This window comes from Chiloscyllium plagiosum, unplaced genomic scaffold, assembly GCF_037043375.1.
Source record: "Chiloscyllium plagiosum isolate Xiang-an unplaced genomic scaffold, Cpla_swu_hap1 HiC_scaffold_42, whole genome shotgun sequence".
NCBI classification, from domain to species: Eukaryota; Metazoa; Chordata; class Chondrichthyes; order Orectolobiformes; family Hemiscylliidae; genus Chiloscyllium; species Chiloscyllium plagiosum.
The window spans coordinates 86,680,441-86,824,619 of NW_028270180.1; the positions used below are offsets into that span (position 1 = coordinate 86,680,441).

The window sequence follows — 144,179 nt, forward strand, 5'->3', positions numbered from 1 at the left end:
CAGCCCCCCTCGCGGCCGGAGTGATGATCGGACGAGCCCCCAAGTTTGTTAGAAACGAAAATCGCTTCTCAATAATCACTCTAGACAAATTCAGGAAAACAAAGTTTATTAGCAAGTCTGCAGAGTTGGGCACCCTTCTGAGAAAAGCGCGCCGAGGCTAACAATGTCTTCTGATTAAATACAGGACAAGTCCCTCCCCTCTGTGGCTCTAAAGAGTCACGAGGTTCACATTCTAAACCGTTCAGTAATTTTCCATTCTGCATCCTTATCTTAAAGTCTACAGGAGATGTCTCCCGAGTTGTTTTTTTTTTCTTACCCTGTAGTCTTATCAGTCAAGGACTTATTCTTCTCTGTCAGAGTTCGTGGTCCTATAAATCAAGGACTTGTTTTTCTATTCTGTGTGAGTGGTCTTATCAATCAAGGACTTGTTTTTCTACTCTGTCAATGTGAGTGGTCTTATCAACCCGTAGCAGCAGATGTCTCGTCTTTTATTACAGAGAAGCATGTTTTACCCTACCCCTATGGCTCTATTCCCCTTAGACTCTGGGGTCATGCACATCTCAATTGTTTGTACCGAAATCGTCTCTCACATCGCCCAAACAATTGTGAAAGTTAAATGTGGGAGGGGAATGGTTGGGTTACTCTTCAGAGGGTTATTCTGGCTTGTTGGGCTGAAGGGCCTGTTTCCACACAAGAGGGAATCTATGATTCTATCTCAAATTATTTTAAAAGAGGGCAGATAGACTTTTGAAATATTGAGCGGTTGAAGGCTATGTGGATCAAGCATAAAAGAGGTGTTGAGGTCTGGGTTGGCCCGGCCATGATCTGATAGAATGGAGGAACAAGCTGAAGGGAATGAATGCCCTACTCCTGCTCCGATTCCTTGAGGCTCTGTTTCATGTTTTTATTATCTCCAAAGAAGAGCGTGATACAATGTGCTAAAGATCTCAGATGTGAAAATGGGGTGTTTATGTACTGATTCAGATGGCATTGATTCATCAATCACAGCTATACAGTCATGAGTAGGAAGGCAATTCCCTCCATGAATAAAGGAAATCTTCTGCAGAGCTCACACAAAGGGAATTCTTCCACTCAGTGAACTCTCCCATCACATTACCCAACATATCAGCTAAAGCAGGACACACTGCGCATGCTCGAGTCAACAAGGCGACCCCCGGGTGATTGATGTCAGCGCTGGACCAATGAAAGGACGGTGGGCGGAGCTGGAGGACCTAGCAGGAGGTTGGTCCTCCAACCAAGCAACGTGAAGCAAGGGCGGAGCTAAACAAAACCATGTGATCACCCTCGAGCGCGGCGCAGAGTCGCTGTAATGAATGCTCGGGAAGTTATGGAGAGAAAGGATACGGTAAGGAAAGAAATAAACAGGGAAACCGGAGAAAAACTGTGTTGCTATGAGCGGAGAGGTTTTACAAACAAATTGTGCACGTCGGAAAACACAAATTTGAACGTCCCAATTCCTTTTTTGCAGTAAACGGGGAATTGCCTCAGCGCGGCTGCAGGCCTGAGTGAGCGCCGCCATCTTTATTTGGGGCAACGATTCACTGGACACGTGCGGAGCCGCCACCTTTGTAGGGGGCAAGCTGCAGCCAGGCGCATGTGCAGCCTTTCTCAGTATAGAGTCATTGTGATCATAGCAGCCAATACTGCTCTGATTCATCTCTGGGCTCCCTCATGACCACTTTGTCAATATCTAGCTTCCTCAGTCTCGAGCCATTTTTGGTCTGTTTACTACTGTATTATGACTTTTATATACCCTTTGTAAATGAGTTTTTCACTGCGGCCCAGCCCCTGACCACGTGCTGCTCAATTATCAGATTGCTTTATTCTTTTTCATTCCCTGTAATCCATTTTGCACTCCCTGAAACATCGACTGTGTTTCTCCTTCCACAGATACCAGTGATTAATGCCAAAGCCCTGTTGCCTGTGGAGAGGGTGATGTTTGACTTTCTTGTACAGCTGCAGTTTGTGTGGTGAAGGTGCTCCCACAATGTGGTTGGGTAAGAGACATTACAGATTATTCATAACAGCAACAGTGATTATTTGAAGATAATGTCCAAATCAAGAACAGTTTGTAGTTTTATCATCATGCTTATTTCATATAAATACTATTGAGAACTTTAGATATAAGGCCAGAGATGAACATTTTAAGTCAGGTGACCAAAAGCATTGCCAAAAAGCAGGTTTTGAGGGATGTCTTAAAGGTGGAAAGCAGACCTGTGAGGTTTTGTCTGCAAATTCCAGACCATGTTGCTTTAGTAACTGTAGAATCAGCCACAAAGTTGAAGTAATGAATTAACAAGTCGTTGGGAGTCTTGAAGAAAATGGGTTGAGACCTCGACAAAGGAAGTGTGGTGCAGGGAGCTAGGGATGATCACAGCCAGGAATCAAATCAAGAATGAGAATTTTAAATTGTTGTTGCTTATGAATAGGAGCCTTTTGACTGATGAACATGTTTGGGGAGAAGTGAGCATGTGGGCGGTAGAGCTTTCAATTTTTCTTGAGACTACAGGGAGGTTGAATTTGGGAGGCTGGCCAGGAGTGTGTTTGGATAATTAAGTCTGGAGATAACACACGATGGATGAGAGTTTCAGTATATGAACTGAGATGAGGGTGGAATCAGCTCGAAATAATGGTGTTGGAATGGGGCTGGGGCTGTCACTCTCACCTCACCTCTGGATTCAGCTGGTTGTCAGATTGTGAATGAGGGCGGTAACACAATCGGGAGCTGAGTGGCCCTGGTGGTGCCTAAAATGAGTGTCGCTCAGCTGGCTGTTGCTGAGCAGCTGCTGCTTGATAGCCCTGTTGATGACATCTTCCATCACTTTACTGCTGATGAAGTGTGGACTGACAGAGGGAAATTGCCTGAGTTGGATTGCCCTGTGTTTTTGTGTTGAACATCCCTGGGCAATGTTCCACATTGCCAGTCGATACTAGTGCTGGAATGATACGTGGCTTGGTGGATGGCAAGTTCTGGAGCACAAGCTGTCAGTATTATTTCCAGAATGTTAGCAGGACCCATAGCCTTTACACTACTTAACCATTTCTCGATATTATTCGAATTAAATTGAACTGGCTTAAAGCTCACCTCTGTGACGTTAGGAACCACTGGAGAAGGCTGAGATGGATCATCTCACTTTGCATCTGGCTGAAAATTACTGCAAATGCTGTCATCTTATCTTTTGCATGGATGTGTGAAACCCCTCCATCTGTAGGGGTGAGGATATCTGTGGTGCTTCGTGCAATGAGTTGTTTAATTGTCCATTACCATTCACAACTGGGTGTGGCAGAGCTCTGATCTGATCCATTGGTTGTGGGATCACCTCGCTCTGTTTCTTGCTGCTGATGCTGTTTGATTATGCAGATAGTCCTGCTTGGTAGCTTCACCAGGTTGGCACTTCATTTTTAGGTCTGCCTGGTGCTGCTCATGGCATGCTGTCCTTTGCTGTCCATTGTGATGGGTGAGTGCAGGATGTACAAACCCATGAGATTACAGATTGTGCTGGAGTACAGTTCTGCTGCTGCTGTTATTCCACAGTGCCTGAGAGAGATCCAGTTTGAGTTCCTACATCTGTCCCATTTAGCACGGTGATAGTACCACTCAGCACAATGGAGGTTTTTCTCAACTTTAAGATGAGGCTTTGTCTCCAAAAAGACTGTGGGATGGTCGCTCTTACCGATACTGTCATGGACAGATGCGTTTGCAGCTGGCAGATTCATACTGATAAGATCTAGTATGTTTTTCCCTCTTGCTGGTTCCGTTACCGCCTGCTGCAAACCCAGTTGAGCAGCTATGTCCTTGAGGACCCGACCAGCTCAGTCAGTAATCCTGCTGCTGAGCTACTCTTGGTAGAGGACATTGAAATCCTGTACCCAGAGTAGGCTTGTCACTATTTTATTGCCTCAGTGCTTCCTCCAAGTGTTATTCAACATGGAGGAGCACTGATTCATCAGCCATGGGAGCATGGTACGTGGTAATCAGCAGGAGCCATGAGACTTCCTGGTGCCCAAAGTCAATGCTAAGTACTCCCAGGGCAAATGGTTCCTGTGTGTACACTACTGTGCCGTCACCTCTGCCTGGTCTGTCCTGCTGGGGTGACAGGACATATCCAGAGATTTCAGGAGAAAGTGAAGACTGCAGATGCTGGAGATCAGAGTCGAGAGTGTGGTGCTGCAAAAAAAAAACAGCAGGTCAGGCTGATGAAGGGCTTAGGCTCGAAGCGTCGATTCTCCTGCTCCTCGGATGCTGCCTGACCTATTGTGCTTTTCCATCATCACACTCTCTATCGAGGGATGGTGATGGTGGTGTCTGGCCATTATCTGTAAGGGATTACTCTGTGAGGCTGTTCCTTGACTAATCTGTGAGACAGCTCGCCACGTTTTGGCCCAAAAAAAACAGATGTTAGTGAGCAGGATGTTGCAGAGTAGAGAGGGCTGATTCTGTGGTTGTATTTCCTATTGCCTTGTTAGATACCAAGTGGTCCACCCAGTTTCATTCCTTTGTTGAGACCTTGCAGTGATTAATACAGTGAGTAGCTTGTTGGGTGACTGTCAGGTTGGCAGGATTTTTTCGCCATTGACAATGGTTCCATGGAGATCAGGAGATTCCTAATTTGTTATTTTTTCTTGAATTCAGATTCTAACATCTGCCGAGTTGGGATTCGAACAAGGACTTCAGTTGTACATTTTAATATTCTGGATAAAAGTTAAATATATTAGGTTTGTTCACTCATTTTAAATATCACTAACCCTGGTTTTGTTTCTTTGTAAAACCCTGTCCATCATCCTGTCTCCTTCATCCTTCCCTCCAACAACAAGAGCAAGGAGCACATTGAGTTTCTCTGTCACTAAGACTGAGACAATCCGATCAGCTGCCTCTGCTGCTTCCCTCCCTCCCACTAGCGCACCGAGACAAACTGCCTCACATGGTATTCCTGGTTTTTGTCCCAAACTTACATCTTTCTGCAGTCTCTTGTCAAGCCTTATCAGAGCTCATCTTGATCTTTTACTAGTCTCGCTAAACTACAGACATTCCAACTCTGTTTCCTCCTCATCACTCCCCCTCGCCAATTCACAGGTATTGTTCCTTATTCTGTCTCTGTCTTTCTTTTCTGGTTATGTCCTTCTCATCCATTCTGCAGAAAAAACTAACATTTGACCTCACCATCATTTGTAAATCCTGCTCCATCTCCACTTTCCCTTTCCTTTCTGAATTCCTTGTATTTGGTGTCCCTCAAGGATCTATCCTTGGTCCGTCCTGTTTCTCACCTACGCACTGCCAAGGAGGTGACATCGTCCAAAAGCACAGTATGAGGTTTCACATGTACACTGACAATGCCCAGCTCTCCCTCCCCACCATCCCGCTCCATTGCTCCACTGTTACTCAGTTACCAAACTGCTTATCACGTTCCCACTACTCAATTAACTGCAATTTCCTCCAAAGAAACATTGTTACGGTTAAACCCGTTACCTTCAGTTGCTATTACAAATTCCTTTCCCTTACTGCTGAGCCTCTCACTGGGTGCAGTCTGAGATAGAACTGGACTCTTCACAACATTGCTGTCATATCTGTAACCCCAAGGTGACCTTCTGATCAGACATCTACGCAATCACAAACACCAGGAATTCCAATCTCTAAAATGTTGCTTGTCTCCACCTCACCCCAGCTCCATTGCTACTGAAACCCCTAACCCGTGTTGGTGTTACCTTAAATTTGATGAATCTGAAATGAACCCTTGATTTCGTGACTGACCCAGAATCTGCTACTTTCAGTGTTTCCTGCACAATTACCCCTGGTCCCTTTGTGGTGCAGCTTTCTACAGTTTCCACCATTTAAATAGCACTCTGTTCTCTTATTATCCCCTCCAAAATGACCAACTTCCCATTTTCCCAAATTATACTCCATCTGGCAACTGGTTGCCCCCTTCTCCTGTGCATCTCTCTCTCTTCACAATCCTCTTAGAACTTTACAGTTATGCCTTTTCCAGGAGATCCCCCCCCCCCCCCCTTCTAAACATTTACTGGGAGCACTGGGCAGTGTGAAGCATGCAGAGTTGCTCTGTTTTTAGGGGTATACCATTGGTCAGAATGGAGGCAACTTGCCCATCGAGCTGCATGAGCCTTTCACCCCCCATGTCTTATTGATGAGGCACAGCGGCAGCACGGAAGGAAAAAAAAAGAAGCAAATCCTGCTCTCCACATCTCACTGACTCTTGGAATATTCTGTCCCATGTGGCAAAGATCTGCCCTGTTCAGTCACATGAAATTCCAAGGTGGAAACTCCTAGAAACCCACATAGATTTCCCCCTGAACTGACTGCTGACCTCCACAAGGGGTAATGTGCCAGGAGGAGGGGATAGTGCGAGTTTCTAACCTGAACTGACAGTGATGGATTTTATAAACTTGTATTACAGGATATTACAGGTGGACATTCAGATGGTAATCTCAGTCATTGTAACACCTAACTCTGATTGAATTAGTCAATTCATCAGGACCTGGATATTTGCATTGTGTGTGAGTATTGTATTCCATCTGAATCCCATTTGCTGCATAAAAGTTCTCCTTTGAATCTTCCCAAACCTTTAATGTGTGTCCTGTAATCCTTGTACAATGAGCTGATGGGTGTAAGGTTTATTATTATAACGTGTAACTTTTCTAAACCCCTCTGTCACAGCTCCCCTCAATTGCCTTTGCTACAGGGAGAATAATCTAAGTTTCCCCAAACCCCTGATTCCCCAGTGTCTGTTTGCTTTCTATAGGGTACACATCAGGGTTGTGTTGGAACATCCGCCACTTGCCTCCATCAGTGCAACCCTCAACACTATTAAAGAAAGTGAACATCCTCCAGGACAAAGCACTGTGCCTGAGTAGTGTCCCATCCACCACCTTCAGCATTCCCTCTCCCCACCCCAGAGACAATATGGCATCACTGTGTAAAAGGTAAAGGCAGCATTGCCCTACCAGACCATAGGGCTGCTCTCTCATTAGGGAGGAAACTGGATCAACTGGAAGAAACCCATGCAGACACTGGGAGAATGTGCAAGCCGTTCTGCTGTCACCTTAAAAGGTATGTACCCAGTCTTGAATTGCGTCCCTTCCTGGAAAGGACACCGGCTGTTCACATTACTGATACCACCCCTCCATGATTTGAGAAACATCTAATAAGGTCACTCCTCAGCCTCCTGCGCACCAGTGAAAGAAATCGCAACCTATCCAGCCTCTGCTTATAATTCATTCCCATCAAATCCTGGTAAATCTCTTCTGAATCTGCTCCAACTACATAATGTCCTCCCGATATCAGCATGACCAGAACTGGACACGGAATTCCAGAAAAGGCGTCCCCAACATCCAAAATAATGTCCCAACTCTTGTACTCCAAGGTCTGAGCAATGAAGGCAAGTGTGCTAAACACCTTCTTAACCACCCTGTCTACATGTAACAGACGTGAAAGACCCGAACCCCTCGGCCTCTTTGTTCCATATCACTACTCGAGGCCCTGTTTTTAATTAGTGTCAGTCTGCCCTCGTTTGTTTTATCAAGATGTAATATTTTGCATTTATTCCAATCCAAAAATCCCCAAAAACCCTGAGCATTAAAGACAGTAGGAGTATACTTAAGAGGGAAATCAGGAGGGCAAAAAGGGGACATGAGATAGCTTTGGCAAATAGGGTTATGAATAATCCCAAGGGTGTTTATAAATACATTAAGAACAAAAGGGTACCTCGAGAGAGAATAGGGCTCCTCAAAGATCTGAAAGGTAGTCTATGCGTGGAGCCGCAGGAGATGGGAGAGATACTAACTGAATGTTTTGCATCAGTTGTACTGTGGAGAAGGACATGGGCAATATAGAATGTGGGGAAATAGATGTCGACATGTTGAATATGTCCATCTTACAGAGGAGGACATGCTGGGTGTCTTGTAACCCGTAAAGCTTGGTTAATCCCCAGCACCTGATCAGGTGAACCCTAGAACTCTGGGAAGCTGGGAATGTGATTGCTGGGCCTCTTGCGGAGATATTTGTATCATCGATTATCACAGGTGAGATGCCAAAAGACTAGAGGTTGGTTAACGTGGTGCCGCTATTTAAGAAAGGTGGTAAGGCCAAGCCAGGGAACTATCGACCGGTCAGCCTGACATTGATGCTGGGCAAGTTGTTGGAGGGAATCCTGAGGAACAAGATGCGTGTGTATTCTGAAAAGCAAGGACTGATTAGTGATAGTCAGCATGACTATGTGTGTGGGAAATCATGTCTCTCAAACTTGATTAAGTTATTTGAAGATGTATCAAAGAGGATTGATGAGGGCTGAGAGGTGGACATGATCTATGGAATTCAGTAAGGTGCTCGACAAAGTTCCTCATTGAAGACTGGTTAGCAAGGTTGGATCTCATGGAATACAGGGAGAACTAGCCGTTTGGATACAGAACTGGCTCAAATGTAGAAGGCAGGATGGTGGTGGAGGGTTGTTTTTCAGATTGGAGGCATTTGACCAGTGGAATGCCACAAGGAACAGTGCTGGGTCCACTACTTTTTGTCATTTATATAATATGATTTAGATATGAGCATAGGAGGTACAGTTAGTAAGTTTGCAGATGACACCAAAATTGGAGGTATAGTGGACAGCGAAGTGGATTACAACAGGATGTTGTTCAGATGGGTGAGAAGTGGCAGATGGAGTTTAATTCAGATAAATGTGATGTGCTGCATTTTGGAAAAGCAAATCTTAACAGGACTGATACACTTAGTGGCAAATTCCTCGATAGTGTTGATGAACAAAGATATCTTGCAGTGAAGGTTCATATTTCCTTGAACGTAGAGTTGCATGTGGATAGGATATTGAAGAAAGTGTTTGGAATACATTCCTTTATTGATCAGAGCATTGAGTATAGACATGACATTGGTTAGGCCTCTTTTGGAACATTGTGTGCAATTCTGTTCTCCATCAATCGGAAGGATGTTGTGAAACTTGAAAGGGTTCAACAAAGATTTACAAGGATATTGCCAGGGTTTGAGCTGCAGGAAGAGAGCAAAAAGGCTGGGGCTTTCTTTCCCTGGAGCATCAGAGACTGAGGAGTGACCTCCGTAGAGGTTTATAAAATCAGTAGTAGCATGGATAGGGTAAACAGACAAGGTCTTTTCCCTGAGTAGGAGGGTCCAGAAGTAGAGAGCATAGGTTGAGGGTGAGAGGGGAAAGATATAAAAGGGAACTAAGGAGCAACTTTTTCACGCAGAGAGTGGTGCGTGTATGGAATAAGCTGCCAGAAGAAGTGGTGGAGGTTGACAATTATAGCATTTTAAAGGCATTTGGATACTTGACATGAATAGGAAAGATTTAGAGGGATATGGCCCAGGTGCTGGCAAGAGGGATAAGATTAGGTTCGGATATCTGGTCGGCATGGACAAATTTGACCGAAGGTTCTGTTTAGTGCTGTTCATCTGTGACTCACAACTCAGTGGGTTTCGGTCTCTTCAAAGATAAATCTTAGTCTGTTTTATTTTAGTAAAGCTACAACATTCAGTAGGGCGAGGGTTTATTTCTTTAAATACACATCTTATGATACTTTGATTAAGTTTTTTAATATAAAATATTGGTACTAATTTATTCTAGAGTAGTGTTTTGTAAAGCTGTAAGACTGTGTGCCTTTTTCTGGGTCTGTGGTCTGTTAAGGTGCAGAGATGGCCATTCGTACAGTGATGTGCTCTTCCTGTTGGATTTAGGAGATTAAGGAAAGTTTCAGTGATCCTGATTGTTTGCAGGAAGTGAGGATGCAAATCCTGAAGGATTTCATGGACCAGATGGAGCGATGGTTAAAGGTAATGAAAGGTTTACCGGAGACGGGGGGTGTAATAGGTGACAGTTTCAGAAAGTTAGGAAAACTGCCGATCCAGTCAGGTAGATGGGTTTCCTCTCGAAAAGGGAGGAGTGGAGGGCAAGTAGTGCGGAGTCTCTTGTGGTTATTTCCGTCTCAAACAAGTATACTGTTTTGGAAAGCATCGGGGATCACACTGTCCGGGGAATATCGCACTGACAGCCAAGTATCTAGTGTAATGTGAGGTATATCAGGTTCCACGCGATCGATGGTGATAGGGGGCTCTCTAGTCTGCAGCACAGACTGCGGTTTCTGTAGCTAACAGTGAGACATCAGAATGGGGTGGTGCCTCCCTACTGTCTGGGTGAAGGATGGCTCCGAGGGTGCAGAGTATTCTGAAAGGGGAGAATGATCAGTGGGAGGTCGCTGTACATTGGTACCAATGACATAAGAGAGAAGGATGAAGTCCTGATGAGACAATATAGCAAATTAGCCTGGAGGATAATAAGCAGGTCCTTGTGGGTAGTAATATCTGGATTACTCCCGGTGCCACATGCTAGTGAGAGTAGGAATAGCAGGGTAGAGTAGATGAATGCGTGGCCAAGGATCTGATACAGGGGAGAAGGATTCCCATTTTTGGATCATTGGAATCTCTGCTGGCATAGAATTGACGTGCATAAGGATGGATTACACCTGAATTGGAAGGCGTCTAATATCCAAGCAGGGAGATTTGCTAGTGCTACTCAGGAGGCATTAAACCAGTGAGGGCGTGGGGGTAAACCTAAAGAGATAGTGAGAAAGGAGGTAAGTCTGAGGCTGGTACAGTTTAGAAGTTACACAGGCAAGGCAGGCAAGGCAAGGCACAGAATGAGGTAGGACTGACAAGGTACAATAGACAATAGGTGCAGGAATAGGCCATTCTGCCCTTTGAGTCAGCACCACCATTCACTATGACCATGGCTGATCATCCACAATCAGTCTCCTGTTCCTGTCTTATCTCCGTAACACTTGATTCCATTATCTTTAACAGCTCTATCCATCTCTTTCTTGAAAGTATCCAGAGACTTGGCCTCCACTGCCTTCTGGATCAGAGCATTCCATGTGCCCACTACTCTCTGGGTGAAGACGTTTCTCCTCAACTCTGTTCTAAATGGCCTCTCCCTTATTTTTAAACTGTGTCCTCTGGTTCTGGACTCACCCATCCGTGGAAACATGCTTCCTGCCTCCAGAGTGTCCAACCCTTTAATAATCTTGTAGGTCTCAACCAGATCCCCTCTCATTCTTCTAAACTTAAGTGTATACAAGCTCAGTCGCTCCAATCTTTCAACATGTGATCATTCCGCCATTCCGGGAATTGACCTCATGAACCTACCCAACACTCCCTCAACAGCCACAATGCTCTTCCTCAAATGTGGAGACCAAAACTGCACACAATACTCCAGGTGCGGTCTTACCAGGGCCCTGTACAGCTGCAGAAGGACCTCTTTGCTCCTATACTCAATTCCTCTTGTTATGAGGGCCAGCATGCAGTGAGCTTTCTTCACTACCTGCTGTACCTGCATGCTTGCTTTCATTGACTGATGTACAAGAATACCTAGATCTCGTTGTACTTCCCCTTTACCAAACTTGACTCCTTTTAGATAGTAATCTGCCTTCCTGTTCTTGCTTCCAAAGTGGATAACCCCACATTTATCCACATTAAACTGCATCTGCTATGCATCCGTCCACTCACATAGCCTGTCCAAGTTAACCTGTATTCTCATAACATCCTTCTCACATTTCACCCTGCCACCCAGCTTTGTCATCAGCAAATTTGCTATTACTTTTAATACATTCATCTATATTATTAATGTATATTGTAAACAGCTGCGGTCCCAGCACCGAACCTTGTGGTACCCCACTAGTCACTGCCTGCCATTCCGACAGGAAGCGTTTATCACTACTCTTTGCTTCTTGTCAGCCGGCCAATTTTCAATCCAAGTCAGTATATTCCCCTTTGTAAATCCATGCTGACTCTGACGAATCCTATTACCACTATCCAAATGAGCCATAATTTCATCTTTTATAATTGACTCCAGCATCTTTCTCACCACTGACATCAGGCTAACTGGTCTATAATTCCTTGTTTTCTCTCTCCCACTTTTCTTGAAAAGTGGGACAACATTAGCCACCCTCCAATCTGACTCCAATCCCGATTCTGTCTCTCCCCTTTCGCACGGGGCTGAATGTCATCCCTCACCAACAGGGCCATCCCACCCCCTCTGCCCATCAGTCTGTCCTTTTGATAGCACTGCACTGCATTTATTTCAATGCAAGAGGTTTGACAGGGAAAGCAGAAGAGCTTAAGATATGGTTTTGAACATGGGACTGGGATATAGTGGGTATTACAGAAACGTGTCTTAGGTTGGACAGGACAGGTAGCTTAATGTTCCAGGGAATAGATGTAAGAGGAAGGATAGAAAGGGGGAATAAGAGAGAAGGTGGAATGGTGTTTTTGATTAGGGATAACATTATTGTTGTGCTTAGGGAGGATATTCATGGGGGTTCGCCCGGTGAACTTAATTGGGTTGAACTGGGAAATAAGAACAGGATGCTCACCTTATTGAGGTTGTCTGTGTGGGTTTCGTCCGGGTGCTCTGGTTTCCTTCCACAGTCCAAAGATGTGCAGGTTGGGTGGATTGGCCATGGGAAATGCAGCGTTACAGGGGTAAGATAGGAAGCTCTGAGGGTCAGTGTGGATGTGATGGGCTGAATGGCCTGCTTCCACACTTGGGATTCTCTGAAGATAATTCTACTAATTTTAAAATAGTTTCAGAAAATAATAGACCAGTTCTAAAAGTTGGTGTTCAAAGTTGGACAAAGGTGAATTTTGACGGTACAAGGCGAGAACTTTCAATATTTCTTTGCACCCCCCAGGTAAAGGGACGGCTGGAAAGTGGGAACATAAGAACAGAAGGAATAGGAGCAGGAGGAGGCCATCTGGCCCCTCAAGCCTGCACTGCCATTCAATAAGGTCAGGGCTGAGCTTTTCATGGCCTCAGCTCCACATTCCTGCTCCCTCACCATAACCCTTAATTCCTTTCCTGTTTGCAAATCTACCTTTTGCCTTAAAGGCATTCAAGTTGATAACGTCAACTGCTGCACTCAGCAGGGAATTCCACAGATTCATAACCCTTTAGCTGAAGAAGTTCCTCCTCAACTCTGTCCTAAATCAGATACCCCCTTATTTTGATGCTATGCTCTCTCGGCTGACCCGCCCCTCCCCCAATGGAAATAAACTCCCCGCTTCTATCTTATCTATTCCCTTCTTAATTTTACTTTTTCCAATACAACCTCCCATTCTTCTAAATCCCAACAAGTATAGCCCCAGTCTATACAATCTTTCCACATACACCAACCTTCTCAAATCCTGACTCAAACTAGTGACCCTCCTCTGTATCCCCTCCAGTGTCAGTACATCCTTGCTGAAGTAAGGAGATCAAACCTGTACATAGTACTCCAGGTGTGGCCTCACCAGCACCCTGTACAGCTGCAGCATAACCATCCCTCTAGCAAGGAAGGTCAATAGACCCTTCACCATCTCTTTTAGTCCCCTGGGATGCATTCCATCACGGCCAGGAGACCCATGTATTTTTGGGCTGTTATCTTTCCCAACACTACCTCTTTACTGAGAATGACTGTTTCCATGTCCTCATCTGCCATTGCCTCCATAGGCCTGTGAAAATGAGATAACAAGAGTACATAGACAGTATGTTCCTGTTAAGGCCAAGTCTGGTAGGTGTAGAGAATGCTGTGTGTCTAGAGAAATTGAGGGTCTGGTCACAAAGATGAAGGAGGGATATGGCAGGTACAGACAGCTGGGTTTGAGTGAATCCCTTGGAGTATAGGGGCAGTAGGAGTACACTTGAGGGAAAACAGGAGGGCAAAAAGCATGCATGAGATAGCTTTGGGGGGAAAGAGGTTTAAGGACAATCCAAAGAGATTCTACAAAACACGAAGGACAAAAGAGTAACCAGGCAGAGAATATGGACCCTCAAAGATCAACAAGGCTGTCTGTGGAACCACAGAAGGTGGGAGAGATACTATCTGAGGATTTCATGTCAGCTTTTACTGGAAGAGGATATGGAAGCTAGAGACTTTAGAGAAATAAATAGTGATAACTTTACAACTGTCCATATTACAGAGGAGGTTGTACTGGGTGTCTTACACATAAAGCTGAGTAAATCTGTGGGACCTGATCAGGTGTATCCCAAATCTTTGTGGGAAGTTAGGGAAGTGATTTCCAGGCCCTCACTGAGATATTTCTATCACTGATAGCCACAGGTGAGGTGTTGCGAGAAAGGTGATGAGGAAAGGCCAGGGAACAATACACTGGGGAGTCTGAAGTTAGTGGCAGACAAGGTGTTGGAAGGAATTCTGAAGGACAGGTTTATATGTAATTGGAAAGGCAAGAAGTGATTAGGGATAGTCAGCATGGCTTTGTGCATAAATCACTAACTTGGACTTCAGAAAGACATTCAAAAAGGTTCCACATAACAGACTGGTTAGCGAGTTATACACCATGGGATACGGAGAGAACCAGCTGTTTGGATACAAATTGGCTTGAAGGTTGGAGACGGTGGTAGTGCTTTTCGGACTGGAGGCCTATAATGAGCAATATGGTGTAAGGATCGGTGCTGGGTCCCCTGCTTTTCATCATTTATATCAATGATTTCTATGTGAATATGAGGTATAGTTAGTGGGTTTACAGTAGACATCAAAATTGGAGGTGCACTGGACAGCGAAGAAGGTTACCTCAGAGTACAATGGGACTTCAATCAAATGGGCTGAGGATTGTCAAATCGAGTTTATTTCAGATAAATGTGAGATACTCCATTTTGGAAAAGCAAATGAGGGCAGGAATTATACGCTTAATGGGAAGGTCCTGGGGAGTGTTGCTGAATAAAGAGACCTTGGAGTGCAGGTTCATAGTTCCTTGAATGTGGAATCATAGGCAGGGTAGTGAAGAAGGTGTTTGGTGTACTTGCCTTTACTGGTCAGTGCATTGAGTAGTGGAGTTGGGACGCCATTTTGCGGCTGCACAGCACATTGATTCAGCCACTTCTGGAATTCTGCTTTCAGTCCTGGTCTCTCTGCTATCGGAATGATATTGTGAACCTTGAAATGGTTCAGAAAAGATCCGCAAAGATGTTGCCAGGGTTGAGGGTTTGAGCTATATAGGTAGAGGCTGAATAGGCTGGGGCTGTTTTCCCTGGAGCATCGGATACAATTGTGAGGGGCATGGATAGGGTGAAATCCCAGGGTCTTATTCCCAGGATATGTGAGTCCAAAGCTTGGGGGCACAGGCTTCACGTGTGAGGGAAAAGATTTAAAAGGGATCTAAGGAGTAATGTTTCTAGCTGAACATGGTACGTTTATGGAATGAGCTGCCAGAGGAAGTGTAGAGGCTGGTACATTTACCCAATTAAGCCTTTGAGATGTTGTATGTGATTAGCAAACGTTTAGAAGGATATAGGCCAAATGCTGGCATATGGGATGAGATTAATTTAGGATATCTGGTCAGCATGGACAAGTTGGATCGAAGGGTCTGTTTCTCTGCTGTACATCTTTATGGCACTAATAAAATTAAGATGGGTTTCTCTTTTATGGAGAGTTAGCAGAAGATCAGATAATTCTCCTTGGAGCTGAGAAGATTAGGCAGTGATTTTGACCAGGAGCAGATTTGTTTCCAGGATATTTAATTTACAGAGAGACAGGGAGAAATTATTAACGTCACAAGTTTTAGTAACCACCTTCAGGTAACTGGCAAATAATGCAGGTTAAAAATGTGAAGATTATTTTACTCACTAAGTTCTGAGCATCTGGAACAGTTTGACCGAGAGCTGGATGCAGATTCAGTAGTTATTGTCAAAACAAATTTGGAATTTAACTTTTTTAAGGAAGGATTTGGAGGGCTACAGACAAATGGGAGGTGAGTTGGGATAGACTGGCACCATCTCCAGCGGGGGAGAGTACAGCCCCAATGGGCTGAATAGCCCCAAACCCCTGTGCTCGGTGTTACTGCCCCATTCACTGTGAATAATGAAGCTCATCCCAGGGCAGAGTCATAGAGACATACAGCATGGAATTAGATCCTTTGGTCGAACTGGTCCATGCCGACCAGATATCCCAACCTAATCTAGTCCCATTTGCCAACACTTGGCACGTATCCCTCTACACCCTTCCTATTCACAAACCCATCCAGATGCCAAATGGTGTAATTGTACCAGCCTCCACCATTTCCCTGAACAGAAGATTCCATACTTGCACCAATCTCGGTGTGAAAAAAGTTGCCTCTAGGGTCCCTTTTAAATTTTTTCCCCTCTCACCTTAAACCTACACCCTCTCGTTCTGGACTCCCCCACCCCAGGGAAAAGACCTTGTCTATTTTTCCCATCCACACTCCTCAGGATTTTATAAAACTCTGAGGTCACCCCTCAGCATCCGATGCTCTTGAGAGGAGCCCACTCATGTAACAATGGGGCCCCGGTGATTGACAGCAGCTTCAGACCAATAGGAGAATTGGCGTGATCCTCCAGCCAATGGGAGTGAATTGGGGTGGGTCCAGCAGGCCAACATGTGGCCATGAGCTGTGCAGGCGCAGTGTCACGGTGAGGGGGGACCTAGTGAGTGTGAAGGGAGTGGGAGAGACTGCAAAGTCTGGGGAAGAAATGGAGCTATTGTGGACTGGAAGTGTTTATAAACACACGGTTTTAGGCTGCTAGACCTGAATTAGAAATTCCTTGTAAATTAGAGCCAAAAGAACTGCAGATGCTGTAAATCTCTCACAATAACCAAAAGGTACTGGAAAAGCTCAGCAGGTCTGGCAGCATATGTGAAGAGAAATCAGAGTTAACATTTTGGATCTGCTGACCCTTCCTCAGAACTGATGTTACTGAAAAGAAATGTCGGTTTATATGCAGAAGGTAGGCGTTAAGTAAATGATAAGTGATGATCAAAGAGATGGGAGCAGTTGGACAAAGGAGTGGATAATGATCTGGCTGGGGGAGGGTGAATAGCTGTTTATGGGGACTGTTAGTGGCGAACCATAGATAATGTGTAATGGTAGGCTATGTGATAACAAGGCCTGGTATGTGGGGTAAAAGGCTAGGGCGCAAGGACATTGGAGAGTTCAGGACCTAAAATTATTGAATTTGATACTGGGGCTAGAGGGGTGCAGGGTCCCCAAGTAGAAGATGACTTGTTCTTCCAGCTTGCGTTAACGTGTGGCGCTGGAAAAGCACAGCAGGTCAGGCAGCATCTCAAGAGCAAGAGAATTGACATTTTGGGCATATTCTTTTCATCAGGAATACCGGGATTGGTGGGGGAGGGGGAGTAGTAAGAGGGCTGAGAGATAAATAAGAGGGATGTGTGTGGTTGGTGGGAAGGGAGCTAGGAAGGCAATAGGTCGATGTAGGTGCAGGGTATTGGAGAGAGGGTGGAGTGGATAATTGGAAAGGAAGATGGACAGGTGGGACAGTTCAAGAGGGTGGTGTCGAGTTGGAGGGTTGGATCTGGGATAAGGCAGGGGAGGGGAGATGAGGAAACCTTGATTCTGTGGTTAAAGTGTCCCAATGTGGAAGATGAGGTTTTCTTCCTCCAGGCGTCGGGTGGCTGTGATTTGGTGGTGGAGGTGGCCCAGGACTTGCATGTCCTTTGCAGAGTGGGTGGGGAAGTTGAAGTGGTCAGCCACAGGATGGTGGGGTTTGTTGGTGCATGTGTCCCAGAAATGTTCCCTGAAACATTCCGCAAGTTGGTGTCCTGACTCCCCAGTGGAGAGGAGACCACATCGAAAGCAAAGGCCGTAATAGGTGAGGTGTTTGGATGTGCAGGGAAATCTCTGCTGAATGTGGAAGGGTCCTCTGGAGGTGAGGGGGGAGGTGTGGGCACAGGTTTTACACCTCTTGCATTGGCAAGTGAAGGGGCAGGGAGTGGGGTTGTTGGGGAGCATGGATCTGACTAGGGATTCACAGGGAATGGTCTCTGTGGAATGCTGAAAGGAATGGAGAGGGAAATATATCTCTGGTGGGATCTGATTGTAGGTGGTGGAAATGGCGGAGGATGATGCATTGTACCTGGGTGGAAGGTGAGAACTGGGGGTTTCTATCCTTGTTGCAGTTGGAGAGGTGTGGTTCAATGGCAGAGGTGTGGGAACTGATGGAGATACACTGGAGAGTGTTGTTGACCACATGGGAGGGGAAATTGCAGTCCTTGAAATACGGGGTGTTTTAGTATGTTTCTGGAGTGTTCTGCCAGCTTGCATCAAGCTTCACTGGAACACTGCAGTAAGCATGAGACAGAGATGTTGGCCAGGGAACAGGCTCGTGTGTTACAGTGACAGGCAACTGGAAGTTCAGGGTCTGTTTTGCAGCAGAACGTAGATCATCAGCTGCCATTTCCAACACCTCCACTGAGATGCTGCCAGACACAGGTTCCTGTCCCCACCATTAACAGCTATGCACCCTCCCAGCCAGCTTGTTATCCACTCCTTTGTCTTTCCAAATGTTACTGACTCTTTTGGGCTCCATCCCCACCTATTATTTACTCTTTAAACCCTATCTCCAACGATATGCAGGTTAGGTGCATTGGCCCAGCTAAATTTCCCGTAGTGTTCAGGGATGTATAGGTTGGGTGCATTAGTCAGGGGAAATGTAGAATAATAGGGTCAGGGAATGGATTTGGTTGAGAAACTCTTCAGAGGGTGGGTGTGGACTTGTTGGGCCGAATGGCCTGTTATCACACTGTAGGGATTCTAATTTTCCCAGCTGCCATCGGTTCTGAGGAAGGGTCACTGGACCTAGAATGACCCTTGGTGTGTGCAGGAGGAGGAAACGGGAAAGAGGAGTTGGATCCGGTTTAGACTGGGAGGGTTTAATTACACTCTGTACAGGTAGTTAGGCCTGAATTAGAAACTCTTGGTCCCATGTTTACAGCAAATGGGAAAATGGCTGTGGCCCTCAGGCGGTGATAGGTCCTGGGTTATGGCTGCCATCTTTATTGGGGGCAAGGTACAGTGAGGCACATGGACATGTCCTCTTCCTTGGTGGGGGTGGGGTGATTGAAAGAGGAGCATTTACACATCAAACACATACCAAAAGAAATATTTGTCTTTACTGTTCAGCCTGCACTGACTGTGAGTTTTGTTTTGTCAATTGATTTTACAGGATATTAATTGAGACAGGGATCTCAAAAGCAATTTTCTATCGTCAGCAGGGTCATCAGGATCTGAATACCATTGACATTTAACTGTGGAAGGAGAAAGTTGTGTCTGTTCTGTCTGTGGGCAAGTATCTGGTTTTTATTTCAAGCAAAAAGCAGAATGATGTTCAAATTTGTGGTTGGATCACCCTTGGGGTTTGTGTTCAATTCTGGGCCCTGCAGCTGTGGAAGGAGGTATTGGCCTGAGAGGGAGCACAGATTTATCCAAATTACACCTCGTCTCTTTATAGGAACTGTCAGATTTAGAACCAATCACCCACTTCATGATGTTAATCTGTAAACTCCTTATTTTCAATTCCTGCAAACTTCTCATTAAAATTCCTTATGGACTCAAATTCCAGCACCATTTCCAGGTGGAATGTTCCAGGTTCTGACAACTCTGTTCATTCAGAAACTGCTGAAGTCCTTGTTGACTCTGGGATTACAAAGGGCTGAATTGAGAGATGAGATGCTGTTCCTGAGTTCCCATTGAGCTGTATTGGAGGTTGGGGCAGTGTAGGTGGGAGTAGACAATGAAAATGATAGGGCTGCACTGTGGGTGCTGATTGGCTCAATGAGTGTGTTTTGGAGTTGGTTGTAAACAGAGCGAGGTGAGACAGGGAGAATGTGAACCGCAGCTTCAGTTTTAGTGCAGGCCATTCAGAAATTCACATGGTCCCAATGGGAACAGCCAAGTTGTAAGCGATACCTGCTGAGTTTTTTTTTAAAACAGTTTTTAAAGTATAAAATGTCAGCTTAAGTAAACATCGGGACTTTTGATTATAATGGAAATGTTTGAAGAGAAGGAAGGTTGCTCACTCATTTAAATTCTCCTAATGGGAGTAACTAACTGAAACGAGAGAGACATTGTGATCGGAGACCTCAGACCAGTGGTGTGCTCCTCTTGCACAATGTGGGAAATAAGGGACACTTCCTGTGTCCGTGACGGCAATGTGTGCAGGAAGACTGCCCATCTGCAACTACTGGGAAACTGCTTTTCAGACCTGGAGCTGAGAGTGGACTCACTGTGGAGCAATACTGAGAATGTTATGGACAGCACGTTTAGTGAGTTTGTCATACTGCAGGTGAGGGTTACACAGGCAGAAAGGGAATGGGTGACCATCCGATCAAGTAAGAGGCTCAGGAAGGAAGTGCAGGACTCTCCACTGATCGCTCCGCTTCTCAAACAGATATTGTGCACCGCTTGGGATTTTATAATGGGGGTGGACTCTCATGGGAAATCAGCAACAGATGATGACATGACACCACAGATAGCTCCGCTGCACAGAACGGGAGGAAGGAGAATGGCAGAGCTGTAGTGACAGGGGATGCAGTAGTCAGGGTCAGTGACAGGCGCGTCTGTGGCCACAGACATGAATCCAGGACAGTGGAACTGAACCCAGGTCCATTTATTGATAAGTGCACAGACCAATAAAGGTCAGCGTCCCAAATGCAACCTTCAGCACTTGATCACCCTGAAACTCTACCTTCCAGGGACTGTACACTTGTTCTGAGCCCTTCAGAGGGATTGAAGGGGATGCGGAGAAAACAGGAACAGGGTTGTGTTGTAGATCTACAAAATAACGGTCACCCTCCCCTCTCGGTCTCCCCCCTCTGTCTCCCACCTCCCATTGTGCCTCCTCCCCACCGCAGGGAAAAGACCTTGTATATTTACCCTATCCATGCCCCTACTGATTTTATAAACCTCTATAAGGTCACCCATCAGCATCTGACGCTCCAGGGAAAACAATGTATTTGTCTTCTCCCTGTAGCTCAAATCCTCCAACCCTGACAACGTGCTTGTAATACTATTCTGGCCACTTTCAACTTTCACAATATTGTTTTGATAGGAAGGAGACCAGAATTGCACGCAATATTCCAAGCGTGACCTAACCAATGTCCCTGTACAGCCGCAATATGACCTCCCAACTCCTAGACTCCGTGCTCTGACCAATAAAGGAAAGCATACTAAACACATTCTTCACTATCCTATCTACCTGCGATTCTGCTTTCAAGGAGCTATTAACCTGCATTCCAAGGTTTCTTTGTTCAGCAGCACTCCCGAGGACCTTATCAGTAAGTGTATACATCCCGCTAATATTTGCTTTCCCAAAATGCAGCACCTCACATTTATCTAAATTAAACTCCATCTGCCAGTCCTCAGCACATTCAACCATCTGATCAAGATCCCGTTGTAATCTGAGGTAATCCTCTTCACTGTCCACTGCACCTCCAATTTTGGTGTCATCTTACTAACAATACTTCCTATATTCACATCCAAATCATTGATATAAATTATGAAAATTAGTGGATCCAGCACTGATACTTTGTGACACCCCACTGGTCACAGGTCTCCAATCTGAAAAGCAACCTTCCACTACCACCCTCTGTCTTCTACCTTTGAGCCAGTTTTGTATCCAAATGGCTAGTTATCTCTGTATTCTATGAGATCAACCTTGCTAACCAGTCTCCCATGGAGAACCTTGTCGAACGCCTTACTGAAGTCCATGTAGATCATTTCCACTGCTTTGCCCTCATCAATCCTCTTTGTTACTTCAAAAAAATTGACTCAAGTTCATGAGACGTGATTTCTCATACACAAAGCCGTTATTAATATCCAGGACTTAACTCTGTACATTGGGATCTGTGTCACCCAGTTATGAGTGTTAATATTCTGTATAAAGTTCACGTACACCAGGTTTGTGTTGGTGACTGTGTATTGAGTCATGTTAATATAACCGACACAGGTAAGTTCCATTTGAAAGGCAGTCCCCATATCCCGAACCCCGCTCCTATCTGCTCTGTTTCCATCCCCACCATAGACAGTAAGTGGGAGGAGCTCATGGAGTTTCCATGTGAGAGAGATTGAGGAAATCTTCCCTTCTTTCCACTAGCCCACCAGGAATTGGTGGTAGTGTCCTTACCTCTGAACCAGTAGGATCGGGCTCAGAGTTGAGTAACAGCATCTTTGAAAAGGCTGATTGGAAAACGTGCCCAAGCCGCCAAGCCATATTGTCTCCCAGCTGTCCCTGCCTGAGCCTCCAAACAGAACCTTCCTGTAGTTTCTCTCCTGTCAGACTCTCCCATTGCTAACTTTGTCCAGGGTCCCCTCCTACTGCTGCACTGATCCTGTCCCTCACTGACCTGTCCATCCCCCAGTGTCATCCACATTCATTCATTGTTTACAATCTCCAGCCCCGCCCCCTCCACCCTATTGGGCAGCAGCTGCTGTCAATCACCCAGCTTCGTGTGTGATCTGGAGCATGTGCTGTCGGAGGGGAGACCAGTGCACGGGCGCAGTGCTGGCCAATTGTTAGTGTATGTGCAGGGCGGGTCAGTGCCAGGAGGGAGGCTGTGCGTGTGTGGGATTAATCTGTCATTGGCAGTTTCCTCCCTCTGGGAACAGGACCAGGGAAATGGCCCCTGCCCCTGATATCGTGACAAGTGGTCGGCTATCAGTGGGGGGAGCATTTTGCAGAAAGTTATCAGAACTCGTGTGAAGATTCAGGAATGTTATGGAAAGGAACACAGATGGGCCTGCAATTAAAGTTCGAATTTGGTTCATCTTAGTTCAATCGGATATGACTTGGCCAGTGTGTGCAGGATGGTTCTCATCAGAGGGTCCATGTGGGGGAAATAAATAAAATGTTCCAGATTGGGGCAAAAAAATCAGTTTGGTTCTGGCCAGGAAGGAAACCTGGGAGGTGGGGGAAGGATTCACCAACATCCAGGAGGCTCCGAGTCAGACTCATTGATTTGATTAGATTAGATTTCCTACAGTGTGGAAACAGGCCCTTCGGCCCAACCAGTCCACACCAACCTTCAGAAGAGTAACCCACCCAGACCCATTTCCCTCTGACTAATGCACCTAACACTATGGGCAATTTAGCATGGCCAATTCACCTGACCTGCGCATATTTGGATTGTGGGAGGAGACCTTTTTTTGGTTCTTAGTCTGCAGGCAGGAGCGAGGAAGCTGATTTCAAAGAGAAGAGAGTGTGTGTGAGAACTAGGTGTGGAGGAAAAGGGGTGAGGAGATTGGTTTGGATTTCAGTTCACAGAAGAGAGCAATTATGAGACTGAGATTTAAAGCTTTGGGGGAACAAAGAACCTACAATTTAATACTATCACTGTCTTATGAATTTCCATCCTGTGTTAACGGTGGTGACTTGATTTCTCTGTTGTAGGGTTCTGAAAGGGCGGATTTGTGGATGAGAAATTCAAATTGAATTTCACGTTCCGTTTTGATAGTTACTTGATCCGTGCCGATCTGAATATCATTGGCCTTTTCATGTGGAGGGAAAGGTGTGTATTCTCTCCATGGGCGAATATTTCAAATGTCAGTGTGACTGGAAACATTACTGAGACACAGCCAAATCCATGTTAGTGTGGTGAGTGTGGAGAGAGAGTTCATTTGTTGTTAAAAGTCTGAAGAAACATGGCACATTTCCCAGGAACAATTAAGCTACAGATTTGTTTTGTATGAGGACAAATTTTTAATTAACCATGCAACCAGAAAGACACAAGGATGCCTGCAGCATGAAAAATGCTATGAAAACAGGATTGTTGTAAAGGAGTTAATTATCGATCATGGCTTGTAATCCATTGACGTTATCACGTCGGTTCCAGTGCCATGGGGAAACACTGGAAATGTGATGAGTGCAGTGTAGGTTTCAGTTATTAAACTGGAAAAAGTGCATAAGAAAATTACAAGAATTTTTGCCAGGACTCAGGGGTCTGAATTATAGGGAGAGGTTGGACAAGCGAGGATTTTTTTTTTGTTTCGAGCAGTGGAAACAGAGGGTGATCTTTTCTGGAAGTATATAAGACCATGAGAGGCTTGGGTAAGGTGAATGCACTCCGTCTCTTTCCCAGGGAGTCAAGGAGTGGAGGGCATCAGTTTAAGGTCGGAGGAGAAATTATGAAAGGGAACCTGAGGGTCAACAGTTCTACAAAGAGGGTGGTATGTATATATGGAATGAGGTGCCAGTGGAAGTGGTTGAGGTGGGTACATTAACAACATGTAAAAGACATTTGGACAAATACATGGATAGGAAAGGGTCAGAAGCAGATGGGCCAAGTGCAGGGAAACGGGGTTAGCGTGGATAGATATTCTGATCAGCATGGGCCAGTTTGGGCCAAAGGGCCTGTCTCTGCTGTAGGACTCTGACTCCAAGTATATTTACTATTTCTCACGCTATCTCTGGTAGCACCCTGGGATGTATTCCATCAGGGCAAAGAGACTTGTCTACCTTTAGCTCCATTAGCTTGTCCAACTCTAACGCTTTCGTGATAATGATTGTTTCTTGGTCCTCACCTTCCTCAGTCTCCTTATCAATTACTGGCATTTTCTTTGTACCCTCCACTGTGAAGACTGACTGCTGTGTACTCATATTCCTGAACCCTGCTGGATAGGAATAACTGGGCACAGAACTCTGAGAGGTCTTCTTTGAGTCTTTATTGATGAGACATAGCAGTTACCTGGATAGTGTACATGCAGAACACCTCCAGGCAGCATCAGGTAACTCCCCGCCTGTCCGATGTGCCGCTCCCATTCTCATACCTTTGTGGTTTGGGACTTTGAATAGAGACTGTCTCTCAGTATTATCTCCATGGCAACGGCAGTTAGAAAGTAGAGTTAAGCTCAACACTTTGTGGTTAAACCACATATCCCTCCCCCACGGCCCTGTGGCTCAGTCAGGTATCCAACAGGCACTTCAGTTTCAGTGGGGCTGTCTGTCAGGATTCTGATGTGGAGGAGCCGGTGTTGGAGCGGGGTGGGTAAAGTTAAAAACCACACATCACCAGGTTATAGTCCAACAGGTTTATTTGGAAGTACAAGTTTTTGGAGTGTGCTGTGATTTGTAACTTGATCAGGATTATCTCTATGGTAGCAGTGAAGTGCTTCAACAATTACAGAGGCCATATGTTCCCCACATAATAGGTTCCCCTCTAGCAGTGTAAACTGTTATTCCGGCCCTGGGGATAGCTACTCATCGCTTTTCTCCCCCAATCCCATCCAGCTTTCTGTTGATCTTTAAAGATTTTCGAATCTCCTAGTTTCTCCATGGTCTTTGCCAATTTGTATGCTTTCTATTTCAATTTGATAGACTCCCTTATTTCCTTAGCCACCCATGGCAGATTACTCTTTTTTCCTACAGTCCTTCCTTTTCACTGATATATACTTTTGCTGAACAGTTTGAAAAATTCTTTTATATTCCTCCACTGTCTTTCAACTGTCCCACCCTAAAGTCTTTACTTCCAGTCTACATTAGCCAACTCCTGCCTCATCCTATTGTAGTCTCCTTTGTTGAAGTACAGGATCTTGGGATTGGATTTAATCTTCCCGCTTTCCAACTGTATTCTAAATTTAACCAGACTTATCACAAGTCTTTTTATCAGATTACGAGGTGAGACAATGTTTCCTGGGTGTTTTGGTTTTCATTGTCAGAGACCTTGGCTTTGTAATAAAGTACAGGATAGATATTCACAACACCGTATTCTGGATGGTGTGAGTGTACTACACAGTCTAAAACCATAAATCACTGTCTCCCCTCAGTTTACATGATTTGGAGATGCCGATGTTGGACAGGGGTGTATAAATTTAAAAATCACACAACATCAGGTTACAGTCCGTCAGGTTTAATTGGAAACACACTAGATTTCGGAGAGTTGCTCCGTCATCCTGATCCAATTAAACCTGTTTGACTATAACCTGTTGTGTGATTTTTAACTCACCTCAGTTTAAAAATGTAAAATCATTATCTCCTACACGCTTCCTCACTATCGAAGTTTGGAACGCTAATCCACCTGACTATCCTGCTTTTTCCGAAAATCTCCTTTGGTGAAGGTGGTGAGTTTTGGATTCAGCTTTCCAGTTATTACCGTAAGAAGATAAGCACTGGGTACAGGAGAGGCAATGCAGCCCTTCGAACCAGCTCCACCATTTAATACAGTGATGATTGAGCTCACCTCGCTCTCAGCTGGATTTTCCTGCCTGCTTTCTCTCACCCTTCAACTCATTGCAAAATCAACATCTGTATCTCTTCAGTAAATTTGCTCATTGTCCTGGCATCCACTGCATTTTGAATAAGGAATTCCACAGATTCACAGCACATTAAGATAGGTACATTCTTCTTCATGAGAATAGAATAGAATCCCTACAGTGCAGAAACAGGGTAATCACCCATGGAGTCCACACCAATCCTATAATGAGCATCCCATTCAGACTCACCCATTCCCTGTATTTCCCATGGTTATTGGCTTAACCTGCACACGCATGGATACTGTGGGCAATTTAGCATGGCCAATCCATTTAACCTATTCATCTTTGGACTGTGGGATGAAATTGGAGCACCCAGAGGAAACCCGCACAGACACGGGGAGAACATGTAAACTCCACACAGTCGCCTAAGGCTGGCACCAAATCCAGGTCCCTGACGCTGTGAGTCAGCAATGCTAACCATTGAGCCACCTCTGCTTAAAATCTCCTCCTCCTATTAACCTCCCCACGCCCCAGTTGGTTGAATCTATATTCCTTAGATCAGAAAATCAGGTTGTGGAAGCAGATATCTCAGTAAAGCCCAGTGACAGTCCATATGTTCTGTGTATCTGAATAGGGATTCAAAGTTTGTGCGAAGATTTGTAGCTCGGGTGCTCGTTGTTGTGGTTCTGTTCGCCGAGCTGGAGGTTTTTGTTGCAAACGTTTCGTCCCCTGGCTAGGCGACATCATCAGTGCTTGGGAGCCTCCTGCGAAGCGCTTCTTTGATGTTTCCTCCGGTGTTTATAGTGGTCTGTCCCTGCTGCTTCCGGTTGTCAGTTTCAGCTGTCCGCTGTAGTGGTTGGTATATTGGGTCCAGGTCGATGTGTTTGTTGATGGAGTTTGTGGATGAATGCCATGCCTCTAGGAATTCCCTGGCTGTTTCTCTGTCTGGCTTGCCCTATGATAGTCGTGTTTTCCCAGTCGAATTCATGTTGCTTGTTGTCTGCGTGTGGCTACTAAGGATAGCTGGTCGTGTCGTTTCGTGGCTAGTTGATGTTCATGTATGCGGATTGTTAGCTGTCTTCCTGTTTGTCCTATATAGTGTTTTGTGCAGTCCTTGCATGGGATTTTGTACATTACATTAGTTTTGCTCATGTTGGGTATCGGGTCCTTCGTTATGGTGAGTTGTTGTCTGAGCGTGGCTGTTGGTTTGTGTGCCGTTATGAGTCCTAGGAGTCGCAGTAGTCTGGCAGTCAGTTCCGAGATGCTCCTGATGTATGGTAGTGTGGCTAATCCTTTTGGTTGTGGTATGTCCTCGTTCCGTGGTCTTTCTCTTAGGCATCTGTTGATGAAGTTGCGTGGGTATCCGTTTTTGGCGAATACCTTGTATAGGTGTTCCTCTTCTTTTTGCAGCCCTGGTGTACTGCAGTGTGTTGTGGCCCTTTTGAATAGTGTCCTGATGCAGCTTCGTTTGTGTGTGTTGGGGTGGTTACTTTCATAGTTTAGGACTTGGTCTGTGTGTGTGGCTTTCTTGTATACCCTTGTAGTGAATTCTCCGTTCGGTGTTCTCTGTTCTATAGAATGGGGATCCTATACACAACACCCTCCAGTCCACACTTTTCTTTCACTTTCCTGAGACAGGGCTCCAGTGGCTTCAGGGGGACTACAACTCCCACAATACCTGAGGCAGGGCCACACGTGTGTGGGGAAACCCGGCACTGTACATGTACAGAATGTGGGAGGGTTTTGGCGACGTGCATTGGGTATGTATACTTTGCGTAAAGAATTTCACACTGTGATTGGCTGGAGGAGGAATGTATCTGCTTATAGTATTGATCAGTTGGGGGTCAAAGTGTCACTACACCCATGTAGGACCACTCTCCATCCCCAATTCATTGTAATGGTGGGAATCAACTAATGGGGAACTAAGAAGGATGTGACCCATTCTCCCAGACTGAAGGTTCCTCTACTGTCCAGGATCTGCCACCTCCCTGTCTGTTTCCTTTTGTTTCATTCTGCTGTTACATTATTGACTTGCAGTAACTGAAGGGAAAGGAAGTGAACCCAGAAAGGGTGCAGAGTGTAACCAGGGGCGGGAAGTGGTGGCATGGATCTGTTTATCAGCAACTCCATGAGAAGGGAGTTGCTGATAAACAGAAGGAGGGTGCATTTTAGGGGGTAGTGGAGTCAGAATGGTGGGAGAGAGTAAGTGGGCTGGAGGGTTACAGTATTGGGCGAAGAAAGTGGAAAAAGATATTTCAGAGAAACTAGAATTGTCTGTTCCGAATTTCTAACCTGTACATATTCCTTTATACAGGGTGATTGATGGTGAAGATTTGCAGACTGAAATCTCAAAATCATGTGCAGATTGTGATAAAGTTAACCAGCATTTGAAGAACCAAAGATGGAGACTCGCTGGGCCAACATCCTGCAACACTCGCCCTCCCAGCATTGTCGGTCTTTCTGCGCCAAATGGACTGTGAATGGTTCAAGACATCAGCTCACTACCGTCTTCTCAAGGGTAACTAGAGATGAGGAATAAATGCTGGCTGAGCCAGTGATGCCCATATCCTGGAAATGGTTTCTATCTCCAGTTGCTGAAACCCAGTTGCTGTTCCTGCAGGATAATGAGGGACGCTGAGTGCATCCTCCAGGAGGCAGAACTATCACATTACCCCTGCCTACACCTACACAGTAACACAACAACGCCACTGAAACAAAAGGTGGTGAAGCCAAAGGAGGACTTAGATATAGTTCTTCGAGGTAAAGCCATGGAAGGGGATTGGAACACAGCAGGAACAGGAGACTGAGCTGGATGGTCAGCTGTTTCCCACTGAATGGTGGAGCAGGATTGAAAGGCTGAATCGTCTCCTCCTGCTGCTATCTCCCAGGTATGTATATAGCCATGGAGCCCGGGTAGGAAGAAGTAGGCAGGGATTCTCCAGGAGATTGCACTTCCACAACAGTTTTCAGTGAGGGATGGTTTGATGGATGTTATTTAACATTTATCCTTAACACAAGGTTTGTAAATTTTGGTTTTAAAATGTTGTAAAAGTTTTTTGCAAAGCAAATAAAATTAAAGAAAATAACGTAAACTGTCTGAATATAACAATTTTAAAACTTTCAACCTGTGTAAAACAAAATCCTGTCTATTCCCTGACACCATCACTTTCCAGCTACTCGAACTCCAGGGAAATATTCCCTCCCTGTCTGAAGCTTAGGTTTGATTTAACAGCTTTTCAGTTCTCGTTCTGTGAAGCGTTCTTTTTCCCCATTTCTCCGACCCACAAGTGTTATCACAGCAACTTTTCCGCCATCAAAATCATCATTCCGCCATTTTGCTTTTGGTTAACATATAATTACCAGCAGTGCAAAAGTGAGGACTGCAGATGCTGGAAACCAGAGCCTAGGTTAGAGTGGTGCTGGAAAAAGGCTTTTGCCAAAACGTGGATTTTCTGGCTCCTCGGATCCTGCCTGACCTGTTGTGCTTTTCCAGCACTACTCTGATCTAGACATATAATCAGCAGCAGTAAACCATTTGTATAACCAATTGAATATTTCCAAACAAAGCCCATTACGGGCCAAGCAAACCATTACAAGTGACCGAGTGAGAAGGGACTAAATCAAAATAGAGTTGTGGGGAGGGGCCAGCGGTGGAGATAAAGCACTATATCCCCTGCGGTGCCCACCTCTATCTAAAGGCATTGAGAGAATTGATGCACACCACATGCTCCTTCTCCAAGGAAAACCTGCTGTGTAGCCTTTATCCTCAATCATGGAATAGAATCCCTACAGTGTGGAAGGAGAGCATCCGAAGAACATCACGCACAGAGCACACTATCACTGTAACACAGCATTTCCCATGGCTGATCCACCTAGTCTGCACAATCCTGGATCCTGTGGACAATTTAGCATGATTGATCCACCTGCACATCTTTGGGCTGTGGGAGGAAACCAGAGCACCTGGAGGGGACCCACACTGTCATGGGGAGAATGTGGGAACTCCACACAGGCTGTTGACCAAGGCTGGACTCCAACCTTGTACCTGATGCTGTGAAGCAGCAGTGCTACAATCACAAATTAAATCAAAACAGATGATCCCTGTTTATTGTCACATTGCTCTTTGTGGAGACTTACTGCCCAGAGAGACATCCTGAGGTTCAGAAAGTGGCAATGTTCGTTCAGTCACATTCAGCCCAGTTAATGTGGTTAACAACAACATCAATACTCTAACAGTGTCATCATGTATAAGGTCCACTCCTGACTCTGAACATAACATCAGAATCAGAGTCCTGCAGTCCACACGGAGCAGGGGGATGACCACTTCCCTGTGAGCACTCACTGGTCTCTCAATCGTGTTGAAGACGCAGCAAATCCCTTGTCACACAGAGGGGTGAACAGCTCCTACCCAATGTGAACCCGCTGGGGCCTCCGAGACAGGATGAATCACTGAATCCCTTCTCTTACACTGAATTCCTAATTCTAACTGAGTACATCCTCCTGTTTCCTCAGTTGTTTTTGACAATCTCATTCCCCTCGCACCAGAACCTGTTCCAGTGTTACAGAAACAGTAGAATGGTCAGCTGCAGCTGGTCACCTGACTGATCACTGGACACGAACGGTTCATTCTCCACAGATGCTGCCAGACCTACTGAATGTTTCCAGCAATTTCTGTTTTATTTCTGATTTCCCAGTATTTCTTGCAGAGGAGTTTATTGATGAGATTAGAGGGATTTGAAAGTTGTACGTTAGGTCACACATCAGCTATGATCATCCTGAATGGCAGAGTAGGGTTGAGGGGCTGATGGCCTCCTCCTGTTCCAATGAAAGTTATCCATCGGCAACTTGTGGTAACATTTCCCCTCACTGCTCACTTCACCTCCACGTCGAACACACTGTTACTGACTGAACAAACCTCCTGTGTTTGAACTAAACCTGCTCATGTTCTGTGGCTCCCTCTCCTGCCACCTTGCTTTAACTCTCATCATGGAATGCTGTCTTGTATTGCTGCAGGAATGCCCACAAAGGACTCAGCCTGCAGTCTGTATCCACTGGGGTCCACAATCACCGTTTATTTCATTCTTCCTCTCTCATTCTGGCTATTGAACTCTCGGTTTCAATCCATTCTCCTGTCATGCTCTTAAACATGTCCATGTGGGTGGACTAGAGGCAGCTGGGATTTAATGAAGGGAAGTGGGTATTAGGCGGAAGCACGAGGAGTGGTGACAGCAAAGACAGTTCTCATTGTAACGGCAGAGTTTCTCCATGACCCAGTGAGTGGTGAGGCACCTGAGTTTGTGGGGGAGGCAGATTCAATCAGGGATTTGGTAAGACACTCAGGCACTGACCTGTCCATCTGATTGTTAACTCAGACAGAAAGAAAGATGCACATTTAGATAGCACCTTTGATGATTTGGGGCAATGAAACATGCTTCCAACCCAATAATTGCAACCACAAATCGCTGAAGACACAGACACAAAGCTTTGTACTTGTACCAGGCTGTCTCTGAGCCTTCTCTTTTCTTGAGAAAAGCGTTTTGAGCTGTTCAGCCTTTTCTGGTGATTATTACCGCTATGTTCCTGTGAGATTTGTGACTGAACCTTTATTTTCCTGTTCCTTGTGAGTGATGAAAGTAGCAGAAACAGTTCCTGACCTGTGAGGGGTTTCGGTTGGTGTATTTATATTTATAAATCCATTCCCACCCTCACATACAGTGTGAAATTGATGTAAAACTGAAGGGAAGGAGTGAGTGAGCACCCACACAATCATATGTATCTGAGTTGAATGAACCTGGCATTAGGAAAATGGGACAACAATCACAACTAGTTAGAATCACAGAATCCAGTGGGTGCAGAAGGAGTCTATTCGGCCCATCGAGTCTGCAATGACCTGCTCACCTACCGAACCCCCATAACCTCACATTAACCATGGCGAGCCCAACTCACCTAAATTGCACACTGCAGCCATTTTAGAATGTCCAATCCAGTAACGTTACACATTAGGGGGAGGGTCACAAATTACACCCAAATGCTCGGAATTGTGGATGAAGGCTCACAAAAACTTGACTCTGACTCAAATGCTCTGCTTTTCAAAATAAAATCTGGGGGAAACTGCAACCGGAAAGATTTCTGATTATCTCAGGAGGAAGAGAATTCAAAACTTGCGCCGTTGATCCAGGGGGCGCGTGAAAGTTCCAGAGGTCTGGGAACCATTTGAAATGTAACAGGTTGTGAGCAAGGTGGGGGTGAGACAAGGTCAAAAAGACTGTCTGTCACAGGAGAGATTAAACAGCAGAAATGGTAGTCCCTCAAGGCCACGGGAAATGGAATTAGGGCTGGGAAAGAAACAAGGAAACAAGGTGTGCAGCTGTCAAAGAAATACATTTAAAAAACAGATTATAAAAGCATAGAGGGCAGAGTTCACAGTCTGAAATTGTTGCTTTCAATGGTGAATACAAAAAGCTGTAAAGCCTGGGGAGTTGTATTACAGTCAACACATACAGGATGGGCCAAGTGGCCTCGATCTGTGCTGTAACTTGCTGATTTTTTTTCCTGACATTTGTAGTTCAAGTCTGATGACGCTATTAACTTTTCAAATTGGACTGGAGTTTAATATTCTGGAGAAATGTCAAATAAATCACATTGATTATATTGTGCAGACCTTAGTCCATAACCCTGCATGTTCCAGCATTTCAGTGACATCCATGTCCTGCCGGTGGGACAGGACATACAGGGATGGTGACAGTGGTGTCTAGGACACTGTAAGCTATGATTCTGTGTGTATGATTGTGTCAATTTGTTGCTTGACTAGTCTGCATTCCAGCTCACCCAATAAGAATGTTGGCAGGGTGAGACACTACAGTTGGAGCTCTTCTGCTCGCCAGTTCCTTTCATTTCTGCTTTTTTAAAATTTCTTTCTCTCTCACTCTCCCCTTTGCAGACTCTGACACAAGTGTCTCAACATTGAATCATAACAAAAGTTTTGAAAAAATCATGTCTACAAGAAATTCAATGGCGGAAAATATATTATTCTTGCATCAACTACATTTTTAAACAAAAACAATCCTGTTCAATAAACTCTGTCTCATTTCTTCCTTCAATTCTATCAAGCGAGCTATTATATTTTGTCCCTCAGTTAACCAATCTTAATAAATATCCAATCAATTTCAGAGCAACATGCTTACAAAGTTTTGAACCAATTTATCTGTTTAGGTTTTAGCATTAGTTATCAAGTCATTACCATTACAATAATTGCATAATAATTGGTCTGGGTAACAAGTATACTGAGGTTCACAATTTAATTTATTGACTATTGGAAAAATGGTACAATATATCTTTTTTTCAGGATTCTAACAGTAATTATTAAGGCATTTGCATTACAATAATTATAGTATGCTTTAGTTTAGTCTTGCTAACAACTACAGTGAAGTTTATATCTGAATTTAATCCAATCTTCCCTTGTACCTATACAGTAATATAAAAATCCATTTTATTTCCAATCAACACACCTACAAAAGAATCCATTATTTCTGATGCAACACGCACTGTTAAAAATATGACTTTTGCTCATTTGAATGATCTGTGTCATCCCAGCCTTATAAATTTAGAAAAACCTAATTACTTTTCCTTGCAACAATTCCTGTTCGTTTTTGCAGATAGCACAGTCAAATAGCAAGAAGAAATTTATCATTATTCTTAAGTATGCTAATAGAATTTTGAAAATCTATATGTTGCTAATATATAATCATTGTTCATTTCAGTCCATAGAATATAGAACAGTACAGCACAGTACAGGCCCTTTGGCCACGATGTTGTTCCGACCTTTTATCCTACTCTAAGATCAAACGAACCAACATGCCCTTCATTTACTATCATCCATGTGCCTATCCAAGAGTCGCTTAGATGTCCCTGATGGATCTGAGTCTACTACCACCACTGGCAGTGCATTCCACACACCCACCACTATCTATAATGAAACTATCTCTGACATCTCCCCCCAAATTCCCCCATTCACCTTAAAATTATGCCACTTTGTGGGGAAAAGTCTTTTATCATCCACTCTATCTATGCCTCTCATCATCTTACACAAAGCTATCAAGTAAGCTCTCATCCTCTTTCACTGCAATGAGCAAAGCCCCAGCTCCTTCAACAGTTCTTCATAAGACATGCCTTCCAGTCCAGGCAACATCTTGATAAATCTCATCTGCAGCTTTTCTAAAGCTTCCGCATCCTATGTATAATGAGATGATCAGAACCGAACACAATATTCTAAGTGTAGTCTCACCACTGATCCATAGAGCTGCAGCATAAACACGTGGCTCTTAAACTCAATCTCCCTGCTAATGAAAGCCAACACACCATACACCGTCTTAATAACCCTATCACCTTGGATGTCAGCTATGAGAGATGTATGGACATGCACCCCACGATCCCTCTGTTCCTCCACATTGTCAAGAATCCTGCATTTAATCTGAAAATATGCACTCAAATTTGAAATTCCAAAATGAATAACTTTACATTTTCCCAGGTGGAATTCCATCTGCCACTTCACAGCCCAGCTCTGCATCCTCTCAATGTCCTTTAGCAACCTACAAAAGCTCTCCACACTATCCACAACTCCACCAACTCTCGTGTCATTGGAAACTTCCTAACCCACCCTTCCACTTCCTCATCCAAGTCATTTATAAAAAATCACAAAGAGCAGAGGCTCCAGAACTAATCCCTTCAGAACACCAATGGTCACCGTGCTCCAAGCTGAAAACTATTCATGTAATCTCACCCTGTCTTCTATGGGCCAGCCAATTTATTATTTAACCAGGCAGGTTTCCCTGTATCCCATACCTCATTACTTTCTAATTGAGCTACCATGGGGAACCTAATCAAACATCTTGCTAAAGTCCAGATACACCACATCCACTACTCTGTCCTCACCAATGTCTTTGTCACATCCTCAAATAATTCAATAAGGTTTGTGAGGCATAACCTGCCGCTCACAAAGCCATGCTGACCATCTCTAATCAATCTATACTTTTCCAAATAATCATCAATCCTGGCTCTCAGAATCCTCTCCAAAAATTTGCCCACAACTGATGTAAGACTGACTTATCGATGAATCCCAGGATTATCTCAATTGCCTTTCTTGAATAAGGGAATAACGTTTGTCACCCATCCAATCATCTGGTATGACTCCAGTGGACAGTGAGGTTGCAAAGATCGTCACCAAAACACAGTAATCCCTTGCCTCCCTTCCCAAAACAACCGAAGTTATATCCTTTCTGGCCCAGGGCACTTCTCCACCCCCATGATTTTTCAGTATTTTCAGCACATTCTCCGTCTTAACATTGACCTGTTCGACCATATCAGCCTGTTTCACGTTGTCCTCACAAATAACAAGGTCCCACTCACTCGTGAATACTGAAGCAAAATACTCATTAAGGATCTCCCCTACCCCCTCTGACTGCCGGCACAAGTTTGCTTCACTATAAGGGGTATAAATGTGGAATTATGTCTCAGCATTGAATTAATGTCAAGATATGTTGCAGTGTACAACCACTCGATTACTTTGAATATTGAACTATATTTTAACTGAGAAAAAATTTGAATTGATTTGATACTATTTCACTTCATGCTAACATTTATTGTATTTCGAACCACAATAAGAGTTTCCTTTTTACATATATAAAACTTACTTAAAATTAATCGCATGTTTATGTAAAGAAAATAGAATTAACATCTGCTTGTTCCTTCCTTTATCAATGCCTGTTCATTTTGAATTTGTGGAAGTTGTACACTGTTGAAAGGAAGGGAAATTGTCTTCAGCTGAATATTCACATTGAATGACTGATGCATTTTAAATCAAAGTACAATGATCACGCAGTTTTGTCAATTTGTCTTTCAAAGAATTGTCATGAGATTCCTGTTTATTTAAGACTATCATTCCCTCAGTCTACTGTAATTGTAAAATATTGTTTAATTTCCAATCCATTACACACAGAAACTACCGAATTAATTCCCATTCAAATTACTGCAATAAACAACTGATTAGTTTTCATTTGAGTAACCACATTAAACATAATATTGCAGTCCTGCCGTCCTGAATGGGAATTACTGGATTGAATAATTATTAGGTATGAGCAACGACTGGATTATAAAATTTGATCAATGAATTTAGAAATAATGAGAAATTTCATTTTGCTATGTTACTGAGGAATATGTGCAAAAAACAGGAATTATTGCAGTGAAAAGTGATTGCAGGTCTTTGAATTTAAAGTGTGTGATTATGGAGATCATCAAATAAGCAAACATTAGACATTCAAAATTAATGTTGGATGGGAAGTCCTTGGATCCATTGTGGGAAACTTGACCTGAAAATAAAGTTTCTATTGCAGTGTTGGTACTCAGAAACAATTGGTCAAATTAAAATGTGAACCTCACTTTACTTGTTCAAAAAACTTTCTAACATAATTGTGCAATTATTATTATGACAATCACTTGATAATTAATGTTGTAATATGAGCAATTAAAATTATTCTATATCTCAAAAACACTTTGCTGTGATGTTGATAGGATATTTATCAAAATTGGTAAATTGTGGAATAAAATATAGTAACAAGCTTTATGAATTGAAGAACAAATGAGCCATTCAGTGATTATAGAACATTTGTTTTCTTTCTTTACTAAAAAATGTAGGTAACACAAGAAATATGAATTTCTATCAAATGGTTTCCTCACAGAGACATGTTATTTTAATTTAGATGATTAATATTATGATCAGAGTTCAGACATTTGTGTCAGAATTTGGAAGAAAGTTAATAGTTAATGAAAGTGAGCATGAAAGTGAACAAATGATGCAGTCAATGACATTTGGTACATAAAGGAATTATAGTAATTGTGTCATTATTGTACAGTGATGAATAATGTTGGAATAGAAAATACAAAAAGATTCAAAGCAGTTGATTCAAAGCAGTTCTTTTCTTACAATTAAATGAAACCAATAATCATTTTGCAGAGCACGTGATTTGAAAAAAAGTCATTTATTTTGTTATGTATTGTGAAAACTATTTCCATTTTGCAAAAATGGAGACTTTCCCAAATTCAAAATTTAGGTCTGCTGAATTATACAATAAAAATGGTTGTAATTTGAAACATCTCTTGCACACAAATTTAAAATAAGTAAACTTAAAGATTTTTAGAATGACAAAACGTTTGTTGTTTGCATGATTGCATTACAGTCAATATCCGTGATAAATTAGAAGCATTGTTTTAAGCAACATAAACCATCTTTAACTACTGAACTGAAATAGAAGGTATCAACTGCACTTGTTGCATGGAATAGTAAACAAATGCTTACTGTTGTCATTGGTTTCAGGAGCAATAAGGTACTTACTCAGGTTATTCTACTGAACAATATTCAGATATCGATGGCAGTCTTTGTGTTGCTTTATGTGTAATGTTTAGTGTGAACTTTGGTTCGTTAAAATTGAGATATTTATATGAATTAGGGACAGATTGATAATTGGGTGCGAATGATCTGATTTAAAATCAGACAGTTTTTGATTTTTTCAAGGATTGCTGAGTGAAACGTTCTTAAACCGCCATGCAATCAATGGGATAAGTGAGAGATATGCAAATTGAACTTTCAAATGAACACACCCTGATATTTTCACACCATTTCAATGTCACATTCAATACAAATAGGTGACTGGAAAGCTAAAAACAAGTCTCAAACAATTCATAAACTGACCAATAATTAAAAATTGATAAATAATAGCATGTGGCATTTGTTTATTTTACTGAAGAAGTAATTGATCTTTTCTCGTATTTATAGCACTGGAGCATAAAGTTCTACATGATGTTTTAACTAAGATCTACAGAATAAGAGAAAATTAACAACTATCATACTTCGTATATTTCAGCTTTATGACTTCAACATTCTCAAATATTTTCCAAGGAATATTGATTGAGTGGAATTAGATACATCTTCCTATTAGTGACCAGAAGAAAGTATATAGCAGATACTGTGATTATTGGAATGAACGATGATACCTCCAAATAATCTACTGATATTGTGAATGGATATACAGTAAGTCTCAACATCGAAGTGAATTCTAATCAAATCAATTCAAAAATGTTTCCAAGTTAAAAAATAATTACAATATTCACTATGACTGAGAGATTGGACTTTGCAATGTCCTTGCAGTATTTATTGTATGGAAGCATAATTCCCCATTTATACCCCTTACTGGATTGTACAATTATTGTATATAAGATTTATTAGCAATAAAGGGATTTTAAAAATCATATTCGTGAATTTGAGAATAGTGAGATATCTCATCTTGATATTAGACTGAGTAATATGTAGAAATGAAGCGTAGTATTGCAGGGAAAAGTAATTGGAGCTCTCTGAATTTCAAAAGCTGAGATAATTATTCTCATTCAAATGAGCAAAAATCAGATACTTACAAAGGATTTTGCAAGGGATATTATTGGTCGTTTTGTATTTGCAATGGCCTGAACAAATAGGTATTAATATAGCAGCATTGACAATAAGAAATAATGAATGAAATTTTAAAAACACTGCATTTTTACAAAGTCTAAGTTAAATTGCTGTGCAATTATTGTAATTGATAATTGCTTTTAGAATCCTGACAGATAAGTTGACTTAATATTTTGAAAGCACTTTGCTCTGATGTTGATTGGATATTCATTAAGATTAAGAAACTGTAAATTAAAGCATAAAACTTAGCTGTATGATGTAAAAAAACATTCAGCAACAATTGAAAAAAAATTGACTTTGTTCAAAAATGCAGACATCACAAGAGTTATATGCTTTCTTCCAGTAGTTTTCTTGAAGAGTCATGTCAATTTTATTAATGTAACTTTTATCACAATAAATGCTTCAACATTTATTTCAGAATTAGGAAGAAAAGAATTAGGCCATGAAACTGACTATTCCTATGAACAAAAGATAGAGTCAATGACATTTGGTACGGAAAGGAATTCTCATAATTGTGTGAGTATTTGTCACTGATGACCAACATGAAAGGAAAAGGAAAATTTTCAACATCTCCAAGCAATTGTTTTCTTAAAATTTCCTTTTTTTTCAATCATTTAATGTGACATTTGAGCTGAAGACTGGTTCCCGTTTCCCCTATTGTAGTCTTTACTATAATTTAAAATTTTGTGTTAGTTGAACTAAAGAACAAATGGATATACCCCCATTGTTTTCTTGTATACCAAAAAAAGCAAATCTAAAGCAATTTTATCATGAAAATTACATTGCTCAAAATGTAATCATTTCACACACAATAAATGTTTGTATTGAATTGAAATGTCATCATAGCTGCAGAAGTGTTTTTCCCTGACAGGGAATGAAGATTCAGGAGGCAGGCTGAGCTCAGAGTGGAAGATGTTTACTCATGAAGCAATCATTTAATGAAGGGATCGTCCCCCGAGGCCAATCTTGGAAGGGAGATCCATGACACACTGTAACATGCACAGTAAAAAGCTGCATTTTTATGCACATATAATGTGACAGCCCTCTCCTCCTCACCCAGACACCCAAAACAAACATATAATCGCAGATGGGCATCCTAATGGACAGTCCCAGATTCTTATCATCTCATGTTGTTTAACAGGTACTATAATCTCCAGGCCTTGGGATCTTTCCACGCATCTCATTCATTCAGATTCCAAAGTTATTGCTACATCCCTCAGGCCTCTCAGGATGCCTTCTCTGGTGGGACATTTGGAATTCTATTGTTTATTATATTTTACTTTACCAAAGTCAATTACTCCTCATATTGTTCACTCTCCTAATTATTTATGCACAAATAAATACAAACGACAGTTAGTTTTAACTTACTTGCTATAAGATTAGTAATATGAGTTGTGTTATAAGGTTCGTTTTATTGTGTAAAATTATACAGCTACTCTTACTGTCAGGACTTTATAATTAATGGGCAGTGAACATCATATCTTGAAGCTAATTCCTAAAACTAGCTAACTTCACATCTAAGTCTAAATGCTTTTCTCTAATGCTTTTGAATAGACATTGGTTACATGTATCTAACTTGTGTTGCAAATTACCCCTATAATTCTCAAGAATCTGCAATTAGAACCTTTGTTTAATGTTCTGAGTAACTTTAAAATAATAGCTATTTCTGACAAACAAATCTTCTGTTGTCATGATAGCTGCTTTGTGAGTTAACTGAGCTGCATCCTGCAGCTGCTGTTTATTCATTTACTGGGACAATTATCCTTTAATTTATGAAGATCGGGATTAGTCATTTGTCTGTATGCTGCCTGGAAGTCTATAGTCCTGGCGTTGGAGTAGGTCCACTGGTAGTGTGTTATTTTAGTGAAATGCTGGAACAGACTGTTAGTCTTGTTTATCACCCCTCTGACACCTTGTGTTTTAGTTCTAAGGTACTCTGCATCTTTCTGATTGTCAGGCGTTTTGTATGAGCAAATATGAACTATTTTCTATTCCAGATGGAGGCAGGCCACACCCACAACAGAAAATCAACTAAGATTCAAGTATTCCAAAAAAAATCACCATTCGCTACCATTGGTACCTGTACAGTGCAATACGTTTCCGTCACTGAGCCTTAATTTCACACTCCAAGTTGGATATACTGGATTTGATCAATTATTAAATATTAGATATAAGCAACAATTAATCTTAAAACCATTTCATAGCAAACTTAAAAAATGATTAGAAATCTCATATAGCTGCCTGTGATGTGTCAAAATGAACAGTATTTATTGGAGTGCAAAACAATCAGACGTCTGTTAATATGTAAGACCGAATATTAATCCAGTGATTTCTGTGAACATCCAAAGGAGAAAGGAACAGATATTACCTGTGAGTGTTGGATGGGGAATCATGAGTTAGTTTGTGGTTGTGCCGACCTGGAATAAGAGAACTATTATTCTTTGTAATATTGGCACTAAGACAAAATGGATTAAACTAAAATGTGAATTTGATGATGTTTGTTACGAAACCTAAGCTGAATTGCTGTGTGATTTTTGGAGAGACAATTAATTATTAATTAATTTTAGAACTTTGACAAGGTGAATGAATCAATATTTGCAAATGGGTTTGCTCTGATGTTGATTAGTAATTTATTAAGATCAGTCAAGTGAGAATTAAAATGCTGGCATGATGGTTTGAAAAGACATTAGACATTCAGTGAACATTGATCAGAATTGGTTTGTCATTCATAATTCTCAGATCTTCAAGAATTCTACACTTGGTGTCTCTGCTTTCCTTCTGGAGAAATATAATATATAATAAGAACAAGTTATGTATTATATTTCATTCATGCAATTTTTCATATAATCAATATTTAGACATCTGAGTCAGAATTACAAAGAAAATAAGTCAATAGGGATTTTTTTTTCACAGAAAAATACAGTCAACAGCATTTGTCAAGGTATTTGTTTCACTATTGTCTCTAAATAAACAGATAGATTCCTTTTATGGGGATCTGGTCACAATGTAATGAATTTCAATTATATTTTATCATAATTATTGGATTGGAAACCAGCAGAAAACTTGCCTGTAGTCAGGACTTGCTTCATCTCAATACATGTTACAATTAGCATCCACAGCCATAAGTAGTAAAGTGTCATCATTGGTCTGGGAAAGTTATAGTGTTTAAATTATAATAAAGAGTCTCGTACATATGTTTGGATCTGATGAGAGCATGATGATTGCTGTGATAATTGATCCTGAGAACAATAAGGTACTTATATAGAGGTTTTCACCAAATACTAATTAAGTGGCCTTGAAGACCATTAGAGTACTTTGATTTCAATAATGTTGAGCTGATTTCCATGATTTGGGAAATGTTTCACAACATTTTACCAGAACTCTGGATTCTAAGCATCCAATGGGTTTCGAGTAAACACCCTTCTGTTGTTGTCATTCTCAAGTGAGGTGTATAATGCTCAGACACTGGCTGGAAGTCAAGGTGCCAGGAAGTCTGCTTCAACCTCTCCAAAACACAACTCTCAGGCTGGTTGTAACTGGACTCCCGAACCTTTGTGACCTCTTTGACCGGGCCTTCCACTGTTTGCTGGAGCTGATTATTTTGTCTGCTGTTTCCTTTAGTTTGACCTTTTCAGCTCCGATTTCTCCAGCGTTAGGAATATTTAGAATGTTCACTTATGAGCCACAGGTCACTTGACCTTAGTGCATAAATAAATATGGTTCACTTATTGTTGTAATAATGTATTGAGAATGAATCTTTGCATCTTAACAAACAAAATGATTCAATATTTTTCAGCAGTTTACGGTGAGATTGATTAGGTAGTCATTAAGAGAGATCAACTGACAATTATAAGCTATTTGCGGGATTATTGAATTGAAAAAGCATACAAATGTGCAGAGATTTTTTAGAAGGCATTGCTTTTTCATTCAAATATATAGGCTGTTCAAGAAGTCGATGTAGCTGTTCGTTGATTCTCTTGTCCAGATGCTAATTTATAATTCATATCGCTTTTATTGTGCCCAGAATTTTGAGATTTATATCAGAGTTAAGAAGAAAACGAGGAGCAGTTAATATAAGAACTTGAGTGAATAGAAAGCACAGTAAATTTAAATTACAGAGGAAACAGTCAGTAATTGCTCCACATAAGCAGACAAATATTTTTTAATGTCGAGAGTGTGATGCTCGAAAAGCACAGCAGACCTGGCAGCATCCATGGACCCAGAGATTCCCAATGAAGGCCTATGCCCGAAACGTGTTTTCACCTGCTCCTCACATGCTGCCTGACCTACTGTGCTATTCTAGCACCATACTTTTGACTCTGATCTCCAACATCTGATTTCCTCACTTTCTCCAAATATTTTTAATGGACATGAACTGAAAATGTAAAACATCTGCAGTTGAACTAAACCAACGTTTTTTGCAATATTTGGACTGAAAATCTGTTTGTGACCATGCAACATATCAGGATATATGAACATCTCTTCCGTTAGGATCCTTGGCCATTCATAATAAAAAATAACCACAGCTTTGACCAACCAGTATCGTGCGTAATTACTGAACTAAAATACCAGAGGACAACTACTGCATTTATTGGAGGGAATGATAACGGATCCTTACGGTAGCAGTGGGGATTGATCTCAGGAACAATCAGATAGTTACTCTGATTATTCCACTGAACAGTAATTAGCTGGTCACGGGGACCTTTTTGTGATCTCATGTTTAGTGTTTTGCGTGAGCAATGATTTCAAAAATATTCAGATATTTTACAAGATTGAGGAACACATTGATAATCAAGTGTGAAAGATATTAACTAAAGTCAACTTAAAAAAATGTTAGAATTGCTGAGAGAAACACAATTAAACTATTGTAGAATCCTTATTAGCACAGTGTGGTAACAGGCCATTTGGTTGAAAAAAATGACCCTCCAAAGAGTAACCCACCCAAACACATTTCCTGAACATATTCCTCGACATTTCCTGCTGACGAACATACATATCCCTGAACACATTGTGCAATTTAGCATGGCCAGCTCACCTAACCTGCACATCTTTGGATTGTTGGAGGAAACCACAGCAAAGTCACATAGACTTGGGGAGAATGGGCAAAGTACACAATGTACACCCAAGGATGGGATCAAACCGAGATCCCTGGCACTGTGAGGCAGCCGTGTTAATGACTGAGCCACTGTGTAACTATATGCAATAAGTAAAATCAGTGAGAGTTATGCAAAGACAAATTTCAAATAAACACCCTCCGCTATTGTCAAAGCATGTAAAATTTACATTCAATACATTAGATGAATGGAAAACCAAAAAAAAACAGATCTCCAACAATTCACGAATGAAAAATAATTAGAAATTTATTTTGATCAAAGGTCATTCCAATATTTAGATGAATTGCATTTTTTAATAATAAATGTAGGTAATTAGCTGACTAATGAATAATTGGAAGTGGCATATGTTTACAGATGCAGAAAGCGAATTGTTTTCTCTCCTTGTAACACAGCAGAATAACAATGTGAATGTCCGAAATGTTTGAATCAAGCTCTTTCGAACAAAAAACTGATCACTTACGATCACTTAGCCTTTTCACCTTTAAGGCCACAACATTCTCAAATATTTTCCAGGAATTTAGAACCAGCAGAACTAGTTAATTTTTTTTTCTTGGGAACCCGAAGAGAATAAACAGCAGATACAGTGAATAAGTCATTCAATGCGAACATTCAACTGAAGACAACATTCCTTCTTTTTAAAAATGTTCAACTTGCAAAAATTCAAAATTTATTGTCATTGGTGAATGAAACAATAACGAGATGCTGATGATTTTTCATTGGATTTTGTTGCATGAAAAATCCTTAAGTCTTATTGTGATTACCAGCACAAGAAGTGTTAGCATTGAAGTGAAATATATTTACATTCATACAACTATGTTTCAACAGGTAAAATAAAAATTGGTTGTTACATGATTGAGGAGAAAGTGAGGTCTGCAGATGCTGGAGATCAGAGCTGAAAATGTGTTGCTGGAAAAGCGCAGCAGGTCAGGCAGCATCCAGGGAACAGGAGAATCGACGTTTCAGGCATAAGAAGGGCTTATGCCCGAAACGTCGATTCTCCTGTTCCCTGGATGCTGCCTGACCTGCTGCGCTTTTCCAGCAACACATTTTCAGCTCTGTTACAATGATTGAGAGATTGTACACTGCAATGCATATGAAGAATTAACATGATTTAATATTTCAAAAGCACTTTGCTGTGATGTCGATTGGATATTTATTAACATCAGTAAACTAAGGAATAAAACATAGTAGCTAGCTTTACATATTAAAGAAAAAATGAGACATTCAGTGGTTATTGAACAAAATTATTTTCCGAACTCAAAAATATATGCAATATAAAACTTGCGAATTTCTTTCCACTGGATTCCTTGTAGAGATGGTACGTTGATTAATATTACAATCCAAGTGTCAGAACTAGGAAGAGAATTAATAGATCGTGAAAATGAGCATGAAACTAAACAAACAATGAAGTCACTACTGGGTGTTATATAACGCGATTGTAATAATTGTGCCATTATTGTACAATGATGAATAATGTTGGAATTGAAACAACAAAAAATTCAAAACTTCTTTTCTTACAATGCAATGAAAGCAATACTCATTTTGCAGCACGCATGATTGGAAAAAGCAGTCTTTTAGTATGACATACAGTGAAGACTAACCTTTTCGCAAATATGTAAGAAGTTCATAAATTCAAAAAGTAGCATTTGTTGAATTGGCAACAAAAATGGTTATAATTTGAATTATCTCTTGCACACTCACAACAGAAGAGGAGCTTAAAGATTGTTAGAATAGTTAAAAAAGTGTTTCCAGTGTTATTGTATTACAGTCAATATCCATGATAAATTAGAATTATTGTTTTAAACAACAATAATTTACAAGCATCTGTTAACAACTGAACTGAAATATCAGATATCAAATGCACTTACTGCATGGTCTCGTAAACAAATGCTTACTGTTGTCATTAGTCTCAGGAACAATAAGATACTCAGGTTATTCCACTGAACAGTAATCAGCTGATGATGAATATCTTTGTGTCGCTTTATGTGCACTGTTTTGTGTGAACATTGACTTCAAGAAAATTGAGATATTTACATGAATTAGGAATAAATTGATAACTGGTTGTAAAGGATCTTATTTAAGATTAGACTTTTTAAATAGTTGATAGAATTGCTGAGCAAAACACACTTCAGACATCATGCAATAAATGAGATAAGTGATTGTGAGATACGAAGTTCAGTCACTTCAAAAACTTCAGTCCGGAACAAGACCTGAACCAGTAGTATTGTTTATTACGCTGCTGCAAGAGGGGTGTGATGTCCACTGTCCACAAGACACACACACACACACACTGAATTTAACCAGTATACAATATTTATGAAATTAGTTTTTCCTCCCTCCTCCCATTGCTCTTTCACTGTTTACAACTATTTCTAATCTAAACCTGGCTGTTTATCTCTGAACTCATCTGGCCTCGTCCATGACAAAATGTTTATCTCTGCCCTCACAAGGCCGTTTGACCACCTCCCTCGGTGGTCTTATTGTTATTTATCCTTCTTCACTGCCATCTGTTTACGTGCTAACCAAAGCAATATTTCCTTTTATTCTTTATTTACACTTAGCCTGGTGATCTTTTGTTTTTTTTTTGTTTCTGCTGGAGCGGGAAACAGATGCTTGTAACTGTTTGTACAGGCATGTCTCGCTTAACCTACACCCCCTCCCCTCACAGCATCTTATCTATTTGACTGTAACATCTACCATTATTTGCAGACACATTTCATTCTTTTATGCACATTTTAGCTAGTGCAAAAGCAATTATATATTTCCTTCACATAGTTTTCATTCTTGTTAACTCAGCTCTTGGCTGAAACAATTATACACTGGTGCGAGTTCATATACCTTGAATAAACAATTGTGATTGCAGAAGTAACACTGCTTTACATATATCCCACAGTGATAAATATGCAAAGTCAATTTTCATATGAATGCACTTGGATATTTTCATAGCAGTTCGATCTGACATTCTATATAAATAGGTGAGTGGAAAACTAAAACAAATTTCACATAATTCATAAGCAGATCAATATCTAAAAATTGATAAATAAAAGGAATTGGTATTTGTTTATTTTACTGAACAAGAAATTTATTTTTTCTCTTTATTGTTATAGCATGGGAGCATCAAGTTCTATGTGTTGTTTGAACTCAGCTCTTCAGAACAAAAGAAAATCAATGAATATCATTACTATGTATATTTCATCTGTATGACTGCAACATTCTCAAATATTTTCCAATGAATAATGATTGAGTGGAAATAGATACATTCTGTTATTAGTGACCTGAACAAAATAAATAGCAAATACTGTGATTATTGGAATGAACAACAGATGGAAGCTAATCTAATTTTGAACTGAAAGGCAATTCAATTGATTCTTAGATATTTTCTAATCAACATTCAGAGCTGCTCTGGCACAACTCTGTGCAAGATGGGAATTGAAACTGTACCTCCTGTTCTGGTAACAGAGACACTATCAGAGCTGCACAACATTCCTTCATAATGTTCCCAACCAGGCTGGGCAGGTCTATAATCACATGCTCACTGCGGTTACTCAAGTGAAAATTAATCAGATGTTTATTGTGATAATTGGATTGGAATTAAATGGATGGATCCTGTGTGTAATGTACTGAAAATTAAATAGTAATTTACAATAATGATGGGAGTTAACAGATGTCTTAATTAAATATGATTTTTATGATAATTTGCAGAATGACAACCTGACAGAATTGTGTGATTACTGTAAATTGATAAACAAAAATGAATACAATCATTCTATTTGTTCATAACAGTTTCTCATTTTATGAAATGCAAAGTAAAATCTTTTTGTTCTACACGTAAATTGGAACAAAATGATGAATTGGTCAGTCGGTGTGACTATTCAGCTGAAGACAACTTTCATTTTTTCTGAAAATGTATGATTTCTCAGAAGCCACCATTTCCTGTGATTGTTTAATGAAACAAGAAAGATGTCAATCCTTTTTTTGTGTACTTCAAAAAAATTCATCGGAATTTAAATAATTTTGCACATGAAAAATATTCAACCATTATTGTGATGTTAACATTGAAGAGAATTACACTCAAATCATTTCAAAAGTGTTTCCAAGTTTAAAATGAAAAGCAATATTCACAATGATTGAGAGATTTTACATTGACATGTCCTTGTAATAGTTATTATATGGAACCATAATTCCACAGTTACATCCTTTGCCAAATTGAAAAGTTATTAGATATTAGCAACAAATTGATTTTAAAACTACTATTAATGAATTTAAGAATAATGAGGTATGTCATCTTACTATTGCACTGAGTAATGTGCTGAAATGAAGAGAAATATTGCAGTGTAAAGTAATTGGTGTTCTTTGAATATCAATGCCTGAGATGACTGTGATCTTTCAAATGAACAAAAGTCAGATATTTACAAAGGATGTTGCAAGGGCAGTTATTGGTCTTTTCTGGGTGTATTGGCCCGACCAAACAGGTTTGTATATTGTAGCATTCACAATAAGAAACATGGAAAATGTTAAAAACACATTAACTTAGACTTCGTAACAAGCACAAAGTGCTGTGTAATTATTATAATTGCTCATTGTTTCTAGAATATTGATAGATAAATTAACTTAATATTTTGAAAGCACTTTGCTCTGATGTCGATTGCGTAATAATTAAGATTGATAAACAGAAAATTAATATATAAAAAGTCGCTTTAATAATTCTAAAAAAAATGCAACAATTGACACAGTTCAACATTGGGGATGTTTGGTGAGTCATATTTATTTACTTAATTTTTATCATGATAAATGTTTAGATATCTATATCAGAATAAGGAAGATAATAATTAGACCGGGAAAGTGAGTACTATTGTGAACAAAAGGTCGAGTTAATGGCATTTGGGACAAAAAATTATTTTGCTCAAAATGACTGATAATTACATGATTATTGTTCATTGACAACTAATGCTGAAAGTAAAAGAAACAGATTCTAACATTTCCAAAGCAGATTTTTTTTCTTATAATGAAATTAAAATACAAATCATTTTAGAGGTCACATGATTTGAAAAACTGCCATTTGATGTGATATTTAAGATGAAGAATCGTTCTTTTTGCCCCAGTGTAGTCTTTTCAATAATTTAAAATTTAGTGTTATTTGAGCTAAAGAACAGTTGGGTGTACCTACATTGTTTTCCTCACACAAAATAAGTAAAGTCAACAACATTTTTAAGTTTCGGAGAGTTGATTAGCAAAATGCATCGAAGCTATCATGCACGAATTGAGATAAGTGAGAGAGAGACAAATTAAATGTTCAAATGAGCACGACGATATTTTGAAAGCATATCAATCTTATGAATTATGAATAGGTGGATGGAAAATAAAAACAAATTCCTGACAATTCATGAATGAATAGTAATAAGAAATTTAATTTGTTCAAAGCACATAACAATATTTAGATGAATTGCAATATTTAGTTACAATTGTAGGTGATCAACTGACCAATGAATAATATGAAGTTGCATTTGGTTATTTTGCTGAAGAGGAATTTCGACTGCTTTTTTTTCATCTTTATAATACTGGAGAATAAGGATTTATGTGCTTGAAATGTCTGAACTGGGTTCTTTCAAACAGAAAAAAAAACAGTGAGTATCATTTCTTAGACTCTTCCAACCTTAAGATTTCAACATTCTCAACAACTTTTCCAAGGAATTTCGAACCAGCAGAATTAGATGCATCGTTTTATTAGTGACCTGAAGAAAATAAGTAGTAGATATGGTGATGATTGAAATGCACAGCAGATTGAAGTATATTTCATGTTGTTTTGAAAAGCAGTTCAGTCTGTGCTCAGGTATTTTCTCAGGAATATTTGGAGCCGCTCTGACACATCGCTGCTGAAGATGGGAATTTAAATCATTCCTCCAGATCTTGTCGCAGAGACACTGTCAGAGCTCCACAAGGACGCTTCATAATTTTCCCACCCCGGAAGGGTAGGACCATAGTCACATGCTTACTGTGGCAACACAAATGAAAACGAATCATATGTTTATTGTAATAATTTGTATGGGAATTAATTACATATTTCTTGTGTGTAATGAACTGACAAAATTTACAGTAATGATGTAACAAAGCAATAATGACTTTAATTAAATATGAATCTCATGAAGTTCCATGATAGGAAAAATGCCTAATCATTTGATCATTGTACACTAATGAACAAAGATCAATAAAATAGTTCCATATGTTCAAAGCAAGTTTTCACAGAATAAAAAGAAAATTAAAATGCTTTTGCAACATAAATGAATAGGAAAATAAATGAATTAGTCACACAATGCGACTATTCATCTGAAGACAACTTCCCTTCTTTCCAGAAATGTTCACTTCCCAAAGTTCAAAATATATTGTGACTATTTCATGAAACAATAGAGATGTTAGTTCCTTTCGTTGTACTTCAAAACGTCGCAAGAATTTTAAATGATTTTGTTCCATGAAAAATGATTAACTTGTATCGCGTTTATAAATACAATAAATGTTAATATGTAAGCAAAACATAATTAAGTCAATTCAACTTTTGCTAGGGTTAAAATAAAAATTGATATTTACAACGCACACTGCAAATCTTTACATTATTTCATACATGAGCCATAATTCCATGAGATATACCCTGAACTATATTGAACAATGATTAGATAATAGCAGCAATTGGGTTGTCAAAATTCTATCAGTTAATTTAAGAATACTGAGAAATCTTAGTTGATTATTTCACTGAACAATGTGGAGAAACGACCAGGAATTATTCTAATGAAAAGTAATTACAGTTCTCTGAACGCTTCAGGCTGAGATTGCCGTGATCATTCAAATGAGCAATCATCAAATATTTACAATGAGGCATTGAATGGGAAGTCATTGGTTCCAATATGGGATCGTTCAACTGAACAGTAAATTGATTTTTATATTGTAGTGTTCGTAGTCAGAAACAATTGATGCAATTAAAATGCGATTCTCACTATATTTGTTAGAAAGATTAACTCCAATAATTGTGCAATTATTGTAATGGCAGTGACTGGAAAAATAACATTATAATCTGAAAAGATAAATTGATTTAATATTCTAAAAGCACTTTGCTGTGATGATTATTGGATATTCATTAAGATCGGTAAACTGAGGATTACAATATAATGGCTAGCTTTATGGATTCACAAAAATGATCCATTCAGTTCTTATTCGGCAGAATTGTTTTTGGGTCAAACATGCAGGATTACATGAATGACATGTTTCCATCCATTGGTTTGCTTCTTCAGACGTGCTTTTAATTTATATACTTTTGTTCATGACCAATGTTTAGCCATTCCTGTCAGAAGTAGGAAGTTAATCAGTAGATAGTGAAAGTGCGTATGACAGTGAACCTAAGATACAGGGAACTTCCATAATTTTGTGATGATTGGACATTGATAAATAACTTTGGAGTAAAAAAAAATCAGCATGTTCAAAGCAGTTTTTTTGCTCATAACAAATTGAAAATTAAAAAAAAAATCCTTCTGCAGTGCACATGATTTGAAAACACATCAGTCACTAGTCAAAAAAAATCCCAGTCACAGAAAACATCGGCTCGAGACCCTTATGAAGAGTATTCAACTCAACAGTAATTCGAGGACCTGGAACATCTTCATGTCGTTCTTGCAAGGAACACTTATTATTCCTAAAGTTTTATTATCGTAAATATTTCGACATTTATATCAGAACTAAGAAGAAAATGAGAAGCGATTCACATGAGTATTTTCGTGAGTGAAAGTCAAAATAAATTTACAGTGCCAAGTTTCACTATTTTGTCTGAACAAGCAGATAAAGATTTTTAAGGTGCGAGCTCAAAATGTTTTCACCTACAGGTTGTACTAAGCCAAAATACATTATTTTATTTTATGATACTTCAACTGGATTGGAAATCTATGTATGCTGATGTTAGCGTCCTCGCTCATTGTTATTGGTTTTAGCGAAATATTACGTGTGCAATTACTGAAGTGAAATGTAAGAAATCAAGTGCATTTATTGGATGGAACTGCTCACCAAATGTTTACTGTGATTCTTGTTCTCAGAAACAATAAGATATTTACTCAGGTTTTTCTCTTGAGAAGTAATTAGATAACCAGGAAGACATTTGAGTGGTTGTATGTGCCGTGTTCAGTGAGCATTTCTTTTCAATTACAATTATATTATATTAATATAGGACGGGATTAATAATCGTGTGTTAAAGATCTTAATTAATGTCATATTTTCTTTTAAAAATTACGAGAATTCCTTTGTGCAACAATAATTTGGAGATGTCGGTGTTGGACTAGGGTGGACAAAGTTAAAAATCACATGACACCAGGTTATAGTCCAACAGGTTTATTTGGAAGCACGAGCTTTCAAGGCTATGGCTCTGCATCTGGTTATCTGGTCTCTTAGGAGATACACTACGACAGCTACACAAGTGCCTTTCATGATCTTCCCAGCAAGGAAGGTTGGGATTATTATCAATTGGGGTTAATCAAATGAAAACTAACCAGCGTTCATTCCGATAATTGGGCTGGGAATTAATTAGACTGTTTCTGTGTAATGGACTGAGAATGAACTTGTAATTCACAATAATGACGGTACTAAGCACATATGCTCTTACTTACATATTAATATCAGAATAATTGGAAGAAAGATAAATCGACATATCATGAGCTTATTGTAAATTCATAAAAAATACAACTGCTGAATACGTTTAAAGCAGTTTTTCTTATAAAGAAAAAGATAATGAGAATGTTTAGCAGTCGGACGGAATCGGAAGAAAAGGTCATTCACTGTGACTATTCAGCTGCAGACATATTCTCTTCCTTCCACAAATGTATAACTTGCAACAATTCCAAATGTATTCTGATTGATAAAGGAAAGAGCAAACACCTGTAAATTCTTCTGTTTTGTTTACAAAAAATGTCACGAATTTAAATTTTTTTAGCTTTAAAATATTTAAATCTTACTGTGATCAGAATTACAATAAATCTTTGTGTTGAAGAAAAATATAATCAAATCAATCAAAATATACATCGATATTCACAATAATTGGGAGAGTGAACACTGCAATATCTTCCCATCAGTTGATGTACTGAGCCATAATTCCACTTTTCTATCCTTTACTAGATTGATCAGTGGTTAGATATTAGCAATAACTAAATTATTAGTATGCTGTCAGTGAACTGCATGTTAATAAGAAACTTCCCAATGTGTTTGTTCGAAATAAAGAGTAATTATTCGTGAAATGTCATTAGATATCTCTTAATCGATGAGGCTGTGATTACTTGATTTTGAAATGAGCAATATTCCAATATTTCCAATGAGCATTGGATGGAAAATCGATGCTTTTTGGTGTAGACCTGTTTTTTTTATTATTGTAGTATTGACAGTAATAATCAATGGATTAAAATATGATGTGCATCACACCTTACTGAATATTTTCAAGTTTTCTAACAGGTTTCTAGTCCACTCTTCAGTTTAAAAAGGGTAATTTTGGCTCAGTACATCAGTAACTGCAAAAGGTTTCAACTCATCTCCAAAGTTATTAATCTTATAATTTAAAAAAAATCAAAAACTTATCTCTGTAAATGTCATTGACTCTAACTTTAGATTATAGTCAAGTTCGTTCTCTACTTATTTTCTTTCTATTTCTGACACCAGTGGCTAAATATTGATTAGATTAAATGTCATATGAGTGAGACATTAGTTTTCTCTCAAAGATCTGTGCAGCACAGGAATGGGTCCTTTGGCCCATAACGTTATGCTGAACATAATGCAAAAGGAACTCATCCCTTCTGCCGACCCTTGATCCATATCCATCCAAATTATCTCAATGAACATTAAATAGCCTTAATGTATCTGCCTCCACCACCGACCCTTGAAGTTCATCCCAGCCATCTACCACTCCCTGTGTAAAAAATAATTGCCCCTCACATGCCCCTTGAACTTTTCCCCCTAGCCTTAAATGCATGCCTCATAGTTCTGATGTTCGCAACTCTGGTGAGAAACCTCCTGACTGACAACTCTACCTATGTATCTCATGATTGTATAGACTTCAATCAATTCTTCCCCCAGCAACCGCCACTCCACAAAAAAGCAGCCTGAGTTTTTTCTCGCCTCTCAAATCCAGGCAGCATCCTGGAAAATGCCCTCTGTACCCTCTCCAAATCCTCCATATCCTTCCTGTAATGTGGCGAACAGAAGTGAATACAATACTTTAAGTATGCCTTAACCAAAGTCTTATGAAGTTGCAACATGATATCCTGACTTTTGTAACCAGTTCCCTGACCAATAAAGGCAAGCATGCCATTTGCCTTCCTTACCACCCTATCTACTTGCATGGACAATTTCAGGGAGCCATGGTCTTGAATGCCAAGATCCCTTTGAACAACAAAGTTGTTCAAGGTCCAGCCATTAACTATCTACTTTTCCTTAACATTTGAACTCCCAAAATGAGACACCTCACACTTGTATGGATTAAGCTTTATCTTTAATTTCTCTGCCCATAGCTGCAGTTTATCTTTTCCTTGCTGCATTCTTTGACAACCTTCTACATTATTCACAATTGCACTGAACTTTGTATCATCTGCAAGCTTATTAACTCACCCAATTAGATTTTAATTCATGTCACTTCTATATATTTGTATCGTGAAAAGAAGGGTTCCAGTGCAGATCACTGTGGAAAAAAGACAGAAAATGAGGGAAATGCAGAATTCTTGAATAAATGAGGTTTTTTTCAATGACATAACAATCCTGATGAATAATCTCTGAAGTTGTGGTTTTTGTTTTCAAATTAATTCTCAGTTTACTGATCTTAATGAATATCCAGTACAAACTGCTTTGAATATATTGAATCATTTTAAGTGTTGAGTTCTAACATTATGGCACAGCAGTTAGCACTGCTGCCTCACAGCGCCAGAGACCCGGGTTCAATTCCCGCCTCAGGCGACTGACTGTGTGGAGTTTGCACATTCTCCCTGTGTCTGCGTGGGTTTCCTCCCACAGTCCAAAGATGTGCAGGTCAGGTGAATTGGCCATGCTAAATCGCCCGTAGTGTTAGATAAGGGGTAGATGTAGGAGTATGGGTGGGTTGCACTTCGGCGGGGCAGTGTGGACTTGTAGGGCCGAAGGGCCTGTTTCCACACTGTAAGTAATCTAATTTAATTGTCATTTCAATTCTCACGCCATCATGAGATTCTCATTTTAGTTGAATCCATTATTTTTTAATGCCAGTGTCATAATGAAATATTAATATTATTTTCAGGTCAACACACCTGCAATTAACCAACGTTTTCTCACCCAACACTCATAGTAACTATCTCATTCTCTTTCATTTGAATTCTCATATTAATTGATGGATTATTAATCAGCCTTATCAATTAAGAGATGGCTAATTATTTTTCACTTCAATATTTCAGTTTTTTCCGATATACTGCACAATTACATTGCAATAAGGATTTTCTTATCAACCTTAAATTTGGTTTCAGCCATTTTAAAACTAATTATTGCGAATGTGTAACTGGTAATCATTGTTTAAATGCAATATATCCAGCTGCCGATGTGGAACAATGGTTCAATACATCAACTGACAAACAATATTGCACTCTACACTCTCTTAATCTTAGCAAGATAATTTTCAGTGTGGGAGCTTAGTTGGATTGAATTGGCTGTGAGCAAAAATACATTCTGAGGAAGGGTCACTGGACCCAAAGTATTAACACTGAATGCTCCCCACAGATGCTGCCTGACCTGCTGAGTTGTTTTCCAGCAATTACTGATTTTGTTTCTGAGTTCCATCATTCACAGTTTTTTGCATTCTTGTACTGATTGTATTTCACTTCAATGCTAACATTTCTATATTTCTGATTATTACAAAAGAGATAACCATTTTTCACATTAAACATTATTTAAATTTCATGTGGTTCTTGTGTAAACAAACCAGAATTAACAAATGTTTGATCTATTATTTTACAATAAATCTTGAATTCTTAGAAATCACAATTTTGTGAAACTGAGGGAAGTTGTCTTTCGCTGAGTAGTCACATTGAATGACCAATGCTTTATTTCCAAATCATGTGCTTTACAAAGCAGTTTAATTTCAATTTATGTATGTGAATAACTGCTTCAAACATATTGAATTATTTGATTATCATGAAACTTATATTTATTTAAGATCATTGTCGCTTCGTTCCATCATTATTAGAAATTACAAATTCTTTTTATCCATTACACACTGGAACTGTCTAATACAATCCTAGTCCAATTATCACAATAAATATCTGAGCAGATTTCCCTGAGAGTAACCACAGTAAGTTTGTGATTATAGTCCTGCCCTTCCTGCATGGGAACATTATGGAGGGATCTGGTAATGTCTGTACTAATAGAACAGAAGGCAGGCGTTCAATTCCTACCTTAAACAGAGATGTGTCAAAGCACCTCAGAGTTGATTTGAAAATATCTAAGTGTCAATTGAATTATTTTTCAATCCAACATTTTCTCAACTTGTATCTGTTGTTCATTATAATGATCACAATATCTTGAATTTATTTGCTTCAGGTCACTGATTAAAGTATGAATGTTATTAAGGTGAGGGGGAAAGTTTTAAAAGGGATCTGAGGGGCAACTCTTTTCACAACGCGTGTTTGGCATATTGAGATGAGCTGTGAGAGGAAAGGCAGCAGCTGGTACGATTACAATATCTAAAAGACATTTGGACAGTTACATGGATAGAAAACATCCAGAGCGATATGGGACAAACACAGGAAAATGGGACTAGTTTAGTTTCGGAAACCTGGCCGGAATGCCAAGTTGGGCTGAATGGCCTGTTTCCGTTCTGTATCAGTCTAACTTTTTACAATTCAAACTTGACTGTGATGGGTACAGGAAAGCAAAAACGGGTGTTAATTCTATTTTCTGTCCATGAAAAAGAGACATAAATTTTAAATAATTGTGTCACATGAAATAGTTCACTCTTATTGTGATTAGAAATACAATGAATCCGAGCATTAAAGTGAAATATAATTAAATTAATTCAACTGTGTTTCCATGGTTAAAATAAAAATTGATATTCACAATGATGAAGAGTTTGTACACTGCAATATATTCACATCAGTTCATGTACTGAGCTATTATTGCACATTTACACCTCTTACTGAACTGAACAATAATTACATATTAACAACACATAGATTTTTGAAAATGTATCAGTGCACTTCAAAGAAGGAGATATTTAATGTTACTATGTGACTGTGCAATGTGTAGACATGAACAGCAATCATTGCAGTGAAAAGTAATTACAGTTCTCTGAATTTATAAAGCTGAGATTGCTGTGATTATTCAAATGAACAAAAGTCAGTTTTCAAAGTGTGTTGGATGCAAAATCATTGGTTCCACTGTGGGATAGTTGACCTGAAAACAATAGCATTGCTGCAATGGATTAAATGAAACAATGGATTAAATTAAAATATGGATCTGACTATACACGTTAGAAAGACAAACAAATTATTCTGTAATTATTATAAGGATAATGAATTCATAATAAATGTTGTAATCTGAACAAATAAGTTGACTCAATATTTTAAAAGCACTTTGCTCTGATGTTGATTAGACATCATTAAGATCGGTAAACTGAAGACTAAAATATAACAGCTAGATTGATGGATTGAGGACAATAAATGAGCCATTCAGTAATTATTGAAAAGAAATGACTTTTGCTCAAAATGCAGACAATACAGAAGTAATGTATTTCATTCAATTAGCTTACATGTAGAAACGTATGTTTTTAATTTATTTAATTTTATCCTGATCGATATTCAAACATTTGTGTCTGAATGATGAAGAAAATAAGGACATAATGAAAGTGAATATCAGAGTGACCACAAGATACAGTCCATGACATTTGATAGAAAAAGGAATTTGCATAATTTTGTAATTATTGAACGTTGATAAATAATTAACATCTCAGGTACTGAAGCAGTCCAACAGCAAGAACTACAAAATCTGGACAATATCCAGGTTTGGGCTCACAAGGGGCAAGTAACATACATGCCACACAGATGCAGGCTGCGACCATCACATATAAGAAATGACCTAACCACCATCACTTGACATTCAATGCTGTTACCATCACTGAACACCCACTATCAACACTATCCTGGGGATAATCATTGATCAGAAACTGAATTGGTCTCACCACATAAACACAGTGGCTACAAGGGTAATTCAACTCCTGGCTCCTGAAAGCCTGCCCAACAGCTACCAGGCACAATTCAGGAGTGTGATGGAATACTCCCCACTTGCCTGGATGAGTGCAGCCCTAACAACACTCAAGGAACCCATGGCCTCTTCCATCTCGAAGGACAAGGCCAACAGCTATATGGAAAGACAACTACCTTCAAGTTCCCCTCCAAGGTACTAACCCACCCTGACTTGGGAATATATCGCCATTCCTTCACTGTCGGTGGGTGAATGTCCTGGAAATCCCCACCCCAATGGCATCGTGGGTCATCCCACAGCAGCTAGACTGCAGCAGCTCAAGAACACAGCTCACCACCAATTTCTCAAGGGTAACTAGGGATGGGCAATAAATGCTGGGCCCAGCCAATGACAATCAAATCACATCAAATAAATATTAAAATAATGTCTGCAAGATCAAAACAGCTTCAACTCTGTCCTAGCTGCAATCTCGGCCTCTTCTTATTGACAAAGATAAAAGGTTACCCTGCTCAACTTTCTCATCATTACAGTATTCACCCCAGCCTTCTCTTATACCAACCAGCAGCATTTCCATCACCAATAGCAACTCCACTTAAAATATTTTGTCAGTAACTTTTCATTAACTGGTTACTTCAACTACAATGCAATCTCTACAAACAGACCAAGTACCTTTTAGGCGTCAACAAATTTTGTAACAACTCTTCTTCATCTCTCTCTGCCATTCTTTTTGGTTATATGAGGTAGGGAGGGATGGGATCACCACAGTGATGTAAGATATATGTAATACAGTGAGACAGGAAAGGTAGTATTGCTCACGTTGACTCTTAGACCCCACAGTGTGGAACAACGCATTCACTGCATAAGAAACACAACACAGAATTTCAACCCAGCGTGACAGTAATAAAATGTGGATCGGTTGAACCGGCTGGATTTGTTTCAGCTGGAGTTTGTGAGAGTGAGGGATGACATGACTGAAGGGTCTAAGATCTTGAATGGTTTGGTAAGGAGGACGTGGACAGGATGTTTCCTCTTGTGGGTCATACGTGAACTCGAGAGAACAGCTTTAAAATTAGATTCACTCTTTCAGGACGAGATGAGGAGATTTATTTCCTCACAGAGGGCTGTGCAACTTTGGAACTCTCTGCCCCAGAAGGTGGGCTCAATGAATATTTTTAAGACACAGGTTGATAGATTCTTGCTAAGGGACGTTGGGGGAAGATGGAACATCAATCACTGACAGATCAGGCCTGGCCTTATTGAATGATGGAGTGGACTTGAGGGGCTGAATGGTCTCCACCTGCTTCTTTCTCACATGACCCAGGACTAAGAGCTTTGTTGAAAATTCATTCACTGGATGTAGGTGCCACTGGCTATGGGCAGCATTTATTACCCAGAGGGCAGGTAAGAGTCAACCACATTGCTGTGGGTCAGGGGTCACATGTAGACTAGATCAGGTAAGGATGGCAGCTTCCTTCCCTAAAGGACATCAGTGACTGAGATGGGTTTTTCCTGACAATCGAGAATAATTTCATCAATAGAATCATAATTCTAGATGATTATTAAATTCAAACTCCTGAAACTGACTGACCATGTGGCTGTCAGTGAATCCAACACAAGTGAATGGAAATATTGCTCAGAGTCTGGTTCTGGAACATTCAACACAACTAGGAAATGGAAAGTGAATAATTAGCTGAAAACAAGGCCACTGCTCTGATAGGAACACAATCATTCAATGTTCAGTTATTGACCATTATTGACTCTCAGAATATTCTAACCTGCAGAATCACAGTAAAAGGGAAAAGTAAACAACATTCTTGGCAAAGACATAATGAACCAACTGCTTGTATAAAACAGCTCCGAACAAAGGGGCTGAATCCTCCACAAACTGACAAATCAGATTTGTAGATAGAGATTGGAAATCTTTAGAACAAAAACCCTTCCCTGCTGATGGTGTGTGCTAGAAACCATTCTCAGAGTGATCTGCCACTTATTTCCTTTGAAGAGAATCTGTTTCCCCTCACAAAAGGAGGTGTGTTGCTCACTTACAGACTGACTTACAGACAAAGGAAACCTGATCTGAGACTCGCAAGTTAATTAAGCTATTCGTGACAGTCCACTGCACACAACAAGAGCTCAGACCACAACAGATTCTAGTGAAACCAACAATGCAATGAAAAAGGCGAATTGCTCTTTATAATCATGCAGCCTCTCTCAATCAAATAATCCCAGTCAACTTCTAAACATTTTAAAACTATTAATATCAATGAATATATATTTATTTCCATTCCTAATTTCTTCCAAAAATGCATCTGATTATTCTCTTCAAAATATATTTTAAATGGTGAATTCCAAATCACAATTCATTTCCAATTATTCTTAGAGCAAAACAACTTGCAAACTAAAATAGTTTTCATGTCAATAATGACACTGGAAACTTTGTTATGTCGTTTAACCATATTTCCAAATATTGTTTTGGTTCATTATTGCAGTGAAGCTAAAATTAAAGTCTATTTATTTTCTCTGATATCCTTCCATTACTTTATTCCCTAATAACAATGCATGACGTAATGGGTGACAAGCATTAAAATAAAATCGAATTTTCAATGCAAGAACTGGTACAAATAATCACATATTATTCAGTTCATTCATTGTCGTTGATTATCAGAGTTATTTTCATTGTATGATCACGTTAAATTCACTTAAATAATCACAGTACAATTTTCACCTCTATAGATAAGTGAAGTGAATGTCAAATTATTAAAATTTCAAGTCAAACCAAATTCACATTTTGTTCTGTTTTATTCAAGGAATGATGGAACATATTACATTATTATGAGAAACAGGAACAAGTGAAGGTGGTGGCTCTCAGATGTGAAGCCTTAAATCCAAAGGGCCAGGTGGTAGTTACAGTGGGGGAGGTACCTAGTCTCTCTCTCTCCTCAGAAGGCAGTGAGGATGGTGACACTGGCAGGAACAGGTTAGATGACAAAGCGCCTACGTATGAACAGAGGGACGGCAATGGGTGGGATGACCCACCGCCCCGTAAGGCCCAGAAGGCCGTGTCTATAGCATCGCTGGGCATCAAAGCTCAAACTTGGACAGACAGGAGGGGGGGCAACAAAGGGAACTGACAGAAACTAAACCTGAACCATTCACCCACTGAACGACAGATGTTGGTGGATGAACACACAGCCTGATAGAAAAAATGGTAATAATGGACCTTATTGGGACAATATGGATGAATTAGTAGAGGTACACAGTCTCACCGAAGATGATGTATGGACCCTCCCTCGGGCCAAGATGCCCTGAAGTGTACAACAGAAACTGTCCCTGCAATGAGAGGATGGGATACAAGCCGGTTCCTCCCAGAGTACAGCCGATCAGTGTCTCCAGGCATTTACAGATATTGCAGGGACACACTGCGGACGGGACAGGCTGAATGGGCTAAAATAACCTTGGTGACTCAGGGGCCCAAGGATAATATCGAGGATTATACAGAGAGGAAGCCTGAGGTGTGTAAGCACCACGGAAGATTACCAAACCCCAACCTGTGACGATGAAATAGGTTTGATGTGTTTAAAAGATGACATGGGATCCTATTTAACTGTAATTATAAACATGGGACTCCCAGTGGGAGATAATTCTAACCACACTCTGAATTGCGTCATGAGAGCTGAGGCAAATGCAGAAACACAGGGGAATAGCTGCAGTACAGGGAGGGTAATCAGACCCACAATGTTACAAGGGAAGCAGGAAAGGGCACATAGACAAGGAACGTAGGCACAGAGAGGGAGATAGGTGTTCATATTGTGAGTGGCCTGTGTTCACCTAAGTATATGCATAGTCCATGAATATTCATTGACGCGCTGTTGAAGGGCCAAAACTGCATGATGCTAACACCGGAGCATCTTTGTCAGTTACCGATAAGCATTTACCCCTCACTCCCCCAATTACTAAAATGAGAGCAGTCGGAGAGGGAACCTAGGAAGCTGGATGAAGTAAACCTGCCCCGATGTAGACCGGGAGTATGACAAAATGTATTCAGATATGGAGGTGTGAAACTCAAGAAGGGACCTTCTAGGAGTTGCTCCTATTCATGCAACTATTGACATCAACACCTGAATTTAAACATGGGGATGCTCCGGCCAGGACTGGGACAGAAAGAAAAGGAGAGGCAACCTCTCCGGAGTAGCTACATTGCAGGGAGACTGGGACAGTCAAAGAATCTGGTAGGTTATAGCTCGGACGAACTCAGCAGTGTGCGTAACTCAAACAGGAAAGTGGGTTGTTATCTATCGACCCTGTAGAGATCGATGGCCCTCTCACTCCCCACACAAACAGGATCTCAACAAAACTGGGGATGAGGGGGCAATAATTGTGAGAGTGATAGATTGACAGAAGCTGGAAATAGTCTGGGTCCATACCTGTGGACATTGAATGGCAGATGAAAGTGGTGTTTACTGACTGAGGAGAACAGTCCACCAGGATACTATTACCTCAGGGATCCTGCAATATTCCAGTATATCCCACCGATGTGTGTTTGATGGATTTAGTCACACTGATCTTACCAACACCTCATCACCTCAAACAGTGAGAAAGAACATATCCAGATATTATACAGAGTATTGGATCAGGTTAGCCAGGCTATGCTTAAACATAACGCACAGAGAGTGCAACTGGAAAGGTAGGGAGAGACGGAACTGGGACATCATATTGGGGAGATCAAATCAGGAAGGGAGAGGGGACAGTCCCAGCGGGAACAAAAACTATGATTATAAAACTATCCACCCGCACACTGTAAAAGGATCAGGCAAACTTTAGGATTGTTTAATTATTGTGGGAATTTTATGAGGAATTATCCAGAAATAGAGAACCATCACGAGCCCTGGCAGAAGCGCGGACATTAACCAGGGGTGAGGGAGGCAAAATGCACACAGTCAGCATGCCTTTGGTATAGTTCAGGACTGGGCTCGGTGAAGGTGTATCACCCTGTCTGGGGGCCACATTGAGCATGAAGGACAGATCAGAGAGTTAGTGGAAGCAGCTAACTTTCCCAGGAAGCAGTAATAATGAAGATTAGAGCTCACAGGAAAGTAGAAACCCCACACCAACGGGGTAGTTGGTGAGCATGGGTGAGCATACTTACTGAAACAGTGCAAGACATTTGAGGAGGATGCAGTGGCAGCAGCTACAGAAGTGAGAAAGGAAAGTTTAAAGACATTTCCAGAAACAGTCCCATAGCAGGAGAAACAGGAATGGGAAAAGGGTGGGGCAGTAATAGGACATAGGATGATCCAGCAGTGCCACTGTATAAGACAAACATTATGAAAAACATATCATGGGCTGGCCCATATTGAGCAGGATAAAATGCAATATCAGATGATCAACTACAGGGGTGTTCTGGAACAAGAAGGTTTTGTCAAAGGGGTGTAGTCTGTACACAGTGTGAGCCAGGGAAAACAATCAGGATAAAATGCAGGAAGCCGCAGGGACCCAGGGGCCCACAGGAACAATTACAGATGGATTTTACGTACACCCCCATCCCAATCCCAGGGAAGGAAATTCTGCTGGGTCTTAATAAACAGGTTTACTCAGTGGGCGGGAGCATTACCCTGCAGATTCTGACCAACGGACACACGTTCCAGGAAACTAAGTTAAGCAGCTCTGTGGCCTGTTTGGTACTGAGCAGAAATCCCATCTCACATACCACCCCCAGAGCTCAGGGACAGGAGAAGGAATGAAGCAGACACTGAAAGCTAGTCTGACTAAGGCCCTGACAGAGACAGGCAGGGATGGGTTAGTGTACTCCCCACAATCCTAACGAAACTGACGTCAACCCCGGCAAAGGGAACTGAGCAATCCCCCTTTGAATTAGTGACCGGATGGACTATGCAGATGCCAGAGGGTATGGTAGTGGGAGGGCAGGAGATGTACAATGGCAAGGATAGGGTGAAACAATTTGTGTAAGAACTGACAAAGCAACTGCATGAGCTGAGAGGGGAAGTTGCAGACGGACAGAGAATCAGAGACTGGGAAAGGGAGCTCATAAACATCCGAGCTGACATCCCGAACCCAGGAGATCGGGTCAGGGGGGAAGTATTAGTGGAACGTATGAAAGAAACACATCAAAATGCTGGACTTGGCTGGGGGAGTCACAGAATTCCAAAGAGGGAACTCTTCCATCATGCATTAGTAAGGAGCTCTGAATAAACATTGGTCGTGCTGCTCAGCACAGAACTCAAGGCTCCTCTTTGATATTTCCCCCCGCAACAGATGTGCAGGGGTATGTTACCGGCTGGAGGTCTGTGACCAGTGCCTCTGTTCCACAAGGATCAGAGCTGGGACATCTGTTGTTTGTAATACATATAAATGATTAGCCTGAAAATGTAAACGATTTAATTAGCAAGTTTGTAGATGGCACAAAGTGAAGAAGTTGTGAATCGTGAAGAATGTTGTCAAAGGAAACATCAAGGACGCGATCAGTTGGAAGGTTATGCGGAGAAATTGCAGATAGGTTTTAATTCAGACAAGTGTGACGTGATGCGTTTTGGGCGGCTCATTGTCAGAGGAATGTGTACACTAAAAGGAAGTGCCCTGAGCAGCATTGATATACAGAGGTGCAAGTTCACAGCTCCCTGAATGTGGTGAAGGAGGTGGATGGCAGGCTTGCCTTCTTCTGTCAGGGGACTGAATATAAAACTGTCATTAGGCCACCTTTGCAGTATTGTGTACTGTTTTGAGCACCGCATTATAAGGAGGATGTGGAGGCTTTGGAGAGGGTGGAAATGGGTTTACCAGGATGTTGCCTGGATTAGGAGAGGTGGCTGTTGAGTGATCCGAGAGGCACAGACAGAGTGAATAATCTGAATCTTTTTCCAAGTGGAAATTACCAATTCCACAGGCCATAGATTTAAGGGGAGAGGGGGCAAGTTTAAAGGGAATGAAAACCGAAAGAACAGCAGATGCTGTAAACCAGAAAGAAAAACAGAAGTTTCTGAAAAAGCTCATCAGTTCTAGCAGCATCTGTGAAGAGAAATTAGTTAACATTTCTGAGGAAGGGGGACCGGACCAGAAACATTAACTGATATTTCTTCACAGATGCTGCATGACCTGCTGAGCATTCCCAACAACATCTGTGCAAGTTAAAAGGGAGTTGTGTCAGACAAGTTTCTTATGCAGGAGGTGGTCAGTGACTAGAATGTACTTGCCTGAGAGATGGTAAAAGCAGAAACAATCACAATGTTTAAGAGGCATTTCGACAGACACATAAGCGGGCATGGGTTGTCAGGGATATGGATCATATACAGGCAGATGGAATCAGTTTGGAATGGCATCATAATCCACACAGACATGGTGGGCCGATTATTCCGGTGCTGTACTGTTCTGTTTTCCAGGGGGGAGAATGTGTGGAGCGAGAGATAATATTTTGAGTGGATATGTTTCTTCTTTAGAACACACAGTAAGTTGATGCATTTTGAGAGAAGCAATGTAGAAAGGGAATATATATTTGAATGGCACAGACACAGAGAGCAGGAGAGCAGGAATGGGGGACAATGTGTACAAATCCTTAAAGAAGAGAGAACATAAAGTGTTTTGAGTAAACGTATAGGATGCTGGGCTTCATTAATAGAGGGAATGATAACATACTCATGGAAAAGATGCTGACCGTTGACAAAGTTCTAGTTAGGTCACAGTCAATCATTGCATCCAATTGTGGTCAACAGATTCCTGGTCAGGATGAGGAAGTTAAAATACCACAGAGGGGCCTGTTCCATACTTTGCTTCTCTTTCAGGATGCATTGGCGACTCAAGGGTTAAACATTCTCCTGCCAAAGGTCTTACTGCCGTATTGTAAGAGTACAAGGCCTGTACTCTTACAATACAGACTGAACACCTCAGTCGGGGTGAGGTGGACTGTATCTTCGAAATCGAACCTCTTGCAGCCACACATGTGGATTCTCCCGTAACCCCAGACAGAGGAATATGCTCTTTCCAGACAAGACTGACAGTCCTGGGCACAACCCTGTTAAACTGCCTCCCGCTCCCATTGTCTTACCTTCCCTCCATATGAGCTTAGGTAAGTGAATCCTACATTTACTGAAGGAAGAACCCTTCTGCCTTAATCTCTTCCCGTCAACACATAATCATGAACAATACGATAATCAGTTTCTGTAATCCATCACACATTATCACAGGGCATTGGCATTCATCAAGCTTTGTAAATTCATAATTACCAGCTTTAAACTACGTAATGGCAATCGCCCATGTGACTGATATGCCTTTGTCTAATTCTTGTTAAATACACTGTCTCTGTGGGTAAGGCAGAGATTCGTGAAGATGAGTCTGTACAGGTAGACACTCGGCTACTTTAGAGATGCTTCGAAATTCTTGCCAGCTGTCCGATAATAAAGCTACTGCTGTTGTACAGAAAACTTGTGTCGTCTGGATTTGTGGAACAAAACAGACATTAACAAGGAAGGATATGAGTGATCTTCAGGGTGTGGAGTAGACTTACTGGAGTGGTTCACTGATGAAGAAAATGCAGTCACTGGATTGATTTGAAGAAATTGCTATTTTATTTGAAATAAACAAGTTAAATATATTTTTGATAAAGCTGTATAAGATTATAACAGACCTAGATATAGCAGACAAAAATATCTGCATTTGATAGGTGATGGCACAAGAATTAAGACCAGATATGAGGTTTTGAGACAATGGGAGATGAGTAAGTGTCTCTGCTGACTGTATTGGCTGGAAATATGCAGCACATACTGTCTATTACAGTGGTGCAAGCGGAGAAGATGAATGATTGATAAAAACAATTATATCAGATCTGAGGGAAATAAAATCGCAGAGTTTGGGGTACGGATGGGTAATGAGAATGTTGGATTCTGCTACAGAGAGCCAGCTTGGATTTGATGGGCCTCTTTCTGTGCTATAATGCATTTTATTGGACTTGCTTAACTTGCTCTGGTCACCGATTAAGTTGTCATAAATCTGCTCAGTGTTCCTACTCAGACCAACACAGGCTGTCCCCCTACAGCAAGAGATAATGTTTACTGCTTTATACTGGATTCTGGGCGTGGTGGGGGGTGTGGGGGGAGGGTGTAACGGTGTGTGTAACAGTTTGCTAGCATTTATCTGAAATGGCAAAACACAAGTGCAGCCAGACTAGGGACAGACTCTGGAAATGTGGGGAATACCAGAAGGGAATACTTTACCCATCCCATCTGGAAACTGGCCAAACCAGTCAGACTGGGGAGAAGCTGTTCACCTGTTCTGTGTGTGTGTGTGTGTGTGTGTGGAGGAGGGGGGGGGGGGTGTAGGGATTCACTCAGGCATCCATCCTGCTGAGACACCAGTCAATTTACACATAACCACAAGTTGAAGGATTTATTTTCTCTTGTACACACCAAGTAATGAACAATGGTTTTGGCAGTTCATACAGTTTTGCATATAGAGAACTTAGCTTTGGAAATGTTCACAACATCGTTGAACGTGTACAGATTCACATTGGGTAGAGACTTATATTTCCCTTTGTTCATTCACAGGAGGAGGGTGTCGCTGGCACGGCAGCATTTACTGCCCATCCCTAATTGCCCAGAGGACAGGTAAGAGTCGACCACATTGCTGTGGGTCTGAAGTCACAATGTAGGCCAGACCAGGTAAGGATGGCAGCTTCCTTCCTGAAAGGGCATTAGTGATCCAGATGGGTTTTTCTGACAAGCGATTAATGGTGAACATTAGATTCTTAAATTCCAGAGTTTTTTTTATTGAATTCAAATTCCCCCAAGTGCTGCAGTAGGCTTTGAACCCAGGTCTTCAGAACTTTATCTGGGGCTTTGGATTAACTGTCTAGTGACAATACCACGAGGCCAATCCTTCCCCACATCGCTGTCCATCTGCACAGAGTGAACAGCGGTTTTCTGGTTCATCAGAACAGGGTAATTACACATACGTTTGCTCAATGATTGCAAGAGTTGGATGTTGATGGGCTATTGACATCCATCTCTGAACCATGTATTCTGGGGTTTGTTTCTATTGTCTTGTTATCTTTTGGGGATAAAAACAGTTTCAATTAGCTTTCTATTAAATGCATGGCAATCAAGTCGATCCCATAACTCTCAGGCAGATTAGTTTCTTTTGAAGGGCTCTCCATCTCCCCAACCTCCTCTACCCTCACCTCCAACAGTACAAAAATCTCAGAGTCTCTTTGTGACTATGAATGAGACAATCTGATCAGCTTCTTTCCCTACTCCTATGTCAAGTTGGCTCTTAATCTCCCCTTGCTGCAGTTGTGATCCTGCATCATTGCACAGTGATGCTCACATTTCATTTCTTGGTCTATCAGTGTTCATGATACTGAATGTAGCTTCTTGCATATACGGCTTACAGTGCAAGAGTTCAGCTCTTTCCTTCCACCAACAGCAGTAGAATTGTACTCCAACAAAACTTACAGAATCACTACCCAGCATATTCCCCAACTTGCCTCTTACCATCAAACCAGAGAATCAATCCTTATTCAACTGAGAGAATTCAGGAGGGCGTGTCAGTAACAGCAGCATGAATACCTAAAAATGAGGTGTTAACCTGATGAAGTTACCAAAGAGGACTACTTGTGTGCCTAACAGCATAAGCAGCAAGTGAGAGACAGAGTGAAGCAATCCGGGAAACAACAGAACAGATCTAAGATCTGCAGTCCAACCACATCCAGTTGTGAATGAAGTCAGAGCACAGCTGGAGCTCTGAGGACAGTTCTCTTCAAGATATTAACCAACAAGAATGTCAGACTGGATTAATCATCATAAAACTCAAGTCCTTTTGATATTCATATATTTACAATCAGTGTTCAATTCACCAAATGTAGCTGAAGGGAAAGATAATCTTCAAGTGATTGTAACAGTGGAGACATCTGAATACTTGATCAGCAAATTAAAGCCTGTTGTGTTTAGATAGTAATAATTTTAAAGAGATTTTTAAAAGTAAGGTGACTTGAGTATAATGGAAGAAGTTGATTGGTGTGTAGCTGATAATCTTGTTTTAATTTGAAGTTAATTTAGGGTTAGTTAACAAATAAACACATGGTAGGGAATTCCAGCCCCATGGAGTGCACATCCAGTTCCATGTGGAAAAACCAGGACACTTCTTGTATCAGCGACAATCACAAGAACACGGAGGTCACACGGGAAATGTCAGGAACACTCGTTTGACCACAGCTAAAGTACTGCACACATTTCTAATCTCCATATTCCAGGGTTGATGTGATCACACCAGAGAGGGTACACAGGAGACTGATCAGAATGTTTCTACAATTGGAAAATTTCTGCTCTGAGGAAAGGTTGGATAGGCTGGGGATGTTTACTGAGGAAGATGAGCTGAGATATAATTGAAGTGACAAAATGCTGAGGAATCCAGATCAAGTGGATAGGAAGGAGCTATTTATAACAGAGAGGTCGGTAACTGGAGGTTTTAGATTGAAACTAATTCTCAGAAAGGTCGGGGAAAGAATTCATTTCACTCGGAGATGGTGGGAGACAGGTGGCAGAGGCAGTAACCAGCATCACATTAGAATAAAAGGACATGGATGTAACTGAAATGCTGGAACATGCAGGGCAATGGACTAAAGTCTGCAGAATGGGATCAATGTGATTTATTTGACATTTCCCTAGAATATTAAACTCCAGTCAAATTTCAGAATTTATGAGCATCATCAGACTTGAACTCTAAATGTCGGAATAAATTTATCAGAAATTTGCAGCACAGATATAGGCCACTTGGCCCATCCTGTATGTGTTGGCTGTAATAGAATTACCCAGGCTTTACAGCATTCTGTCCTCATCATTCAGAGCAATAACGTCAGACTGCGTACTCTGCCCACCATGTTGTTATAATCTGTTTTTTCAATGTATTTCTTTGATAGCTGCTCACCTTGTTTCCTGGTTTCTTTCCCAGCCCTAACGCCATTCCCCGTGGCCTTGAGGGACTACCATTTCTGCAATTTAATCTCTCCTGCCTTCCCCCATGTGACAGACTGTCTTTTTGTCGTCTCATCCCCACCTTACTCACAACCTGTTACATTTCTGATGGTTCCCAGACCGCTGTAACTTTCACTGCGTCCCCCGGGTCAATGGCACGAGTTTTGAATTCTCTTCCTCCAGAGATAATTGGAAATCCTTCTGGTTGCAGTTTCCCCCAGATTTTATTTTTAAAAAGAGCATTTATGTCAGATTGAAGTATTCGTAAACCTTCATCCGCAATTCTGCCCATTTGGATGTAATCTGTGACCCTCCCACAGATGTGCAGGTTTGCTCTATTGGCTGTGCTAACATGGCCTGTAGTGTGCAGGTTCAGCGGGTTGGGTTAGCCATGGTAAATGTGGGGATATGGCGGTAGGGTGGGAAAGCAGGTCATTGCAGGCTCGATAGATAGAATAGCCTTTTTCTGCACCTACGGGATTCTGTGACTCTAAATAGTTGTGATTGTCATCACGTTTTCCTAACGGCAGGTTCATTCAGCTCAGGTAGACATGCTGCCTTTGTGTTTCTGTTGGTTCTCACTCAATCCTTTCCTTCTGTTTTACAGCATTTTCACACTGTACGTGAGGATGAGAATGAATTTGTAAATACAAATACACCAACCGAAACCCGCATAGGTCAGGAACTGTTTCTGCTGCTGGCATCACTCACAAGGAACAGAAAAATAATAAAGGATTCGTCACAAATCTTACAGGAACACAGAGGTTATAATCACGAGGAAAGGCTTAACAACTCAAAATGTTTTTCTCAAGAAAAGAGGAGGCTGAGGGACAACCTGGCATAAGTAGGAAGCTTTGTTTTTGAGGGTTCAGAGATTTGAGGTTGGGTCTGAAGCATGGTTGATTGCCCCAAATCAAAGTTGCTATCTAGATGTGTATCTTTCTTTTGTATTTCTGTCTGAGTTAACAATCAGATGGGTAGGTCAGTGTCTGAGTGTTTTCCCAAATCCCTGATTGAATTGGCCTCCTCAATAATCTCAGGTGCCTCACCACTCACTGGGTCATGGAGAAACTCTGCCGTTACAATGAGAATGGTCTTTGCTGTCACCTCTCCTCGTGCTTCCGCCTAATCCCAACTTCCCTTCATTAAATCCCAGCTGCCTCTAGCTCACCCACATGGACATGCTGAAGAGCATGACAGGAGAATGGATTGAAACCGAGAGTTCAATAGCCAGAATGAAAGAGGAAGAAGGAAATAAACTGGGTTTGTCGATCCCAGGGGATACAGACTCCAGGCTGAGTCCTTTGTGGGCATTCCCGCAGTAATACGAGACAGCATTCCATGATGAGAGTTAAACCTGGGTGGCAAGACAGAGAGCCACTGAACATTAGCAGGTGTAGCTCAAACACAGGAAGTTTGTTCAGTCAGTAACAGTGTATTAGACATGGAGGTGAAGCGAACAGTGAGGGGAAATGTTGCCAAAAGCTGCAGATGGACAACTTTCATTGGAACAGGAGGAGGCCATTCAGCCCTTCAACCCTGCTCTGCCATTCAATGGATCATGGCTGATTTGTGGCCTAACTTGCAATTTTCAAAACCCTCCAAACTCATCAATAAACTCCTCTGCAACAGACAAGATGAATATGAAAAACTAACCATCTGCGAATGCTGGGAATTCAGAAACAAAAACAGACATTGCTGGAAAAATTCAACAGATCTGGCAGCATCTGTGGAGAGTGGAACAGGTTCTGGTGTGAGGGGAATGAGATTGTCAATAGCAACTGAGAAAACAGGAGGACATGCTCAATCAGAATAAAACCCATTTTGGTCTTGCACTTTTAATTCAACTGCAAAAATTATTCATTATTATTTCTGAAATAGCATAATAGACCAGAAATCAACTCTTCATGTCATTGGGCCTCGGAAACTATTAATTCTGACCCTGACCAGCCAACATGTGAATCCAGACCCTGAATAATGTGGTTGACTCTGAACCATTTCCTGGGCAGTCAGAATGGATGACAAATGCTGCCCCAGTAAGTGATGCTGTGATCCCACGAACAAACAAAACAAATCCAATCGCTATGGTTCCTTGTGAACTCGCTGGTGTTTAATCAAGCTGGATATCTGAGTGAATTGCTTCCCACACTCAGAGCAAGTGAATGGCCTCTCCCCAGTCTGTATTCATTGGAGTACAGTGAGGCTGGATGGTGTACTGAACCCAATCCTACAGTGAGAGCACCTGAATGGTCTCGCACTCGTCTCCTGTGACAGGAAGAGATGATATTCACCATCCCGGGGGATACTGGGTAAAGATACCTCCAAGAGGGATCCAGTGAGAGTTGATTGGGACAAACTGTTCGCATGCATGATAGAATCAATAATGAGGAGGCACCGATGTAAAGGGATTGACAAAGGAAGCACATGTGACATGAGACAAAACAATTTCATGCAGAGAACGTTTATGGTCAGGAATGCACTGCCAAAGAGTGTGGTGAGTCAGGTACAATGAAGAGAATCGAATTGAACAGTTATTGGAGAGGACGAATGGGAAGGTTTATGGGGTTAAGGTAAAGAATGGCATTCAGTGAGGTGATGTGCCCATCAGCCTCCTTTTGTCCTTCTGTGAACATTTAATTCTGAGCCCTCTACGGAAATATCAGAGCAGGGATTGTGAAGGGGTCAGATTGAGTGACGGTCTCGGTGAACAAAAGTGAGACACAGACACAGAGGGGTGTTGGGATTGATTGAATCAAATGTTATCAATTTGCATGGCCCCCAACACTACAGCAGTTTCAAACGGGAATGATCAAGAGAGTGGAATTAGAGCAGCAAATATATCTTAAACATTTATGCAGCTAAAGGGGATGCTGGGTAAAGATACCACAGTTAGTGCTGATTTAATTCCAGACACACCAGCCAGGGAGCACATCCTTCCTGTATCTGTCCTATCGAGCTCTTGAAGAATTTTGTTCATTTCAAGTGTTTCTTAGATACTCCAGAGAAGACAGTTTCATGCTCTTCAATCTCTCCTGCCAGGGAAATGCTGTCGTCAGAATTCAAGTCACTGGTGCATGTAACTGGCTGCTTCATGGACTGGAAATGGCAATTGAGACTGTAAGGTTACTGTATAAAATATCTTCAATTGTATTGCCAGATTGCCAGATGCATGAGGGGCTTTAAGAAAAAAACACAACTTAAGGGCATTGAGTGCCAGAGCACATCCTGTTGTGGGACATTCTGTTCAGGTACAATTTATTGATAACTGTTACAATTGACCTGCACTGGCTCCGTAGAAGTGGTCAGAGCATTATAACCATTACCATAGAGATAATCCTGATCAAGTTAAAACTCACAGCACACTCCAAAAGCTTGTACTTCCAAATAAACCTGTTGGACTATAACCTGGTGATGTGTGGTTTTTAACTTTACCCACCCCGCTCCAACACCGGCTCCTCCACATCAGAATCCTGACAGACAGCCCCACTGAAACTGAAGTGCCTGTCAGATACCTGACTGAGCCACAGGGGCGTGGGGGAGGGGTATTTGGTTTAACCACACAGTGCTGGGCTGAACTCAACTTTTTAACTGCCAGTGCCATGGAGATAATATTGAGACACAGCATCCATTCAAAACCACAAACCACAAAGGTATAAGAATGGGAGTGGCACATCGGACAGGTGGGGAGTTACCTGATGCTGCCTGGAGGTGTTCTGCATGTACACTATCCAGGTAACTGCCGTGTCTCATCAATAAAGACTCAAAGAAGACCTCTCAGAGTTCTGTGCCCAGTTATTGCTATCCAGCAGGGTTCAGGAAGTCTTCACAGCAGTCAGTCTTCACAGTGAAGAACACGAAGAAGATGCCAGTAATTGATAAGGAAACTGAGGAAGGTGAGGAACAAGAAACAACCATCATCATGAAAGTGTTAGAGCTGGGCAAGTTAATGGAGCTAAAGGTGGACAAGTCTCGTCGCTCGGATGGAATACATCCCAGGGTGCTACCAGAGATAGCGTGAGAAATAGTAAATATACTTGGAGTCAGAGTCCTACAGCAGAGACAGGCCCTTTGGCCCAAACTGGCCCATGCCGACCAGAATGTCCATCCATGCTAACCCCATTTCCCTGCACTTGACCCATCTGCTTCTGACCCTTTCCTATCCATGTATTTGTCCAAATGTATTTTACATGTTGTTAATGTACCCACCTCAAGCACTTCCACTGGTAGCTCAGTCCATATACATACCACCCTCTGTGTAGAACTGTTGACCCTCAGGTTCCCTTTCATAATTTCTCCTCTAACCGTAAACTGATGCCCTCCACTCCTTGATTCCCTGGGCAAAAGACTGAATGCATTCACCTTACCCAGGCCTCCCATGGTCTTATACACTTCCAGAAAACATCCCCCCTCTGTTTCCTCTGCTCTAAACAAAAAAAATCCTCGCTTGTCCAACCTCTCCTTACAACTCAGACCCCTGAGCCCGAGCAAAAATTCTTGTAAATTTCTTCTGCACTTTTTCCAGGTTAATAATTGAAACTTACACTGCACTCATCACATTTCCAGTGTTTCCCCATGGCACTGGAACCGACGTGACAACGCCAATGGATTACAAGCCATGATCGATAATTAACTCCTTTACAACAATCCCGTTTTCATCATTTGTTCCATGGTGCAGGTATCCTTGTGTCTTTCTGGTTGCATGGTTAATTAAAATTTGTCCTCATACAAAACAAATCTGTAGCTTAATTGTTTTTGGGAAATGTGCCATGTTTTTTCAGACTTTTAACCATAAATGAACTCTTTCACCACAGTCACCACACTAACATGAACTTGGCTGTGTCTCAGTAATTTTTCCAGACACACTGACATTTGAAATATTCGCCCACGGACAGAATACACACCTTTCCTTCCACATGAAAAGGCCAATGATATTCAGATTGGCACAGATCAAGTAACTATCAAAACTGAACGTGAAGTTCAATTTGAATTTCCCATCCACAAATCCGCCCTTTCAGAACCCTACAACAGAGAAAACAGGTCACCACCGTTAACACAGGATGGAAATTCATAAGACAGAGATAGTATTAAATTGTAGGTTCTTTGTTCCCCCAAAGCTTTAAATCTCAGTCTCACAATTGCTCTCTTCTGTGAACTGAAATCCAAACCAATCTCCTCACCCCTTTTCCTCCACACCCAGTTCTCATACACTCTCTCTTCTCTTTGAAATCAGCTTCCGAGCTCCTAACTGCAGACTAAGAACCAAAAAAAGGTTTCCTCCCACAATCCAAATATGCGCAGGTCAGGTGAATTGGCCATGCTAAATTGCCCATAGCGTTAGGTGCATTAGTCAGAGGGAAATGGGTCTGGGTGGGTTACTCTTCCGACGGTCGGTGTGGACTGGTTGGGCCGAAGGGCCTGTTTCCACACTGAAGGAAATCTAATCTAATCAAATCAAAGAGTCTGACTCGGAGCCTCCTGGATGTTGGTGAATCCTTACCCCACCTCCCAGGTTTCCGTCCTGGTCAGAACCAAACTGATTTTTTTTTTTCCCCAATCTGGAATCTCTTATTTATTTCCCCCACACGGACCCTCTGATAAGAACCATCCTGCACACACTGGCCAAGTCATGTCTGATTGAACTAAGATGAACCAAATTAGAATTTAATTGCAGGCCCATCCTTGTTCCTTTCCATAACATTCCTGAATCTTCACACGAGTTCTGATAACTTTCTGCAAAATGCTCCCCCCACTGATAGCCGACCACTTGTCACGATATCAGGGCAGGGGCCATTTCCCTGGGTCCTATTCCCAGAGGGAGGAAACTGCCAATGACAGATTAATCCCATACACGCACAGCCTCCCTCCTGGCCCTGACCAGCCCTGCACATACACCAACAATTGCCCAGCACTGCGCCCGTGCACTGGTCTCCCCTCCTACAGCACATGCTCCAGATCACACACGAATCTGGGTGATTGACAGCAGCTGCTGCCCAATAGGGTGGAGGGTTCAGGGCTGGAGATTGTAAGCAATGAATGAATGTGGAGGATCCTGGGGGATTGACAGGTCAGTGAGGGACAGGATCAGTGCAGCAGTAGGAGGGGACCCTGGACAAAGTTAGCAATGGGAGAATTTGACAGGAGAGAAACTACAGGAAGGTTCTGTTGAGGCTCAGGCAGGGACAGCTGGGAGACAGTATGGCCTGGCGGCTTGGGCTCGTTTTCCAATCAGCCTTTTCAAAGATGCTGTTACTCAACTCTGAGCCCGATCCTCCTGGTTCAGAGGTAAGGACACTATCACCATTTCCTGGTGGGCTAGTGGAAAGAAGGGAAGATTTTCTCAATCTCTCTCACATGGAAACTCCATGAGCTCCTCCCACTTACTGTCTATGGTGGGGATGGAGACAGAGCAGATGGGAGCGGGGTTCGGGATATAGGGACTGCCTTTCAAATGGAACTTACCTGTGTGGGTGATATTAACAAGACTCAATACACAGTCACCAACACAAACCTGGTGTACGTGAACTTTATCCAGAATATTAACACTCATAACTGGGTGACACAGATCCCAATGTACAGAGTTAAGTCCTGGATATTAATAACGGCTTTGTGTATGAGAAATCACGTCTCATGAACTTGAGTCAATTTTGTGAAGTAACAAAGAGGATTCATGAGGGCAAAGCAGTGGAAATGATCTACATGGACTTCAGTAAGACGTTCAACATGGGAGACTGGTTATCAAGGTTGATCTCATGGAATACAGAGAGAACTAACCATTTGGATATAAAACTGGCTCAAAGGTAGAAGACAGATGGTGGTGGTGGAAGGTTGCTTTTCAGATTGGAGACCTGTGACCAGTGGGGTGTCACAAAGGATCGGTGAATCCACTAATTTTCATAATTTATATCAATGATTTGGATGTGAATATAGGAAGTATTGTTAGTAAGATGACACCAAAATTGGAGGTGTAGTGGACAGTGAAGAGGATTACCTCAGATTACAACGGTATCTTGATCAGATGGTCGAATGTGCTGAGGACTGGCAGATGGAGTTTAATTTAGATAAATGTGAGGTACTGCATTTTGGGAAAGCAAATATTAGCAGGATGTATACACTTAATGGTAAGGTCCTCGGGAGTGCTGCTGAACAATGAGACCTTGGAGTGTAGGTTCATAGCTCCTTGAAAGCAGAATCGCAGGTAGATAGGATAGTGAAGAAGGTGTTTAGTATGCTTTCCTTTATTGGTCAGAGCACTGAGTATAGGAGTTGGGAGGTCATATTGCGGCTGTGCAGGGACATTGGTTAGGTCACGCTTGGAATATTGCGTGCAATTCTGGTCTCCTTCCTCTCAAAACAATATTGTGAAAGTTGAAAGTGGCCAGAAAAGAATTGCAAGCATGTTGCTAGGGTTGGAGGTTTTGAGCTATAGGGAGAGGCTGAATACACTGATTTCCCTGGAGCGTCAGAGGCTGATGGATGACCTTATAGAGGTTTATAAAATCAGTAGGGGCATAGATAGGGTAAATACACAGGTCTTTTCCCTGTGGTGGGGAGGAGGCATGATGGGGGATGGGAGACAGACGGGGGAGACCGAGAGCGGAGGGTGACGTTATTTTGTAGATCTACAACACAACCCTGTTCCTGTTTTCTCCCTATCCCCTTCAATCCTTCTGAAGGGATCAGAACAAGTGCACAGGCCCTGGAAAAAAGAGCTTCAGGGTGATCAGGTGCTGAAGGTTGCATTTGGGACACTGACCTTTATTGGTCTGTGCACTTAGCAATAAATGGACCTGGGTTCAATTCCACTGTCCTGGATTCATGTCTGTGGCCACATACACGCCTGTCTCTGACCCTGACTAGTGGATCCCCTGTCACTACAGCTCTGCCATTCTCCTTCCTCCAGTTCTGTGCAGCGGAGCTATCTGTGGGGTCATGAACCTGGCTGTTGCTGATTTCCCATGAGAGTCCACTCCACCTGTTCCCCCCGTTATAGAATCCCAAGCGGTGCACAATATCTGTTTGAGAAGGGGAATGATCACTGGGGCGTCCTGCACTTTCTTCCTGAGCCTTTTACTTGATCTGATGGTCACCCATTCCTTTTCTGCCTGTGTAACCCTCACCTGCAGTGTGACTAACTCACTAAACGTGCTGTCCATAACATTCTTAGTATCGGAGATTCTCAACAGTGAGTCCACTCTCAGCTCAAGGTCTGAAAAGCAGTTTCCCAGTAGCTGCAAATGGACACACTTCCTGCACACACAGCCATCAGGGAGACTGGAAGCGTCCCTTATTTCCCAAATTGTACAACAGGAGCATACCACAGGTCTGAGGGCTCCTGTCACAATGTCTCTCTAGTTTCAGCTAGTTACTCTCATTAAGAGAATTTAAATGAGCTAGCAACCTTTCTTCATTTCAAACATTTCCATTATAATCTAAAGGCCCGATCTTTATTTAAGTTGACATTTTATACTTTTAAAAACTTAAAAAAAAACTCAGCAGGTTTCACTTACAAACTGGCTGTTCCCATTGGGACCATGTGAATTTCTGAATGGCCTGAAATAAAACTGAAGCTGAGGTTCACCTTCTCCCTTGTCTCCCCTCCCTCTGTTTACATCCAACTCCAAAACACTCTCATTGAGCTAAGCAGCCGTCACAGTGCAGCCCTGTCATTTTCATTGTCTGCTCACACCTACACTGCCCTCAGCCTCCTGTACTGTTCCAATGCATCTCAATGGGAGCTCAGGGACAGCACCTCATCTTTCAATTCAGCCCTTTGTAACCCCTGAGTCAACATGGACTTCAGCAGTTTCTGAATGAACAGACAGTTGTCAGAATCTGGAACATTCCACCTGAAATGGTGCTGGAATTTGAGTCCATAAGGAATTTTAATGAGAAGTTTGCAGGGAATTGAAAATAAGGAGTTTACAGGTAACATCATGAAGTGGGTGACTGGGACCAAATCTGACAGTTCCTAGAAAGAGACGAGGTGTAATTTGGATAAATCTGTGCTTCCTCTCAGGGCAATATCTCCTTCCTTAGCTGCAGAGCACAAACCCCAAGGGTGATCCAACCACTAATTTGAACATCTTTCTAATTTTTGCTTAAAATAATAGATACTTTCCCACAGAAAGAACAGGCACACCTTTCTCCTTCCACAGTTAAATGTCAATGGTATTCAGATCCTGATGACCTGCTGACGATAGAAAATTGCTTTTGAGATCCCTGTCTCAATTATTCTCAATTAATATTCTATAAAATGAATTCAAAAAACAAAACTCACAGTCAATGCAAGATGAATAGTGAAGGCAAACACTTCTCTTGGTATGTGTTTGGTGTGTAAATGCTCCTCTTGAAATCACCCCGCCCCCACCCAGGAAGAGGACATATCCATGTGCCTCGCTGTACCTTGCCCCCAATAAAGATGGTGGCCATAACCCAGGACCCATCATCGCCTGAGGGCCACAGCCATTTTCCCATTTGCTGTAAACGTGGGACTAAGAGTTTCTAATTCAGGCCTAACTACCTGTACAGAGTGTAATTAAACCCAGTCAGTCTAAACTGAATCCAACTCCCCTTTCCGGTTTCCTCCTCCTGCACACACCAAGGGTCATTCTAGATCCAGTGACCCTTCCTCAGAACCGATGGCAGCTGGGAAAATTAGAATCCCTACAGTGTGGTAACAGGCCATTCGGCCCAACAAGTCCACACCCACCCTCTGAAGAGTTTCTCAACCAAACTCATTCCCTGACCCTATTATTTTACATTTCTCTTGAATAATGCACCTGACGTTTACATCCCTGAGCACGACGGGAAATTTAGCTTGGCCAATTCATCTAACCTGCATATCTTTGGACTGCAGGAGATAGGGTTTAAAGGGTAAATAATAGGTGGGGACAGAGCCCAAAGAGAGACAGGAACCTTTGGAAAGACAAAGGAGTGGATAGCAATCTGTTTGGGAGGGTGCATAGCTGTTAATGGAGGGGACAGGAACCTGTGTCTGGCAGCATCTCAGTGGAGGTGCTGGAAATGGCAGCTGATGATCTACATTCTGCTGCAAAACAGACCCTAAGCTTCCAGTTGCCTGTTACTTTAACACACAAGTCTGTTGCCTGGCCATAATCTGTCTCATGCTTACTGCAGTGTTCCAGTGAAGCTTGATGCAAGCTGGCAGAACACTCCAGAAACATACCAAAACGCCCCGTGTTTCAAGGACTGCAATTTCCCCTCCCATGTGGTCAACAATACTCTCCAGTCCATCCCCACCACTTCCCACACGTCTGCCATTGAACCACACCTCTCCAACTGCAACAAGGATAGAACCCCCCAGTCCTCACCTTCCACCCAGATACAATGCATCATCCTCCGGCATTTCCACCATCTACTATCAGATCCCACCAGAGGTATATTTCCCTCTCCATTCCTTTCAGCATTCCACAGAGACCATTCCCTGTGAATTCCAAGTCAGATCCATGCTCCCCAACAACCCAACTCCCAGACCCTTCACTTGCCAATGCAAGAGGTGTAAAACCTGTGTCCACACCTCCTCCCTCACCCCCAAAGGACCCTTCCACATCCAGCACAGATTTTCCTGCACATGCAAACACCTCACCTATTATGGCCTTTGCTTTCGACGTGGTCTCCTCTCCATTGGGGAGTCAGGACACCAACTTGCGGAATGTTTCAAGGAACATTTCTGCAATGCATGCACCAACCAACCCCACCATCCTGTGGTCGAACACTTCAACTTCCCCACTCACTCCGCCAAGGACATGCAAGTCCTGGACCACCTCCACCACCAAATCCCAGCCACCCGACGCCTGGAGAAAGAAAACCTCATCATCCACATTGGGACCCTTTAACCACAGAATCAAGGTTTCCTCATCTCCCCTCCCTTACCTTATCCCAGATCCAACCCTCCAACTCGACACAACCCTCTTGAATTGTCCCACCTGTCCATCTTCCTTTCCAATTATCCACTCCACCATCTCTCCATTACCCTCCACCTACATCTACCTATTGCCTTCCTAGCTCCCTTCCGACCAATCCCACACATCCCTCTTATTTATTTATCAGCCCTCTTACTACTCCCCCTCCCCCTACAATCCCGGCATTCCTGATGAAAATAATATACCCAAAACGTGTTGGCCTGCTGGACCCATCCCAATTCACTCCCATTGGCTGGAGGATGACGCCAATTCTCCTATTGGTCTGGTACAATTGCACCATTTGGCATCTGGATGGGTATGTGAATATGAAGGGTGTAGAGGGATATGTGTCAAATGTTGGCATATGGGACTAGATTAGGTTGGGATATCTGGTCGGCATGGACCAGTTCGACCAAAGGGTCTAATTCCATGCTGTAGGTCTCTATGACTCTGCCCTGGGATGAGCTTCATCATTCACAGTGAATGGGGCAGTAACACAGAGCACAGGGGTTTGGGGCTATTCAGCCCATTGGGGCTGTACTCCTCCCCATTGGAGATGGTACCAGTCTATCCCAACTCACCTCCCATTTGTCTGTAGCCCTCCAAATCCTTCCTTAAAAAAGTTAAATTCCAAATTTGTTTTGACAATAACTACTGAATCTGCATCCAGCTGTCGGTCAAACTGTTCCAGATGCTCAGAATTTAGTGAGTAAAATAATCTTCACATTTTTAACCTGCATTATTTGCCAGTTACCTGAAGGTAGTGACTAAAAATTGTGACGTTAATAATTTCTCCCTCTGTCTCTCTGTAAATAATATATCCTGGAAACAAATCTGCTCCTGGTCGAAATCACTGCCGAAACTTCTCAGCTCCAAGGAGAATTATCTGATCTTCTGCTAACTCTACCTAAAACAGAAGCCCTTGGATTTCACCCTATCCATGCCCCTCACAATTGTATCCGATGCTCCAGGGAAAACAGCCCCAGCCTATTCAGCCTCTACTTACATAGCTCAAACCCTCAACCCTGGCAACATCCTTGCGGACCTTTTCTGAACCCTTTCAAGTTTCACAATATCATTCCAATAGCAGAGAGACCAGAACTGAAAGCAGAATTCCAGAAGTGGCTGAATCAATGTGCTGTGCAGCCGCAAAATGGCGTCCCAACTCCACTACTCAATGCACTGACCAGTAAAGGCAAGTACACCAAACACCTTCGTCACTACCCTGCCTATAATTCTACTTTCAAGGATCTATGAACCTGCACTCCAAGGTCTCTTTGTTCAGCAACACTCCCCAGGACCTTCCCATTAAGTGTATAATTCCTGCCCTCATTTGCTTTTCCAAAATGGAGGACCTCACATTTATCTGAAATAAACTCGATCTGACAATCCTCAGCCCATTTGATTGAAGTCCCATTGTACTCGGAGGTAACCTTCTTTGCTGTCCAGTGCACCTCCAATTTTGATGTCTACTGTAAACCTACTAACTATATCTCATATATTCACATAGAAATCACTGATATAAATGATGACAAGCAGTGGACCCAGCACCGATCCTTACATCATATTGCTCATCACAGGCCTCCAGTCCGAAAAGCACTACCCTCCATCACCAACCTTGCAGCCAATTTGTATCCAAACAGCTGGTTCTCTCTGTATCCCATGGTGTCTAACTCGCTAACCAGTCTGTCATGTGGAACCTTTTTGAATGTCTTTCTGAAGTCCAAGTTAGTGATTTATGTACAAAGCCATGCTGACTATCCCTAATCACTTCTTGCCTTTCCAATTACATATAAACCAGCCCTTTAGAATTCCTTCCAACACCTTGTCTGTCACTAACTTCAGACTCACCAGTGTATTGTTCCCTGGCCTTTCCACATCACCTTTCTCAAATAATGGCGCCTATCTTGCAGCACCTCACCTGTGGCTATCGGTGATTGAAATATCTCACTGAGGGGCCCAGCAATCACTTCCCTAACTTCCCATAAAGATTTGGGATACATCTGATCAGGTCCCACAGATTTACTCAGCTTTATGTGTAAGACATCCAGTACAACCTCCTCTGTAATATGAACAGATGTCAAGTTCTCACTATTTATTTCACCAAAGTCTCTAGCTTCCATATCCTCTTTCAGTAAAAGCTGACATGAAATCCTCAGATAGTATCTCTCCCACCTTCTGTGGTTCCACAGACAGCCTTGTTGATCTTTGAGGGTCCCTATTCTCTGCCTGGTTACACTTTTGTCCTTAGTGTTTTGTAGAATCTCTTTGGATTGTCCTTAAACCTCTTTCCCCCACAAAGCTATCTCATGTATCCATTTTACCTCCTGTTTTCCCTCCTACTGCCCCTATACTCTGAGGGATTCACTTAAACCCAGCTGTCTGTACCTGCCATATCCCTCCTTCAGCTTGCTGACCAAACCCTCAATTTTTCGAGACACACAGCATTCTCTACACCTACCAGCCTTGGCAATAACAGGAACATACTGTCTATGTACTCTTGTTGTCTCATTTTCAGAGGCCTATGGAGGAAATGGCAGATGAGGACATGGAAACTGTCATTCTCAGTAAAGAGGTAGTGTTGGGAAAGATAACAGCCCAAAAGTACATGGGTCTCCTGGCCGTGATGGAATGCATCCCAGGGGACTAAAAGAGATGGTGAAGGGTCTAATGTCCTTCCTTGCTAGAGGGATGGTTATGCTGCAGCTGTACAGGGTGCTGGTGAGGCCACACCTGGAGTACTATGTACAGGTTTGATCTCCTTACTTCAGCAAAGATATACTGACACTGGAGGGGGTGCAGAGGAGGGTCACTAGTTTGAGTCGGGAGTTGAGAGGGTTGGTGTATGTGGAGAGATTGAGTAGACTGGGACTATACTTGTTGGAATTTAGAAGAATGGGAGGTTGTATTGGAAAAAATAAAATTAAGAAGGGAATAGATAAGATAGAAGAAGGGAGTTTATTTCCATTTGGGGGGGTAGCGGGTCAAACTAGAGAGCATAGCGTCAAAATAAGGGGGTATCTGATTTAGGACAGAGTTGAGGAGGAACTTCTTCAGCTAAAGGGTTATGAATCTGTGGAATTCCCTGCTGAGTGCAGCAGTTGACGTTATCAACCTGAATGCCTTTAAGACAAAATGTAGATTTGTGAACAGGAAAGGAATTAAGGATTATGGTGAGAGAGCAGGAAAGTGGAGCTGAGGCCATGAAAAGCTCAGCCCTGACCTTATTGAATGGCAATGCAGGCTTGAGGGGCCAGATGGCCTCCTCCTGCTCCTATTCCTTCTGTTCTTATGTTCCCACTTTCCAGCCGTCCCTTTACCTGGGGGGGTCGCAAAGAAATATTGAAAGTTCTCGCCTTGTACCGTCAAAATTCACCTTTGTCCAATTTAGAACAACAATTTTTAGATCTGGTCTATTATTTTCTGTAACTATTTTAAAACTAGTAGAATTATCGTCAGAGAGTCCCAAGTGTGGAAGCAGGCCATTCAGCCCATCACATCCACACTGACCCTCTGAGCCTCCTATCTTAACCCTGTAACGCTGCATTTCACATGGCCAATCCACCCAACCTGCACATCCCTGAACAATATGGGTAATTTCACATGGCCAATCCACACAACCTGCACAGCTTGGACTGTGAGAGGAAACCAGAGCACCCGGACGAAATCCACACAGGCAACCTCAATAAGGTGATCATCCTGTTCCTATTTCCCAGTTCCACCCAAGTAATTTCACCGGGCGAACTCCCATGAATATCCTCCCTAAGCACAACAATAATGTTATCCCTAATCAAAAACACCATTCCACCTTCTCTCTTATTCCCCCTTTCTATCCTTCCTCTTACATCTACTCCCTGGAACATTAAGCTACCTGTCCTGTCCAACCTAAGACACGTTTCTGTAATACCCACTATATCCCAGTCCCATGTTCAAAACCATATCTTAAGCTCATCTGCTTTCCCTGTCAAACCTCTTGCATTGAAATAAATGCAGTGCAATGCTATCAAAAGGACAGACTAATGGGCAGAGGGGGTAAGATGGCCCTGTTGGTGAGGGATGACGTTCAGCCCCTTGCGAAGGGGGAGACACAGAATCAGGAGATGTAGAGTCAGATTGGAGGGTGGCTAATGATTAGATTAGATTACAGTGTGGAAACAGGCCCTTCGGCCCAACAAGTCCACACCGACCCGCCGAAGCGCACCCACCCAGACCTAACACTATGGGCAATTTAGCATGGCCAATTCACCTGACCTGCACGTTTTTTTGGGACTGTGGGAGGAAACCGGAGCATCCGGAGAAAACCCACGCAGATACGGGGAGAATGTGCAAACTCCACACAATCAGTTGCCTGAGGCGGGATTTGAACCCGGGTCTCTGGCGCTGTGAGGCAGCAGTGCTAACCACTGTGCCACGGTGCCGCCCTAATGTTGTCCCACTTTTCAAGAAAGGTGGGAGAGAGAAAACAAGGAATTATAGACCGGTTAGCCTGATGTCAGTGGTGAGAAAGATGCTGGAGTCAATTATAAAAGATGAAGTTACAGCTCATTCGGATAGCAGTAATAGGATTCGTCAGAGTCAGCATGGATTTACAAAGGGGAATATACTGACTTGGATTGAAAATTGGCTGGCTGACAGGAAGCAAACAGTAGTGATAAACGCTTCCTTTCGGAATGGCAGGCAGTGACTAGTGGGGTACCACAAGGTTCGGTGCTGTTTCCAATATACATTAATAATATAAATGAACATATCAAAAGTAATATTAGCAAATTTGCTGATGACACAAAGCTGGGTGGCAGGGTAAAATGTGAGGAGGATGTTATGAGAATACAGGTTAACTTGGACAGGCTCGGTGAGTGGACGGATGCATAGCAGATGCAGTTTAATGTGGATAAATGTGTGGTTATCCACTTTGGAGATAAGAACAGGAAGGCAGATTACTATCTAAAGGAGTCAGGTTTGATCAAGTGGAAGTACCACGAGATCTAGGTGTTCTTGTACATCAGTCAATGAAAGCAATCACGCAAGTACAGCAGGTAGTGAAGAAAGCTCACTGCATGCTGGCCTTCATAACAAGAGGAATTGAGTATAGGAACAAAGAGGTCCTTCTGCAGCTGTACAGGGCCCTGGTAAGACCGCACCTGGAGTATTGTGTGCAGTTTTAGTCTCCACATTTGAGGAAGAGCATTGTGGCTATTGAGGGAGTGTTGGGTAGGTTCATGAGGTCAATTCCCGGAATGGCGGAATGATCATATGTTGAAAGATTGGAGCGACTGAGCTTGTATACACTTGAGTTTAGGAGAATGAGAGGGGATCTGATTGAGACCTACAAGATTATTAAAGGGTTGGACACTCTGGAGGCGGGAAGCATGCTTCCACGGATGGGTGAGTCCAGAACCAGAGGACACAGTTTAAAAATAAGGGAGAGGCCATTTAGAACAGAGTTGAGGAGAAACGTCTTCACCCAGAGAGTAGTGAAACATGGAATGCTCTGATCCAGAAGGCAGTGGAGGCCAAGTCTCTGGATACTTTCAAGAAAGAGATGGATAGAGCTGTTAAACATAATGGAATCAAGTGTTACAGAAATAAGGCAGGAACAGGATACTGATTGTGGATGATCAGCCATGATCATAATGAATGGTGGTGCTGACTCAAAGGGCAGAATGGCCTATTCCTGCACCTATTGTCTGTTGTACCTTGTCAGTCCGATCTCATTCTGTGTCTTACCCTTGGCTGCCTTGCCTGTCTAACTTCTCAACTGTACCAGTCTCAGACTTACCTCCTTTCTCACTATCTCTTTAGGTTTACCCCCCACTCCCTCACTGGTCTAATGCCTCCCGTGTAGCACTAGCAAATCTCCCTGCTTGGATATTAGACATCTTCCAATTCAGGTGTAATCCATCCTTCTTATGCACGTCAATTCTACCCCAGCAGAGATTCCAATGATCCAAAAATGTGGATCCTTCTTACCTGTATCAGATCCTTGGCCACGCATTCATCTGCTGTACCCTGCTAGTCCTACTCTCACTAGCATGTGGTACCGGGAGTAATCCAGATATTACTACCCACAAGGACCTGCTTATTATCCTACAGGCTAATTTGATTAGATTAGATTAGTAGATTACATTACAGTGTGGAAACAGGCCCTTCGGCCCAACAAGTCCACACCGACCCGCTGAAGCGCAACCCACCCATACCCCTGCATTTACCCCTTACCTAACACTACGGTGTAATTTAGCATGGCCAATTTACCTGACCTGCACATCTTTGGACTGTGGGAGGAAACCGGAGCACCCCGAGCAAACCCATGCAGACACGGGGAGAATGTGCAAACTCCACACAGTCAGTCGCCTGAGGCGGGAATTGAACCCGGGTCTCAGGCGCTGTGAGGCAGCAGTGCTAACCACTGTGCCACCGTGCCACCCACAATTTGCTATATTCTCTCATCAGGATTTCATACTTCTCTCTTATGTCATTGGTACCAATGTACAGCGACCTCCCACTGATCATTCTCCCCTTTCAGAATACTCTGCACCCTCAGAGCCATCCTTCACCCAGACAGTAGGGAGGCACCAGCCCATTCTGATGTCTCACTGTTAGGTACAGAAACTGCAGTCTGTGCTGCAGACTAGAGAGCCCCCTATCACCATCGATCGCGTGGAACCTGATATACCTCACTAGATCCATTCCACTCGGAACTTGGCTGTCAGTGCGATAGTCCCCTGAGAGTCTGTAACCCCCGACGCTTTCCAAAACAGTATACTTGTTTGAGATGGAAATAACCACAGGAGACTCCTGCACTACTTGCCCTCCACTCCTCCCTTTCCGAGAGGAAACCCATCTACCTGACTGGATCGGCAGTTTTCTTACCTTTCTGCAACTGCCACCTATCACATCCCCCGGCTCCTGTAAATTCTTCATTAACTTTAACCATCGCTCCATCTGGTCCATGAAATCCTACAGGATTTGCATTCTCACTTCCTGCAGACAATCAGGATCATTGAAACTTTTCTTAATCTCCTACATCCAACAGGAAGAGCACATCACTGTACAAATGGCCATCTCTGCACCATAACAGTCCACAGACCCAGAAAAAGGCACACAGTCTTACAGCTTTACAAAACACTACTCTAGAATAAATTAGTACCAATATTTTATATTAAAAAACTTAATCAAAGTATCATAAGATGTGTATTTAAAGAAATAAACCATCACCCTACTGAATGTTGTAGCTTTACTAAAATAAAACAGACTAAGATTTATCTTTGAAGAGACCGAAACCCACAGAGCTGTGAGTCACAGATGAACAGCACTAAACAGAACCTTCGCTCAAATTTGTCCATGCCGACCAGATATCCGAACCTAATCTTATCCCTCTTGGCAGCACCTGGGCCATATCCCTCTAAATCTTTCCTATTCATGTCAAGTATCCAAATGCCTTTAAAATGCTATAATTGTCAGCCTCCACCACTTCTTCTGGCAGCTTATTCCATACACGCACCACTCTCTGCGTGAAAAAGTTGCTCCTTAGTTCCCTTTTATATCTTTCCCCTCTCACCCTCAACCTATGCTCTCTATTTCTGGACTCTCCTACTCAGGGAAAAGACCTTGTCTGTTTACCCTATCCATGTTACTAATGATTTTATAAACCATCCAAGGAGGTCACTCCTCAGTCTCTGATGCTCCTGGGAAAGAAAGCCCCAGCCTTTTTGCTCTCTTCCTGCAGCTCAAACCCTGGCAATATCCTTGTACATCTTTGTTGAACCCTTTCAAGGTTCACAACATCCTTCCGATTAACGGAGACCAGAATTGCACACAATATTCCAAAAGAGGCCTAACCAATGTCCTGTCAATGACCTTCCAACTTTCATACTCAATGCTCTGATCAATAAAGGAATGTATTCCAAACACTTTCTTCAATATCCTATCTACCTGCAACTCTACGTTCAAGGAAATATGAATCTGCACTGCAAGATATCTTTGTTCATCAACACTATCTAGGAATTTGCTACGAAGTGTATCAGTCCTGTTAAGATTTGCTTTTCCAAAATGCAGCACGTCACATTCATCTGAATTAAACTCCATCTGCCACTTCTCACCCATCTGAACAACATCCTGTTGTAATCTGAGGTAACCCTCTTCGCTGTCCACTCTACCTCCAATTTTGGTGTCATCTGCAAACTTACTAACTATACCTCCTATGCTCATATCTAAATCATATATATAAACGACGAAAAGTAGTAGACCCAGCACCAATCCTTGCGGCACTCCACTGGTCACATGCCTCCAATCTGAAAAAACAACCCTCCACCACCACCCTGCCTTCTACATTTGAGCCAGTTCTGTATCCAAACGGCTAGTTCTCCCTGTATTCCATGAGATCGAACCTTGCTAACCAGTCTACCATGGGGAAGCTTGTCGAGCGCCTTACTGAATTCCATAGATCATGTCCACCTCTCTGCCCTCAGCAATCCTCTTTGATACATCTTCAAATAACTTAATCAAGTTTGTGAGACATGATTTCCCACGCACATAGTCATGCTGACTATCACTAATCAGTCCTTGCTTTTCAGAATACACACGCATCTTGTTCCTCAGGATTCCCTCCAACAACTTGCCCAACATCAATGTCAGGCTCACCAGTCGATAGTTCCCTGGCTTGTCCTTACCACCTTTCTTAAATAGCGGCACCATGTTAACCAACCTCTAGTCTTTTGGCATCTCATCTGTGATAATCGATGATACAAATATCTCAGCAAGATGCCCAGCAATCACATTCCCAGCTTCCCAGAGTTCGAGGGTTCACCTGATCAGGTGCTGGGGATTAACCAAGCTTTAACGGTTACAAGACACCCAGTACGTCCTCCTCTGTAAGATGGACATATTTAACATGTCGACATCTATTTCTCCACATTCTATATTGCCCATGTCCTTCTCCACAGTCAACACAGATGCAAAATATTCAGTTAGTATCGCTCCCATCTCCTGCAGCTCCACGCATAGGCTACCTTACTGATCTTTGAGGAGCCCTATTCTCTCTCGAGTTACCCTTTTGTTCTTAATGTATTTATAAACACCCTTGGGATTATTCATAACCCTATTTGCTAAAGCCATCTCATGTCCCCTTTTTGCCCTCCTGATTTCCCTCTTAAGTATACTCCTACTGTCTTTAATGCTCAGGGTTTTTGGGGATTTTTGGATTGGAATAAATGCAAAATATTACATCTTGATAAAACAAACGAGGGCAGACTGACACTAATTAAAAACAGGGCCTCGAGTAGTGATATGGAACAAAGTGGCCGAGGGGTTCGGGTCTTTCACGTCTGTTACATGTAGACAGGGTGGTTAAGAAGGTGCTTAGCACACTTGCCTTCATTGCTCAAACCTTTGAGTACAAAAGTTGGGACATTATTTTGGATGTTGGGGAGGCCTTTTCTGGAATTCTGTGTCCAGTTCTGGTCATGCTGATATCGGGAGGACATTATGTAGTTGGAGCGGATTCAGAAGAGATTTACCAGGATGTTGATGGGAATGGATAGTTTGAATTATAAGCAGAGGCTGGATAGGCTGCGACTTCTTTCACTGGCGCGCAGGAGGCTGAGGAGTGACCTTATTAGGCGTTTCACAATTCATGGAGGGTTGGTATCAGTAATGTGAACAACCGGTGTCCTTTCGAGGAAGGGACACGATTCAAGACTGGGTACATACCTTTTAAGGTGTCAGCAGAACGGCTTTAAAAAGGCTTTCGGGATTTTTTTTTTACTTTTGTTCAGACAATGGTTTATGTGTGGAATGAACTATCAGAGGAATTAGTAGTTGTGAATCAAATTACAATTTTAGGGTGGCACAGTGGGTCAGTGATTAGCACTGCTGCCAGAGCCCCAGGTTCGATTCCAGCTTTGGACAACTGTCTCTGTGGGACTTGCACATTCTCCCAGTGTCTGCATGGGTTTCTTCCAGGGGCTCCAGTTTCCTCCCTAATGAGAGAGCAGCCCTATGGTCTGGTAGGGCAATGCTACCTTTACCTTTTACACAGTGATGCCATATTGTCTCTGGGGTGGGGAGAGGGAATGCTGAAGGTGGTGGATGGGACACCACTCAGGCACAATGCTTTGTCCTGGAGGATGTTCACTTTCTTTAATATTGTTGGGGGCTGCACCGATGCAGGCAAGTGGAGAACGTTCCAACACAATCCTGATGTGTGCCTTATAGAGAGCAAACAGACATTGGGGAATCAGGGGTTTGGGGAAATGGAGATTGTTCGCCTTGTAGCAAAGGAAACTGTGGGTGTGCTGTGACAGAGGGGTTTAGAAAAGTTACACGTTATAACAATAAACCTTACACCCATCAGCTCATTATACAAGGATTACAGGACACACATTAAAGGTTTGGGAAGATTCAAAGGAGAACTTTTATGCAGCAAATGGGATTCAGATGGATTACAATACTCACACACAATGCAAATACCAAAGTCCTGATAAATTGACTAATTCAATCGGAGTTTGATATTACAATGACTGAGATTACCATCTGAATGTATTACAGGATACTACAAGTGGACAAGTTTATAAAATCCATCACTGTCAGTTCAGGTTAGAAACTTGCATCATCCCCTCCTCCTGGGCCAGGATGACTGGACACATTACCCCTTGTGGAGGTCAGCAATCAGTACAGAGGGAAATCTATGTGGGTTTCTAGGAGTTTCCACCTTAGAATTTCATGTGACTGAACAGGGCAGATCTTTGACACATGGGACAGAATATTCCAAGAGTCAGTGAGATGTGCAGAACAGGATTTGCTTCTTTTTTTCTACCTTCCGTGCTGCCGCTGTGCCTCATCAATAAGACATGGGGTGGGAAAGGCTCATGCAACTTGATGGGCAAGTTGCCTCCACTCTGACCAATGGGCAGCAAGCTCCTGCATGCTTCACACTGCGCAGTGCTCCCAGTAAATGTTTAGAAGAATTGGCGGGGGGGGGGGGGGGGGAGCTCGTACAAAAGGCATAACTGTAAAGTTCTAAGAGAATTGTGAAGAGTGAGAGATGCACAGGAGAAGGGGGCAACAAGTTGTCAGATGGAGTATAATTTGGGAAAATGAGAAGTCGGTCATTTTGGAGGGGATATTTAAGAGTACAGAGTGCTACTTACATGGTGAAAACTGTAGAAAGCTGCACCACAAAGGGACCGGGGGGTAATTGTGCAGGAAACACAGAAAGCTAGCAGATTCTGGGTCAGTCACAAAATCAAGGGTTCTGTTTCAGATTCATCAAGTTTAAGGCAACACCGACACGGGTATGGGGTTTCAGGAGCAATGGAGCTGGGGTGAGGTGGAGACAACCAACATTTTAGAGATTGGTATTCCTGGTGTTTGTGATTGCGTAGATGTCTGATCAGAAGGTCACCTTGGGGTTACAGATATGACAGCAATGTTGTGAAGAGTCTAGTTCTACCTCAGACTGCACCCAGTGAGAGGGAGGGGCGCAGCAGTAAGGGAAAGGAATTTGTAATAGCAACTGACGGCAATGGGTTTACCCATTACAATGTCTCATTGGAGGAAATTGCAGCTAATTGAGTAGTGGGAGTGTGATAAGCAGTTTGATAACAGAGTAACAGTGGAGCAATGGAGAGGGATGATGGGGAGGGAGAGCTGGGCATCGTCAGTGTACATGTGAAACCTCACACTGTGCTTTTGGATGATGTCACCTCCTGGCAGTATGTAGGTGTGAAACAGGAGAGAGCAAGGATAGATCATTGAGGGACACCAAATACAAGGAATTCAGAAAGGAAAGGGAGAGTGCAGATGGAGCAGGATTTACAAATGATGGTGAGGTCAAATGTTAGGTTTTTTTTGCAGAATGGATGAGAATGACATAACCAGAAAAGACAGACAGACAGAACAAGGAACAATACCTGTGAATTGGCGAGGGGGAGTAATGAGGAGGAAACAGAGTTGGAATGTCTGTAGTTTAGCGAGATTAGGGTAAAGAGTCAAGATGAGCTCTGATAAGGCTTGACAAGAGACTGGAGAAAGATGTAAGTTTGGGACAAAAATCAGGAACACCATGTGAGGCAGTTTGTCTTGGTGGGCTAGTGGGAGGGAGGGAAGTAGCAGAGGCAGCTGATCGGATTCTCTCAGTCTTAGTGACAGAGAAACTCAATGTGCTCCTTGCTCTTGTTGTTGGAGGGAAGGATGAAGTAGACAGGATGATGGACAGGGTTTTACAGAGGAACAAGACCAGGGTTAGTCATATTTAAAATGAGTGAACAAACCTAATGTATTTAAAGTTTGGGAGAAGATTTGGGACACCATCACACAAACTGGCTAAAGAACTACAGCAGAAACTGAAACACCTGATCAGCGGATCCAGACACTCTATACAATCAACACAGGAATTCTTGGACATGATCAGAAATATACACATAGACATGGTCTCATTCGATGTAACGGCACTGTTCACCTCTATCGACAAAACCCTAGCCAGAGAAACAATAGCCAACCTGCTGAACAGATATAACAGACAACAGGACGTTGAACACATCAACAAAGACGGCATACTTAAACTACTGGACCTGTGCCTCACAACACACTTCACATTCAACAACCAGATATACGAACAAATCAACGGCACCCCCATGGGCTCACCCATCTCTGGACTCATAGCAGAAGCGGTAATGCAAAGGTTAGAACAAACAGTCTTACCGCAAATTCAACCCAAACTCTGGGTCAGATATGTGAATGACACCTTTGTAATCATTAAACACACAGAAATAGAGAACACACACCGGATCATCAACGCCACACTCACAGGAATCCGATTCACTAGAGAGGAAGAAAAGGACAATCAACTCCCATTCCTAGACGTGATGGCACAGAGAACACCGAATGGAGAATTCACCACAAAGGTATACGGGAAAGCCATACACACAGACCAAGTCCTGAACTTGGAAAGCAACCACCTCAACACACACAAAAGAAGTTGCATCAAGACACTGTTCAAAAGGGTCACAACACACTGCAGTACACCAGAACTGCAAAAAGAGGAAGAAGAACACCTATACAATGTATTCGCCAAAAACGGATACCCGCGCAATTTCATCAACAGATGCCTAAGGGAAAGACAACGGAATGAGAACATGCCACAACCCAAAGGACTAGCCACACTACCATACATCAGAAACATGTTTGAACTGACAGCCAGACTATTGCGACCATTAGGACTCATTACAGCAAACAAACCAACAGCCACTCTCAGACAACAACTCACCAGGACGAAGCACCCGATACCCAGCATGAGCAAAACCAATGTAGTGTACAAAATCCCATGCAAGGACTGCACTAAACACTACATAGGACAAACAGGAAGACAGCTAACGATCCGCATCCATGAACACCAACTAGCCACGAAACGACACGACCAGCTATCCTTAGTAGCCACACACTTAGATGACAAGCAACATGAGTTCGACTGGGACAACACTACTATTATAGGACAAGCCAAACAGAGAACAGCCAGGGAATTCCTAGAGGCGTGGCACTCATCCACAGATTCTATCAACAAACACATCGACCTGGACCCAATATACCGACCACTGCAGCGGACAGCTGGAACTGACAACCAGAAGCGGCAGAGAAAAACGACTACGAAACATCACAGAAGCGCTTCACAGGAGGCTCCCAAGCACTGAGGATGTCACCTAGAGAGGGGACGAAACGTTTGCAACACAAATTCCCAGCTCGGCGAACGGAACCACAACTAATGTATTTAACGTTTATCCAGAATATTAAAATGTACAACTGAAGAGCTTTTTCGAATCCCAGCTCGGCAGATAGTGGAATCTGAATTCAAGAAAAAATATCTGGAATTAGGAATCTCCTGATCTCCATGGAACCATTGTCAATGGCGAAAATAATCCTGCCAACCTGACAGTCGCCCAACAAGCTACTCACTGTATTAATGACTGCAAAGTCTCAGCAAAGGAATGAAACTGGATGGACCACCTGGCATCTAACAAGGCATTAGGAAATACAATCCCAGAGGTGAGGGGAGAGTGACAGCCCAGTCCCACTCCAACACCACTATTTCCAGCTGATTCTACCCTCACCTCAGCTCATATACTGAAACTCTCATCCATCATGTGTTATCTCCAGACTTAATTATCCAAACACACTTCTGGCCAGCCTCCCAAATTCAACCTCCCTGTAATCTCAAGAAAAATTGAAAGCTCTATCGTCCACGTGCTCACTTCTCCCCAAACATGTTCATCCGTGAATAGGCTCCTATTCATAAGCAACAACAATTTAAAATTCTCATTCTTGATTTGATTCCTGGCTGTGATCATCCCTAGCTCCCTGCACCACACATCCTTTGAGACCTCGACAACCCATTTTCTTTGAGACTCCCAACGATTTGTTAATTCATTACTTCAACTGTGTGGCTGATTCTACAGTTACTAAAGCAACATGGTCTGGAATTTGCAGACAAAACCTCACAGGTCTGCTTTCCACCTTTCAGACATCCCTCAAAACCTGCTTTTTGGCAATGCTTTTGGTCACCTGACCTAATATCTCTATCTCTGGCTTTATATCTAAAGTTTTCAATAGTATTTTGGTGAAATTATAAGCATGATAATAAAACTACAAACTATTCTTGATTTGGACATTATCTTCAAATATTCACTGCTGCTGTAATGAATAATCTGTAATGTCTCTTACCCAACCACATTGTGGGAGCACCTTTACCACACAGACTGCAGCTGTACAATAAAGTCAAACATCACCCTCTCCACAGGCAACAGGGCTTTGGCATTAATCACTGGTATCTGTGGAAGGAGAAACACAGTTGATGTTTCAGGGAGTGCAAAATGGATTACAGGGAATGAAAATGGTGCAGAATTTGATAGTCAGAAATGGAAGGAAAATACACTTGCTTATTGGAAAAAAGAATTCTTGACTGTCAAAAATATTCAAGAAAAAAGTAATCTGATAATAGAGCAGCACAAGGTCAGGGGCTGGGCCACAGTGAAAAACTCATTTACAAAGGGTCTATAAAAATAATAATACAGTACTAAACAGACCAAAAATACACCCATGGTTCAGACTGAGGAAGCTAGACATTGACAAAGTGGTCATGAGGGAGCCCAGAGGTGAATCAGAGCTGTATTGGCTGCTATGATCACAAAGACTCTATACCAGAGAAAGGCTGTACATGCGCCTGGCTGCACCTTGCCCCCTACAAAGATGGCGGCCGCGCACGTGCCCAGTGAATCGTTGTCCCGAATAAAGATGGCGGCGCTCACTCAGGCCTGCAGCCGCGCTGAGGCCATTCCCCATTTACTGCAAACACGGGACTGGGACGTTCAAGTTTGTGTTTTCCGACGTGCACAATTTGTTTGTAAAACCTCTCCGCTCATAGAAACACAGTTTTTCTCCCGTTTCCCTGTTTATTTCTTTCCTTACCGTATCCTTTCTCTCCATAACTTCCCGAGCATTCATTACAGCGACACTGCGCCGCGCGCGAGGATGATCACATGGTTTAGTTTAGCTCCGCCCTTCATTCACTTTGATTGGTTGGAGGACCAACCGCCCGCTAGGTCATCCAGCTCCGCCCACCGTCCTTTCATTGGTCCGGTGCTGACATCAATCACCCGGGGGTCCCTTTATTGGCTAGAGCATGCGCAGTGTGTCCACCTTTTGCTGATATGTTGGGTAATGTGATGGGAGAGTTTACTGAGGGTAAGAATTCCCTTTGTGTGAGCTCTGCAGTAGATTTCCTTTATTCATGGAGGGAATTGCCTTCCTACTCATGACTGTATAGCTGTGATTGATAAATCAGTACATAAACACCCCATTTTCACATCTGAGATCTTTCGCACATTGTATCACGCTCTTCCTTGGAGACAAAAAAAAAACATGAAACGGAGCCTCAAGGAATCGGAGCAGGAGTAGGGCATTCATTCCCTTCAGCTTGTTCCTCCATTCTATCAGATCATGGCTGGGCCAACCCAGACCTCAACACCTCTTTTATGCTTGCTCCGCATAGCCCTCAACTGCCCAATATTTCAAAAATCTATCTGCCCTCTTTTAAAATAATTTGTGACAGAATCATAGATTCCCTCCTGTGGAAACAGGCCCTTCAGCCAACAAGCCAGAACAACCCTCCGAAGAGTAACCCAACCATTCCCGTCCCACATTTAACTTTCACAAAAGTTTGGGCGAGAAAATTCTAGCAATTCACTGAGAGAAAAAAATATTTTCTTTTTCTAAAATGAATGTTCCCTTGTTTGAGACTTCACTGGTGCTAGAAGATCTAGTCAACATCCACCCTGTCAAGCTCCTCAGAATCTTGTTTCCATAAGATCACCCCTGCTTATCTATTTTTGATAGGTCAACCCTTTCGTCCTCGAAGCAGCTAAGTGAATCTTTTTTGAATGGTTTCTGATGTTGGTTTATCCTTTATTGAATATGGGAGCTAACATTGTATACAGCACTGCAAGTGAGGACTCAGCAACAGCCAATGTGGTTAACCAATCCTCAATCCATGCTAATACATAACCCCGATACCATGAGCTTCTAAATTGTGCAATTAACTTTTATGTAGCACCTTATCATTTGCATTTTTAAAATCCAAATACAGAACATCATTGGATTGCCCTTTATCAGCCCTGCTTGTTATCTCCTCAATGAACTGTCGCAAATTTGTCAAATATAGTTTCTCTTTCACAAAACCCAGTCTACCATGTTTAATGATAAGCTTTTTTAAATGTCCTGGAATTTCTTACTTTAATATTCGACTCTGTAGGTTCTTTCAATAGATTTGCTAAGTATGATTCCCCTCTCTTAAATCCATGCGGACTCTGTCCAATCCTGTCACTGTTCAGTAAGAAACTTGACTGTACTCCAATATAGTTAGTAAATGTATCTATTTATTTTTAAAAATCAATTACTTATAAATGCTGGACCCATGCAATATCAATGAATTTGTGACTCTGAATTTGGGTTATAATGTTTTTTCTGTTAATTCCTTTTCGTACTGTGTTATGCAGACAGCACCAAGTGATCACTCTTAATTGTGAGTAACTTTGAAAATATTTTTAAAAATGACATCCCAAAATGCTGCCTCATTATTGTGCAAGGAGGATTTTGCATTCAATAGTTTGCAGATAAACTATTGGGCGGCACGGTGGCTAGCACTGCTGCCGCACAGGGCCAGAGACCCGGGTTCAATTCCCGCCTCAGGCGACTGACTGTGTGGAGTTTGCACATTCTCCCTGTGTCTGCGTGGGTTTCCTCCGGGTGCTCCGGTTTCCTCCCACAGTCCAAAGCTGTGCAGGTCAGGTGAATTGGCTATGCTAAATTGCCCGTAGTGTTAGGCGAGGGGCAAATGTAGGGGTATGGGTGGGTTGCGCTTCGGCGGGTCGGTGTTGACTTGTTGGGCCGAAGGGCCTGTTTCCACACTGTAAGTAATCTAATCTAAAATTGAACAGCTTTTTGCTGCAATTTAGCCAGACTGCAGGTTACACCAAAGTATCAGTGCCTCACCTTTATCAGGGCTCCCAGATATCGTGCAGCTGCAGTATTTTGTTTTGCACTCAGCTATATGTTGTTCTCACTTGTTTCTTTGTGAAAAATTACAAAATTAACTTGGATGAATGAACTTATGATTTCTTTAACCAATGTTGGGAGAAAAAAAATGTCAGTGTTTCAAGTGCTGATAAAGTAAAATAAACTGATAATCAGGGTTTAAGATGGATATGGAACAAATGCTGGCAAATGGGACTAGATTAATTTTGGATATCTGGTCAGCATGGGCAAGTTGGACTGAAGGGTCTGATTTTGTGTTGTACAACTGTGACTTCATTCTCTCAATTATTCAAGAAGTTAAATTTTCCTTTTCCTCCTCGAAGTATTCATGCAGAGAATGCACTTGAAATGATGATTGAGGTAGATCAAACTCACATTGATTCATGACCTTTTCCTCTGGGTTCTTCAATGAACAAACTTGTTTTGTTCTCTGAATAACTATGTATCATGTGATTTGTTTCGCACAAAATATTTCATTAGGATCTCGTGAACTATTAAGGAGTATTCATTTTTAAAATTTAGGCAGCTTGATTATTAAGCAAGAAAAGGTTAGCATTTTACTCCCAATGAAATCATTGTTCTATAAAAGTAACAAGCTTTTTAATCTGTTCTGACACTGAATATATGGAAGTCAATTCTGAAGGAAAAAATCCTCGTCGGTAATGTTCCCACATATGTGGAGTAATTGCTTCTGGTCACTCTTCAGGCTATAGAGGCTCGGAAAGAAATGAGTTGGTCAAAGTTAGCAACATCATTTGGATGTTCTATGCTCATTGGGGAAACTTGCAGGATCTGTAGAAGGAACACGTGTTTCAGAGTGTATGCAATCAACCTGAACATTGTTATTTTTTCACAGAGCTTGGGACCCGACTGGAGCAGCAATGAAGCTTGTATTGTTTTTTTAAATTTCCGAGCTTGCCAAATTATTGTTGGTAAATACAGGTGACTTTATCAAAGCACATTTCACGTGCCCCAGCTAGGAATTCGATCCCAATTCTGCCAGTCCATCCATTCCTATGGATAAGAGGTATTTTAAATGTGAGCACTCCATTTAACTATTTGAATTGAATACTTCAGTGGTTAAGTCCTCTTGGATTCTTAATTTCAAATTACTCAATGTGATTTTTTTGTCCCCCCTGAATTTGCCCAGCACTGGGCAGTTCTGGAATATTCCAAATATTTACAATAGATGCATTCACACTATTGAAGGCAACCTGGCAGATTTGAATACCATTCAGGTTGTCAACAATACAGAAGTAACTTTATGAATTGCTTACTGTACACCAACAACACAAGCCCAGTACTACTGAAACCACAGATTGTCTCCCAAGGATTCCCAAATCTGAACAGTGCATTCCAGATATGCTCACTATCACCATCTGGGAGCAGTCTCCCAAAGTGCTCCCAGAATTTAGAAAGCACATACACTGCCCTCCAAAGCTAAATCTGCTGTCACAGGCTTCACTCTTATTGCATACAATGACATTTATTGTCCAGTTCTTTAATGTGAAATGATTCTACAAACAATTTGTAGAAGTGAATGGAAAGTGTGATGTTTGCTTGACCTTTGGCTCTATGTATCAGACTGAACTGAACCTTTAGCAAGATGTGGGATCTTTCCCACAAATATTGTTTAAAAAAGCAAAGATTATGCTCTGAGATTTAAATGTTTAATCAGGTTTAATAAAAATCCTTCCAAAAAAATTGAGAGTTTGACTTCAGCTCCTTTAAAGAGACATGCTCTTGGCCTTCAATTTTGTGACGTGATCATTCTTTGGTAAAGGTGGCTTTGTGCAACACTGCAGGATGTTGTGCTGAAGTGCCTCATTGGGTGGATGAGCTTTATTACTGGTGAAACTCGGCTAATTTTGAGATGAAATGTCACTTTGAGTTAAATCTTGTTTTTAAACTGAGGCGTGCTTGTGTAACTCAAGTGTGGAAACTATGCTCATGTTTGCAATGAACCTTTCACTTTTGGAGATTATTTACAAAACAGATCGGAAAAATACTAAAGTTCAATATAGAAAGCACAGTGCTGGAGAATCACAGGTCCAGCAGCATCTCTGAGGGGAATAAAACATTGTAAGCTCCAAGTCTCATGACCATTTGTCCGTTCAGACGAAGAGTCACTGAAATTGAAATGTAACATTATTTTTCTCTGCACCGATGCCCTCAGAACTGCTGAGTTTCTCCAGCACTTTGTTTCTGGGGTTCAGATCTCAGCACCTGCAGTTTATTGTTTTGTTATCGATCCTATGATTTGACTTGGGGAGCGAGAGGCAGCAACTGTGATCAACTAGAATAAAACTCCCCAACCAAGGAAAAAAAAACAGTTCTTTATACGTTGCAAAACATGACTGTAAATAAGAAATGCAATTAAGCTAAGTGCAAGGCGGTATACCACCTGCCTTGTCTCAAACCTGCTACTCATCTTTGAGGACGAATCTGTCAGAATTGTGTTTGCTCCCTTCCTTTGAGATCACAGTCCACAAATGTCCCAGTCCCAGTTCCTGGGCCAGGCCCAGTTACCACATTGCAGTGGGGTGGGGAGCTTTGTGTCAGCCTGAAGTTTTTGTTAATAACAACATTGCGGGTTGAAGTTGACGGTTTTGACGAATATTGTGTCATCAAACTTGGAGGAAATCCTTCCGAATGCATTGACTAACTAGACTGAGCCTGTTTACATGCAGCCCTGTTAGTAGTGCTGTAATATTCTAAGTTAAGAATCACACAACACCAGGTTATAGTTCATCAGGTTTATTTGGAAGCACACTAGCTTTCGGAGCACCGCTCCTTCATCAGGTGATTGTGGAGGGCACAATTCTAAGGCACAGAATTTATAGCAAATATTTACAGTGTGATGTAACTGAAATTATACATTGAAAAATACCTTGATTGTCTGTTGAGTCTTTCATGTGTTCGAATACCATGATAGTTTCACTTCTTTCATGTGGAAATCACAAAATATTTTTTTAAAAGTTGCATTCCTGACAGTGGCCCACCAAATCACTCACTGTATTAATCACTGCACAGTCTCAACAAAGAAATGAAACTGGATGGACCACATGACATCTACCAATGCACTGGAAATACAACAGCACAATCAGCCCTCTTGACCTTGCAACTTCTGTCTCACTGTGGGCAAACAGCAGCAGCAGAACTGTACTCCAGCCCAATATGAAATCTCATGGCTTGGTATATCCCCCACTCAACCATTAACATCAAGCCAGGGGAATCAACCATAGTTCAATGGAGAGTTCCGCAGGGCATGCCAGGAGCAATACCAGGCATACCTAAAAATGTGGTGCCAACCTGGTGAAGTTACAGTGCAAGCAACACCAAATAGAACTATGTGATCCAACAACCAATGGATCAGATCTGAGCTCTGCAGTTCTGCCACACCTAGTCAGGAATGGTGATGGACAATTAAACAACTCACTGCAGGACGCATCACAGATATCCCCACCCTTACTGATGGAGGAGTCTCACACATCCATGCAACAGACAAGACGACACCATTTGCAGCAATCTTCAGCTGTGCCAAGTGGATGAGCCTTCTCCATTTGTCCATGACATCACAGATGTGAAACGAATTGGTTGAAAACTCATTTCAAATCAGATCAAGAAATGGACAAGTAGTGTAAAGGCTGTGGGCCCTGCCAGCATTGTGGCAATAATACTGATGGCTGTGCTCCAGAACTTGCTGAAAATGTGTTGCTGGAAAAGCGCAGCAGGTCAGACAGCATCCAACGAGCAGGAGAATCGACGTTTCGGGCATGAGCCCTTCTTCAGGAATGAGTTCCTGAATGCTGCCTGACCTACTGCGCTTTTCCAGCAACGCATTTTCAGCTCTGATCTCCAGCATCTGCAGTCCTCACTTTCTCCTCCAGAACTTGCTGCCCATCAAGACAAGTACTGCTCCAGCACTGGCATGTACCACATTGGGAAATGTTTCCCAGTGTTGTTCAACACAAAAACGCAGGACACATCCAACCCAGCCAATTTCCCTCCATCAGACCACACTCGCTCAGCAGTGAAGTGATAGAAGTTGTCATCAACAGTGCTGTCAAGCACATGCTCACAATAACCTGCTCAGTGACACCCAGTTTGGGTGCTTCCAGGGCCAATCAGCTCCTGAGCTTGTTACAGACTTGATTCACAAACTGACAAACAGCTGAATCCCAGAGCTGAGGGTGACAGCCCAGTCCCACTCCAAGACCACTATTTCGACTTCAGTGATATCACCTGACTTCACCACAGTCTCAGCTCATTTACTGAAACTCTCCTTCATTCTTTTTGTTAATTCTAGATTTCATTATCTAAACCCACTCCTGGCCAGCATCCCACAATCACCCTCCCTATAATCTCCAGAATATTGAAAACTCGACCACCCAAGTGCTCACTTGTACCAGAACTTGCTGATCCATCAAAAGGCTCCCATTTATAAGCAACAACAATTTACTTTCACACCCTTGACTTAATTCCTGGCTGTAATCATTCCTATCTTCCTGCACCACACACCCTTTCATATCTCAATAACTCATTTTAGTTTAGACTCCCAATGATGTGTTTATTTTTGAGTTCAGCTGTGTGATTGTTTCTATAGATTTCAAGGCAACACGGTCTGGAATTCCCACCCTCTAAGATCTGCTTTCTTCCTTACGGCATTCCTCAAAAATTGCTTATTTGGCAATGGTTTTGGTCACTGGACATAATATTGTCCAGCTGTGGCCTTATGTCAAAAGCTCTCAATATTTTTGTGAAATTAAAAACATGTTGATTTGTACAGACATCTTCGACTTTTCACTATCGCTGAGTGAATAATCTGTAACGTCTCCTACCCAACCACGTTGTGGGAGCGCCTTCACCATTCAAACTGCAGCTGCATAAGGAAGTCAAACATCATCCTCTCCACAGGCAACAGGGCTTTGGAAATGATCACTGGTATCTGTGGAAGGAGAAATACACATGATGTTTCAGGGAGTGCAATATGAATTATAGGGAATGAAAATGGTGCAGAATTTGACTGTCAGAAATGGAAGAAAAATCCACTCACTATTGGAAAAAAGAATTCTTGACTGTCAAAGATATTGTGGAAAAATAATCTGATAATGGAGCAGCATACGGTCAGGAGTCGGGCAGCAGTGGACAATCCATTTACAAAAAGGTCTGTGAACGTAGTAGTAAAATACAAAAAATGGCAAAAATACACTCATGTGAGACTGAGGAAGCTAGATAACGAACAAGTGGACATCAAGGAGCCCAGAGTTGAATCAGAGCAGTGTTCACTTTTATGATCCCACAGTCAGAGATGTCTAGCACAAAAACAGACTCTTCAGTCCAACCTATCTATGCAAATCAGATATTCTAACCTAAACTATTCCCATTTGCCAGCACTTGACCGACATCCCTCTGAACCCCTCCTATTCAAATGCCTTTTAAATGTTACAATTTTGGTTGCCCTTTAGGCTCCTTTTGAATTTTCCCCTCTCACCCTAAACCTATATCCTCTAGTTCTGGGCTCCACAACCCCAGGGTAAACACCTCGTCTATTTATGCTATCCATGCCCCTCACAATTTTATAAACCTCTTCAACATCACACCTCAGCCTATGACACTCCAGGGAAAATGGCCCCAGCCTATTATGCCTCTCCCTGCAACTCAAATCCTCCAACCCTGGCAACATCTTTAAAAAAATCAATTCTCAAACCTTCCATGTTTCAGTGCCTCTTTCTGATGAGAGGGAGACCAGAATTGCACACAATATTCCAAAAGTGGCCTAACCAATGTCCTGTACAGCTCCTTTACTCAATGCTCTGACCAACGAAGGGAAGAAAACCAAACAATTTCTTCATTATCCTATCTACCTGTGACTCTACTTTCAAGGAACTATGAACATGCACTCCAAGGTCTCTTTGTTCAGCAAGACTCTCCAAGACCTTACAATTCAGTGTGAGTCCTGCTCTGATTTGCTTTTCTAAAATGCAGCACCTCACATTTATCTAAATTAAACCCTATCTGCCACTCTGCAGCCCATTGGCCCATCTAATCAATATCCCATTGTACTCTGAGACAACCTATACCACTGTCCACAATACCTCCAATTTTGGTGTCATCTGCAAACTTACGAACCGTACCGGCTCTGTTCACATCCAAATCATTTAAATGGATGAAGAAACAAATCCAGAAAAAAAAACAGTTTCTCTGGTTTTGAATGTGCTCTGTGTAAATCCTGCCCTTTGACTCTCTACCAGGGAGGGCTGCACATGCACACCTCTGAACTTTGCCCCCTACAAAGCTTGCGGCCGCGCTCGTGTCCAGTGAATCTTTCTCCCGAATAAAGAGGGCGTCAATCACACGATGAGGCTATTTTCCCGTTTACTGCAAAAACGGGACTGTAAGTTTCAAATTTGTATTTTCCGATGTGCATCAAATGTATGTAAAACCTCTCTGCCCATACCAACACCATTTCCGTTCAACTTCCTGCTGTTTATTTCGTTCCTCTCCATCCACACGTCCCGCACACCCGCCCACCGTGAGGATGATCACATGGTATAGTCTAGTCCCGTCCCTCATTTACTCTGATTGGTCGGAGGACCAAATGCCCCGCCAGGTCCTCCAGCTCTGCCCCTGCTTTTCCATTCGTCTTCCACTGACATCAACCACCAGGGGCCCATTGTTGCCTGGAGCATGCGCACTGCTTCGTGGCTTTTGTTGCTGTTTATCAGTTACAAGAGTAGGACACAAAGTTAAAAATCACACAACCACCTGATGAAGAAGCTGCAAAGCTAGTGCTTCCAAATAAACCTGTTGGACTATAACCTGGTGTTCTGTGAATTTTAATTTTGTCCATCCTAATCCAACACCAGCACCTGAAAGTCAAGAGTGCGGGAGGAATGCAAAATATAACAACAAAAGAACTAGGAACAGGAGAAGGCCGTCCTGCCCTTTGAGCTTGCTCTGCCATTCATTAAGATCATGGCTGATCATTTCGTGGACGCAGAACCATTTACCAACGTTCTCACCATATCCCTTAATTAATTAGTTATTTCTTTAAAAAAAAACTTACCTTAGCTTTAAAAACGTTCACTGAACGAGCATCAACTACTTCCCTGGGCAATGAATTCCATAGAGGTCAAGAAGTCCCTTCTCAATTCAGTCCTAAATTTGCTGCCTCTAATCTTGAGGTGATGCCCTGTTGTCCTGGCTTCATCTGCCAGTGGAAGCATTCTCACTACTTCTGTTTTATCTATTCCATTCATTATTTTAGATGTTTCCCATTCTTCTGATTTCCAATGAATATAATCCTAATCTACTCAGTCTCTGTTAAGCCAACCCCCTCAACTCTGGGATCAACCTAGTTAACCTCCTCTGCACCCCCTCTAGTGCCGGTACATCCTTGAGCAAGTAAGGAGACAGAAACTGCATGAAGTACTCCAGGTGTGGCCTCACCAGAACCCAATACAGCTGGAACATAACCTCTGCTTTAAACACAATCCCTTCAGCAATGAAGGCCAAAATTCCATTTGCTTTCTGAATTGATTGTTGTACCTGGTGACCAACCTTCATGCAGAAGGTTACTCAGGTGACCCCTGCATAGCAAATGATGCACCTTTTTAAAATTCAAGTAATAATCTCTTTTTTAATGTTACTCCAACCAAATAGTAGTTCTTTACATTTATGAACATTCTATTCCAAATGCCAGACCATTGCCCACTCACTCAATGTATTTATGTTCCTCTGCAAAGTTTCACAGTCCTCCGCACACTTTGTTCTGCTACTCATCTTCGTGTCATATGCAAACTTTGACACCCTACATGTGGTCGCCAACTCCAAATCATCTGTATCAATTCTAAATTATCACAGTCCCAACACTGATCCCTGAGGCACACTATTAGTCACTGATTGCCAGCCAGAATAGTATTCATTTATCCCCACACTTTGCTTTCTGTTAGTCAACCAATCTTCTATCCATGCTAATACTCTACTCCTAACGCCATGCGCCTTTATATTATGCAACAGCCTCTTGCACAGCACCTTGTTGAAGGCCTTTTGGAAATCCGAGTACACCGCATCCACTGGGTCCCCGTTGTCCACCTTGCTCGAAATGTCTTCATAGAATTCCAAAAGATTTGTGAAGCGTGACCTGCCCTACATGAACCCATGCTCTGTCTGTCCAATGGGACCATTTCTATTAAGATTCCCTGCTACTTCTTCCTTGATAATCGACCCAAGCATCTTTCCCACTACAGAGAATAAGCTAACTTGTGTATAATTCCCCACCTTTTGTCCACCTCCTTTTTAAAAATGTTACATCACTTTCGCTGCTTTCCAATCTGCTGGGACTGCCACAGAGTCCAGTGAATTTTGGAAAATTACTGCCAGTGCATTTTCTATTTCTCCTGGTATCTCCTTTAGTACCCAGGGATGCATTCCATCAGGGTCAGAAGACTTTTCTGTCATTAGCTCAATTAACTCCAACAGTCCAACACTAGCTGTTCCGTAATAATGATAGTTTCCAAATCCTCACCTATGCTTGTCTCTTTGCTAATTATTGGCAAGATATTAGTTTCCTCCACTGTGATATCGCATAATTAAATGTTCCTTCTCATTTTCCAAAGGACCAACATTTACTTTAGCCACTTTTCTCATTCAATATAACATTTTGCTATCTGTCTTTATAGTCTGTGCTAGTTTATTTTTCTCATGTTCTACCTTACTTTTCTTTATAGCTCTTCTGTGGCTTTCTGTTGACCTTTAAAGTTTTCCCAGTTCTAGTTTCAGGCTGTTTTTGGCCACTTTGCATGCCTTCTCTTTCAATTTGATTGCTTTCCTTAGATACCCATCGCAGAGTATGCCTTTTCTTACAGTCCTTCCTTTTCACTGAAATATATAATTGCTGAGCACTTTGTAAAATGCCTTTGAAAATCTTTCACTGCTCATCAACTGTCCCACCATAAAATCTTTGTTTCCAGGCTACTTTATCCTGGTTCTCCCTCATTCTATTGTAGTTCCCTGTGTACCCAGGTATTAGATTTTATCTTCACACTCTCCATATATATTCTAAATTCAACCATACAGTGATCATTTCTTTCAAGAGGATCCCTAACTGATTCCTGTCTCATTGCACAGGGCCAGATGCTGGATAGATTGCTCCCTTGTCAGTTCCATTTCATACTGTTCAAGAAAACTGTCATGGATACACTTAATAAACTCAAGGCTACCCTGACTGAGCTGGTTGTCAAGGGCAGGTCATGTCTCACAAACCTCTGAGTTTTTTGAGAAGGTAACCAAGCATGTAGATGAGGGTAGGGCATTTGACGTGGTACACGTGGACAAAAGTAAAGCCTTTGACAAGGTTCCACATGGTAGGCTGTTGTAGAAAATGCAGAGGCATAGAATTGAGGGTGATTTAGCAGTTTGGATTAGAAACTTGCTTTCTGAAAGAAGGCGGTGAGTGGTGGTTGATGGAAAATATTCAGCCTGGAGTCCAGTTACTCGTCACGTGCCACCAGGATCTGTTTTGGGACCACTGCAGGTATAGATGAATGAATTAGGAAATTTGCAGACGACACTAAAGTCAGTGTAGTAGTGGACAGTGTGGAAGAATGTTACAGGTTGCAAGGGGACTTGGATAAACTGCAGAATTGGGCTGAGAGGTGGCAAATAGAGTTCAATGCAACTAAATGTGAGGTGATGCACTTTGCGAAGAATAACAGGAAGGCTGAATACTGGGTCAATAGAAAGATTCTTGGTAGTATGGTGGGCAGAGGGATCTTTGAGTCCATGTACATCGATCCCTGAAAGTTGCCACCCAGGTTGATAGTGCTGTTAGGTTTCATTCATGGAGGGATTGAGTTCCGAAGTTGAAATACCATACTGCAACTATACAAAACGCTGGTGCAGCCACACTTGGAATATTGTGTTCAGTTCTGGTGCCCATATTTCCAGAAGGATCTGGAAACATTGGAAAAGGTACAGAGAAGATTTACCAGAACATTGCCTGGTGTGGAGAGAAGGTCTTGTGAGGAAAGGCTGAGAGACTTGAAACTCTTCTCATTGGCAAGAATAAGGCTAGAGGGGATTTGATAGAGACATACAAGATGATCAGAGGATTAGAAAGGTAGACAGTGGAAGTCTTTTTCCAAGGATGATGACGTCAGCGTGGGGGGAATGGGGGTGGAACCCTGCTCATGACTCCACCCCATTCCCCCACTCCAGTTACAGGCTCCGCCCCCACTCCCAGCTCCACACCCACACCAGATCCCAGCTCCCAGCCCTGCTGATTTTCCACCATCCCTCCAGACCTTCCCCTCACTGACGATGAACGATCAGTCCTCAGCAAATGACTCACCTTCATCCCCCTCCGTCCATGCATCAATGAATTTAATACATTCCATGACGTCGAACCCTTCTTCTGCTGCCTCCACCTCCGAGCTTACTTTCACAATCAGGACTCCCACCCACCTTCCGAGGACTCCTTCGCCCACCTCCAACACACTACATCCACTTGGACACCCCGCGCTGGCTTATTACCTGCCCTCGACCTCTTCATTTCCAACTGCTACCGGGACATTAACCGCCTCAACCTGTTTGTCCCCCTCCCCCAATCCAAACTCTCACCCTCAACGCGCAGCCCTCCAATCCCAACCGCACCATCAAGCCAGCAGATAAAGGGGGTGCAGTGGTAGTCTGGCGCATTGACCTCTACACCGCTGAAGCCAAACCCCAACTCGAGGACACCTCTTCCTACCGCCCCTCGACCATGACCCCACCCCCCTTACCAAACCATCATCTCCCAAACCATACAGAACCTCAATCTCAGGAGATCTCCCACCCACAGCTTCCAACCTCACAGTCCGGGAACCCCGCACTGCCCGGTTCTAACTCCTTACCAAGATCCACAAGCCTGACCACCCTCGCTGACCCATTGTCTCAGCATGCTTCTGCCCCACTGAACTCATCTCTACCTACCTCGACACTGTCCTATCCTCCCTTGTCCAGGAACTCCCCACGTACGTTCGATATACCACCCACGCCCTCCACCTCCACCAATACTTCTGTTTCCCCGGTGCCCAATGCCTCATCTTCACCATGGATATCCAATCCCTCTGCACCTCCATCCGCCATGACCAGGGCCTCCAAGGCCTCCAAGCCCTCCGTTTTTTCCTCTCCCAGCGTCCCCAACAGTACCCTTCCACCGACACACTCATTCGTTTGGCCGAATTGGTTTCTCCTTTGAATCCTCCCACTTCCTCCAGACCAAAGGGGTAGCCATGGGAACACGTATGGGCCCCAGTTATGCCTGTCTCTTTGTTGTCTACGTAGAACAGTCGATCTTCCGTAATTACACCGGCGCCACTCCCCATCTCTTCCTCCGCTACATTGATGACTGCATTGGCGCCACCTCATGCTCCCGCGAGGAGGTTGAGCAATTCATCAACGTCACCAACACATTCCACTCTGACCTTAAATTTACTTGGACCATCTGACACCTCCCTGCCCTTCATGGACCTCTCCATCTCCATTAATGACGACCGACTTGACAGTGACATTTTTTTACAAACCTACCGACTCCCACAGCTACCTGGATTACACCTCTTCCCACCCTACCTCTTGCAAAAATGCCATCCCGTATTTCCAATTCCTCCACCTCCGCCGTATCTGCTCCCAGGAGGATCAGTTCCACCACAGAACACACCAGGTGTCCTCCTTCTTTAGAGATCGCAATTTCCCTTCCCACGTGGTTAAAGATACCCTCCAACATATCTCGTCCACATCCCGCACCTCTGCCCTCAGACCCCACCCCTCCAACCGTAACAAGGACAGAACGCCCCTGGTGCTCACATTCCACCCCACCAAAATACCCAAATCATCCGCCGACATTTCCACCATCTCCAAAAAGACCCCACCACCAAGGATATATTTCCCTCCCCACCCCTTTCCGCCGTCCGCAAAAACCATTCCCTCTGCGACTACCTGGTCAGGTCCACGCCCCCCTACAACCCACTCTCCCATCCTGGCACCTCAGGAATTGCAAAACCTGGGCCCACACCTCCTCCCTCACCTCTATCCAAGGCCCTAAAGGAGCCTTCCACATCCATCAAAGTTTTACCTGCACATCCACTAATATCATTTATTACATCCGTTGCTCCCGATGTGGTCTCCTCTGCATTGGGGAGACTGGACGCCTCCTAGCAGAGCGCTTTAGGGAACATCTCCGAGACACCCGCACCAATCAACTCCACCGCCCTGTGGCCCAACATTTCAACTCTCCCTCCCACTCTGCCGAGGACATGGAGGTCCTGGGCCTTCTTCACCGCCGGTCCCTCACCACCAGACGCCTGAAGGAAGAACGCCTCATCTTCCGCCTTGCAAAACTTCAACCCCAGGGCATCAATGTAGACTTCAACAGTTTCCTCATTTCCCCTTCCCCCACCTCACCCCAGTTCCAAACTTCCAACTCAGCACTGTCCCCGTGACTTGTCCTACCTGCCTATCTTCTTTTCCACGTATCCACTCCACCCTCCCCCGCCCCCGACCTATCACCTATCACCTTCATCCCCTCCCCCACTCAACCATTGTTATCTATGCTACTTTCTCCCCACCCCCACCCTCCTCTAACTTATCTCTCCACGCTTCAGGCTCTCTGCCTTTAATCCTGATGAAGGACTTTTGCCTGAAACGTCGATTTTACTGCTCCTCGGATGCTGCCTGAACTGCTGTGCTCTTCCAGCACCACTAATCCAGAATCTGTACCCCACCACATCACTTTGCCGCACAATCACGCCTGAATCAACTCTGCAATTGGGAGGAAGGGGCGGAACAGGAGGACCGAGCAGCGGCCGGTCCGCCAACCAGAGTGAGTGAGGAGCGGGGCCAAAGCATTCTCGGGGAGTGAACGCTTCAGGATTGGTCAGAAAGCAAACTATTTTGCAGGATTGATCATCCTCAGTACATAGTGGAGCATTAAACCTCTCCCATGAATCAATATGAGATTTTTAAGAAATAGTTGAGATGTAAATCTGATAACGTACATTAGGGAGATTTATCCTTAGATAAACACATAGGTGATTTTGCAATAGTGTAGGGGACGAGTAATTCATAGGTCGGTTTACACAACCCGAGTAGGAAACTTATTTTCAAATTCCCAGAACGATTGGTAATTTACATACCTGGCTCGTATGGTTAAGTTAGACCGAATATTCTATATACATACTAAACAGCTCAATGACTTTAACTCGACAGAGCAAATGTTAATGACTAATATTTCACCCATGATCCTGTGCGGATATGAATATTCTCTATAAACTCACCGGTCATCTCAGACGCACGCGCAGTTTGGTTTCTATGTGGAGCATGCGCACTGTCACATTGATCAGGGTACAGAGAGAGAGAGAGAGAGAGACATGGAGCTGCTTTCTCCGGCAGCGGCTGCGATCGGCTTCAGAGAGCGGCGCTCAGAGCCGGTGTGTGGGAGCCTCGCTGGGAGAAAGGAGCCGAGAGATTTCACAGGTCCTGGATACAGGTTAAAAATAACTCGATAAAGACCCTCCAGGCCCGGGTAAGGAGGCGGCGGTCTCTGTTAGGGAAGCGGCCCCGGGTCACGGCCGCCATTTGTTTGAGGGAAGAGGGAGCGCGGGCCTCAGGGCCGCCATCTTGAGAAGGTCAAGTTGCAGGAGGGCGGGGCTCTCGGGGTCTGTAGAACAATCAGAGGAAAGGGAAGACCCATTGTTACTGATTAATCCCACGGACACAGCGTCACTGGGCGGTCCCGCAGGAATGTCCTCTCTCAGTCCTGCTGGGATGGTTCACCCAGTCAGAACCAGCAGCTCTCCTCCTCTCTCAGCTCCCCTTCTGTCCTTCCTGCAGCATCTGTCCCCTGGGACATTGAGCTGCCTGTCCTGTCCCTCCCTCAGCTGTTGTTCTGTAATATCTGTGTTATCCCTGTCCCATCTTAGATTACTTCACTAAAGACAGGAATGCACCCGATGGATTTTTCTTAACATCAGCAATTGTTTAATACTCATTTACAGGTTTTTAATTACATCGTTTTTGAAGCATTTACTTCACATTCAATCATTTGCAATGCTGGGATTTGGATTTGTGTCCAGAGAACACTTAGAACAACATAGAACATAGAACATAGAACAATACAGCACAGAACAGGCCCTTCGGCCCACGATGTTGTGCCGAACTTCTAACCTAGATTAAGTACCCATCCATGTACCTATCCAAATGCCGCTTAAAGGTCGCCAATGATTCCGACTCTACCACTCCCACGGGCAGCGCATTCCATGCCCCCACCACTCTCTGGGTAAAGAACCCACCCCTGACATCTCCCCTATACCTTCCACCCTTCACCTTAAATTTATGTCCCCTTGTAACACTCTGTTGTAACCGGGGAAAAAGTTTCTGACTGTCTACTCTATCTATTCCTCTGATCATCTTAAAAACCTCTATCAAGTCACCCCTCATCCTTCGCCGTTCCAACGAGAAAAGGCCAAGAACTCTCAACCTATCCTCGTACGACTTCCTCTCCATTCCAGGCAACATCCTGGTAAATCTTCTCTGCACCCTCTCCAAAGCTTCCACATCTTTCCTAAAGTGAGGCGAACAGAACTGCACACAGTACTCCAACTGTGGCCTAACCAAAGTCCTGTACAGCTGCAACATCACTTCACGACTCTTGAATTCAATCCCTCTGCTAATGAACGATAATACTCCATAGGCCTTCTTATAAACTCTATCCACCTGAGTGGCAACCTTCAAAGATCTATGTACATAGACCCCAAGATCCCTCTGTTCCTCCACCTGACTAAGAACCCTACCATTAACCCTGTATTCCGCATTCTTATTTGTTCTTCCAAAATGGACAACCTCACACTTGGCAGGGTTGAACTCCATCTGCCACTCCTCAGCCCAGCTCTGCATCATATCTAAGTCCCTCTGCAGCCGACAACAGCCCTCCTCACTGTCCACAACTCCACCTATCTTCGTATCATCTGCAAATTTACTGACCCACCCTTCGACTCCCTCATCTAAGTCATTAATAAAAATTACAAACAGCAGAGGACCCAGAACTGATCCCTGCGGAACTCCACTTGTAACTGGGCTCCAGGCTGAATATTTACCATCTACCACCACTCTCTGCCTTCGACCGGTTAGCCAGTTTTCTATCCAATTGGCCAAATTTCCCTCTATCCCATGCCTCCTGACTTTCCGCATAAGCCTACCATGGCGAACCTTATCAAATGCCTTACTAAAATCCATGTACACTACATCCACTGCTCTACCCTCATCCACATGCTTGGTTACCTCCTCGAAGAATTCAATAAGACTTGTAAGGCAAGACCTACCCTTCACAAATCCGTGCTGGCTGTCCCTAATCAAGCAGTGTCTTTCCAGATACTCATAAATCCTATCCCTCAGTACCCTTTCCATTACTTTGCCTACCACAGAAGTAAGACTAACAGGCCTGTAATTCCCGGGGTTATCCCTATTCCCTTTTTTGAACAGGGGCACAACATTCGCCACTCTCCAGTCCCCTGGTACCACCCCCGTTGCCAGTGAAGACGAGAAGATCATTGCCAACGGTACTGCAATTTCCTCTCTTGCTTCCCACATAATCCTAGGATATATCCCGTCAGGCCCGGGGGACTTGTCTATCCTCAAGTTGTTCAAAATGTCCAACACATCTTCCTTCCTAACAGGTATCTCTTCTAGTTTACCAGTCCATTTCACACTCTCCTCTTCTACAATACGGTCCCTCTCGTTCGTAAATACTGAAGAGAAGTACTTGTTCAAGACCTCTCCTATCTCTTCCGACTCAATACACAGTCTCCCACTACTGTCCTTGATCGGACCTACCCTCGTTCTCGTATTGCATCTCCCAAATGTTGGCTGTTTCCTTGTTGTGCATTAGATTTAATTCTGTTTGTCAGAAAGAGTGATGATGACTGGGGAATATCATTGTACTCCCCATGCAGTCTCCACAGCCACTATCCCCATTCTGTCCAATCTCCCAGCCAATGTCATGTTCATTCGAACTTGACTTATTAATTCATAAATCTAAATGAATAAGTTCATTGTAGTTTTCACGTTTGGTTTTGGGCTGCGGCCAAAATGCATAAAAAATACGGTTCACAGCAAATAAAACTGCATTCAGAAGATTGTCAATTTGTTTAAAAAAATACTGAAGCATATTCTCTATGGAAGTTCCAAAGTTGTCTTATTGGAGCAGTGAGAGGAACATTCAGAGAAGTCCACACTTCCTGTCTATGTTCAGGGCGGCTGTGTCCAGTGACAGTCTGTTGGCTGGCGTTTGTTCCCGTGGCAGAGAGATCCGCACAGAGATCTTTTGCGGGGTGGAGGGATTTGGGGCGAGATGGTTACAGCATAGTAAACGGACAACAAATAAGAATCATCTGGCCTATGAAGAGATAACATCCATCATTCTCCCCCACTACTGACTTCACTAGAGCAATTGATGATGAGAGATTTTATCAATAGCCAGCAATGCCAACATGTAGTCCAGTTCAGTTATATTGTGAACTGAATGTGCTGGATTGAAAGCTGGGATTGTTTGCTCACTGACTGTGATTGATGGCAGTCTCCATGCAATGTAACTGTGTCACTGGAGGGTTTCCCTCTCCTATTGGTGAGGGGCTTCATTCAATGTGCTATCCCACTGTAGCAGCAGATGCATCAGCTCCAACACTAACAGAGATCAACAGCTGCGTAGGCAGAGAGAGGACAGATCCGAATTTGAGAATAGCGGACTGGAACATCAGAACAATGGAAAGGAGGTTTATCTTGAGTCCTTTGAAGATTTCCCCCTATTTGGGAATTTCTACAATATCGGATATCAGCGGTGCTGATGATTATTCTGGGCGGGATGGATGGTGTGCTACTAACCTATTAGCGCTATTGTTGGTGTTCTCTACCTCTGTCTATTCATTAATCCCACAAGCAAGTTTGAACTTCGTTGCAATTTCTGTTATCGATATTTGTCAGAGAAAGACACTATTGTCTTCAGTTTCAATTGCAGTCTCCATTCATTATCCATGAATTGCAGACCATTCCCTCACATACATCTGAAAACAAAATTGCGCAAAAAATTCTGTGTTACGATCGATCCCTCCACTATCACCTGATGAAGGAGCGTCGCTCCAAAAGCTAATGTGCTTCCAATTAAACCTGTTGGACTATAACCTGGTGTTGTGTGAATTTTAACTTTGTACACCCCAGTCCAACACCGGCGTCTCCAAATCATGTGAATACAGGTATTCCCCACTTTTCAAAAGTTCCCTTTTCGCCACTTCCCTTTCCGAATGAATTATGTTCGGACCTTGTTTCGCTAACCAAAAGAAATCCGAAGAGGATTTTCACTTTTACGAAGAAAAGCGAAATTTTTTTCCCATATAAATTTGTGCTACTGCATGTGACACCATATCAGCTTGTGAACGGTTTTATAGGAACTCTCTACTTACAGATAGTGAGGGAAACCTGTATATATCTAAGATCATGTTTAAAGTGATTTGATTCCCCCTGTCTGTCTTCCCTGAGTGTGGTCATCTTATATTTGGTAATGGGATATGGGTATCTCTGACTGGGCCAGCATTAGTTCATTTTCACAGTTGCCCTTGAGAAGACCTTGAGTCACTGCAGTCCACGTGATTGACCTCATTTGATTTGATTTATTTTAGTCAAATGTACAATGGGAAGGTTTGTTTTGACAGGAGTGCAAGCACATGATAGTAAACAAGAAAACAGAGATCGTGGAATACTTACACTGAGTGAGGCATAAATGGTTACAGCTTCACAGGAGGTGGGCAAAGCAAAATCGACGTTAGCAAGATTAATATTATTTGAAAAGTAAGAGATGTCAATTCGTCAGTCTAATAATAGTAGGGAAGGAAGTGTTCCTGAGCATGCTGGTCCATGTTTTCAAGCTTCTGTGTCTCCTCCCTTTTGGAAGAGATTGTAGGAGATCATTATTGGTTTGGGAGAGGTCTTTGATGTTGTCAGCCTTTCTGCGACAATGACAAGTATAAATGGATGGAAGGCTATCTTCTTTGATGGTCTGGGCTGTGCACACAACAAGTTGTAGTTTCTTATGGTCCATCTCGGGCCATTATGCACGTGACTAGAATGCTTTGATTTGCCAGTATAGAGAGCACTGGGAGACGGGCGGCTCCAAAATAGTTAGATGTAACCATTGGCTGTTAAATGAATACCCACGTTCTAGTTGCTGTTTTGACAACATTTGAAATTTAACTGATAGTTTTAAATTATGCCACAATACCAAAAACCAATTGAACTCATTGTATTGCCAACATCGAACCAATGAGCCATCACCTGCTTCAAACGAATAGAGAAGCCATCACTACCACAACGAAGGAGAAAGAGACAGACACGAAGGGAAGGAGAGAGAGAATACAGCGAGGGAAACATATGGACAGTCATCAAATAGAGAAAGGAAACAAAACAAGGAAACCAACAGTCACGTGGGAACGGAGAAGGGAAGATAATAGATTCAGGAAAAGAAACAGCAGACAGGGAAAAGGAAAACACAGGGAAACAGACAGCGTGAGAGAAACAGTGTGAAACAAAGGCCACGGGAAGCTGGGGATGGAGTCACGGGGTGCTGGAGGTGGGGAATTGGAGGAGCTGTGGGTGAGGACCAGAGAGACCTGGGCGTGAGCACTGGAGGGAGCTGGGAGGAGGGAGGTGAGGATTTATTTTGACCCGTACCAAAATGTCCAGGCAGATCATAGTAAGCAAGGATGTACAGAACGATGGCTGTAAAACATGTCTGAGAGGCATATAGGTTGCGCTGCACAGAGCGTGCCCTAGGCGAGATCACCATGAACAAGATCAGCATTATCTGAGATGTAAGAGTCCATTCATCAGTCTAATAACAGCCAGGAAAAAGCTGTTCCTGAACTTGCTGCTCGGTGTTTTCAAGCTTCTGTATCTTTTATCCTGATGGAAGAGGTTGTGGGAGATCTTTACAGGCATGTGATGGGTCTTTAGTCATGTTAGAACAAAGAAAATTCCAGCACAGGAACTGGAACATCTGGACAACAAGGACGCCTACACCAGACTCTGCTCATTGACTACAGCTCCACCTTCAACATCGTTATCCCCTCCAGACTTATCTCAATACTCCGGGACATTGATAATGGCTCCACCCCCTGCAACTGGATCCCCCGGTTTCTGACACATAGACCACAATCTGTGAAGATTGGTATCTGCACCTTCTCCACAATAAAACTCAACACTAGAACTCCAGTGTTCTCAGCCCTCTATTGTACTCTCCTTGCACCCACACCAGTATCCTCAGCCCCCTACTGTATTCCCTGTACACACAAGGCTGTGCCGTCAGCCCCCTACTGTACTCCTTGTACACCCACGGCCCAAGCCTGCGTCAATTCAAATCCTCTATCTATTACCATCGCCTATTTTCTAAGGGTCTGTACCCCTTTGCTCCCTGCTCATTCACGAATCTTTCTGAAACATCTTACATGGAACACCACTGGTCACAGTTCTCCATTTTCAGGAACTCTCTTCCTCTACTACGCTCTGCCTCCTGTTGCCCAGCCTTGCTTTATCCTTGAAGACAGCACACCCTGGACACCACGTGACATCACCTTCTCCATACCCCGACCATAGGAAAATTTATCAAACGCCTTTCTGAAGTCCATGCACATGACAGCTATAGCCCCTCCCTCATCAATTAACTATGTCCCTTCCTCAAAGAATTCTATTAAGTTGGTAAGACATGACCTTCCCTGCACAAAACCTTGTTGCCTATCACTGATAAGATCATTTCATCCAAATGAGAATAGCTCCTATTCCTCAGTATCTTCTGTAGCAGCTTTCCTACCCCTAATGACAGGCTCACCGGTCTATAATTAACTGGATTATTCATGTTACCCTTCCTAAACAGGGGCATTCGCAATTTTCCAGTCCTCCAGGACCTCAGTTGTGTTCAAGGATGCTACAAAGATATCTATTAAGACCCTAGCTATTTCCTCTCTCCCTTCCGTCACGAATCTGGGATAGATGTTGGCAGCCTTTCTGCGGCAATGAGATGTGTAAATAGAGTCAACGATTGGGAGATTGGAGTCTTTTATAGTCTGGGCTGTGAACACAATCTTCTGTAGTTTCTAATGGTCTTGGGCTGAGCACTTGCCGTGCTACTTCTACAGAAACACCCGGACAGTACGCTCACAATGGTGCACCTGTAGAAGTCATACATGCTGAATTTCCTGAGCCACCTGAGGAAGGAGAGGTATTGTTGAGCCTTCTTAACTGTCACAGCTATGTGAGAAGTCCAGGGTAGTTTGTCAGTTATCGTCACTCCCAGGAACCTGATGCTCTGCACTCCCTCAACAGTTGATGTAGATAAGGATGTGTTCCCCTCCTTTCTTTCTGAAGTTAATGATCAGTTCCTTACTATTGCCGAATTTGAGAGAGAGGTTATGATCATTACACCATGCCACCAAGCCCTTGATCTACTTTCTGTATTCTGACTCATCGTTGTTTGCTATCCATCCTGATTTGGTGATGTCATCAGCGAACTTGTAGCTGGCGTTGTTTGGAATTTTGCAACACAGCCGTGGGTGTACAGGGAGTACATTAGGGGGCTGAGGGATGCAGCCATGGGTGTACAGGGAGTACAATATGGGGCTGAGGACACAACAGTCAGTGTACATGGAGTAGAGTAGGGGGCAGAGGGCACAGCCATGAGTGGACAGGGAGTACAGTAGGGGGCTGAGGACACAACCGTGAATGTACAGGGAGTATAGTAGGGGGCTGAGGACACAACTGTGAGTGTACAAGGAGTACAGTAGGGGGCTGAGGACACAGCCATGGAAGTGCAGGGAGTACAGTAGGGGCTGGGGACATAGCCATGGGGGTACAGGGAGAACAGTAGGGGGGTGTGGATACAGCCGTGTGTGTGCAGGGAGTACAGCAGGGGGCTGAGGACACAGACGTGGATGTACATGGAGTACAATAGGGGCCTGAGTGCACAGCCTTGGGTATACAGGGAGTACAGTACGGGGCTGAGGATACAGCCGTGGGTGTACAGGGAATGCAGTAAGAGGCTGAGGGCACAGCTGTGGATGTAAAAGCAGTACAGTAAGGGGCTGAGGGCACAGCCATGGATGTACAGGAAATAGAGTAGGGGTCTGTGGACACTACTGAGATGCACGGAGAGTACAATAGGAGGCTGAGAACACTGTAGTTCCAGTGTTGTGTTTTATTATGGAGAAGGTTCCGATACCTATCTTCACAGATTGTGGTCTGTTGTCAGAAACCAGGGGCTCCAGTTGCAGAGGGTGGAGCCGTGATCAATGTCCCGGAGTATTGAGATAAGTCTGGAGGGGATAATGTTGTTGAAGGTGAAGCTGTAGTCAATGAGCAGAGTCTGTTGTCCAGATGTTCCAGGTGTGAGGGCAAGGCTCGGTGTGTGGCATCCATTGTGGACCCATTACATCAGTCTGCACACTATAGGCAGCAGGTCAGACTGGGAGACTGAAGGTAGTGTGGGCCATAACCAGCATATCAAAGCACTTTATGTTTACTGAGGTCAGAGCCACTGGGCGGTAGTCATTAAGGAACGTTGCATGTGCATTCTCACTTTCAAGGATGATGGTGGTCTTCTTGAAGCAGGTTGAGACCTCGGCTTGTTGGAGGGAGAGTCTGAATATGTTTGTAAATACCTCTGCCAGTTGGTCCTCACAGGATCTGAGTGCTCAGCCGGGAACACCCTCCAGGCCCGTCGCTTTCCTTGACCTGACCTGCAGGAAGACTGATCATGTCTGCAGCGGTGACAGCGGGCACAGGTACATCCGAGGCTAGGGCAGGTTTCACGCTGGCAGTCACACAGTCATTCATCGTCGATATTCTCTCCCCCATCTCTCTCCGTCATCATCAACACACAGTGACATTGTATGGTGTGAGCAACATACAGTTAGCGTTGAGACAGCGTGACATCATTAGATTGGGACTGTGCGCCATCAAGTTCTGTGTCATCATAACAGGGTAAATTCACAACAAAACGGGGGCAGGGTGTGCTCCTACTGGGTATTAGTGGTGCAGGGAGTGAAGATTTTACAGATATAATTCCAGTCAAGCCACTGCTTTTACCTGAATGGAGTCAAGCATATTGGGTGTTGTGCCTTTTCAATGGTGGACACTCCTTCGGGAGTCAGGAAATGCCATTTACATGGACCACCTGAACAAAGGACCTGAGAGCAGTTTTGCTAAATTTGGAAATGGTACAGTGATGGTTGCATCGGCAGGCGATATTCATAAGTGGGGAGGCTGCAGAAAAGCTTGGAGAGTTTCGGACTGTGGGCAAACACGTGGCTGATGGAACACAATATGGGATCGTGTGAGATTATGCACTTTGATTGGCGGAATAGAGGCAGACACTATGTCCTAATAGGATCCATTGAATCTGAAGCACAAAAGGATTTTGAAGCATTCGTCCTCTCTTATGGTTAATGTGCAGGTTCAGTTGGCGTTTACGAAAACAAATGCAGTGTTAGCATATATTTCAAGGGATCTAGAATACAAGAGAGAAGATATACTGCTGAGAATGTAATGGGCTATGTTCAGACGGCATTTGTAATATTGGGAGTTGTTTTGGTCACTATCTCTGGGGAAATCTCTGCTGGTGGTGGAGGTGATCCATCCTGGGGATGGTGGCTTGTCATATGCACGGCAGTGTGTGTACTCGATAGAATTGAGAAGAATAGGAGGCGAGGTATCTTGCAGAAACTGATTGATTACTGCAAAGGTTGATACAGTCATTGTGTAGAACATATTTTAACTAGTCATAGAGACAATGACAAAATGGCAGTTTCAGATTGAAGGAATGGGCTGAGTGACCTAAATCTATTGCTATATCTCATGCCCTTTACGTAATAGGGTTTATTATTCATTGCAGAATTGCAAGTCTCTGACCTTCTTTTGTAACGCTTGTATTTGTATGTTGATTTTACTTCACGTTCTGTTCAATGGTAACCCCTGTGATATGGATGGTGGGAGGATTCAGCGTCGGCCAGTAGTCCATTAAACGTTGAATATAAACAGCTATCTGTGAGTCTCATCTGGCGGGAGTACACTGTCTCTCCGATGATTGACATTTTCAGTCTGATATTTTCGAAGGATCTCCCCTGTTATGCCAGTATTGTTGAATTTAACAAAACAGATGCAATTTATAACAACACACAGCAACAATAAGTCATCGAACACTGAACACCCTTCTAATAACAGAAATGTCTACAATGTTCTGTATAAGAAACATTGCTTTCATGTTCATGTTCAAATCAGATAACTTGTCCCATTGAGAGGCACAACTTGGAACTATTTTTAAAAAATCTTTATTTGGATGTGGGCATCGCTGGATGGTCCCACCATTTCTTGTCCGTCCCTCTTTGACCCCTAGAGAAAGTGGTGCTGAGCTGCCTTCTTGAACCGTTGCAGTCCACCTGCTGTGTGTTGACCCGCAATGCTATTAAGGAGGGAATTCCAGTTTTTTTTTTCCCCGGCAAAAGTGAAGGAACAGCGGCATATTTCCACATCAGGATGTTGACTGGTTTGGAAGGGAATTTGTAGGTGGTGGTATTCCCATAAGTCTGCTGCCCTTGTCATTCTAGACGTAAGTGTTTGTGAGGTTGGAAGGTGCTGTATGAGGATCTTTGGGGAATTTCTGCAGTGTGTCCAGTAGATAGTACACACTTGGACTACTGAGAGACGGTGGTGGAGGGAGTGAATGCTTGTGGATGTGATACAAATCAAATGGACTATTTTTTCAGGATGGTGTGAAGCTTCTTGGTGTTGTTGAGGCGGCACTCATTCAGGTAAGTGGATGAATTCCATCTCATTCCTGACTTGTGCCTTGTAGATGATCGACAGGCTTTGGGAAGTCAGGAGGTGACTTACTCGCACAGTATAACTAGACTCTGATCTGCTCTTATATATATGTGGCGAGCCCAGTTGAGTTTCTGGTCAATGATAACCCCCAGAATATTGATAGTGGGGAATTTAGTGATTATAATGCTGCTGAATACCACATTGTTATATTGTCTCTTATTGTTGACGGTCATTGACTGTCATCTGTGTGGTATGAAAGATCCTTGCCACATGTCAGCCCAAGCCTGGAGAGGGTCCAGATCTTGTTGCATTTGGGCATGGACTACTTTCGTATCTGAGCATTTGCGAATGGTGCTGAACGCTGTGCAGTCATTGCCGAATATCCCCACGTCTGACATTATGATGGAGGGAAGTTCATTGATGAAGCAGCTGAAGATGTTTGGATCTAGTCTTTATCTGAAGAGTCACTGAAGATCTTACTTAGTATGGTGATGAAACGTCTGATAATGAACTCTCCAGGTCAGCGATCAAAACAACATCCACATTATCCTGAGGGATTACTGCAGAAATGTTGTGGAGCTGAGATGACTGACAACAATGTCCATCTTCCTATCTGTCAGGTATGACACCAATAATGGAGTATTTGCACGCAATACCCTTTTTTCTCGGGTTCCTTGATGCCACATTCGAAAGAATGTAGCATGATGGTAAGGGCTGGAAGTCAGCTCCTTTTTCTATGTTTGAACCAAGGCTGTGATGAGGCCAGGAGCTGAGTGGCCCTGGTGGAACCCAAACTGGTTGTGACTGAGCAGGCTATTACTGAGCAGTTGCTGATTGATAGTAGGGTTGATGTGGCTTTCCATCACTTTACCGATAATAGGGAGTAGACTGATGAGGTGGTATTTGGGCCGGGATGACTTTGTCCTGCTTTTTATGTACAGAACACACTTGAGCAGTTTTTCCCCATTGTTGGTTTGCAATCATACTGCAACAACTTGGCTAGGGGAGCGGGAAGTTCTGCAGCACAAGTCTTCAGGACTATTATCAGCATGTTATCAGAGCCCATAGCCTTTGCAGTATCCAGTGTCTTCAATCGTTTCTTGATACCAGTTAATCGAATTTGCTGAAAACTGCTATCTATAATGATGGGGACCAATGGAGGAGGCCGAAGGGGATCATCCACTCAAAAGTTCTGACTGAAGAATTCTATGAAAGCTTCGGCCTTATCTTTTGTACTGATGTGCTGTGCTCTTCCATCATTGAGTTTGGGGATATTTGTGGAGCCTCTTACTCTGGTGAGTGGTTTAATCGTCTACCACCATCCACGATCGGATTGGCAGGACTGCAGAGCTTAAATCTAATGTATTGTGTCTGGGATCGCTTAGTTCTGTCTGTCCCTTGCTTTTTATGCTATATGGCATGCAAGAGGTTCTGTTTGGAAGCTTCAGCAAATTAACATTTTATGTTTATGTATTCTTGGTTCTGCTCTCGGCTTGCCCTCCTGCACTCTCCATTGAACCAGGGTTAATCATCTTGTTTGATCGTAATGTTTGAGAGGGGAATATGCTGGGTATATGAAGTTACAGGTTACAGGGACTCCCAGAGTATCCACCACCCGACTTTGTCGCACTAAGCTGCCTCCCTTCCCCACAGGACATATCCAGGGATGGTGATGGTGCTGTCTGGGTTATATCTGTAAGGTTGAATTCCGTGAGTATGCCTATGTCAGGCCGTTGCTTGACTAGTCTGTAAACCAGTTGTCCGAATTGCGGCACGAGCCCTCATTGTTCGTAAAGAGGACTTTCCAGAGTCGACAATGATGTTTCCAATGTTCACTTTTCCATTGCCCGGGTCAATACATCCGCTTCCATTTCTTTGAGATTTTGCAGCACATCTGAATGATTCGCTAAACCATTTCAGAGGGCGATTGAGAGTCAATTATATTGCTTTGGGTCTGCAATCAACGGCCGGCCCGACCAGGTGTGGAATGGAAGATTCCTTCATTGAAGGATATCAGTGAACCAGATGGACTTTTCTGACTATCAACAACGATTTCGTTCTCATAGGTAGATTCTTAATTCCAGGGATATTTTTAAATTATTGAATTGAATTGCCACTATCTGCAGTGGCAGGATTCGAACCTCAGTCCACAGAACAGGAGCTGATTTTCTGGATTGACAATCTCGCGGTAATACCATGAGGCCTACTTGGAACCACATGTTGTACTCAACTGCTATTCATTGTGTTGCCCTGTTTTGCTATCATTGTTATATTATTGTGGAAGCTCATCCTTCAGTAAATCCTGATTAAAATACATGGTGATGGAAGTCATCTCGACTGCTCGAATTTCGTTCAGTCTGTTTTGTTTGAACAGACATTTCAAGGCAGCTGCACAGCAGAGAAGAACAGAAAGAGATAATCGGTAATTGTGCACGGGACCTGTCACCAGACCAGCGTGTCTGTCCAGGTATCGAAAGTATTTATTGTGGGTCAGAGAACCGCAGAATTATTATAGCACAAATGGAGGTCAGTCAGCCCATCGTGGGGTCACAAGTTCTCCAACTGCACAATTGGAGATAGAGAGAGTGTGTGGAGATAGATTGTGTATGAGAGAAATAAACAGGGAGAAAGAAAGTGAAGAAAGATAAAGTGAGAGAGAATAGAAAGGGGAGCGACTAACTGGGTAGGAGATGAAGAGGTGTTAGATGAGGGTGAAGTTCGATAGATCAGAAGACAGCATGAATTTGGATAGATATGGACAGACAGAAGTTAGAAGTTTTAGTTAGAAATTCCTCTGGACTGCAAAACATTTGTCTGGGTGTCATATACTGTAAGCAGTGTGCTGATACTGGCTGTCACCCAGATCACTTATTTACAATAATGTCACAGAGCTCGGTTACTGACAGCTAAACAAAAGCCATTCAGCCAATAGATTAGTACCATGGAGAAGGTGGATTTTTAAAAATAGACTATGCCAAGAACAGCAGGAAATGATAACACATCTCACTGTGTGAGAGACTGATCCACAGAACCTCAGTCAGGTGGATCACTGACTGGCGTGGAAATTAAACTGACTGGACTCAGAGGCTAGCAAGAGCAAAGGAAAAGCTTTATTTTTAACCACTGCAGGGAAACAATACAAACACACCTTGTGTCATGGCCCTGAACATAACGTATTCCTTTTGTGCTCTTCTTATCACAAACTCAAGGACAAGGGTTCAAAAACCTTCGAGTTCTTATTTTCTCACTCGTTTGCCGTGGACATAATTCGCTTTCTGTTTTCCTTAGCTTTTCTGCTGAATTCGACTGCTCGCCAGGCCAGGTTGAATGTATACAAAGTTTAGGAAAGAAAAGCTATCTTCTCGACTGCCGAATTCAGAAAACTATTAGCAAAGTTCAGAAAAGTTTTAAATTTAGCATAGCATTCTCTTTCACAGAAATGTTAGTTTTGTTATTTTTCTGTTACACTGACAGAGGGGAAATCGGGATTTCAGCTGTGGATGAAATAATGATTGAGAAATATTACACACCACTTCCATAGATTTGTAATCCACATTTCAATATATATAGCTCAATATCAGGAGTGCAGTTTATCAACATTATCTCTTTGTAGTTGCATATTTCGGTCTGTACAGAAAATAATTTTTTCCCTGTATTTTGTATTGCATAAATGCATTTCATTAATCTCGTCTCTGCTAATTCCTTATTGTAGATATACCCTTGAATCTGATCTCAATATGAGGTATAAAGAATAACTTTTAAATGCTAGTGATTGGGGAACACCACTGTCCCTCCGCCCAGATGGAATAGTCATGTCCCCGAGTCCTCTCCATCTTCTCTCTTTTCCCCAATGTCATAATCACAATGATAATGAAGTCCAGTAAATGATACTTCATCACAGTTCTTCAGCATCGATAACATCAACAACATGACCCACACCTGCCCTCTCTGATTCTGGAATAACAAGGACAATTCCCCGTTAACATACCCATACCGTTTGTTTATTATAAAACCATATTGTCGAAGGCACATTTTGACATCAGATCATGGAAGAAAGGTGTTCCCTCAATGTTTTACTGATATTGCAATGACTGATCTGTAGTTACAGGATTTGTTTCTCCATGTATGAGCGGAGAAGTATGTTTATATTATGTTAAACCTCTGGCATTAATTCCATATCCAAGGCAGACTGATGATTATACACAATCGATCTTCCATCGTCAACATTCCTTCCTTCAGTTACAGTCACATATCACACATCCAGAATGCATGAATATTCAAAGTTATTTTGATCTTTAATGAAATACTGTTGAATTGAAAGGGATGAACTGAGCTGTTTACTCAGCGATTGTGATTATTCCAGTCTCCATGGATCCTTTGCATCCCTAGAGAGTTTTTCTCTCCTATGAATAAGGGAATGCTTTCAGTGTTTTATCCCATCGTATGAGCGGGACCATCACCCACACCAGCAAAAGAAATCCGCAACTTCTGAGAGATGGTGAGGAGAGATCAGAAACAGATAGCATTATACTGGAATGTTCCAACAATGGAGCAGAATCTGTGAACATTAGACTGGAATGTTCCAACAATGCACAGGAGTTTATCCGTGGGTCTGTACTGGCTTTCCCAGCCTTGAATATCATTAGTATCGTGGATTGAAGATGTACTGAGGGTTATTCAAGATGGTTACTATCCTATCCTTGCTATAGTTGGTGTTCCTGGTCAGTCACTCGAGCTGTCTAGTGAAACGGTCTGAACTGAATTGATGCTCATAATATTTAAATTTTGGAAAGGGGCAAGTCAACGTTTTCATTTCCAATCAAAGATCCCATTCCTTAGAAATTATAACTAGCAAATTACACAATACAAGTTGTTCACCAATATGCGATGATAAAACAGACTGTTCACAACCTCCTTGATTCATTTTCTCCTGCACAGTTTACATCTCCATCCCCTCCCCTCTCACCAATCCTTTCCAGTACCACCACTGTGACATCCAGTGTCCTCCTCAGCTTCAGTGCAACTCCTGAATAAACCATCGTTTGTGCCATTGTTAATTCCACATACAGCTGTTTCAAGTCCCTTCTTACCACGTGTTCATTACGAACCATTTGCAATTGAGATGTTTAACTTGTTCTCTGCACAGAATATGAAAGATGGGAAGACAGTGTATGGTGGTCACATCATTGGTTCATAATCCAGAGCCACAAAATCATAATCTGTTGATATCGGCTTGTCTCATGCTGATTAGAGAAAGCAGCGGGTCATCCTTCCCTGGTCAGATCTCTGTGTGACTGCAAACCCACAGTACTGTGCTTTACTCTTTTCTGTCCTGTGGAACAGCTGGACTAGCCACTCAGTTCAAGATCGGCCTAAGGTGCTGGCCTGATCAGGTCTGCACACATCCCGCGAGGGCAGATCAAAAGGAAAGATAGCTCCCTTCCTCTGCCTGTATCCCATATTCCAGCAGTTCATTTCCATTCAGGTAGGTGGCCATTCACTATTTTAGATGGATTCTTTGTGATTGAGTCTCTCCCTTGGACTGACGTCCATCTGACTAGGCACCTCCAGTGCTGGCTTTTTTGATGCTGACCTACAGATGTAAGGATGTTTTAAAATCAAAATCAGTGACAGTGCATTGTAAATGAATAGTTTCCTATTTCACACAAAAGAAACGGAGCCAGCTAAGTGAGGGAAATGAATTATTGCGATCAAACCTGAGAATGTTGTTGAGGCAGCATTTGGGGCATTGTGGACAGATTTTCTCTCCTTTCGAATGTGTGAGCTCCTTACCACAGAGAGAGTTAACAGGGGTTCCACCAAATTAATCTCTGGGATAATGGCACCATGAGGAGTGAGTGAAAGTTGATCGAGAGCGCTGTGAGGGAATAGGAGGTAATTGCATTGAACACTGAGTGGGATATCACTCCTTATATTCTAATTGCCAATGAGAAGGTCATAAATTCGATGTCTGCTGTTTCAGTTAGGATGCATGATTCTGGATAGTTTAAGTGCCTGGGAGGACGTTACACCCTCCTACCACAACCCCTACTCCCCACGGTCATTGACAGAGACAGAAAGGTCCACGTTTTGAATAAACTCTCCCCACATTAATACAGTGCACTTGGTGTGTGACTGTGCACTGAATATCATATTATCCACCACCTCGACAGCAGCCACAATATCTTCATCCTAAAACAGTTAACTATTCCCACCAGCTTCTGATCTTCCTGAAGAACATGAATCCAGCTTCTCCAAGATGCAAGGTGGTTCCTTGAGGTTTAGACCATAAGACGATAGACATAGGAGCAGAATTTAGGTCTTTTAGCCCATCGAGTCTGCACCACCACTCAATCATCGCTGATAGTTTTCTCTAACCCATTCTCTGATCTACTCCTTGTAACCCTTGATCCCCTGGATAATCAAAAACTTATCTATCTCCGTCTCAGATGTACTTAATGACCAGGCCCCCACAGCCATCTGTGGCAATAAATTTCAAAGATTCGCCATTCTCTGGTTAAATTCATTTCTCCTTTTCACTGTTCTAAAAGGTGTACCCTTTCATCTAAGGCTGTGCCCTCGCGTCCTCATCCGATCGAAACATCTTACCAACATCCACTCTGTCCAGGTCATTCAGTATTTTGCATGCTTCCATTTCAATTCCTCTCATTCATCTCAACTTTATTGAGTATCGACCCAGAGTCCTCAAACATGCTTTACACAATCAGCTTTTCGTTCCTATGACCATTCTCGTGAAGATCTTGTGAACACACTCCAGGACCAGTACATCCTTCCTGAGATATGGGGCTCAAACTTTCGCACAATAATCCAAATGTGGTCTGACTAGAGACGTATGCAACCCCTGTTTTATATTCAATTCCTCTCGTAATAAATGCCATCAATAATAACTTCAATTGCACTCCTAACTACTGCCTCAACCTGCAAGCTTGCTTAAGCGAACCCTGCACTAGAACTCCCAAGTCCCTTTGCACTTCAGATTTCTAAAATTTCTCCCTATTTAAAAAATAGATCATGCCTCTATTCTTCGTGGCAAAGTTCATGACTTCACACTTCCCCACATTGGAATGCATCTGTCAATCACTTTACACGTCCAAATCCTTCTTCAGCCTCTCCACCTCCTCAATACGACTTGTCCATTTGTCTATCTTTTTATCATCTGCAAACCTATCCAGATTTTCCTCAATTTCCTTATCAAGATGGTTAACGTAACAAGTAAAAAGCTACGATTCCAAAACTGAGCCTTGTCCCCACTTGTCACCGGCTGCCATCCTGATAACGATCATTTCATCCCCACTCTCTGCTTTCTGCCAGATAGCCAAGCTTCTACCAATGCCACTACCTTGTCTCTAACACCAGGGGTCCTTATCGTACTCAGTCATCTCCTGTGTGACACATTGTCAAAGGCTTCTTGACGACCAGTGGATAACATCCATTGGCTGTGCTTGGTTGAGCCTGCTCATTTCGTCCTCAAAGAATTCCAACAGATTTATCAATCATGACCTTCCCTTGATGAAACCATAGTGACTTTGCTCTATTTTACCAAACACTTCCAAGTATTCAGAAATCTCATCCTTCACAATGGATTCCAGGATCTTACCCACGACCGAAGTTAAGATATTCATTGTGGATTTTTTGTCTTTTTCCTTACTACCTTGTTGAAGAGGGGTGTCACGTTAGTGGGTTTCCAGTGTTCTGAGATTGTTCATTACTCTAGCGATTCCTGAAAGGTCACCACTATTGCCTCTATTCTTTCTTCAGCATTGGGATGTAGTCCATGTGGTCAAGGTTATTTCACTACCTTCACGCCATTTAAAGTTTTCTTGCATGTTCTCCATGGTAGTGGCAATCATACTCAGCTCTGGCCCCTCAATCTCTTGAATGTTTAATGTATTACTCGTGTCTTCCATCGCTAAAGCTTATGCAAAGCAATTGTTGAGTTCCTTGGCCATTTTCTCGTTCCCCACTGTTATCGCTCCAGTATAATTTTCCAGCAGTCTAATGTTCACTTTTTCCGATCTTTATATATCGAAAGAAACTGTTATGGTCTTCCTTTATATTACTGGCAAGCTTAACCCCATATTTAATAATCTCCCTCCTTATTTTATTTTGTTTGCCCTCTGTTTTGTCTTTGTAAGCTTTCCAATCCTCAGGTTTCCCTCTGCACTTTGACACATTATATCATTTCTTTTTTGCTTTTATGCTATACTTGACTTCCCTAGTCAGCTATGGTTGTCCCATCCTCCCTATACAAGCCTCTTTTTCCTCAGGATAAATCTCTGCTGTATCTTAAGTTACTTCAAACATCTTCTGCCATTGCTGTTGCACTGTCTTTCCTGCTGGGCCCGTCGCCCAGTCAATTCTACCCAGCTCCTCCCTCATGTCCCTGTAATTGCCTTTATTCAGCTGTAATACCGTTATTTCTGATTCTAACTTCTCCATCTGAAATTGCAGTGTAAGTTCAATCATATTATGATCACAGTCTCCGACGATTTCCTTCATCTTAAGTTCCTTCATCTAGTTCGCCTGTACAAGCTGCTCCAAAAAGCCATCTCATAGACACTCCACAAATTCCTTTTCTTGCGAACCACGACTTACCTGAATTCCCAGTCCACCTGCATAATGAAATCCACAGGATCACTGTAACTTTGTCTTTCCGACAGATCTTTCTATCCCCTGGTGTATCTTGCACCCCAGCTCCCTGTACATAACTCCAACTGCATTTTTTCACCTTTTTGATTCCTCAATTCTACCGACACAGATTCTACACCATTTGACCTTACTTCATTTCTTATTATTGATTATTGATTCAATTCCATTCTTATTAATGAAACAACTCTGTCTCTCTACCCACCTGCCTATCTTTTCGACGGGATGAGTATCCTTGAATATTCAGCTCCTAATCCCAATCTTCTTACAGTTATGTCACTGTAATGCCCATCATTTCGTACCTGCCCATTTGTGAATGAGTCACAAGCGTGTTTACCTTATTCCTTATGTTGCATGCATTCCGATATAATAGTTCAGTCCTGTATTACCCGTCGCTCTTCCCATTGTCATTTGTTTGTCCAGCCGTTGGTACCTACACGAACAAGACCACTGGATCATTCCCCGCCCACTCCAAGTTCTTCTGCAGCCCACATGACATATCCCAAACCCAAGCACCAGGTAGGCAACACAACCTTCAGGACTCTCAATCACAATGACAGAGAACAGTAGCTATGTCTCTAACTATTCTATCTCCAATTATCCATCACTGGGCAGCACGGTGATGCAGCAATGCTGCTTCAAATTGCTAGGGACTCGGGTTCAATTCCAATCGCTGGACCCTGTCTATGTGGACTGTGTAAATTCTTCCCGTGTTTGCATTGGGAACATTAACTCTTTCGTCTCTCCACAGTATGTCTCTGTGTTTGCTTCGGATTTCTACCATCTACAGTATTTTTGCTTTGGTTCGATGGAGAAATGCAGCAAACGTGACAGGTTTTTGTAAAAGCAGTCGTGCTTCACAGGTATCCTGGATGTTTAGGAATCTTGCCCGGCCAGTTGTCTGAGTGCAGTGTACCTGGATACCCATTCCATCTCTTTCAGTCCATTAGTCCATCGTCACTACATGCAGCCTTTCCTTGTGCCATCCCTGGGACTCCCCACACCCCATTGCCTGGCACTGGATACTCCCTTCGCAGGACTGTGCACACAACGACACTGGGCACTTTTTGACCCACTGGGGATGCTGGGTAAATATCCTGCGATTGAAAGGAACAGAATAACTAGAATCCAATTGAATAGCAAAGCAGAGTAAACAAGCTGAATGACATTCATCTGCTCTGACATTTTCTGGTCTTCTGTTTATCCTCGTCCATCTGTACATAAATGGTCCATATGTATACCTTGTCAAACAGGTTTAGTGGCAGTGATAGAAATCAGTTCCTCTGGTCATTGGACTGATTCAGTGGACACCACTTTCCTGAGGTCACACTTATTATCAGGTCTATCCACTTTAAAGAAAGGGCCTAGCAGGAGTTATGTTGCAAGGATATTTGAATTTTGGAGACACTGGAATATGTCACGTGCGAGTGATATTAGAAATAGGAAGGTAGCACAGTTAAATAAACGATCAAAGAGCTGGTAGTTTAGCTGGCAGCACTTCTGATATGTGGATCATTAGGATTCCCGAGTCGGTAGGATATACACATTAAGGACGGGATGGACCTGAACTTGCAGCAATCTCCGATATGTGGATCATTGGGATTCCCGGGTCGGTAGGATATAGACAGTAAGGAAGGGATGGACCTGAATTGGCAGCAATCGCGGTATGTGGATCATTGGGATTCCCGGATCGATAGGACCTGCACAATAAGGACAGGACAGACCTGAACTGGCAGCAGTCTCCTAGCAGGCAGGTTTGCTATTGTCCCTTAGGAGGGTTTAAACTAGTGTGTGGAGGCGATGGGTGGGGGTGGGGGGCGGCGGGAGGGGTGTGGGAAACCACAACAGTATGTCCACAGGCACAGTGACAGAGGGGTAGTTGGAGATTATTGCCAGCACAGCTAAGACCAACTGCAAACAGGCAGAGGGTACTGAACACAATGGACTGGCAGTCTGAAGTGTGCTGATTTTAATGTTTGTTTGAACAGATATTTCAATACTGATGCATGTCAGAAAACAGGAGGAGACAATGGTTAATTGTCCACTGTGTCCTTCATTGGACCAGCTTGTCTATCCAGGCACCTAAAGTGCTTATTGTGGGTCAGAGAAATTTAGAATTAATATAGCACAGAAGGAGACCATTCAGCCCACCATGCGTCCTCGAGCTATCCAACTTGAAAACTTGAAAATAAAGAGAATGATCGGAGATAGACTGAGAGGGAGAGGGAGAAAGAAACAGAGAGAAAGCAAGTGAAGTGAGAAAAACAGAGTGGAGAGAAAACGGAGCGACCGATTGAGTGAGAGCAAGGGGTGTCAGATGAATGTGAAGTTAGATCAGGAGACAGCGTGAGGAGAAATACACTGAAACTTTATTTAGAAACTGCCAGAGACTGTAAGCCCTTTGTCTGGTGTCATACCCTGTGAGTACCGTGCTGATACTGGCTGTCGTCCCAGATCATTTATCACCAATGACATCACAGAGCTGAGTTGCTGACAGCTAATCAGAATCCAATAGACCAATAGATTGTTTCCAGGGAGATCATTAACTTGTAGCCATCTAGACACTGTATGAGAGACAGGGCGAGAGAATCTCAGGAAGGGGGATTACAGAAGAGGGGAAATCAGGGTCTCAGCTGTGGTTCAAATAATGATTGATGAAGTTTGCACACCATTTCCATGGTTTTGTAATACACATTACAATTTATATAGCTCCACATAGTAAGTGTATTTTCACAATCTTGTCTCTTTTAAGTTTTCATATTTTGGTATGTACAGAAAAGCTTTCTTTGGCCCTGCATTTTGTATTGAATAAACACAAGAAGAAAGAACCTGTTCTGATGGGACAGTCTTCATCTGAACAGTGCTGGGACCAGAGTCAGAGTTAATCCTAACTAGGACTGTAGACAGAGCTTTAACCTGATTAGGAGTGTGTGTGTGTGTGTGTGTGTGTGTGTGGAGGGGGGGGGGGGGGGGGGAGGGGAGGGGGCTTCAGTTATAGGGTTTAATTAGAAAAGCCGAATTAAAAGAGGAGGTAAGAGTATAGAACTCGGGAGAGGTTATTAAATTATCCAGCACAGACACAAATAGGATACAGCATCTGGTAATGATTAACAATCAAACTTCAAGCATACTTGTCAAACGAATGACAACTAGAAGAGGGATGATGAATACAGGACTGAAGGGGTTATAACTGAATGCATGCAGCATAAGGAATAGGGTAAGTGAGCATGTGGCGCAGATTGAAATTTGCAGGTATGAGGTGATGGGCACTACGGAGAAGTGGCTGCAAGGGGATCAGGATATTCAAGGACATATATCCTATCGAAAAGATAGGTGGGTGGGGAGAGGGGGTGGATTTGCATTATTAGTACGAAATGAAATTAAATCAATTGTAAGAAAGGACATAAGGTCAGATGGTGTCGAATCAGCCTGGGTAGAATGTAGAAACTACAAAAGTAAGACAACCACAGGGCTCCAAAGAGTAGTCAGGAGCTGGGGGACAACATGCACCAGGAGATAGAAAAGATGGATAGGAAAGGCAAAGTACAGTGACCATAGGGGATTTCAATATTCAGGTGGAATGGGAAAATCAGGTTGGCAGTGATTCGCAAGAAAAGGAGTTTGGGGAATGTCTAGGAAATGGCTTTTTGGAACAGCTTGTTGTGGAAACCATTCGGGAACAGATGATACTGGATTTAATGAGGCAGGTTAGATAAGGGAGCTTCAGGTGAAGGAAAACCTCAGAAGCAGTGATCGGAATATAGTTGAATTTATTATGCAATTTGAGAGAGAGAAGATAGAATCAGAAGTAACAGTATTTCAGCTGAATAAAGGCAACTACAGAGGCATAAGGGAGAAGCTGGGTAGGATTGACTGGGAGAGGAGTCTGTGAGGAAAGGCAGGGGAACAGCAATGGCAGGAGATACCAAGATTAAATCAGGAGACACAGCAGAGATTCATGCTGAGGAATAGAGGTATGGTACAGGGAGGATGAGGCAGCCAGGGCTGACGGGGGAAGTCAGGGATTGCATAGAAGCAAAAGAGCAAGTGTATAATGTGGTGAGGGGCAGTGGGACACTAATGAATTGTGAAACTTACAAAGACCAATAGAAGGGAAGAAAAGAAAAGGAGGGAGAATATTAAATGCAGGGGTAAGCTAACCAGTAAAAAAAAAGGAGACTGTAAGAGGTTCTTTAGATACATAAAGTGCGAAAGTGATGTAAAAGTAATATGGGCCACTAGAAAATGATTCGGGAGAGACAGTAGTGGGAAACAAATAAATGAATGAGGAACTTTGCATCAGTCTTCATGGTGGAAGACATGAGTAATTTCCCAGAAATTGAAGACAGTGAGACGGCAGAGCTGAGTATGGCTGCCATCATCAAGAAGAACACGTTAGAAAACTGAATGGCCTGAATGTTGATAAATGACCTGGAACAGATGGACTACACCCCAGCCTTGTAATTGAGATAGCTGAAGAGTTAGTGCAAGCATAAGTGGTAATCTTTCAGGAATGACCACAATCAGGAAAGGGCCAAGAGACTGGAAAATTGTTAACAAGACACCCCATTCAATAAGGGAGTTAGACAGAAGAAGGAAAATTACGGACTGATTAGCCTAAACTTAGTTGTGAGTGACATCCTGGAATCCATCGTGAAGGATGGGAGTTCTGATCACTTGGGAGTCTTTGGTAAAATAGGACAGAGTCAGCATGGTTTCATCGAGGGGAAGTCAGACCTGACAAACTTGCTAGAATACATTGAGGGAGTAACAAGCAGATTAGACCAAGGAGAACAATAAATGTTATCCACTTGCTCGGCAAGAATCCTTTGGCAAGGTGCCACACAGGAGGCTATTGAGAAAGATAAGGGCTCATGGTGTTAGAGGCAAGGTGCTAGCATGGATAGTAGCATGGTAGTCTGACAGAAAGCAGAGAGTTGGAAAAAAAGAGTCCTTCTCAGGATAGCAGCCAGGGACAAATGGTGTTCCACAAGACTCAATGTTGGGACCACAACTTTTCACTTTGTGCATCAATGGTCTACATGAAGAAACTGAGGGCATTCTGGCTAGGTTTTCAACCAGTGCAAAGATATATAGAGGGACATGTAGCATTGAAGAGGTGGTTCGGCTGCAGGAGGGTGCAGTAACGCATCTCCTCAACTTCCTGCACCTCCGGCCTTGAACTCCACCCTTCCAATTACAACAAAGATATAATGCGTCCGGTGCTCACCTTCCATCTGACCAACATCAGGGTACAACGCATCATCCTCCGACATTTCTACTACCAACAGTCAGACTCCACCACCTGAGATTAACTTCCCTCCCGACCCCTACCAGCATTCTGTAAAGAACATTCCCTTCACAACCGCTCGTTAGGTCAATGCCCGCCTCCTCAACCCCCACCAAGCCACCTTCCACTCCTGACACCTTCTTTGCCACTACAAGAGGTATGAAACCTATGTCAACACCACCCTCTTCACCTCCATCCAAAGCCCCAAAGGATCCTTCCACATCAGGCAAAGAACATCCTGTGCATCCAAACACGTCATCGACTCTGTCCATTGCTCCTGGTCTCCTCTATATTGGAGTGACAGCACATCAACTTGCAGAACGGTTAACATACACGCTCAACAACTCCACTTCCCTGTGCTTGAATACTTCAACTCCCACCCGCCCCCCATTACACCAAGGACATGCAAGTTTTCCGCCTCCTCCACTGCCAAACTCTAGCCAGCGGTCGTCTGGAGGAAGAACGCATGATCTTCCGCCTTGGGACCCTCCAACCACACAGTATGAAGGGCGATTTCACCAGTTTCCTCATCTCCCCTCCCACCACCTTATACCAGATCTAACCCTCCATCTCAGCAACACCCTCTTGAACTGTCCTACCTGTCCATCTTCCTTCTCATCTATCCACTCCACCTTCCATTTTGACCTTTCCCTATCACTACCCACCTTCATCCAGCTATCGCCTTCCAAGCTACCTTCCTCTCAGCCCAGCTCCTCGTATTTATCCCTCAGCCCCATTAAACCCAACCCCTCATTCCTGATGAAGACTTTATACCTGAAACGTTGAGTCTCCTGCTCCTCGGATGCTGCCTGACTGGCTGTGCATTTCTAGCACCACACTTTTTGACACTAATCTCCAGCATCAGCAGTCCTCACTTTCTCCTGCTAAAGGATTTGCACAGGTTAGGAGAGTGAGCAAAGAAGTGGTAGATGGAATTTTACGTGGGAAAGTGTGATGGCATGCACTTTGTCAGGAAGAATACAGACATGAACTATTTTCTGAATAGCGAGCAAGTTCAGCAGTCTGAAGCGCAAAAAGACGAGGGAGATCTAGTCCTAGAGTTTCGAAAGGTAAACTTGCATGTCGTCAGTAGTTATGAAGACAAATACAGTTATGGCATTTATTTCAAGAGGGCTTGACTATAAAAGCTGGGATGTACTTCTGAAGCTCTGTAAGGTTTTGGTCAGACCATATTTGGATTATTGTGCACAGTTTTGGCTCCCATATCTCAGGATGAATGTACTGGCCCTGGAACGTTTTCCAAGGAGATTCACCAGAATGGTCTCCGTAACATACGAAGAACATCTGAGGGCTCTGGGTCTATATTTGATAGCGTTCAGAAGGATATTAGGAGTTATAATTGAAACTTACAGAATACCGAATGACCTCGACAGAGTGGATATTGGAAATATATTTTCAATGGTAGGAGAGACTAGGACCCGTGGGTACAGAGTAAAGAGGAGACCTTTAGAACAGAGATAAGGAGAAACCTCTTCAGCCAGAGAGTGGTGAATCTACGGAATTCACTGCTACAGAAGGCTGCCGAGGCAAGGTCATTGAGTATATTTAAGAGTGAGACAGATAGGTTCTTTATTGTAATGAGGATCAACGGTTACAAGTAGAAACCGGGAGAATGGAGTTGAAAAGCTGAACAGCCATCATTGAATGGTGGAGCAAGCTCAATGCGCTGAATCGCCAAATTTCTGCTCCAGTGACTTCTCGTTGCTTGGTTAATATTGGCTCTCATCATTCCTCATTGGAGATGTATCCTGGAATTTGATCTTAATATGATTTATAAAGAGTAACATTCCAATACTGATGACTGGGAAATATCATATTCCCTCCCTCCAGTCTCAGCAGCCATGTCTCCAATATCATAATCACACTGCAATTTAAATCCAATGAATGGTACATAGTCACAGTTGGTTGACGTCGATAACATTAACATCATGGCCCTCACCTGCCCTCTCTGATCTTCGAATAACCATCCAAATTGTGTTTCACACTATATTCTCTGTGAACATATTCATGCCGATTTGTCTGCCATAACTCATGCTGTCATAGGCACATTTTCCTGTCAGATTATGGACTAGAAAAGTTCTCTGAATGTTTTACTGATATTACAATCACTGATCAGTAATTACAGATTTTATGTTTCCATTTATAAACGGAGAAACTTGTTTAAGTTCTGACAATCCTTTGACATTACTCCCATATCCATCACACAACCATCTCCAATATTCCTTTCCTTAGTCACCCCCACACATCCCATGCCAAGTGTGTAAGTGTTAAACTTTCTTTTGAACTTTAATAAAATCAGCACTGAATTGAAAGGGGTTAACTAGAGATATTTGTTCAGTGACTGTGATTAATGTCAATCTCCGTGGATCCTAATTATCCCAGTGGAGAGTTTCCATCATTGAATGATAAATTGGCTCTGTAAATGTGTTATCCCATAGTATGAGTAGGAGCATCACTGACAGCACTAACAGGGATCAGCAGCTCGGGAGAGAGGGGGAGGAGAGATCAGAATCTGAGAACATTAGACTGGAATGTTACAATAATGTTTCAGAACGTGAGGACCTTGGATTGGAATGTTCCAACATTGGATCAGAATCTGAGAACACTAGACTGGAATGTTCTAACAATGGACAGGAGTTTATCCGCGGGACTTTACTGGCTTTCTCAGCCTCGGATGTCATTAGCATCACGGATTAAGGTTATCCTTTGGATTATTCAAGGTGGTTACTATCCCATCCTCGCTATAGTCGGTGTTCCTGGTAAGTCATTATATTTGTCTACTAAACCAGGTTGAATTGAATTTCTGCTCATGAAAAATAATTTTGGAAAATGCAAGTCAATGTCTTCAGTACCAAACAAAAATTCCTTTCCTTATGAATTATAACTATCAAACGACTATTTATAAATTACTCACTGATATGCGAGAAAGAACTAGACTGTTCTCAAACTCCATAATCCAGTTTGTCCTTCACAGATTTACGTCTCCATGTCGTCCACACTCACCAATCCTGTCCAATACCACCACTATTATATCCCAGTCCCATCCGCAGTCTCAGTGCAACTTCTGAATAAACCATGATTTGTGCCTTTGTTCAATCCGGATGCAACAGTTTCAAGATCCTTCTCACCATATGTCCATCAGCAAATAATTTCTCTTGAGGATGTTTAACTCGTTCTCTGCACATACAGGAAGACAGTTTATGATGGTCAAGCTATTGACTCATAATCTAGAGTCACAGAATAATAGTGTTGATATCTCATGAAGGAAATTGGTGGAATTTAAAAACGTCCATTATCATTTGTTATAAAAGCCCATCTGCTTGCCTGAAGTCCTTTCGGGAAGTCAATGTGTCATACTTCCCTTGTCAAGTTTCTGTGTGACTTCTGTGATGAACATATGTGTGCACTGTACGTTTAAGAGAATTAAAAGCCAGTAACAAATACCTGACAGCACCAAGTGTTCTGAAAAATAGATATAATGTAACATTTGGTCGGACAACTCATTGTCTCGAGCCAAAAACAAATTCAGCCAAACAGTTTAAAGTATACCCCAAAATACCCACCTCCAATCAAGTTTGAATTTAGTATACTAACAATCTTAAAAGCCAATGACACAATCCAATGGTTTGGGGGTACACAACCATGGAAATTGAACAGTTGAGAGGAGAACTGCCAAGCTACCAGCATGCAAAGACTGCCCTTAAAATAGCTGTCTTAAAGGTACCTTTATTGATTCATAATTGGTGAAGCAGAATCCCCAAGAAGAAAAGAAGACAGGAATATGGAGAAGAGCAGAAAGCTTCCTCGTTTTGAGATAAGAAGCTTTGTTTTGTAAATCTTAATTAGGAGCCTTATCGGACTAGTATTGTGATGAGGGTGGGGAGGTAAAAGATAGGTTAGAGGAATAAGTTGTAAATAGTCGTTCGTTTATTATTCTCTGTTATACTTCAAGAAATAAAGTTGTTATTTTTTATTTTAAATAGTTTTGGACTCTAGAATTATCACAGATTACTGCATGGGATAAATATTTTCTCTGTTGCTGATTTTAATTAAGCAGGAGAATATATCCTGTGTTGTAACACTACAAACCCCTAGCAATGTGTTTTACTTTTTACTGTCCTGTGGAACAACTGAGCCTGCCACTAAGTTTAAGATTGGCATAACATGCTTCCCTGACCAGGGCTGCATACAGCCTGTGAGAGAAGTACAGCTCATTTCTATTCAGGTAGGTGATCACCCCTATTTTTGGTATATTCAATCTCATTGAAATTCTCCCAGAGGATGATGCACCATATGCATCTCTGGTGCTGGCTTTATTGATGCTGACGTACAGATGTAAGGGACTTACAAATTCCAGGTCAGTCGTAGGGCATAGAGAAGGAATGGCTTTTTGTGGCACAGGAAAGAAATGGCGATGTCTAAGTGAGAGGAAAGGATTATTGCGATCATCCCTGAGAGTGTTGTTGAGGCAGTATTTGGGGTACTGTGGATAGGCTTTCTCACAAGTCTCACCAGATTAATCTCTGGGATGATGGCAACATGAACAGTGAATGAAGCTCAGTGAGTGAATAAGAGGTGATTGCATTGAACATTAAGGGGGGTGGACAATCACTCATGATGTTCTAAACAGACACTGTTACAGTGATAAATTCCATGACATTTTTTTCATTCGGGTTACATGATTCTCGATAGTTTAAGAGCATCTGAGAACGTTCCACCCAACCACCTCCACTCCCTATTTCGATTGAGACAGTGAGAGAAAGAGAGAGAGGGAGAGAGGTTCAGGCTTTTGAATGAACTCTTCCAAGATTAATATAATTGAATTGGTGCGTGACCCTGCCATGAACCTCATGCTATCCATAATCCCGACAGCAGCCACAAAACTTTCATTATAAAAGAATAAATTCTTCCCAGAGCTTCTGACCTACATGGAGAATATGGGTGTGTCTTCTCGGAGATGGAAGATGCATCCTTGAGACTTGACACGAAATATTTCGTTTCCCTCCTCACAGCCAACAAACTATGTTAAAGTAGCACACGTTCTACGAACACTGGAGCTATGATTAACATCATGGACCCCGCTATCAGTGCAGTCTCTGTTTCATTGGTTTGTCATGTTGGAGTATCAGTAACACCCTCCTGTTCCAGTATAACGATCTCGTGGGGCTGAATAGCTTCCTCCTGGTCTCATGGAACAGGGTTAAGGGTCTGATTGGGCTCTGTTCCTGTTTAACAGCTCGATGTACTGACCAGGCCCCTTCTCTTCCTGTGGAACAGGCAGAAGGATTGAATGGACTGTCCCGCTTCTTGTTCAGTAGTTTCCAGGGGCTGAATAGCTTCCACATATCAGTGTGTAATCAGCTTGAGGTGCTGAATGAGCTCCTCTTTCAACAGTGGAAATGTGCAGTGTCTGAGCCGTGCTGTTACATGAATGCTACCAACACTCTAACAGCACAAATCCGGAATTCTGTCGGGTCTTGTTGCACATGGACACAGAATGGTTCAGGAGCTGATGGGGACAAAATGTTCTGAACATTGTGTGATCTTCAGTCATCATCCCCACTTCAAATCTTATGATGGGGAAAGACATTGATGGAGCAGCTGAAGATGTTTGTGCTGAGGAAGCTAATCTGAGGATCTCCTACAGAGATATCTGGGGACTGAGACGATTGTTGGCAACCGAGCACAAACATCTTTCTTTGTGCTCTGAAAGACCCCAATCAGTGCGGGGTTACACCTGATTCCTATGCAGCTCAATTAAGTAGGGGGTACCGATGGCATTCTCAGACAAATGCTGCCTTGATATCAAAGCCATACACTCTTTCCTGAGCCCCTGTGCTCACCTCTTATTCGAAATAGTAGGTGATGGTGTCTGTGCATGGTGTCTCACAGAGGGTAATCACTGTCAGGAATTATCTGGGATAGAGAGTTATGGGAGTTAAGTCACTGAAGGTATTTAAGGAAAAGGTAGATGCATTATTAAACTGTCAGAGAGCTAAGGGGTGAAGAATTTGGCAGTGAAGAGGTGTTAATGTCAACAGTTGATCAGCCATGATGGTATACAATGGCTTGATCATCCAAATGATCTGATCCTCTTCCTTATGTCCTCACATTCTATAATTACTAGGTTAATGATTGTAATTTTCCTGAACGTTCCGTTATTGAACATTGCAATCAGAGAGAGCAAAGCATTTTGTGAGTCATCTCTGGGTGAGATATGGGGGCTGTATTCACAGGGAATCTGGGTCAACACTATGACAAACAAATGAAGCACAAGTTGCAGAGTGGACGCACTCTGTAAAGAGACTAGAGGTGTCTTTCGAACCCAGCCTCAATTTCCCAAAAACATTTTCCAACCCACATCAAACCTTGTGTGACAGTCTAGAGGGAATGAATTATATCCTGTGTTACTGTGGACCAGGTGTTTGGAGCAAATGACCTCCATCTGTTCCTTTCAGGAGATGTGAGGGGCTGAATAGAACATAGGAACGTAAGACCAAGCAACAGGATTGGGACACTAAGCACTTTGTCACCGTTCCACCATGCACAAAGATCATGGGTGATGTGTTTGTGGTCTCAGCAGCACCTTTCTGTCTGTATACCATTTCCCTACATTCACTTGTCTGTCAAATGTCACCAAAAACAACTTTGAATAAATGCAAACATCCAGACACCACAAACATCTGTAGAAGGGAATTTCCACTTGAGCAGTCCTTTGAGAATTTTTCATTTGTGTTACAACCAATGTTGGAGGGTCACTTTTTCATTTCCCAGTCCCACCCCTCCACTGATTACACCAATCTTAAACAGGTTAGTGATGCGGCCAATGTTATAGGTCTCAAAGTAGGTCATTTTCTAGAAAAATGTGAGACATAGAAAGTTGAACTCATAACAAATGGTAAAATGACAGAGTGTCCCAAACGCTATTATGCTTTTGAAATTATTGTGATCACACAAGCTACTGGGAGTGGGATTTCTTTCTGGGACAGTTGGATTTGGCTGAATTCCCTTTGTTTCAGTCAGTGGAGAGATTCCAGTGAATTCTCACCAGGAATCCTTCACAAGTGGTAAAGATAACTCAGGATTTTATGGACTGACACTTTGCTATCGGACTGAACAAAGTAAGAGAGAGAGATCAATAGGTTGCTGCTTCTCAGGCAGGGAACATTTTTCTCGCTTTCTGTGATGAAACATACAATGATGTCAACTTAACACCAAACTGGACCAAGTGTGCTCTCCTGGTGCATTCTCTGGAAAACTTGATTACGGATTATATGTAAGTGCGTCATTCCTTTCAATCGCAAAAGAAGTCCCCACTTTTTAATTTGATGACATGCTTACATGTGTTTGTGTAAGTTGTAAGTATTGGGCGGTGTCTTCACAGTATGTGTGTTAATATCAAGACATCTTTTTCTTAAAATTTATTCTCTAGCTTTAGATCCCTGACAAGAAATAATATGCATCCAGCTGATAAACTTTTCAGAAAGTCATGGATGGTTCAAAACAATTTCTCAGCTGAGGTGGAAGCTGATAATCCCCTATAACAAAAGGCCGGCATTTCGGGAATGAATAAAGGGAAACCTCTTTGAAAATCTTCGAAAAGAATTATTATTTTATTTTAGTTTAGGGCATCAAAACTGCATACAGTGCCTCAGAGGTGGTCTCAGCAATGTCCTGTACAGTTGCAGTAAAACATTCCTGCGATTAAACCCAATACGCTTTGTCAGAAACAATATCATTCCACTCACCGTCCAAATCACTTGCTGCATCTGCAGACTGACTTCATATGATTCATGTCCCAACAACAAGGAAACCGCCTGAATCATAGAGTTCTGCAATCTCTCTCCATTTAAATTGTTCACTATTGTTTCATCCTTCATGACAAAATATACAACCTACCTTATGTTACTTCTGCTGAAGGTTTTCCTCACTAACCTTTCCTGTCT

The 144,179-nt window shown here is 42.6% G+C and overlaps 2 long non-coding RNA genes across 4 annotated transcripts; one reads left to right on the plus strand and one right to left on the minus strand.

The window, feature by feature from the left end:
* The first annotated feature begins 339 nt into the window (after nt 1-339).
* On the plus strand, nt 340-29,133 carry LOC148137975 (uncharacterized). 3 transcript variants are annotated; one of them, XR_015754186.1, is made up of 6 exons: nt 340-2,018; nt 4,655-4,737; nt 6,432-6,531; nt 6,777-7,084; nt 19,029-19,147; nt 28,362-29,133. It is a non-coding gene; the product is annotated as an uncharacterized LOC148137975 (long non-coding RNA). The 3 variants fall into 3 exon arrangements; XR_015754187.1 differs by lacking the exon at nt 6,777-7,084 and having other exon boundaries at nt 340-1,366; nt 1,912-2,018; XR_015754185.1 differs by lacking the exon at nt 6,777-7,084.
* Nucleotides 29,134-48,658: 19,525 nt separating this feature from the next.
* On the minus strand, nt 48,659-96,282 carry LOC148137976 (uncharacterized). The gene is made up of 4 exons (XR_015754184.1): nt 96,237-96,282; nt 95,493-95,599; nt 54,278-54,347; nt 48,659-52,534 (listed from the first exon to the last, which is right to left on the minus strand). It is a non-coding gene; the product is annotated as an uncharacterized LOC148137976 (long non-coding RNA).
* Between the last annotated feature and the right edge of the window lie 47,897 nt (nt 96,283-144,179).